The following is a 144,179-nucleotide window of genomic DNA, read 5'->3' as shown; positions in this document are numbered from 1 at the left end:
GACCTTAGAACACGTCAAACATTCTCCTACGTATTTAGCAACATCAGCTTTCATACTCGGCCACCAAAAATGTTTCTTGAGATCCTTGTACATCTTCCCCGTTCCAGGATGTATTGAGTATCTGGTTTTATGAGCTTCTCTAAGTACCATTTCTCTCATATCTCCAAATTTTGGTACCCAAATTCTTTCAACCCTATACCGGGTTCCGTCTTCCCGAATATTAAGATGTTTCTCCGATCCTTTGGGTATTTCATCCTTTAAATTTCTCTCTTTTAAAACTCCTTGTTGCGGCTCCTTTATTTGAGTAGTAAGGTTATTGTGAATCATTATATTCATAGCTTTTACTCGAATGGGTTCTCTGTCCTTTCTACTCAAAGCATCGGCTACCACATTCGCCTTCCCCGGGTGGTAACGAATCTCAAAGTCGTAATCATTCAACAATTCAATCCACCTGCACTGCCTCATGTTCAGTTGTTTCTGATTAAATATGTGTTGAAGACTTTTGTGGTCGGTATATATAATACTTTTGACCCCATATAAGTAGTGTCTCTAAGTCTTTAATGCAAAAACAACCGCGCCTAATTCCAAATCATGCGTCGTATAATTCTGCTTGTGAATCTTCAATTGTCTAGACGCATAAGCAATTACCTTCGTTCGTTGTATTAATACCCAACCGAGACCTTGCTTTGAAGCGTCACAATATATCACAAAATCATCATTCCCTTCAGGTAATGACAATATAGGTTCCGTAGTTAACTTTTTCTTTAACAATTGAAACGCTTTATCTTGTTCATCCTTCCATTCAAATTTCCTCCCATTATGCGTTAATGCAGTCAAGGGTTTTGCTATTCTGGAAAAATCTTGGTTGAACCTTCTGTAGTAACCAGCTAATCCTAAAAATTAGCGTATATGCTTCGGAGTTTTTGGGGTTTCCCATTTTTCAACGGTTTCAATCTTTGCTAGATCCACCTGAATACCTTCTTTGTTCACTATGTGACCGAGGAATTGGGCCTCTTCCAACCAAAATGCACACTTTGAAAACTTAGCGTACACTTTTTCTTTTCTCAGCAACTCTAGCACTTTTCTTAAATGTTCTTCGTGCTCTTGATCATTCTTCGAGTAAATAAGTATGTCATCGATGAAAATAATGACAAACTTGTCAAGATATGGCCCACACACTCGGTTCATGAGGTCCATGAACACAGCTGGTGCGTTCATCAATTCAAACGGCATAACCATAAACTCGTAATGACCGTAACGCGTCCTAAAAGCAGTCTTTGGAATATCATCCTCCTTCACCCACATTTGATGATACCCAGAACGTAAATCAATCTTCGAATAAACCGACGATCCTTGTAGTTGATCAAATAAGTTGTCGATTCTCGGTAGTGGGTAGCGGTTCTTGATGGTAAGTTTGTTCAACTCTCGGTAGTCGATACATAACCTAAATGTACCATCCTTCTTCTTGACAAACAAAACAGGAGCTCCCCACGGTGATGTGCTTGGTCGAATGAAACCACGCTCTAAAAGTTCTTGTAATTAGCTCTGAAGTTCCTTCATTTCGCTAGGTGCGAGTCTGTATGAAGCACGAGCTATTGGTGCAGCTCCCGGTACAAGGTCTATTTGAAATTCAATGGATCGGTGTGGAGGTAGTCCCGGTAATTCTTTCAGAAATACATCGGGAAATTCTTTTGCGACGGGAACATCATTGATGTTCTTTTCTTCGGAATTGACTTTCTTGACGTATGCTAGCACAGCATAGCAACTTTTTCTTATTAGTTTTTGTGCCTTCTGATTACTAATAAGATTTAACTTCGCGTTGCTCTTTTCTCCGTACACCATTAAGGGTTTTCCTTTTTCTCGTATAATGTGAATTGCATTTTTGTAACAAACGATCTCTGCTTTCACTTCTTTCAACCAGTTCATACCGATTATCACATCAAAACTCCCTAACTCTACTGGTATCAAGTCAATCTTAAATATTTTGCTAACCAGTTTAATTTCTCGATTCCGACATATATTATCGCCTGTAATTAATTTACCGTTTGCTAATTCGAGTAAAAATTTATTATCCAAGGGCGTCGGTGAGCAATTTAGTTTAGCACAAAAATCTCTACTCATATAGCTTCTATCCGCACCCGAATCAAATAAAACATAAGCATATTTATTGTCAATGAGAAATGTACCCGTAACAAGCTCCGGGTCTTCCTGCGCTTCTGCCGTATTAATATTGAAAACTCTTCCATGGCCCTCCCCATTAGTATTCCCCTGATTCGGGCAATTTCTACTAAAGTGGCCCGGTTTTCCACATCCAAAACAAACTATGGCGGTGTTATTTGTTCCGACATTGTTTGTTCTTTTAGTTCTGTTATGCATTGGTCCGTAGATTTCGCACTTCTTCGCGCTATGAGCATTTCTTTTACACTTGTTGCAAAATGTCGTGCAGAACCCCAGTTGATGCTCTTCACATCTTTGGCATGGTTGTTTTTGGTTTTTGTTGCCATTGTTGTTATTGAGATTGTTGTTGGGATTGTTATTGTTGCTGCTGTTGTTGTTGTTGTTGTTATTGTTGTTGGGATGGTTATTGTAGTTGTTGTTGGGACGTTTGTTGAAGTTGTTGTTGCGATTGATGTTGCGGTTATTGGGATAGTTATTGCGATTGTGGTTGTGATTGTTGTTGTTGTTGTATTGGTGAATCTTGTTATTGGTTTCTTCCCACTTTCTCTTGACTTATTTCATGTTAGCCTCTTCGGTCGCCTGCTCTTTAATCCTTCATTCGATCTGGTTCACTAATTTGTGAGCCATTCGACTTGCCTTTTGTATGGAGGCGGGCTCGTGTGAACTCACATCTTCTTGAATTCTTTCTGGTAACCCTTTTACAATTGCGTCGATCTTTTCTTCTTCGTCTTCGATTGTTCTGGGACACAATAGGCACAATTCTGTGAATCGTCGTTCGTACATGGTGATATCGAAACCTTGCATTCGTAATCCTCTAAGCTCTACCTTGAGCTTATTGACCTCGTTTCTGGGATGATACTGCTCGTTCATCAATTGCTTGAATGCTGACCATGGTAGTGCATAAGCAGTATCTTGTCCTACCTGCTCGAGATAGGTATTCCACCATGTTAACGCCGTACCTGTGAAGGTATGTGTAGCGTACTTAACTTTGTCCTCTTCAGTACACTTACTTATGGCAAACACCAATTCGACCTTCTCGGTCTACCGTTTCAATCCAATTGGTCCTTCGGTTCCATCAAATTTCAAAGGTTTGCAGGCAGCGAATTCTTTGTAGGAGCATCCTACACGATTTCTTGTAGAATTAGTTCCACTGCTAGATCCAGAGTTATTGTTATTTTGCATCGCAGCCTGCACTGCGGCTATATTCGCAGCAAGGAAAACACAGAAGTCTTCCTCACTCATGTTCAAATGCTGACAAGTCGCCGGTGCCATTTCCTTCAAAAATAGCCAAAAGAAATGAGTTAATCATATAGAATTTAAGAGTAGTCAATAGTATTTCGTAGCATTATATGAACTTATTTATAAAAGCTTTTTCTTCATATTAGCATTTTATAGTTTTAATTCGAGTAGTATCTACCCGTTAAGTTCATACTTACTAGCTACTATACAACTCAACTACTACGCTTCTATATGAAAAACTTATTACAATAATATTTCGTGTTCAAACTTTATACAAAATATTACAAACTTACAATACCGCTATTATACATACAGGATGAAATATAGCACATAATAACATTGCTACTCGGCAGCTATAAATGCATTTCTAGTTAATACGCAAGTTGTTCAGCAAAAGAAATAAAGACACGTAATTCATAGGTCCAGAAACAAGGCATGCATTCTGGTTTTACTAAGACGACTTCCCATCCTTGGTCTTATGGAAAGTAACCGTTATGACCATTGGCTAGACATCATGTTGTAATGTCGTCAAAAGGACGAGGATTTTGTAATGTCCAACAGCCCCGTAATAATCTAAAAACATTGTTTCTCACCCCAATTACTGAATCCGTCACTTGTGGTAAGGTTTTATTTAAAAGTTGTAATCCGGTGTTCTTTTTCTCACTTTGGTAAGAAGCGAACATCACTAACCCGTAAGTATAACATGCTTCTTTATATTACATGTTAGAAGCTCTTTCTAACTCACGAAATCCTATGTTAGGATATGTTGAGTCAAAATAGGTTCTTAACCCGTAGCGTAAAATTGCATTTGGGTTCTCCGCATTTAACGCTTTAAAGAAAACACGGCGTAACTTACGGTCTCCCCAATGTGATATACCCCACCTATCAAAGGAAAGCCTTTTATAAACTAAGGCATTTCTGGAAAGTCTTTCAAATTTTTGACAAGTTAATTTCGCCATAACTAAATGTGCTGATGAATTCTGACCGACTCTAGACAAGATTTCCTCAATCATATCCTTTGGTAGGTCTTCTAAAATATTCGGTTGTCTACCCTTAACGTCCATTTTGTTTTTATACTGTAAAATATACAATGATTAGATTCGTAAAAGATAATTAACAAACAATACAAGCAATTCTTACATAGAACATAAAGTACAAGCACACTACAATACATATAATACACAACATGATTACAACCCTCTAATCTAAATCACTGGTTTCTTCTTCTTCGGACTTTGTTCGTTTTTCTAATTTTCCAAATAACAATATCACACACCAGGTAGCAAAATTAAAGATTCTTATAAGGAATAACCTCTTTAACTAAACTTCAGAAACACATATACCATACCGTAGCCCAAATAAGTGATTATACAAAACAAAACGTAAAAGAACTAAAGCGCAAAAAGAAAAAAGAAAATACAAATTACAAAACTAAAGCAAAGGTTGGAATGTTACCAAGTCGAACATATTCCACTGACCGATAGTTGGTAAAACCTCTGATTGAAACCGTGATTGGTGATACTTAAATTGAACCCGTGGAAATTTTTAGAGTGTCACGAACACATAGAAAGTAACAATAATAGGAATACAAATAAAAAGCTTATTATAGGTGAAGGTGGAAGCACTCGCGCTTCGAATGAAGTAAGTTGCTGCCTGACCCACGAACTTAAATCTTTCTTCAGAAGTTTATCTTGGTTATACTTGTTCCTTTTTAGCACCTATAACCACCAAAATTTACAAAAGAATAATAGTAACAGTTTAAACGATCTGGAAATAATAATATTGTTACCCATTTTGATCCAAGCCCGTGCTACGCACCCAATAGTCACCTCTGAATATATCTAATATTCTGAAATGTTAATTAGACAACAATATAAAAACTGAAAAGATAACTCTAATTTCTATGTGAATTGTGCAATTCAGGGTAATTTTTATTTATCTATAATGGATCACTTGTATTACAAATAACTACTCCATATCATAAAAAGTAAATTCTTGAAAAGTAAAAAGATCAAAAAGAAATAATGTCTACATAAATGTACTTTTATAGCATAAGACCTCCTAATTTATGTCACCTATAAAAGTCATATAATTAAAAGTGTATTGCTTTTATAAAATATTAGACACACCAGTCGAACTGTGAGTCTTTATAGTTGGTCGTTAGAGATATAACATGAAATGTCCCGTTCATATTGATTATAAACGTTCCATATTAATTGATTTCGTTGCGAGGTTTTGACCTCTATATGAGACGTTTTTCAAAGACTGCATTCGTTTTTAAAACAAACCATAACCTTTAATTTATCGACAAGGTTAAAAGGACACTACCTAGATTATCAGAAATGATAATCTAAAAATATCACACTTACACACTACCAATACATATTGGTTTACAATATTAATATGTTACAACAAAGTAAATTTCGAATGCAGTTTTAAACAATATTATACAAGCATTCTGACTCCAAATCTTGTCCATATATTAGCATGCAACAGCGGAAGCTCTTAATAATCACCTGAGAATAAACATGCTTTAAACGTCAACAAAAATGTTGGTGAGTTATAGATTTAACCTATATATTTATCAAATCGTAATAATAGACCACAAGATTTCATATTTCAATATACATCCCATACATAGAGATAAAAATCATTCATATGGTGAACACCTGGTAACCGACATTAACAAGATGCATATAAGAATATCCTCATCATTCCGGGACATCCATCGGACATGATATAAAATTCGAAGTACTAAAGCATCCGCTACAACGGATGGGGTTTGTTGGGCCCAATAGATCTATCTTTAGGATTCGCGTCAATTAGTAGACTGGTTTACTAATTCTTAAGTTACCAAGTAAAAGGGGCATATTCGGCTTCGATCGTTCAACCATAGAAAGTAGTTTCATGTACTTGTGTCTATTTTGTAAAACATTTATAAAGCTGCATGTATTCTCATCCCAAAATATTAGATTTTAAAAGTGGGACTATAACTCACTTTCACGAATTTTTTACTTCATCGGGAAGTAAGACTTGGCCACTGGTCGATTCACGAACCTATAACAAATATGTACATATATATCAAAGTATGTTCAAAATATATTTACAACATTTTTAATACGTTTTAATGTTTTAAGTTTATTAAGTCAGCTGTCTTCGTTAGTAACCTACAACTAGTTGTCCACAGTTAGATGTACAGAAATAAAGCAATATATATTATCTCGAATCAATCCATGACCTAGTGTATACAAGCCTCAGGCTAGATCACAACTCAAAGTATATATAATATTTTGGAATCAACCTCAACCCTGTATAGCTAACTCCAACATTACTACATATAGAGTGTCTATGGTTGTTCCAAAATATATATATAGATGGGTCGATATGATATGTCAAAACATTGTATTCGTGTCTATGGTATCCCAAGATTACATAATATATTAGAATACATGCATAATACAATATGAGTTAGCTAGGATATGATTAATATAGATTTGTTACCAATTTTCACGTAGCTACAACAAGAAAAATTATCCAATCTTGTTTTACCCATAACTTCTTCGTTTTAAATCCGTTTTGAGTGTTTCAAGTTGCTATGGTTTCATATTGAACTTAAGTTTATGAATCTAAACAGAAAAAGTATAAGTTTATAGTCGAAAATACAGGTTACAAGTCGTTTTTGTAAAGGTAGTCATTTCAGTCGAAAAAACGACGTCTAGATGACCATTTTGGAAAACATACTTCCACTTTGAATTTAACCATGATTTTTGGATATAGTTTCATGTTCATAAGAAAAATCATTTTTCCAGAAGAACAACTTTTAAATCAAAGTTTATCATAGTTTTTACTTAACTAACCCAAAACAGCCCGCGGTGTTACTACGACGGCGTATATCCGGTTTTACGGTGTTTTTCGTGTTTTCAGGTTTTAAATCATTAAGTTAGCATATCATATAGATATAGAACATGTATTTAGTTGATTTTAAAAGTCAAATTAGAAGGATTAACTTTTATTTGCGAACAAGTTTAGAATTAACTAAACTATGTTCTAGTGATTACAAGTTTAAACCTTCGAATAAGGTAGTTTTATATATATGAATTAAATGATGTTATGAACATCATTACTACCTTAGGTTTTGTGGATAAACCTACTGGAAATGAAAAAATAGATCTAGCTTCAAAGGATCCTTGGATGGCTTGAAAGTTCTTGAAGCAAAATCATGACACGAAAACAAGTTCAAGTAAGATTTCCACTCGAAATAAGATTGTTAAAGTTATAGAAATTGAATAAAAGTTTGAATATGAGTATTACTTTATATTATAAAGATATCTTACTGTAAATAAGAAAGATTTTTTGAGGTTGGATGATCACTCAAAGTGGATTTGCAAGATTGGAAGTAAGCTAGCAAACTTGGAAGTGTTGTTCGTGTGTTCTTGAGTAGTTGATTTATAACTTGGTTTATGTATGGATTTATGAACTAGATTGAGCTAGATTTTGTTGAAGATGATGAAGAACACTTAGAACAAAGGAAGAACACTTAAGAGAGAGTAATTTGATTCAAGAAAATTGCAAAGTGAATGTGTTTGTGAGCTCCCTCATTCACGTGAACTTAGTCTCTCCATATAGGCTCCATTAGTTTGTAATTTTGTGAGATATTTCATGCTAGAAGTTAAATGATGGTTCTCACATGGTTAGGTGACTCACATGGGCTGCTAAGAACTGATCATTGGAGTGTATATACCAATAGTAAATATATTTAGAAGCTGTGTATTGTACGAGTACAAATACGAGAGCATATGAGTAGAATTGTTGATGAAAATGAATGAGAATGTAATTGTAAGAATTTTTGTTAAGTAGAAGTACTTTGATAAGTGTCTTGAAGTCTTTCAAAAGTGTATGAATACATATTAAAACACTACATGTATATACATTTTAACTGAGTCGTTAAGTCATCGTTAGTCGTTACATGTAAGTGTTGTTTTGAAACCTTTAGGTTAACGATCTTGTTAAATGTTGTTAACTCATTGTTAATTATATCAAATGAGATGTTAAGTTATTATATAATCATGATAATATGATGTATTAACATATCTTAATATGATATATATACAGTTAAATATTGTTACAACGATAATCGTTACATATATGTCTCGTTTCGAAATCAATAAGTTAGTAGTCTTGTTTTTACATATGTAGTTCATTGTTAATACACTTAATGACATGTTTACTTATCATTTATCATGATTAAACATAGTGTATCAATATCTTATTATGATTCATATGTATTTAGTAAGACGTTGTTATAACGATAATCGTTATATATATCGTTTTCGAATTTCTTAATTCAATAGTCTCATTTTTATGTATATAACTCATTGTTAAAAAAACCTAATGAGATACTTACTTATCATAATATCATGTTAACTATATATATAATCATATATATGTCATCATATAGTTTTTACAAGTTTTAACGTTGTGAATCACCGGTCAACTTGGGTGGTCAATTGTCTATATGAAACCTATTTCAATTAATCACGTCTTAACAAGTTTGATTGCTTAACATGTTGAAAACACTTAATCATGTAATCATCAAATTCAATTATGTTATAATTCAGTAGGCTTATAACTACCTTTAATGGTTATAAGAACAAAGAGAGAAAAAGAGAGAAGAAGGAGAGAAGAAATATTGATATTGATATTTCAAGAGAAATGGTGCACCTTAAATGGTTACCATACATGTCTATTTATAGTATAAAATATTACTATGCAAGAAATATAATAATAATAAAATTAACATCCAATCTAGATATTTTATAACACAATCTAGATATTTTATAACACTCCCCCTTGGATGACAATTTTATTAGAGAATAACTATTACTGCCTCGTTAAAAACCTTGCTAAAGAAAACCCATTGGGATAAAACTTTAGCTAAGGGAAAAAGAGTGCAGCATAGAGTTGACTCCCCCTCAAATAGGCAACGCCTGAGTTGTTACATCTTCTGAACATGTCTCATGCCAATATTATGAACGTGTGTTCTGAAAATAGCAGTTGGCAGTGCTTTGGTATAAAGATCTGCAGAGTTGTTGATTGAACGTATCTCATTTTAATCTGGTTGTCTTTTACGAGATCTTGAGTATATGAGAAGAATCTGAGGTTTTCATCTGAAACTGTATCATCTAAATCTTTTATGTACAAGTTTAGCCCTTGTGATTTGTCTACAGTCTCCTTCATGGTTTGCTCAAACCCTTGTTTCAATTCCTATTCCCTTGTAGTCTTTTCTGAGCCTTACCAATATACCATTCTTTTCCATCAAACTTATGACCGTTAAGACCGTTTATAGCTTTAGCGCCTCGTCAGCATTTATGTTTTGTTCTGTCATTTTTGATACTCTTCTTTCATTTGTATTATGTAAGCTGTATTATCTTCATAGATAGTTGTTACGCTTTTATAGCGTTCTAGTCCACAAGAATCAATAATGATTTGTATCATTGATCTTAACTAAAATCATTCCCGAGTAGCTTCATGTAATGCAATCACTTCGGCATGATTTGATGATGTTGCAACAAGTGTTTGTTTTGAGAACGTCATGATATTGCGGTGCCTCCATTTAGGAATACATATCCAGTTTGAGATTTAGCTTTATGTAGATCGGATAAATAATCTGCATCTGTATAACCAAACAAATCTTGTTTCGAGTTGTTAGAATAAAATAATTATAAATCAGTAGTTCCCCGAAGGTATCAAACTATTTGTTTGATCCCATTCCAATGTCTTTTGGTAGGGGCTGAGCTGAACCTTGTCAACAAATTAACTGCAAAAGAAATGTCAGATCTTGTATAATCTATAAGATACATAAGAACCTCAATTGCACTAAAATATAGAACTTCCGATCTGTTAAAATTTTCATGATCTTCGCAGGGATGAAATAGATCAGTGTCAATATTGAGTGATCTAATAACAATGAGTTTGTCTTTTAAAAAAATGCTTTAAAATCTTTTCGGTATAAGTTGTTTGATGTACAAGTAAACCATTAGGCATATGCTCAATTTGCAATCCAAGGTAATACTTGGTTTTTTCAAGATCTTTCATTTCAAAATAATTCTTTAGAAGTTGAATAATTTCATAGATCTCTTTATTTGTTCATATGATGTTAAGAACATTGACATAAACAACTACGATCACATATCCGAACATTGTTTTTATAAAACATACATGCAAAATAAGTTTATATGTATACCCTTTTTTTTATCAAGTAGTCATTTAATCAGTTATACCACATACGTCCCAATTGTATAGACCCATATAAAAATCTTTGTGTTTTAATAGAATACATTCCCTTGGATTTTGCATTAGATGTTTATGATACCTTAAACCCTTCAGGTATATTCATGTATATCACTATCAAGTGATCCATACAGATAAGTAGTTACAACATCCATGAGATGCATTTAAGTAACTACTAGGTTGATTAAGCATCTAATAAGTAATTGTATCCATTACAGGAGGATAAGTTTTCCTCATAATTCATTTTCGGTCTTTGTGGGAAATTTTGAGTTACAAGTCTAGTTTTGCCTTGTAACTTCATTTGCACATTTCTTTTTCGGATAAAAATTCATTTGTATCCCATACGTTTCACATCTTTAAAAGTGATAACGATTAATCCGAAAACTTTTTTTTTATTGAGCGATTCTAATTCAGCTCGTATTTCTCCTTTCCATTGAGCTCAATCATGTCTATTTTGATATTCAGTGACAGATTTTGGTTCTAGATCATCATCTTTATTCATGATGTCATTGTAATATTATATGAAAATATCTCATCAAGATTTTTCATTTCATTTCGGTTCCATAATATTGCATAATTTATCGCAATTTATGTATTTACATTTATCAATATCCTCTGCAGAAGGAATATTAATTTGTGGTTCTTCTTGAACACTTTCTTTTACCTCATTATCAGCTGATTTTCTTTTTCGGGGATTTTTTATCTTCGGAACCAATTGATCTTCCACGTTTGATGCGTGGCAAAGACTCAACAGTGACATTATTGCCAGCTTTTGGAATTTCAGTTCGAGCTGGAGCATTTATCGCTGGTATATATGATTTAGTCACTTCTTTTTATATCTGTAAATGCATAAAGTAATTAATTTGCAAGATCTTGCATATGCATTATTTTTGAACTTTCGTTTCACATTCTTTTGTGCGAGTTCAATATACCTTAATTGATGTTCACATCATGAAGCATCATTTTATTTTTTATTTTTATTTCTCCCCCTAATCTAGGGAACAATGTTTTATTAAAATGACAATCAGCAAAACGTGCTGTAAAAACATCACCCATCATGGGTTCAATATATCTTATGATTGAAGATGTTTTATATCCAAAATATATTATCATCTTTCTTTGAAGAACCATTTTATTGTGTTGTGGTGATACAATTGGAACATACACTGCACAACCAATGTTTTAAGGTAGAAAATATTTGGCTCTTGGCCAAAATCAAGTATTAAGTGAAAATATTTACGACTTCCACATGGTATAATGCGAATTAATGTCGCAGCATGTAAATTTACATGTCCACATATAAATATTGAGAGATTTGTACTCATTATCAATTGTCTAGTTATTAGCTGCAAGAGTTTATCTATTGATTTAGCTAAACCAATTTTGTGTATGCACATGAGCAACTGGATGTTCAACAACAATCCCTGTAGATATATAATGATCATTAAATGCTTGAGATGTTAACTCACCAGCAATATCAAGTCTCATCCTTTTAATGGTGTAATCAGAATAATGTGTTCTCAATTTAATAATTTGTGCAAGAAACTTTGCAAAAACCATATTACGGCTTGATAACATACAAATATGAGACCATCCGCTAGATGCGTCCATTAGAACCATGAAATATCAAAATGGTTCACATGATGGATGAATTGGTTCATATATCTTACCTTGAATTCTTTCAAGAAACATTTGTGATTCTTTTTCACAATATACTTTTCATTAATCACCATATGTGCTTTTCATTAATCACCATATGTGTTTTTTTTTTTTATAAATCACCATATGTGTTTTTTTTTTTATCATATATCCTTTTCACCATATACGCTTTTAATCATATGCGCTGCGATTTTCATCATATGCGCCTTTTATCATATGCACTTTTAATCATATGCGCTGCGCTTTTCATTATATGCGCTTTTCAACGTGTGCGCTTTTAATCAGATGCTCTGCGCTTTTCATTGTATGCGCTTTTCATCATGTGCGTTTTTAATCATATGCGCTGCGCTTTTTATCATATGCACTTTTCATCATATGCACTTTTCATTATCATCATATGTGATTTTCATTAATCATCATATGTAAATCGGGACTAAGTCTTGGTAGTTTTTTTTTTTTTTTTTTTTTTTTTTTTTTTTTAATAACATGATTCCTTGTCGGTGATGCTTAGATATTTTTCATTTTCTGTAATCATATCCATTATGATATATATATAAGAGAAACTTAACAAATTTATTTGAGAGAAAAATAAGACTTTATCTATCAGAAAATTCGTACCATTTGGTAACATGAATTTTACCTTTCTCGTTCATTTTATCAAGTTTGCAATACCTGATATAGTATTTATAATTCCTTCAGTTGATTTCAAATTAATGAAATATTTCTTAGATTTGAGTATAGTGTGTGTGTGGTACCAATATATGCAATACAAATATTCCCACCATGTGATTGATTTTGTACTTTAGCAGTATTCATATTAAAATTTCAACAAGATAATCAAAAATCTTTTACCTGCAAACAAGTTACAATCCGCAGTACATAAAAGATAACACCTAATAAACATATGTGTTATGGTCTAAAATTATTTATTTAGGAGTGACACATAACAAGTTAGACATCTTAGAAAATCAAAACATTCAAGTCTCAAGGTTGCTCAGGGTTTCTTTAATTAAGATTTTTCAACAGATTCACTCTCGTTTTCTTTTCTTTTGGGACTTATTTGTAGAGCTAAACAAGATGTTCATGTATTCAAGAAATACTAGACTGATGATCCATGTTACCATATCATTAATAAGAATCTATGGGATTCTTATAAGCGCGTCTACTAACATCTTCAATTTTATTTGCATATATGTTTATATATATAGAATAAATTACAACTATATCATTATGGATACCATTTTGTAACACCCCAGCTTAACATGACCACAATATTGTCCGCTTTGCCCGTAGGCGCACGGCTTTTTCTTGGCGACCACACACGAGAAGCACTTTCCCAGGAGGTCACCCGTCCTGGTAGTGCTCTCGCCCGAGCACGCTTAACTGCAGCATATGATATTTAAAAGATTACAAATTTATTAAATGCAGTTTAATGTATGTCATGAGAGCATGAGATTGCGAAATAAAAATATAAAATGTGAATTTTTATTTGTTTATTTTTAAGGTTATAACGTGTAAATAAAAATATGGTATGATGTCTAGACATGAGAGAGAAATTTTAAGAGCTAAAAAAAAATTTGGTGCATGCTACTATGATTAAGTCAAAATATTGACAGGGTTAGTAAAAGTAATTTATTTTTCATCAAAATGGGTAAAAAGGTAAAAAAAAAATTTACAAGTGAATGTTAAGTGAAAGTTTCAATCTTAAATAATAAATATGTTAATTGAAAGTTTCATTATTATTTTTTTTCAAAAGAGAACCATATTTGGTTCTAGCATTTACCAAAAAGTTCTACATTTTTGATACAGAAGATAATGACACTTTACATTCAAAGTTTATATGTCATCTTTCTTGACAATTTTCTAAAGTGTTTTTACTTTTAAGTAATATGGATGTGATAAGGATATATATAAAAGTGTCTAATTTAATTTAACAATACAACTATATCATCTTAAAAAAATAAAGAACCGTTATTTTTGGTGGCTCAATCTTGGTTGGCCATAACTTTTCCATTTATTCCATATGCAATCAAATTGCAATGTGCTGTAAAGTAATAATAGTTGTATCCCTTTTTACCAACTCTTTAAACTGTATATATATAATCGACCTCATCTCCACTCATTTATATTAAATGTTATTATTCAACACCTTTTCCTCATAAGCATCAGTAGCAGTAGGGACTTTGTGGTGATTTGTTTGGTGTATTATAATTCAGGCGGTAGAACCGACCATATATAACTTAAATAACATAAATATAAATGTTAGTGAAGTTAATAAAAGTTAGATTACATAAATATAATTCAGGCGGTATAACCGACCATATATAACTTTAATAACATAAATATAAATGTTAGTGAAGTTAATAAAAGTTAGATTACATAAATATAATTCAGGTGGTATAACCGACCATATATAACTTAAATAACATAAATATAAATGTTAGTGAAGTTAATAAAAGTTAGATTACATAAATATAATTCAGGTGGTATAACCGACCATATATAACTTAAATAACATAAATATAAATGTTAGTGAAGTTAATAAAAGTTAGTAAATATAAATGATAGTTAGGCGACAGTGTCGACAATATATAATTTAGGTGGCAGAGCCAACCATATAATAAGAACAATACAAATGCACTAAGAACTTAATAAAAATTAGTAGTTCAAAATGTTAGTAGTCCAAAATTTGATATATTCGAGTCTAAAAATTATTAATAATATCATACCTTGATTAGTGACTCGTGATCGTTTGAGATATCCTTTGATTACACTAAGCTCTTCGTGCTGATAACGTGTTATAATTCAGTAGGCTTATAACTACCTTTAATGGTTATAAGAACAAAGAGAGAAAAAGAGAGAAGAAGGAGAGAAGAAATATTGATATTGATATTTCAAGAGAAATAGTGCACCTTAAATGGTTACCATACATGTCTATTTATAGTATAAAATATTACTATGCAAGAAATATAATAATAATAAAATTAACATCCAATCTAGATATTTTATAACACAATCTAGATATTTTATAACAAATTAATATATATAAACATGGAAAAGTTCGGGTCACTACATAACACATTCATCAAATTCATCAATGACCATCAACTATGAAAATTTTAAGCTGGAGATAGTGAACAAAATGTGTCATATATTAACTTCCAGCAACCACACTTGATATAATATTAAAGGAGTAAAATAAAATAAAAAACAAAAAATGCAAAGAATTGGGTCGATAGTCTTGCAAGCATATCCCATTCACCTGTGTATTGTAAATGAAAAACAGTTGTATTGGGTCGATAGTTGTCTTTGAGAACTGTATATAAGCAGTTGTCGTTGCTTCGAACATCCAACTGAAGAGAATGCAAACAATAGATCCTATTTGACCGGTTATAACTACTTAAGTGGCCTATCGATGATTTCCATATTCGTAGGCGGAGGTCGAAGGCTAACACTCTACAAATAGTTTAGCTGTTTGACTGTAGTGGGAAGTGTAAAACCATATTACCACATTAACAACAAACATTAGAATATAATGATTTTAATTTGTGCATAGAAAATAGACTTCAGACGTTTCATATAAGCAATGCCCAAAGTGAATAAAAATGTCACTTGCACTAAATGACAATAATCACAAACTAAATACTTCTCATAATTGAATATTTAAGTTGCACCAAGATTTTTATAACCCAACTTTCCTTCTTTATAGGCCTGAGAAACATAAACCAATTTATTTAGAAAAAATTAAAAATTTAATCAAATCATACAATTAAACAATTACAAAGTGTCAAATAGAAGGGTAAATAATTGAATGGAATAAATCCGCAAACTCTAAGAATTTGTAATATTAGATGAAATAAATTATAAACTTACGTGATTAGTTGTTACAGCTCTTTGCGAGTAGTTCTTCAAAAATTTCAGCGGGTGCAAATCTTCATCGATCAAGTATAAGAGGTATCAAACGTTTTAGATTTGTCATCATCTGATTTATAGAAGTAAAGATCCTTAGAAGAAAAGAGCTGGTTGAGTTTTTGGGAATAAAATTGAGTAACCCTAAAATCGATTTCGAATAATCGATTTAGACTTGTGTTTGTTTTTTTTTCCGATTGAATCAATTGAGATATAAGGTTTGTATTCAATGGGTTGTAGAGACGAAGAACAATGGGATTTAGGGTTTGTGTCGGGTGGGTTGAAGAGACGAAGAAGGAGAAGGAGAAGAAAGAAGTACGTTTGTTTTTTTATTTTATTTTATTGACAACGTGGCATGATTAGGTGTTAATTGTAATTAGGAGAGTGATTAACATGTCAGCAATTGAGATTAGGAACTGCTAATGACCTGACACATTGGATATAATTTCATGATTTATAAGATGTAATAGATTAATTATTTTTAATCATTTTTTTTTATCTTATAAGCAACAATTATATTGCCGTACAGGTACTCAACAGAAAATAATGAAAACCGAGTCGTCTTTCTCTACTAATTAATCATATTCAAAAATAATATAATAATATGTATATAACTAACAATTAATTATTTTAGCTACATATATATTATATTTATCATATAATTTATTTACATAACAATTTAGTTCAAATAATACAAATAATATAATTGTAAAGATGTGTGTTTTGCTTATATTCATTTTTCTTATATTACTTACTTCTCATCTCATTAATATAAAAATATATGTAAATAATTTTATATCACAGTTTTTTATACGAGTATTGTTATGAATTCAGTAGTGGACTCTAACAAGAACATGTGATTTACAACAATCACATAACCCACATACAACAAACGAATAAGCGATACGATAAATAAAAACATAAACGACACAGATATTTAACGCGGTTATATCCCAACTCCAAATACGGAGAAGGGTTTAGTCCACGGGCGCAAACCAGAGAATTTTTCTTATTATTTTCGTGCACACATGTTAGGGTTACAATAGAGTGTTTATATAGGCAAATCTAAACAAGGAAACAACTTAAACAACTTATTTTCGTGCACACTTGTCAGACTCCCGGATAGGCTTAAGTCGCGCCGCGGCTGGAGGAGCCGCGCCGTGGCTTAAAGCATGATTTCGAAACTGACAACATTGCAACCTTCGAACCTCAATCCAAGTGTTGAGCCATGGCGCGCCTTAAAGAGCCACAACGCGCCTTAATGAGCCACAACGCGCCTTAACACTAAAACGCACTTTTCTTGTTATTTTGATATCTTTCACACATCCAACAAGTATCATTTTTCTTTGTACTCTTTTCTATCTTATTACCATATTAACTATTAGACAAAAATGATAAATAGTAATCAGGGGCAACTTCGTCAAAACAACCCCCTACAATTTGTTCAAAAATTAAAATCGACCCCCAAAACATGGGTAAAGTGTCAAATCAACATTTTCATAAAAAATCTTAAATAAACTTCACTCAAATATTCAACGAGTCATAGTTAAATTTTTCCGACAACATCGTTAAGCTCGAAATAGCTTTACGAACACAATGTCACTAACTATACGCAAAACGAACGTTTTTTAAAAAAATGCTAAATATTTGTGGTGTTTTTCATACATGTTGATTTTTCACTCGCAGACTCCGTAACTAATTTCATCTATTAACAACAAAGACATATTGGTCTTATTATTATTTTTTGATTATTTAGTGATTTTTTTAATATATCTCAGTAAATCTTCTACTCTTAAATCATACGAAGCGTTAATATAAGATAACGACTTAATTGCGTTACATTTTTAAAAGTCAACAATTCCATAGCGAAACGCGGAGATGCACATATATTGTTAATTTAAAATAACATTTAAATCTTTCACGGATTATACCTTTTAGTTAGATTCGAGTTGCGCTTCAACGACATCATCGTTATCCACGAAATAATTTTACAAACTAAACGCAATAAAATACATTGAAAACCGAACCCCCGACGCGAAGCGAGAGTTCGAAAACTAGTTCTTTTCTACTTGAGAAAACCGGGAGAAATAGCAATTGTAAAGTAAAATCGGGACCCATTATGGGAAAGGTATGCATCCGAAAACAGTACTTTTAAAAGTATTTTTTCGAATAAGAAGTTAAATCAAACTATGCAATTTACCATTTTATTATAAATACAAAAAAAAAAAAAAAAAAAAAAATCGAGTCAACACAAAACTGGTAAATAGTAAAAGTAAAGTAATCAAACAGCCTCTCTACATTCTTAGGCATGCAGACTCAAGTGACGGGAGCATATGAGCCATTTTACCATATACACCATTTATTTATTTATATTTACTTTTTTACTTTCCACAAATTTATATATATATATATATATATATATATATATATATATATATATATATATATATATATATATATATATATATGATCAATGAGGAAGTAATCAATCGGGGAGAAACAAAAAAAATTTTTCTTCGTTTTTTGGAATTTTTTTTTTCAGGCATCAAGATCACACGAAAATATGAATATTTAGAAAAGACACTTCGTGATTAATGTTATTATTTTGGCGGAAAAAGATTGACAAAAATAACATTCAAGATAATATTGTTCGTGAAAAATGTTAACGTTTTTTTTTTCCATGTTTTGTGAAGTAAAATTTAGTCCGATTTAGAGTTTAGGGTTTAGGGTTTGGTGTTTTGAGTTTATTCCATAAACCCAAAACACCAAACCCTAAACCCTAAACCCTAAACTCTAAACTCTAAACCGTTCGTGTTAAAAACTCAATCTAAATCCTAAATCTAAACCCTAAATCTAAACCCTAAACCCTAAATTTCTAAACCCTAATATCCAAACCCTATAAACCTTAATATCTAAAACCTCAACATACGCTCGAAAAACACGATAATTGTTATATATTACTTCTTCGAGCGTTTTCCCGCCAAAATAAAAATATTTATCACAAAGTGTCTTTATTAAATGTTCATATTTTCATCCAATCTATAATGTTCGTGAACAAAGTTTTTTCAAAAAACGAAAAAAGAAAATTCTTTGCTTCTCCCGATTGGTTACTTCCCTCTTGATCCTACCACTATATATATATATATATATATATATATATATATATATATATATATATATATATATGGTAGGATCAATTGGAAAATAACCAATTAGGTGAAACGGGGGAAGCAATTTTTTTTCTTCGTTTTTTGTAGAAACTTTGTTCACGAACATTACAGTTTGGATGAAAATATGAACATTTAAAAAAGACACTTTGTGATAAATATTTTTAATTTGGCGGGAAAACGCTCGAAGAAATAATATATAACAATTATCGTGTTTTTCGAGCATATTTTGATGGTTTAGAAATTAGGGTTTAGATATTAGGGTTTAGAAATTTAGGGTTTAGGGTTAGATTTAGGGTTTAGATTTAGGATTTAGATTGAGTTTTAACACAGACGGTTTAGAGTTTAGTGTTTAGGGTTTTGGGTGCTAGGTTTAGGGACTAAACCCAAAACACTAAACCCTAAACCCTAAACTCTAAATCGGGCTATATTTTGACAAAAAGTACTTCACAAAACATGAAGAAAACAAACGTTCGAAGATTAACATTCTTCACCATCAATATTATCTTGAATGTTATTTTGTCGATCGTTTTCTCGCATAAATAATAATATCATGAAGTGTCTTTTTTAAATGTAATATTTTTGTGTGATCTTGATGCCAGAAAAAAATTCGAAAAAACCAAAATTAAAAAAAAAAAAAAATTATTTCACCCACTTTCCGCCGCTTTCCACCAATTGGTTACTTTCCCATTAATTATATATATATATATATATATATATATATATATATATATATATATATATATATATATATATATATATATATATATATATATATATATATATATATATATATAGTGGTAGGATCGAGAGAGAAGTAACTAATCGGGGGGAAGCAAATTTTTTTTTTTTCGTTTTTTGAAAAAACTTTGTTCACGAATATTATAGATTGGATGAAAATATGAACATTTAATAAAGACACTTTGTGATAAATGTTTTTATTTTGGCGGATAAACGCTCGAAGAAGTAATATATAATAATTATCGTGTTTTTCGAACGTATGTTGAGGTTTTAGATATTAGGGTTTATAGGGTTTAGACATTAGGGTTTAGAAATTTAGGGTTTAGGGTTTAGATTTAGGATTTAGATTGAGTTTTTAACACCCTAAACCCAAAACCCCAAACCCTAAACCCCTAAACTTTAAATCAGGCTAAATTTTACTTCACAAAACATGAAAAAAAAACGTTAACATTCTTCACGATCAATATTATCTTGAATGTTATTTTTGTCGATTATTTTCCCTCCTAAATGATAAAATTCATCACGAAGTGTCTTTTTTAAATGTTCATATTTTCGTGTGATCTTGATGCCTGAAAAAAAAATTCAAAAAAAACGAAAAAAATAAAATTTGCTTCCCCCCGCTTCCACCTGATTAGTTACTTCCCCATTGATTCTGCCTATATATATATATATATATATATATATATATATATATATATATATATATATATTTATATATAAAAGAGAAAAGTTTGTCTCACAAAAAACCTATACATATACACTATTTGTTGCTATTTTTTTTACCTCACACCAAACCTATACCTATGAATACATACACCACATCACCATCACATGTGGCCCAAAAAGATCTCATCGGATTCAAATTTCAATTTTTAGTGCCCTTTTATTTAATTATTTAAATTGTCTAAGTGCATGGGAAAGATACCAAGACTTACTTTTTATGACACATGTCTATCACCATGTGATCAAAGAGCATCTTTTAAACATAACACATTTACCAAAGGGTGATGATATGTACACAACCTAAAATTGTTATGTACACAACCATGATGTTTTACAGTATTGTACAGTACAACACTGTAAAGCATGAAGGTTGTGTACATAACAATTTTGAATTGTGTACATATCACTTCCCTTTACCAAAGATCTTTTTAATATATTTTTTATTTAAAAAACCACTCAAGTACACACATCTACCAAGAAATTTCAATGTATGTGTGTAGGCTTTTAAAATTTGAAATCAAAGAATCCTAATTCTCTCTTCATAAATATATGAAAATCAGATGTTTAGATCTACAAACTCAAAAAACTGCTCAATATCTCTCTCTCTCTCTCTCTCTCTCTCTCTCTCTCTCTCTCTTCGTCATCTTCTTTTTGCTCTCATCTTTTTTGGAATCAACTTTTAACTCGATTCTTCATGAAGGTATGATTTTATCATCAATTAAATTTTTGATTTATTTTTACTGCTATTATTTTGCTCCTTGAATTAATTATTAATTATAATTTAATATTTATACATATACCTATAGATTTTACATATATATAGGTCTAACATCCAAAAATTAGGGTTCAAAATAAGAGGATCTCATCTAATCAAAATCGATTTCATCATCTTCTCTCAATTCGTTACGGTCTTATATTTTTATTCAAGAAAATAATTCTGATCTTTCATTTATCTCGTTTTGAAGAATTTGTATAATCATTCTGATCTATTCATGATTTGAAAGGCTTCAAGTTAAGGTTTGTAATTTCATTTTTTCCTACAAGTTAAGGTTTGTAATTTCGTTGTTTTCAATCACTAATACAATATGATCGCGATGGCGAATCCATATTTCTCTATGAGTGAAAATTAGGGTTCTTAGTTAATTACTAATTCGCGAATCGTTGTTTTCAGTCACTAATACACTATGATTGTTGTTTCTGATCCCTATTTCTTTATGAGTTGAATTTAGGGTTCTTAGTTAAAAACAATTTAGGGTTCTTAGTTAAAAACAAATTGGCGAAATTATTTGCTGTAACAGACTGAAACCCGGGCTAGTTGTAAGTTGCCTATTTTGCCCTTAGGGTTTGTGCTTAGTCTTAAGTGTTTTTATTTTAATTATTTTATTAGTCTTTTATTATATTTGTGTTGTGACCAGTTTGTGACAAGGGTCCCAGAACATGTTTGTTTATTTTATTTGGACCTCGTTTGGGTTACCTAATCCTGTGCGAAAGATATCAGATAACTGGTAAATACCCGTGTGTCGAGGGGTATTGTGATATAACACAATTAAGTGTTATACCAGCTGCCACTTTCTCATTTTCTCTAGAAAATTTATTTTTAATCACTCACTCTCACCTAACCTCATCTTCATCATCTCAAACAAACCTAAATCATTTGATCTCGAATTGAAGCTTGATTTTGGTGTCAAATCATTCCTTGTGTTGTTATGATTCTAACAAGGTAAAGTTTGTTTGATTTCGTGATCAAATCAGTGTCAAAATGGGTGTTTTAGTTAAGTTTTATGAAGTGGGTTTTGATGTCAAAATTGGTTCATTTTGTTGTTGTTGTTTGTGCATAAAGGTTGTGGGTTTATGTTTCTAAATGTTTTGTGTACAAGATGTGTTCAGTTTTGAGGTTAAAAACGTGACCAAAGTCGAGATTTGGTGATTTTGAGTTGAAACCCATCACTTTGCTGCTGCTGATGAACTACCTACGGCCGATGATCTTTGACCATCAACCGATGGTGACTGACAACCGGCCAATGGTCGTTGACCATTGACCGATGGTGGGAGTCTTTCAGTTGGTGAAATTTTTTTAGTCGTTCGGTCGGTAGAAGAGACCTTCGGCCGATGGTGTGAAGACAGTCGGCCGATTATCTTGGTCGGTCGGCTGATGGTCTTAGGCAGTGAAAATTTTACTAAGTGTTGATTTATAGCCGTTATGCTGCTCGCGTGTTTTTATGATTTTCAGGATGTAAATTTTTGAAAATGCATAAGTGTTAAGCATGAATTTTTAGCGAACGCATTTTTCTTACTAAATTGCTATAATGTGCTGTCAGTGTGTCTAATGTTGATTGGAATACTATTCTAACTTGGTTTTTGTTGTTCTCAGGAGATAAGAACCAGGAGGAAGCTCAGAAATAATAACTGAGCAGATGCTGGTAATTGGTGAGTGGGTCTATCTCCGGATAGAGTTTAAGTAGCATAACTTGCTACTGTGGTTGACTCTTTTACCATGCATAGTGTATTGATTGCCATGTTCGAATAATATAGTATACCTGATGTTGTGTGTAAATTATGTGTACACTGTGTGAATGGCACCAGTCGGGCCTAGGGAGACTGGGGACTCGAGACCGTGCCTAGGAGAGGTTAGAGTCCGTATGAGGTCAACCGTGCCTAGGGGAGGTTGGGTCTATAGGCTACTGATTGTGGAGTATAGTGTGAATGATGCATACCCTGCATCTGGATAACTATACTGTGAATTGAGTAGCAGGGACTATCGGTAGACTCAAGCCCGATCAGCTGAGAGTCGTGTGCTCGTACAAGCCGCCGATCCTCGTATTGTCTTATTGTATGATAGTTGGTAGTTAGCATGTGTTGTTGTTAGTATATAGCTTGTGTGTGGCTTAAGCTATATCTGTTAGATAGATTCCATTCACTTAGTGATGCGCTAATCCCCCACATAACTACCCCTTGCAGGTTTAGGTACTGCTAGTCGGGATGAATGCTGATGCAGAAGACATGTTTGACAACCCTACTCTGATGTGGACTTTTGTTTAAATAATGTTTTGTAATAACGTAACACCGTTGTGTAAACTTAAACTTAATTACACGAATTAATGTAATGACGTGACTTATATTGTGTTTATTAGTAAAGTCTTCCGCTGTGTTATAAAAAAAAAATAGCCGGTGTTACATTTGCAGTATACTATGTCTGGGCAGATGCAAATCGAATTGGGTTAGAAAGAGGACCAATAGCAGGGGCGGATCTACCTTGTATTGACTGGTAGCACGTGCTACCAGTCAATCTAGCCAACGAAATACAAATTTTCAGTGTTTTTCTTTAAGAATCTGAATGTGCAACCGTCCGATTTAAAATGAGTTGAAGGTTTGTTGTTTTGAGGAAGAGATTGACGGAAAATGAGGTCACATGACCCCTACGATTCTGGATCTTTACAGTATTTTATATGAGTTTTATGTTATTTATAAAGAATTTTAATGGAAGTTTAAGTTAGAAGGTGAATTTGATGAAGGTGAAAAGAAAGGAATCTCACTTGTGTTCTTTTAATGTAATTGCACATATGCCCCTTGATTGTATTTAAATTGCACAGAGTATTAAATCACATACCCCTCCGTACCTTTTCAAGTACTATTACGAAGTACACAATACTTTTTTTATTTTGATTAAGCCTGATTATGAAAGGGGGATGATTCTCACACACACTTTTTTGATCCTCACACACCTATTTTAACCTTTTACTCTTCTAATAATACTCAATTAGTGTGTGAGGATCAAAAAAGTGTGTGTGAGAATCATCCCCTATTATGAAATCAAATGGAAACAATTTAAAAAATGAGATTAAGCTAAATTAAATCAAAATAATCCTTATTAATTAACAAATAAGAAAATACAAATAAATTAAAATAACATAAAAAGCTTTTTTATTTAAATTTTACTCAAATGTTTGTGTGGTTACATATAAAAATTCTTGAATTTTTAAAGGTTAGCCTTTTAATTTTCGATTAAATTTATATCAAGTCGCAAAGCTTGTCATGAAATTTTTTTGTGCTACCTGTGATACAATGTTCTGGATCCGCCACCGACCAATAGCGATCCAAATCAAAACATGAACAGCCAGACCCATGAATCGAATTTTGATACCCATCATTTGATTTGAAATAAAATAAAATCAAGTCATCATCGAATTGACTATGCAGGTATGCGTTCTTAATTAGGATGTATATCTTATGTTAGTTAATACATGAACATAATTTTCAGTTATTTGTTATGCTAATTGATTACATGTTTTATAATCCATCTTCTTTATGATGTTTTAATAATTAATGTTCATCCTTATGCGTAATCAGTTCAATGATTTGACCTCCTATGATTAAACTAGGATTATGTGTGGTTTTCTTTTTAACTACCAGAAAACAAGTAGAAAGTTGCCCAAAGTTGATAATAAGGATAGTTTTGTTTTAACTCTATATGTTAACCATTTTCTGATTATGTTATGATCATCTTTGGTTTTTACTGAGCTTTATCATTGTGATTTATATTATTTCAGTGGATATATTTGGTCACTCTTGGATTAGTTATGATCATCTTTGGTTTTTGCTGAGCTTTTTCATTGATTGATTTCTAATTTCCATATTTAATTGTACTTGGTACACATGTTTTACATGTATTAGGTGATTATATGATATCAAGTGTGGTGGATGTTGGCAGCTCATGAAAACGGTTTTGCAGGCTGATCATAATGGAGGTATGTTATTTTGACTCTTTAATTTTTTCTAAAGTTTATTTGCATATTTTCAAAGCATGTTTTATTGATATGAATGATAAATATATGCTTACTGTTGTCATCAGTAGGTGGTTTGTCTATGTATGCTGACTTTCTTATGATCAACCAAAAAATGCAGTGATATTGATTAGGAAGTTTCACTGCTGCTGTTACCACTCTGCAATGGGTTTACATACTAGGTGCAGTCTATATACACTAGGAAGCTTAAATGGCGGTGGGTATACACGAACCAGTGTTATGCAACCAAGATGATGCCCATGACCCAATCTGACTTTGATCCAAGGTATTGAACTTAATTCTGACCTGATATGTTTGTTCAATAACAAAAAAAAAAATTGATTTCTAAATTCATCAGTTCGGATACGATTTATGCACATCCTGTTTCCAGTAACGATTACATACAATCTTATATACATGAGATCATTTTTATTATGTTATCTCACTAATATTAATTTAACTTAATAAACATTTCAATGGTATTTGAATGGTCTTTCAATGGTTTTACAATTGCGATGATTGGTTACTCTAATTTGAGTGTACACTATTATATACTCCGTACTTATAATCATGTTTTTTGTTTCAATGGTTTTAAACTAGGAATAATTTGTTACTCATAGTTTAATTATGCATTCTTTTGTGACTTTTTACAAAAATAATGGAGAAGCAAATGCTCAGGGCTAAAATGAACCATCATTTACAGAATTTCTGCGCAACCGTGAACATCATATAAGAGACCAAACAGACTTTGATCCACCATGTCCGTGGTATTTATCTTAAATGTGACGACCCGGAAATTTCCGATCAAATTTAAACTTAATCTTTATATGTTTCCGACACGATAAGCAAAGTCTGTAATATAGAGTCTCAAAAGTTTTGGAATTATATTCATACAATCAATTACCCTTTGACTATGTTCAACGATTCACGAACATTTATGTGTATAGATATGTATATAATATATAGTTATAGTAATTGAAAACGTTAACAAAGTATTAAATATATAATACTTTACATGAACGTATTTGTTTCAATATAAGTTTATTATATTTATCGAAGAGATTAAAAGATAATATCAAATGATTAAATTATCAGATACATTATGATATGATTAAGGGTCTCGGTTGTGAGGTCCACGTTGATTCGAGAAATATTTCCTTTTTAGCAATATTCGAAAGAAATGGTAAAGTGGTCTTCTAGTGAGAACAAAGTGTCAATTAACGAGAGTTAGACAAAAGTTAGTGGAGACTCCTGTTTGATTTTCAATACATGTTTTACAATAATTTCCTCGTGACTTTTGATAAGGTAACTATTTAACTTTCATATTATTTAATGTAAAGGTGAAATTATGAAATGTCGATAACTTAGAAGATGGATATCGACAAGTTAAGTAAATTGACATTTTATATTAAAATAATTTCATGCACTTAAAAAATATAATTTAAACATTAGAATTAAATATGTAAAATAAGATACAAAATAATTAAGTGTAATTTAAAATGAATCCATATATAAATATATATGATTTCTATGTATAAATATTATTATATGTATATCGTAATATATATATAATTAGTAACTATAATGTAATTGATAAATTATGATATTAACACATTAAATGTAATTACAAATTAAAATATAATGGTCATATTAATAATAATATTATTACTTTCATTATTATTATCAATATTAATATTAATATTAAAAGCAGTATCATTAATATTATTATTCTCAATATATAATATATAAATATGGAATTTGATTTATATAAATTGTTATAGTATTATTATTACTAATATTATTATCATTAATAATATTAGTATTATTATAATTAATATTATTATTATTAATAATATTATTGTTATAAATTTTATAATTATTATTATCATTATCATTAATAATAATATTATTATTATTAATATTATATTATTATATATTTTATTATAATTATTATTAATATTAAGAGTATTATTATTATAGTTATATTTATTAATTAATAAGAGTAATTACAATATATAAATACAGATATATAAATACAGATATATAAATACAGATACATACATATAAACAGATACAATATACGAATCAGATTATCACAATCAACTTTTTCTTATTTTCTTGTGTTCTATTTTGCCTGTGACTAATTATCGAATCAATCCAGGATACAAACAACATCTATCAATTGTTTGTCGCTGTGATAATCAATCATTAACACAATATAAGATTGCAGCTACATTTATTAAAAAAAAAACCCAGAAAAAAATGAGAAAAACAACTTGACACTCTGTACGTTCCATATTTCTTCCATAATTCAAATTCGAACCAAATTCCAAAATCTAAAAATGCAAGATTGTTAGAAATTGTCTAATTATATCGTCTGTAAGTTTTCAATCTTCAAATCTTCCTACTAATTTCGAATTTTGAAGTCAAAGATATATTTCAAAAAGTCAAATATATTGTTCATCTTAAAATTTGAACTCATTTTAATGTTTATGGATAAATTGATGATCCAGAAAGTTTTTATGAATAATTTACAACACAATTTATGTTGTAATTATAACCTAAAACAGTCTTAAATTTAAAATTTGATTTGGAGTTCGTAGTTTTCTTAACCGTGGTGAGCAATAGATTAAATTCAAATCAAATTTCAAAATCTAATATTGCAGTTATATTAGTAAGCCTTTACTCAAACTATCTGCAAAATTTTAAGTTCCAATTCCCCTAAACGAATTCCAATTTTCGAGTCAAAGCAAATTTTCAAAAAGTCAACAGATTTGTTCATGAAGAAATTTGAGTTCGTTTTGATGTTTCTGAATCAATTATCAATTCCAATAGTTTCTAGGAATAATTTACTAACTATTTTGTGTAGAAGTCATTAGTTAAAACAGTCTAAAAAGTGGAATTTGATTTTATGTTCATCGTGGTATAAACAGAACTGCTTCAGCTTCATTTTCTTTATTTATGTTTTAATTAATTCCATCAACTACATATTGTTTCTGTTTAGTTTATGAAACCAAAAACAAATCCAATGTGTTATTGTTGTGTTTGAATTGATCCCTGGTCGATCCAGTTTAGAGTAAAGAAGAAGAAGAATGAAACAGAGAGAAAGGGTTATATATTTTGTTATAGGAGTTTAAAACAGATAAACAAAAACGGTTCAATGGTTTGATGGGTTGTCGGGTAATGGGAGGTCGTGGGTTCGAGCCTGGGCAAAGGCAGCTATTTTTTTGGGACTCTCTCTCTTTATGAGGTAGTTTTCTTATTATTATTAATTATTATTATTATTATTATTATTATTATTATTATTATTATTATTATTATTATTATTATTATTATTATTATTATTATTATCATTATTATTATTATTATTATTATTATTATTATTATTATTATTATCATTATTATTATTGTGATTATTATTATTATTATTATTATTATTATTATTATTATTATTATTATTATTTTTATTATTATTATTGTTAGTATTATAATTATTATTGTTACTAAAATCATATTTATATTTTTAGGTATTAGAAACATTATTATCATTAGTATTTTTGTAAGTATTATTAATATTATTATGAATGTTATCATTTAAGTATTATTATTATTATTATTATGATTGTTATTATTATTATTATTATTATGAAAATAATAAAATTTATTATTATTTTCATTAATATTAGTATATTAGTATCATTTTATAATTATTAGAATTATTATTAATATTATTAACATAAGTATCATAATAAAGATTATCATTATTATTATTAATATAATTACCATTATTAGTATTGTTATTAATAAAAATTATTATCATTATTAACAATTATCATTTTATTATCACTAAAACTATCAGTATTATTATTATTAGTATTATCAATATTATTAACATTAAATTTATTATGAAAATTAAAGTTTTAAAGATATTATTAAGGTTATAAGTATGTATTAATCATATTAACAATTTTTATATAAATATTCATTAATAACAAGTTAGGTATTTTAAAATAATACTAATCAAATATATATATTAATATAACTATATATATATTAATCATTTTGAATATATACACAAATTAAATATATATAATATATAAAGATATAATATATAATTTTGTTCAACTACGATTATATGTTTTAATATATATATACAAATGATATAGGTTCGTGAATTCGAGGCCAACCCTGCATTGTTCACTATCGTCGTATGAATCTTTTTACTACAAAATATTGTATTGTGAGTTTCATTTGCTCCTTTTTAAACGCCTTTGGAATATATAATTTTGGGACTGAGAATACATGCGCTGCTTTTATAAATGTTTTACGAAATAGACACAAGTAATCAAAACTACATTCTATGGTTGAATTATCGAAATCGAATATGCCCCTTTTTAGTCTGGTAATCTAAGAATTAGGGAACTGGCCCCTAATTGACACGAATCCTAAAGATAGATCTATGGGCACTAACAAGCCCCAGTCAGAGAATTTGAACTGCTTTAGTACTTCGAATTTATCATGTTCGAAGGGAGTCCCGGAATGATGTGGATATTCTATATGCATCTTGTTAAGGTCGATTACCAGGTGTTCACCATATGAATGATTTTTATCTCTATGTATGGGATGTATATTTATGATAAATGGAAATGAAAATCTTTTGGTCTATTAAAAATGATGGAAATGAATATTGTTGATAAACTAATAAACTCACCAACCTTTTGGTTGACAATTTAAAGCATGTTTATTCTCAGGATTGAAAGAAATCTTCCGCTGTGCATTTGCTCATTTTAAAGATATTACTTGGAGTCATTCATGGCATATTTCAAAAGACGTTGCATTCAAGTCGTTGAGTTCAATAAAGATTATGATTAAGTAAATGACAAATTAGGTCATTTATAGTTGGATATTATGAAATGGTATGCATGCCTGTCAACTTTCAATGTAATGAAAGTTTATCTTTTAAAACGAATGAAATGTTTGTAAAATGTATCATATAGATGTCAAATACCTCGCAATGTAATCATATGTTATTGTATTCGTCCTTATGGATTAGGACGGGTCGTCTCAAGTGGTATCAGAGCGGTGGTCTTAGCGAACCAGGTCTTGCATTAGTGTGTCTGACTGATAGTTGTTAGGATGCATTAGTGAGACTGGACTTCGACCGTGTCTGCAAGTCAAAAAGTTTTGCTTATCAATTCCTGTCGGAAATTACATGCTTATCATGCTTAGTCTAGACACATCTTACTGCATTGATTGCATGAATAGTGTATAGACAAAAATTTATATCTTAGTGTATCTGCTAATTCATACCTTAGCATATCTGTTACTGTAGACTTTGCCTAACATATTCCGTAAATTCCTCCGTAATCTATGAAATCTTTTGTTCTATATATATAGATATTCTATGTAATTAGAATACCATCCGATAGCCGAAAATCATTTCGTATCGAAAAATCCTTTATTCAATCATACGAAATAGAACTCGCCACTAGTTCAAGTCCCTCAGATTCCGATATGGAGTTTCACTCGAGCTCCGAGAGCAGTGTGACCGGAATGGATCAACCAATTAGCCATCATCTATTCTGGATGGATTGGGGATGGGTTCGTAGCCGACAAAACCAATGGAGACAAGAAGAAGGCGATCCTTTCCATCCACCAAATTTTCCTCTTGGCGAAGAACCTGAAGCACTTACCGGAGAACCTGTTCGTAATACCATTTTCTCTCTCATTTCCAAAGTATCTCGTCATGACTATATACTATCTCAAATTTTAGATTTTATTCATCCGCTCGTCCGAACCGACAATCACCCCGGTGTAATAGAAGAAGTTAGCAAACTTCGAGCTCGGGTAGTAGCTTTGGAGAATATGGTGCAAAGGTTACAAGCACCAGCAACATCACCGGCATCAATAGTACCACCATCATCAACACCAACAGTACCGTTACCACCACCAACAACATCCGCATCCCACACCTCAACGTCACAATCTATACCTCGAGCATCAATGTCATACACACCATAGATACCAAGGAATACCAACAACAACAAACGATGAAGTATTGATTCATAACTTCATCAAAGAAAGATTCTGCAGAGAATATGTAGTTTCTAAAAAGTTTTAGAGATTATTTATTCTAGTTCAAATTGTAAACCGGATGAGTAAGCGAATAGAAATGATGAAATGAAACCATGAACGAAATGGTGCACGATTTACAAACTAGACCTATTTTACCAGCAGCATCAATAGTACTGTCAGCATCACCAGCACCTTCAGTACCGTCAACATCGTCAGCATCAGCAGCACCTACAACATCACAAGCTCCACCAGATCTATAATCACCGCATACATCATCACAAACCAACAACGCATACATTATATCAACGTGTTATGAAGTATCAACTTATTTCCCCTGAAGAAATTATATGTATATTTTATATATGTATGAATTTTGAGATCAAAATATATCTTTTCGTACTAAGCTATTATGTATGAATTAAATAAGGGTAGATACTACTTGGTTAAATTCATATTACTAATATGCTATGATGTACATCCTTCCTTAACAACTTAACCATCGTTAACTACGATCTCTGTTTCAACTCAATGAATTCTGTTTCATAATAAACCAAGTGTATTATTCAATTACATGTTTGATTTTACACTTCGATATACTTGAAACTTTCTAGAAAACATCATTCATATCTTACGAAGTTCGCAAGAATTCACAAGCATCAACATCCGTCACCAAGGAATGCCAATAAGAATAAATAATAAAGTATTGATTACATTAGTGAAATATTCCGCGAAGATTATATAATCTTTAATGTTTTAGAGATTATTCATTTCTAATTCCAGTCGAAAATCAAATGAGCTTAATATTATATTAATTCATTAAATCTGTATTACATCTGAAGAAAATATACATATATTTTCATAAGGACTGTAATAAAAATTTCCCTGTACAAAATATTACTTGAGAAATTTTTAACGGGTAGGTAATACCCGAAAGATATATAAATTCACAATTAGTATGTTGCATTCTTAGATTCTGATTCAACAAATCAAAAACTATACTCATTACTTTCACAACAATATATATTCTTTCAAAGAAATCATAACAATCATTTTCATACAAATTCGATTACATATTCTGACAAGATCAGAATCCAAGTCAAGACTCAACAAGAGACATCACTCTTAAATCTCTACATCTTTCAAAGCTATACCTTGACTTCAAAAATTGTGCTAGAACATCACCTCTACCCAGAAAAATATGCGTATCATTCAAAATTCTAGAACATCATATGTATGTTAACGATTACAATCTGTATTCAAACCCTTCGAAATTCCTGAAGACACTTCAAATAATGAACAATCGAGATGATGATCCAACCACATGTTAACCACAGTCATGCACCTGGAAAACTCTTGAAACCAAAGTCATAGTTTAACACGTATCCGTGCCAGACCCTTTGACATTTATTAGCAAAAATAACTTTTCAATCCCTTTTCAAAGTAGACAGTTTTGTCACAGCTCCAACAAATCAACTTCAATTGTTCATTCGAATAAGTCTTATTATAACGATTACCCCTTCATCATTGTTACCGGGAAACTTGTTATATCTCGCCACATTAACAGTAAACTTACCAACAACTTCATGGATCTTTAAGCCTCTCAGAAAAATCAAGATACTTATTCATTGAAACCCTATCATGTATTCGTCTGCATCTTGTAATGGTAGTTACCATATCAAAAAGCTTGCATCATTATTCTCGAATTTCGCAGCAATTTTACGCCAACAGTTATATATATACATATAACGTCTATCTCCAAGACTTACATACTTCGAATGTAAAGTTTTTGAAAAATACCCTGAACTGCGAACTATTTCTTGAAATTTTGAAAAATGCTGATGAAGCAGTAAAAACTGTAAACGACCTTAACAGTCGAAAGTTTGATGATAAAGAATAAGGTGTTGGAAAAGCACAGAAAAATAGAAGGTTTGAAACTGGAAAACAGATTGAGCAGACCAAGAAGGAGGCTGTGGACAAAGCACAAAGATTAAACCTGCCTTCAAAGAATCTAAATGATCCAATATCTGCTGAAATCATTAGCGAATACCTTACTCCTGACTCTAAACCTTTACGGACAAATCTTCATCATCACCCATCGATGTTAGAAATTCTAAGATATCATCATATCTTTCATTATAGATATCTTCGATGTTCCTGAAGATATCTTCATAACTATTGTTATCCGAAATTAATTACCTCTTCGCGCTATCTGTGTTACATCATAAAAGAAACTATTTTAGTTTCTAAATTCTGAAACCTTCGAGTTTAAAATATGAATATTTTTTAAGTAGTGTTGGGAACTGAAGCATGATTTAGTATAATATAATGACACTTGATCAACGTGATTATATTACAGTAAGTCATGCTGAGTTTCTAAATGGAACGTGATGATTCACATATTATAACGTCATCATGTGCCATGTTACACGACTCTTGTATTATACTTAACCTCTAAACATATCAAGAAAATATTTTTCTTGATGATTCGGTCTTTTCTGAGGTATTCTGGTAATTTGACAAATCAAGATCGTGTCATTACAATTTTTTTCTTAGAACATTAACCATGTTCGTTCCGAAATTCATATCTACAAATTCTGGACCATTACCTGCGGTGCTTAATGGCAAGAAGAGAAAACAAAAGAATGAAGCTCTGAAATAGAAATTGGAGCATAAATCGCAGCAAATAGGAGAAAACATTAACTGTGGATGACAATGATTATAGAAAGAAAGAAGCAAGGACATCGAAATATAAGGGAAGATATAAAACCCAACAACAACCCAGGAATTACAAACCGTGTATATCGATGCATATAGCAATATAAAGATACGGGAGGACTAAAAACACTATAAAACTAAGAGTATAGTAGAAGTAAATAGATTCTTCTGGTGGCAGATGAAAAAGAAGAATGACAGATATGAAAGTTAGGAGTATATCAAGAATTAGAACTGGATGGAGCATATTGACGAATGCTTTAAAATGTGAATTCAGGGAGAAAGTATAGAAGGTGTGAGTTGTGGAAATAAGGAAACGAAGGGATGATAATGTTAAAAATGAACATATATTTCATAGCATTATCCTTCAAGAAAGACAAGCTTTTAGTTGTTATTGTTCTATTTACAAGTGATATTCGTTTAAATAATAAAAGATGAAGACAAAAGACAGATTCGACGATTTGAAGACGCAAACAACCAAAACGCTAAAAAGTACAAAGTACAATCCAAGTGGTTCAATTTATTGATAAGAAACGTCTCAAAATTACAAGAGCACAAGCCGCAAAACGCAAAGTACAAGATATTAAATAGTATGCAAGGATGTTCGAAAATCCGGAACCGGGACATGAACCAACTATCAACATGCGACGCAACGGGCCTAAAATTACAAGTCAACGATACACAAGAATATAATATAATATATATAATTATATATATTATATTATATAATAAATAAATCAAGCCGCCCACGTTTTTAATCGACAATGTGAGCTGGTACAGTTGGCCATGCGATCGCATGGCCAGGAAGAAGGATTCTCATGCGGTCGCATGAGTTACTGTAGCTGGCCAGGTTCTATAAAAAGGCAGTTTACTCGACGAATTGTGTACACCTTCATCATACTTCAATCTCACTCTCTCAATATATATATTTATAATTTTAATTTTAATTTTAAGTTAATAATAATAATAAGGTTATAGTGGCGAATGTTTTAAGTTTGTAAGTCGAAACTCTGTCCGTGTAACACTACACTATTAATAATCATTGTATGTTATGTTCAACCTTTTTAAATTAATGTCTCGTAGCTAAATTATTATTATGCTTATTTAAATCGAAGTAATCGTGATGTTGGGTTTAATATTAAAGACGGGGTTATTGGGCTTTGTACCATAATTGGGGTTTGAACAAAAGATCGACACTTGTGGAAATTAGACTATGGGCTATTAATGGGATTTATATTAACTAAACGATACCTCGTTAATTTAATATAAAGGTTACAATTTGACGTATCTATATATAACCACATACGCTTAATCGGGTACGGTGGGCGGGATATTTATAAATACGAATTATTGTTCATTTGACCGGACACGGGTATGGATTAATAGTCACTGGACTCATTAAAACAGGGGTGGATTACATTCAAGGGTAATTGGTGTAATTGTTAACAAAGTATTAAAACCTTGGATTTCACGCAGTCGATAACCTGGTGTATTCATTAAACAAAGTATTAAGACCTTGTTATAGTTCGAATCCCCAATTAGTTGGAATATTTGACTTCGGGTAATAAGATTAATTTGACGAAGACTCTCGCACTTTATAATTATGACTGATGGACTATTATGGACAAAACCAGATGGACATATCGAATAATCCAGGACAAAGGACAATTAACCCATGGTAATAAATTAAAATCAACACGTCAAACATCATGATTACGGAATTTTAAATAAGCATAATTCCTTTAATTTACATCTCATCGTACTTTTATTTACCGTCATTTTATTTATCGTACTTTAAATTATTGCACTTTTATTTATCGCACTTTTATTTATCGCACTTTTATTTATCGTCATTTACTTTACGCTTTAAATTAAGTTATTTGTATATTTAATATTTTCATTAGGTTTTAATTGCGACTTAAGACATAAAATCGACAAATCGGTCATTAAACGGTAAAACTCCCTTTTTATAATAATAATAATACAACTTATATATATATATATATATATATATATATATATATATATATATATATATATATATATATATATATATATATATATATATATATACAAATATAGTTTAAAATAAATATAGCGTTAAACTCAGCTAGCTCCCTGCGGAACGAACCGGACTTACTAAAAATTACACAACTTTACGATTAGGTACACTGCCTATAGTGTTGTAGCAAGGTTTAGGTATATCCACTCTATAAATAAATAAATAACTTGTGTAAAATTGTATCGTATTTAATAGTATTTCGCAATAAAAATATAACTATTTCATATACACCTCGCATAACATCAAGTATTTTTGGTGCCGCTGCCGGGGAACACTTAACGCCGAAAGCGGAACGCTATATTTTGGTAAAAAAAAGAGATTTTTATTAAGTTTTAATCTATTTTTGTAAAAATATAAGTTTTAAATATTAAAAACAAAAATATAAAAACATAAAAAAAGAAAATCTATATCTATATTTTTAAGTTTATTAAAAAGTTTATATTTTTATTTATTGTGAAAAGTTATAAAAAAACCTAATAAGTAATTTTTAATATAAATTTTATTTAAATTACATTTTATATAAAATAAAAATAGAGAAAAAAATAAGTAAAAAAGTAAAAAAAAATAAAAAATATTAAAATCTGAACCTGCGTAATTTGAGCCTGCTACTCATTTAAACCTGCATACTCCGCACTCGCGGAGGTTTTGGGCAGCTAGTATCCGCACTCGCGGAGCTGTCTGACAGCTGCAACCTGGTACATCATTAATTACGGGTTTAGGGTTTAATTTAATTATTATTATTATTAATAAACCTAATTAGGGTTTATATTTAATATTAATTAGTTATAGTTTAATTAAAGTTACATTTTAAGTTTTAAGTGTTAATTAGTTTTATAAATTTATAAAATTAATACTTTTATACATTAATAAAAATAATATTTTTATAAAAATTGTATTTTTATAACTTTAAGTTTTATTTTTATATTTTGTATCTTTTTATTTCGTTTAATCGTAATTTGTATATTTATCGTTCGTAATTAGTTTTAAACTTAGTTTTTGCCGTAGTATTTTATATTTCTAGATTTTTAGGCTTTGCCGTAAAATCCCTTAAGTGTTTTTTCTTTAGACTAAGATTTAGGCGCTTTAGAATTTTACGACGTCGCTTATCGCTTTAGTTCAATAAATTTTAGTGCCTTTTAAGTTATTGCCGTTTTGGATTTAGAATTCCTTTAAGCTTTAATACCTTTAGACGCAACTTTTAATATTTAGTTTTTAGACTTTTAAGTTTCGACGCTTTACTTTTTTATTTTTGTTTTTCGACTTTTTATTTTCCGATCTTTTACTTTTTTTTGACGCTTGTTTTTCAACCTCTTATTTTTCGACGCACTCTTTTTCTTTCTTATTTCTCGACGCTCTAGTTTTTAGGACGTAGATTTTATCTTCTTTAAATTTCGATGAAAAATTATTTTAAGCGGTTAAATTGATAGACATCCAAAATTTTCTGGTTCGTAGTAATAGTTGGATTTGTTAGTGGCGAGTTGTAGGCTTCCAATTTAAAGGGTCCTGGCTACCTACTGCATCTATTGGCTATTCGAAATGTAGGCAAAATCAGAAAAGTCTATTAATTTGATAACTTATATAATTTTTATCTTTTATAACTAATAGGATATTCAGTGAATGCACCGAGCAAAACGTTCACCACCTTTCATACGTTCACCACCTGTAACTCGATCAAGACATCTAGCCAACATTGTCGCCGTTGATTCTTCTTTAGAATTGTCATCTAGTCGACCAAGTACTCCAATTCAAATTTTCAATAATCCATTTTTTGAACCCGACCTCACAATTGAGAATCCGGAGGATATTCAAGGACAATTCAGAGATCCTGAACCACTAATCATTCCTCCTGAACCACAGATTACTCATCCAGATATTGTCGAGGAAGAAACCATTAAGTCAGAATCCTCTAGTGATTCAGATTCAACAAACTCAATCATGGAAAATCCGGAACCTCCAAGTATGGAAGATCGAATGAGGGCTAAACGCACTGGCCAAGGTCACGCAATTACTCAACCAGACATTAATGCCCAGATTATGAAATCTAAAATCCCACACATGGTGACTAATCAATGCCAATTTAGTGGTGCGCCGAAGGAAGATCCAAACAAACATCTTCATACCTTTAATATGATCTGTACTCTATTCAAAATTAGAGAAGTTGAGGATGAATAGATCTATCTCATGTTATTTCCCTGGACTTTAAAGGGAGAAGCCAAAGATTGGTTAGAATCGTTACCTGAAGGGGCGATTGATACATGGGATGTTTTAGTTGAAAATTTTCTTAAACAATTCTTTCCGGCATCTAAAGCCGTGAGACTTCAAGGAGAAATTGTTACGATCACGCAAAAGCCAAATGAAACTCTATATGTGGCGTGGACAAGATTTGGAAAGTTGTTGAGAGGATGTCCTCAACATGGTTTAGACACTTATCAAATAGTACAAATATTCTACCAAGGATGCGACATTATTACACGAAAAGACATCGACATAGCAGGTGGTGGTTCCATTATGAAGAAAACAGCAACTGAAGCTTACAAAATTATTGATAACACTGCTTCCCACTCACATGAGTGGCACCAAGAAAAAGACATCGTTAGATCATCTAAAGCGGCTAGAGCCGATTCTAGCCATGATTTTGATTCCATTTCTGCAAAGTTAGATGCTTTCGAAAGACGAATGGAAAAGATGACTAAAGATATTCACGCAATACGAATTAGTTGTGAAAAGTGTGGAGGATCACATTTGACAAAAGATTGTCTCAGTATTGAACAAACAATGGAACAAAGAGAGAATGTTTCATACATAAACCAAAGGCTTGGAAATAATTATCAGAAAACCGCCAAGACCAAACTACAATCAAAATCAGAATTATAACCGAAATGTTTCATACAACAACCAACAAGGTCCTAGCAATCAACAAGTATCTAATAATACTTACAATCAGCAAAGACCTATTTTTTCAAATAAACGACCACAAACCGATGATAAAAAGACAAATTTAGAAGACATGATATCGAAGCTAGTTGAATCTCAAACTCAATTTTTCACATCTCAGAAACAAACTAATGAACAAAATGCTCAAGCATTTAGAAATCAACAAGCATCTATTCAAAATCTGGAACAAGAAGTAAGTAACCTAGCAAGGTTGATAGGTGAAAGAAAACTAGGGAGTCTACCTAGCGCCACAAATGCTAACTCCCAGAATGAAACAGCTAAAGCCATTACCATGAGAAGTGGTATTACACTTAAACCACCTGAAATACCTGTAATTTCTGATGACTCTATTCCTACTACACAGGCACCACAGCCTGAGCAAGAGAAGGAAACAGAACCGGTAGTTGAAAAGGTTAATGAAGATAATACAGTTAAGGCTAAACCTTATGTTAAACCATACCAACCACCGCTTCCTTACCCAAGTAAAATGAGAAAAGAAAGACTTGAAGCCGAGCAATCCAAATTCTTGGATATGTTTAAACAAATAAATGTCAATCTTCCTTTCATTGATGTGATTTCAGGAATGCCAAGATATGTTAAATTCTTGAAAGATCTAATCACAAATAGAAAGAAAATAGAAGAACTTTTAGCTGTTACTATGAATGCTAATTGTTCTGCAGTGCTGTTGAATAAACTACCAGAAAAACTCTCAGATCCAGGAAGTTTCACAATTCCATATTTTCTGAATAGTCTTAGTTCAATAGAAGCATTGGCTGACTTAGATACTAGTATAAATCTAATGCCATATTCACTATACGCTAAACTAGACCTTAGAGAATTGAAACCAACACGAATAAGTATACAACTAGCCGATCGATCAGTAAAATATCCTAGAGGGATAATGGAAAACATGCTAGTTAAAGTTGGTACTTTAGTATTTCTAGTAGATTTTTTTATTCTGGACATAGAAGAAGATTCTCGAGTTCCTCTTATATTAGGAAGACCATTCTTAAACACGGCCAAAGCAATAATAGACGTGTTTGGTAAGAAACTGACCCTAAGTAAAGAGGATGAGAGTGTTACCTTTTCTGTTGATAGAGCCATACAACAACCACAATCTGTAGATGATACATGTTATTATATTCAAACTATAGATTCACATGCAGAATTGTTACAAGAATTTCCAGAATTACAAGGAACAGGAGAATGTTCTTTAGGTGAAGGAACTGAACCAATTGATGAAGCTGAAATGTTAGTGATAATGCTAAAAACGAACATATATTTCATAGCATTATTCCTCAAGAAAGACAAGCTTTTAGTTGCAATTGTTCTATTTACAAGTGATATTCGTTTAAATAATAAAAGGTGAAGATAAAAGACAGATTCGACGATTTGAAGACGCAAACGACCAAAAAGCTCAAAAGAACAAAAGACAATCAAAAAGGTTTCAATTATTGATAAGAAACGTCTCAAAATCACAAGAGTACAAGATTCAAAACGCAAAGTACAAGATATTAAATTGTACGCAAGGACGTTCAAAAAACCGGAACCGGGACCAGAGTCAACTCTTAACGCTCGACGCAACGGACTAAAAATTACAAGTTAACTATGTATATAAATATAATATAATATATAATTAATTATATTAATTATATATATATTATATATATATATTATTAAAACCGTCGGCAGCCAGAAACTCCAAGGGTGTGAAATGAAAATACCTCTCCGCGACTCGCGGAGTTTGAAGGGCTTTTTGCCGCGAGTCGCGGAGCCCCAAAATTCATTTCTGGCTATAAAGCCAACCGAATTCTGATCGAATTTTACATCATTTTTTTCTTCTCTTCATACGAAGTAATATATATTTATATTTATAATTTATATTTTAATTTTAATTATAATTCTAATAATAAGGGTATGTTAGCGAATGTTGTAAGGGTGTAAGTCGAAATTCTGTCCGTGTAACGCTACGCTATTTTTAATCATTGTAAGTTATGTTCAACCTTTTTATATTAATGTCTCGTAGCTAAGTTATTATTATGCTTATTTAAAACGAAGTAATCATGATGTTGGGCTAATTACTAAAATTGGGTAATTGGGCTTTGTACCATAATTGGGGTTTGGACAAAAGAACGACACTTGTGGAAACTAGACTATGGGCTATTAATGGGCTTTATATTTGTTTAACTAAATGAAAGTTTGTTAATGTTAATATAAAGATTTACAATTGGGCGTCCCTATAAACTACCATATACACTCGATCGGACACGATGGGCGGGGTATTTATATGTACGAATAATCGTTCATTTAACCGGACACGGGAATGGATTAATAGCCACTAGAATAATTAAAACAGGGGTGAAATTACATTCAAGGGTAATTGGTGTAATTGTTAACAAAGTAGTAAAACCTTGGTTTACACGCAGTCGATAACCTGGTGTATTCATTAAACAAAGTATTAAAACCTTGTTACAATTCGAATCCCCAATTAGTTGGAATATTTATCTTCGGGTATAATAATAATTTGACAAGGACACTTGCAATTTATATTTATGACTGATGGACTGTTATGGACAAAAACCAGACGGACATATTGAATAATCCAGGACAAAGGACAATTAACCCATGGGCATAAAACTAAAATCAACACGTCAAACATCATGATTACGGAAGTTTAAATAAGCATAATTCTTTTATTTCATATTTTATTTCCTTTATTTTATATTTAATTGCACTTCTAATTATCGCACTTTATTTATTGTTATTTCATTTAATCGCACTTTTAATTATCGTACCTTTTAATTATCGCAATTTTATTTTATCGCATTTTTATTCGCAATTTCATTATTGTTATTTACTTTACGCTTTAATTTAAGTCTTGTATTTATTTTATATTTTACATTAGGTTTTAACTGCGACTAAAGTTTTAAAATCGACAAACCGGTCATTAAACGGTAAAAACCCCCCTTTATAATAATAATATTATTTATATATATATATTTGTATTTTTATAAAAGTAAACTAATATAGCGTTGAGCTTTGCTTAAAGATTTCCCTGTGGAACGAACCGGACTTACTAAAAACTACACTACTGTACGATTAGGTACACTGCCTATAAGTGTTGTAGCAAGGTTTAAGTATATCCATTCTATAAATAAATAAATATCTTGTGTAAAATTGTATCGTATTTAATAGTATTTTCTAATAAAATTTAATAGTATTTTATACACCTCTGCTTTGACATCAAGTATTTTTGGCGCCGCTGCCGGGGAACATCTTAAAAGCCGGAAGCGCAACGCTAATAAAAAAAAAAAAAATAAAGAAAAACGCGTAAAAACAAAACCTGTCAACTGATTTCTGGACCCCCGCGACTCGCGGGGTTTTCCTCTTTATTCACCGCAACTCGCGGAGGCCCTCTGACACACGGACAAAACCCTAATCACGGGTTTTAATTTATTATTATTATTATTAATTACTTAATTATTATTATTATTATTAATTTTAGTTTTATTTTTACTTTTTACTTTATATATGTATTTTGTTTAACTAGTTTTATTAAAATTGTAAAATTAGTAGTTTTTATTAAATAAATAATATAAAAATAATATTTTTATAAAAATTGTACTTTTTACAACTTTTTGTATATTTTTATATTTTGTACTTTTTTTCGTTGTAGCGTAATATTTGTATTTTTTTTAGCTCATAATTAATTTTAAACTTAGTTTTTGCTATAATTATTTTTACTCCTATATTTTTAGGCTTTGCCGTAGAATTCCTTAAGTGCTTTTTCTTTAGACTAAGATTTAGGTGCTTTAGAATTTTACGACGCCTTTTTAAGTTTTAGTTTCTTTTTAAGTTATTTCCATTTGGGATTTAGTTTTTCCTGTAAGCTTTAATATTTTTAGACCTTTTACTATGTATCAATTATCATTCCAATTAGTAATTTCAATTTGCGATTATAATTTTAAGTTAGTTGTAGTAATAAGGTTAAATTAGTTAAGTATTTTTTAAGTTTTTATAAGTTTCTTTTATTTTTCCGTCACCTTTTATTTTTCAACCATTTTTTTTCTTTTTCGACCTTTTGCGACGAACTCTTTGTCTTTCTTATTTCTCGCTATTCTAGTTTTAGGACTTAGAATTTTTTTTTTTTTTTTTTTTTTTTTTTTTTTTTTTTCTACTTCTTATCTAAATTTCTTAAAATTACGAAAATTTATTTTAAGTGGTTAAATTGATAGACATCAAAATTTTCTGGTTCGTAGTAATAGTTGGATTTGTACGTGGACCGGGTTATTGGAGCCAAACAGTCCTCAATTATATTGAGACCAAACGAATCCTGCCCCTCTGCTGCATCTTTTGGCTATTCGAAACGTGGGCAAAATCAGAAAAGTCTATTGATTGGATAACTTATTATAATTTTTCTTTCCTTTTAAAAACTAATAGGATATTCTGTGAATGCACCGAGCAAGACGTTCACCACCTTTTGTACGTTCACCACCTGTAACTCGATCAAGACATCGTTTAACAAATATAACCGCCGTTGATTTTTCTTTAGAATCGTCATCCAGTCGACCAAGTACTTCAGTCCAAATTTCCGATAATCCAGTTTTTGAAACCAACCTCACAATTGAGAATCCAGAAAATATTCAGGAACGGTTCATAGATCCTGAACCATTAAACTTTCCTCCGGAACCACCAATCATTCAAACAGAGATTGTTGAGGAACGAACTATTAAATCAGAATCATCTAGTGATACCGATTCAACAAATTCAATTATGGAGAATCTGGAACCTTTAAGTATGGAAGACCGAATGAGAGCTAAACGCACTGGCCAAGGTCACGCAATTACTCATCCAGACATTAATGCGCCAGATTATGAAATCAAAGGACAAATTTTACACATGGTGACTAATCAATGCCAATTTAGTGGTGCGCCGAAGGAAGATCCAAATGAACATCTACGTACCTTTAATAGGATCTGCACACTATTTAAAATACGAGAAGTGGAGGATGAACAGATATATCTCATGTTATTTCCCTGGACTTTAAAGGGAGAAGCCAAAGATTGGTTGGAATCGTTACCTGAAGGGGCGATCGATACATGGGACGTTTTAATTGATAAATTTCTTAAACAATTTTTTCCTGCATCTAAAGCCGTAAGACTTCAAGCAGAAATTGTTACGTTCACACAGAAACCAAATGAAACTCTATATGAGGCGTGGACAAGATATGGAAAGTTGTTAAGAGGATGTCCGCAACATGGTTTAGACACCTGTCAAATAGTACAAATATTTTACCAAGGATGCGACATCACTACAAGAAAAGACATAGATATAGCAGCTGGTGGTTCTATTATGAAGAAAACCGAAACCGATGCTTACAAAATTATTGATAACACTGCTTCCCACTCACATGAGTGGCACCAAGAAAAAGACATCATTAGATCATCTAAAGCAGCTAGAGCCGATTCTAGCCACGACTTAGATTCCATTTCGGCAAAGATAGATGCTTTCGAGAGACGAATGGAAAAGATGACTAAAGATATTCATTCTATACGAATTAGTTGTGAGCAGTGTGGAGGACCACATTTGACAAAAGATTGTCTCAGTATTGAATTAACAATGGAACAAAGAGAGAATATTTCATACATAAACCAAAGGCCTGGAAATAATTATCAGAATAATTATCAACCGCCAAGACCTATTTACAACCAAAATCAGAACTATAACCGAAATATTCCATACAACAACCAACAAGGTCCTAGCAATCAACAAGTATCCAATAATACTTACAATCAGCAAAGACCGAATTTTCAAAACAAACCACCACAACAAACCGATGATAAAAAGCCGAATTTAGAAGATATGATGACGAAGCTAGTTGAAACTCAAACGCAGTTTTTCACATCTCAAAAACAAACCAATGAACAAAATGCTCAAGCATTTAGAAATCAACAAGCTTCTATTCAAAATCTAGAACAAGAAGTAAGTAACCTAGCAAGGTTAATAGGTGAAAGAAAACCGGGAAGTCTACCAAGCGATACAAATGCTAACCCCCGGAATGAAACAGCTAAAGCTATTACCACAAGAAGTGGTACAACACTTAAATCACCTGAAATACCTGTAACTTCTGATGAAACTATTCCTACTACACAAGAACCACAACCTGATCAAGATAAGGAAAAAGAACCGGTAGTTGAAAAGGTTAATGAAGATAACACAGTTAAGGATAAACCTTATGTTAAACCATACCAACCACCACTTCCTTACCCGAGTAAAATGAAGAAAGAAAAACTTGAAGCCGAGCAATCCAAATTCTTGGATATGTTTAAACAGATAAATGTAAATCTTCCTTTCATTGATGTAATTTCAGGAATGCCTAGATATGCTAAATTCTTGAAAGATCTAATCACGAATAGAAAGAAAATGGAAGAACTCTCGGCTGTTACTATGAATGCTAATTGTTCAGCAGTGCTGTTGAATAAGATACCAGAAAAACTATCTGATCCAGGAAGTTTCACAATTCCATGTTTTCTGGGTAGTCTTAGTTCAATAGAAGCATTGGCTGATTTAGGTGCCAGTATAAATCTAATGCCGTATTCACTATACGCTAAACTAGACCTTGGAGAATTGAAACCAACCAGAATAAGCATACAACTAGCCGATAGATCAATAAAATATCCTAGAGGGATAATGGAGAACATGCTAGTTAAAGTTGGTACTTTAGTATTCCCAGTAGATTTTGTTGTTTTAGACATGGAAGAAGATTCTCAAGTTCCTCTCATATTAGGAAGACCATTCTTAAACACGGCTAAAGCAATGATAGACGTGTTCGGTAAGAAACTGACCCTAAGTATAGAGGATGAGAGTGTTACCTTTTCAGTTGATAGAGCAATGCAACAACCACAATCTGCAGATGATACATGTTATTATATTCAAACTTTAGATGCACATGCAGAATTATTAAAAGAATTTCCAGAATTACAAGGAACAGGAGAATGTTCTTTAGGAGAAGGTAATGAACCAATTGATGAAGCTGAAATGTTAGCTACACTTATAGCTAATGGATATGAACCAACAACAGAAGAAATTCAAATGCTAAAAGAAGAAGACAGATATCGATATAAATCATCGATAGAAGAACCTCCGAAATTAGAGTTAAAGCCACTTCCAAACCATTTGGAATACGCTTATTTACATGGTGAATCTGAATTACCTGTAATAATATCGTCTTCTCTTACTGAAAATGAGAAATCACAGCTCATTTCTGTGTTGAAAGCTCATAAACCAGCCATTGCATGGAAGATTCATGATATTAAAGGAATAAGTCCTTCGTATTGCACACATAAAATCCTTATGGAAGAAGGTCATAAAACGTATGTGCAACGCCAACGAAGACTAAATCCTAATATGCAAGATGTAGTTAAGAAAGAGATTATTAAACTGCTAGATGCAGGTTTGATATATCCAATCTCTGATAGTCCATGGGTAAGCCCAGTTCAATGCGTGCCTAAGAAGGGTGGCATGACTGTCATCACAAATGAGAAAAATGAGCTTATTCCTACTAGGACTGTAACAGGATGGCGTGTATGTATTGATTATAGAAAATTAAATGACGCCACCAGAAAAGATCACTTCCCCTTACCTTTCATAGATCAAATGTTGGAAAGATTAGCCGGAAATAGTTACTATTGTTTTCTAGATGGATTTTCCGGATATTTTCAAATTCCAATAGCACCCGAAGATCAAGAGAAAACCACATTCACGTGCCCTTATGGTACTTTTGCTTACAAACGCATGCCATTTGGACTTTGTAACGCCCCTGCAACCTTTCAAAGGTGTATGATGGCGATTTTTCATGACATGATAGAAGAATGCATGGAAGTATTCATGGATGACTTTTCAGTCTTCGGGGATACATTTAAATCATGTCTAGTTAATCTGGAACGAATGCTAATTAGATGCGAAAAATCAAATCTAGTACTTAATTGGGAGAAATGCCATTTCATGGTTAAAGAAGGCATAGTTCTTGGACATAAAATTTCAAAAGAAGGAATTGAAGTGGATAGAGCTAAAGTAGATGTAATTGCTAAACTTCCACATCCCACCAATGTTAGAGGAGTTAGGAGTTTTCTAGGGCATGCCGGTTTTTACCGACGTTTCATAAAAGATTTTTCTAAAATTGCCACTCCTATGAATAAACTCCTAGAAAAGGATGCGCCATTCATCTTTTCAGATGAATGTATCAAATCTTTTAATATTCTTAAAGAAAAACTCACTAATGCGCCGATCATGATAACACCAAATTGGAATCTACCATTTGAACTAATGTGCGATGCAAGTGATTTTGCAATGGGAGCCGTTTTAGGACAAAGGATTGAAAAACGATTTCAACCTATATATTATGCTAGTAAGACGTTACAAGGAGCACAAACGAACTATACAACTACTGAAAAAGAACTCCTTGCTATTGTCTTTGCTTTTGACAAATTTCGATCATATCTCGTTCTAGCAAAAACGGTGGTCTATACCGACCATTCTGCTCTTAGATACCTATTTTCAAAACAAGATGCTAAACCAAGATTAATCCGTTGGATCTTACTCTTACAAGAGTTTGATATTGAAATCCGAGATAAAAAAGGAGCAGAAAATCTCGCCGCTGATCATCTTTCTCGTCTTGAAAATCCCGAATTAGAAGTTCTGAATGAATCGGCCATACAAGACAACTTTCCTGATGAATATCTATTGAAGATAGATTATAAAGAAATCCCATGGTTTGCAGACTATGCAAACTACTTAGTTTGTGGATTCCTTGAAAAAGGATTATCGTACCAAAGACGAAAGAAATTCTTCAGTGATATAAAACACTATTTCTGGGAAGATCCACATCTGTTTAAAAGTTGTCCCGATGGAATAATACGCCGATGTGTATTTGGAGATGAAGCTAGTAAAATTTTAAACCATTGTCACACAGGACCAACAGGAGGGCATTATGGGCCTCAACTAACAGCAAGAAAAGTTTATGAAGCTGGATTCTATTGGCCTACAATTTACAAAGACGCACACCTTCTTTGCAAATCCTGTGATGCATGTCAAAGGGCCGGAAAAATAAGTCAACGTGATGAAATGCCACAAAATGTCATCCAAGTATGTGAAGTATTTGACATTTGGGGTATTGACTTTATGGGTCCATTTCCAAAATCTCATAATAATCTATATATACTCGTAGCCATTGATTATGTATCTAAATGGGCGGAAGCACAAGCTCTCCCAACTAACGATGCACGAGTTGTAGTCAACTTTTTAAAACGTCTTTTTGCAAGGTTTGGAACACCGAAAGCTTTAATAAGTGATCGGGGAACTCATTTCTGTAATAATCAACTTGAAAAAGTTCTTAAAAGATATGGAGTAACTCATAAAATCTCCACCGCATATCATCCACAAACAAGTGGACAAGTTGAAAATACCAACCGAGCTTTAAAACGTATTCTAGAGAAAACCGTAGGATCAAATTCGAAGGAATGGTCCATTAAATTGGAGGATGCACTCTGGGCTTTTAGAACAGCCTACAAAACTCCAATTGGGACCACACCTTTTAGACTTGTTTATGGAAAAGCATGTCATCTTCCAGTAGAAATTGAACACAAAGCATTTTGGGCTTTGAAGACATGTAATCTTGATTTACATGAAGCCGGACGTCTACGATTAAGTCAACTAAACGAATTAGAAGAATTAAGACATGAAGCATACGAAAATTCGTTAATCTATAAAGAAAGAACGAAGAAATGGCATGATAAAAGAATCAGAAGTTCAAAAGAATTTAAAGAAGGAGACAGAGTTCTTCTTTTCAATTCACGATTCAAGCTATTTCCTGGAAAATTGAAGTCAAGATGGTCTGGACCATTCATAGTCAAAAGAGTTTTCCCATACGGAACGATAGAATTAATAAATTCAAATGGGATTGAATTTAAAGTTAATGGTCACAGAGTTAAACATTACATACATGGTCCGATGGAAGTCGACAACGAAGTTAATCACAATTTCGATACCACAGCTAACTAAGTGTGGGGAGAATCAAGTCTTTAAAGGATAATATGAATTTCTGTTAGAATTAGATTGTCTGTTTTCGTATAGTTCTCGAAAATGGAACACGTATGGTCTTTCCCTAGCAGACCCTAAAGAACTAGTCTTCTCCCCCCATTCTGAATTTTTATTTTTTTAGGTTTTTACGTAATGAAGACTGCCTGTGAACTAAACCATGGTCTAATGCTACACGCTTTGATCACTAAAAGAAATAATGACATACTACCGAGTGAATTAGTATCAGTAATCAGAGAAAGAATGGACGGAGTTAGAAAAGGATCCAGATGCGAAGATAATAAGTTACAATTTGGTAAAGGAAAATCAAAATCCGCAGCAAAAAGAAGAGCACGACACCTAGAAAAATGTCACAAATGCGGAAAATGGTCACATGGAGGTAAATGTTCAAATAATCAAACCTATTCAAATACCGAATTTGTTACTTTATGCAGAGACGGACCGTTCATATGTTTAGAAGAAAAGACAATGAATGCTCGAGGTTACGCCTATGCAGCCATGGAAGACCAATTAAACCGACTATCTTATGAATATAATAGATCATATAACTAAGAAATCTATTTCACAGGTATGTCTGTACAGTTTTTATTTTTATTTTTATTTTTAACCTTTTGATAATAAACGCTAATTTGTTCGCTAAAAAGTATTAAATTGGTATTAAATAAAATTAGGTTTGGCGACCGAAATTATTGATATCCTTCAAAAATTTATTACATCACTGCGAAATTTAACGTTTATTCTTAAGGTATAAATATCTTTAATCAATCAACCCAAAATATTTCAAAAATTCGTCATGAGTTAAATTAGGTCTTGGAACCGAAATTACTTTACCGAAAAGAGGGGCGCATATTTTTGATAATATTTGACTGATTAAAGTGGGATAAAAAGACAAAAAGATTTTTAAATTTATTTTTACCATGTTTTTAAAATTAATATTTAAATCTTAAATTAATATTGTAAACTTTGTAAAAACAATATTTTTAAAATTGTAAATATTTGAAAAATTAATATAAGTTTGGTATGAATTTATGAATTTTTAAATTAAGTTTGGTGTGAATTTTTAATTTTTAAAATATGAAATTTTAATTTTATGCATTTTAAATTTTAAGTTTGGTGTGAATTTTGAATTTTTAATATTAATTTTGAATTTTATATTTAAGTTGTGTGAATTTAAAAACAAAAATTTACTTTATCTCATTAAGTTAAGAATATGATTTTTAAAATTCATCGTAAGTTGAAGACTAGGTCTTTGAACCGAAATTGCTTTACCCGAGGGAGGGACGAGAACTTTTATTATCATTATTTTTAATCTTATTGATTTAAAGTATGCCAAAAACATTAAAAAACCCAAAAATCTTAGCTTTTAAAACAATCGCTACAAAAAGACAAATTTTAAAATTTTGTCGAGGGACGGACTAGGACATCGATCCGAAACGACCTCGTCCTAAATAACAAGGGAAACAAAATTTTAAAATTAATTTCTTAATTGTTTTATAAGTTAAAGATTATAAAAAAAAAAAAAAAAAAAAAAAAAAAAAAAAAAAAAAAAAAAAAAAATAAATAACTCCGCGACTCGCGGAGTTTTAAGTGAAAACCTCCGCGACTCGCGGAGGGACCAAATTACAGAAAAAAATAAAACAGCTGCACACGATCAGTTCACTCCCACCAACACCCCACACACATACTGCACTTCGAAAAAAAACCGAGAAAACCCACGAAAATCATCCCAAAAACTCGATTTTTCACCGTTAATCTTCAAATTTTTCACTACAATCATGTTGAGAAGGATGATATCTAGGAACTACTCAAGAAAACAGGTACAATTACACCCCAAATCACCTTTAAATCCGAATTTTAGTGTGTTCTTGAGCATATTTTCATAATTTGAATTTTGTTAATTTTTAGTGTAATTAGTGTTAAATTGTTAGTATATTATGCATGTATAACCTAGATTGATGCTTGTTAACATGATTTGAAGCCAAAAACTTCAAAATCTTTAGAATCTAGGGTTTGTGTTCTTGAGCAATTTGGGGCTTTTTGATATAAACAGGTTATGGCCGATTTTTGTCATGAATTATTGCTAAATTGAGTAGTGTAACATGTCTAGGTAGTTAAATGATCCAAACTTTGAGCCTAAACATGATTTTGAGAATTAAAGTGGACTTTTTCAAGTCCAAAATTCATGAACTTGATTTTTGAAAGATAATGCCATTTGAGACTTGTTTATTTGCTAGTAATGATTATTTTGACATGTTATTTGAGTTGAATGCTTATGAACTTGGCGAAAATTTTCGTATATGCTTATTTGAAAAAGTGTAGATTTGATAAAAATGTGAAAATAAGCTTAAGTTTGATATAAATTGATAATGTCATTGTAATTATTTTGATTGATGATTTTGCTGACACTAATGCATATTTGGATGCACAAAATTTGTGTTTGATGTGTTTTGCAGACTGAAAGGGGTGAATCTTCATCCCAAGCCCGTCACGCTCCTGCTGAGAACTTGGAACAACAGGAGGTAGATAACTACTACAAGCAGGATGTACCTCATCCAGTCATGACCTTTTCAGATATGCACTTGGAACAGTTGCACCCGAACCTGCGATTTGACAGACTTTGGATAGATTATCCAAAATATCAACGGGGATTGCATACTCTTCATTCCAAGGTTGTTGAGGTACCGAGGGTCATAGAATGGGGACCCTTAGAAGCTGTAGAATTGGCCGGGCCAATTAGGGAATTACTGGTACAGAGGTATGGTAATTCTTCTTTTAATGACTGGATATGTTTATTCACCATACGCAGACCTGTATATAAAGTATGGTGTGAAGAGTTGTTATGTAGTATAGAGTTGAATGATCGGGTAGCTAGTTTAACCGATCGTTCTTTTATTAGATTTTTGTTAGGCGGTTCGATGCGCCACATGTCTTTACTAGACATGGCTCAGGCTTTACGTATATATACGCCTGAGGAATTAGCGTCTGCCGATTGTAGAGGATTGATACTAAACGGTAGGAAAATAGATGAAAATTTTGATACACACGGTGTGTGGAGTCAAATGACAAGCCATCACCGTTTTAAAGGGGGAAACTACTCTTATTTGGATATAGATAGAGCCGAATTAAGAGTAATACATAGGTTTTTAGCTAACTCGATTACACAAAGGGGTAAAAACAAAGAAAAGGTAAATGAACAAGATTTGTTTTACCATATGTGTATTCGAGACCCACACAGCGCTGTAAGTATACCATATTGTGTGGGTTATTATTTATCAGCTATGGTTCGAGGGATGCGTCCACATAGCATAATAGGGGGTGGTATTTTTATTACTTTGATTGGTGAATATCTCGGTGTGGATATAAGTCGGGGGGGATTATTAGTAGAAGAGCCGGAACCCCGCGACACTATAGGTTTAAATGTGTACCATGGTGCGAAAGTTTTGAAGCGGCGAAACAACGCCGCAGTACGATACAATGGTAGACATCCACAGGTAGAGAGAAACCAAGAACAAGGTAATGTAGGAGGGGGGAACCAGATGCAAGAAATGCAAAGGTTTATAGCTTCTCAGGAATACGAAAATGCTAGACAGAGAGCATTTGAAGATTGGCAAGTTCATCAGAACCAGATCATAGCGCATTGCCAACACATAGGTAGAAACTATATTCCTACACCGAAACCCGTCTTCCCTCCTTGGTCGATAGAGATGCAGCCACCATATCCTACGTATGACCCTGCCGAGGCATTCTATAGCACTTATGGTTATGCGTGGAACCCCTATTGGTACCAATATCATCCTTAGTTTATTTATTTTTATTTTTATTTTGTAATTTGTAATTATTGATATATTTAATATTTTTGTTAATATTGTAATTATTTTTATAATTATCTAACTTTTATTCTTAGATTTTAATAATTTTTGAATGTGGGGTAATAAACCAAACTTCAAAAATATGTATATATGTTTGCAGTTTATCTTATGTACAAAACAGGGTAAAACAACGCGTTTTCAAAGACTGGCATTAAGTTCAGCAAAAGCAACTAATTTTGACGACAATGATGCAAAATATATGTGAAATAACAACAAGACGGAATGAACAAATGACGTGCACCATTTATCATTCAGCAAACAAACGCCAATATATTTGGAAACTTTGGTAAAAATTTAATCATTTTCACACAAATCACCCTCAATAATTTAAATTGTTACTGATTTCTTGCAAATGAGGGCATTGCAAGATCTTAAGTGTGGGAAGGGGTTAAATTCTTTCAGATTTTAAAACTTTTACTTTATACACTTGGTTACCATTAAAAATACTAGTAAAGCAGTAGTTGTATTAGAATCTAGTGCTCTCTGATAATAAAGAACAGCCCTGGTCTTATATACTGACTACCCAATTCTAGTAAAATTTTTAAAAATTTTCAAATAAATGAATTCAAAATCATGTTTATACATATTTATGAACGATAAAACTAGGTTTTAACACCGAAATTATTGTTACCTCGGAAAGGAGATAAATTGAGAAACAAACTAAAATGTTAAAATTCATTTAAAATGGAATAGAGGACGATAAAAAGAAATAAAAAGCCAAGTGTGGGAAAATTTACCAAGTTATTTTAAACATATGCCACATATATTTGTAACAAATAACTGAAAATACTTTTGCTTTGAACTAAACTAAACTGTTTTACCCAATGAAAGAAAAGAAGAGATGGATCTACACGATGAATCAATTCCATCATTAAAAGGAAGTAAAGTCTTCCGAAAAAGAAACGCGCTTCTTGATTTAGGTCATGAAGTTGTCGTCCAGACCAGCTGTAGGTTGACGAAAAATCTAGAAAAGTCATCACTAAAATCAGCAGGAAATACACGGACCTCAGCATTAAACAGGGTCGCCAAGTGGTCAGATTTATCCTAACCATGAGAAGGATTTATCTCGTACAATGGGGAGGCACCGTGCAAATTAGCTGGATAAGACTAATGAATCAGATCCCCAGAAAGGATAATCTCCTTAAAGATTAAAAATCAGCTTTTAAGACTGATATTACTCAATCCTAGAGATTGACCTTAAAGATTGAGAATCCAAACTCATGGAATTCAATGATATCTAAACTCGAGCTTGAACGAGAAAATATTTTGATCAAAATTATAAACCGATTTGTTTTCTGAAAACCCTATTTTCAATGCGTTCATTACCATTGAACGTAAAATCCTAGGAATTCACCTGGAATTCATTAGGTCACCTGAATTAAATCGGGTGTCAACCGTAAGAACGGTGGTTGCATAGCATGGTCAAAGACAGGACTTTGTGCCAAACCAAAAAATTATAAGGGTGAGCTTTACTATTGCTCCTACCAAGAATAGTAATTGCGTCCGACACGTTATAGACCATAATCAAAAGCATGTCACGGGACATTGCCTTAAACAGTTGCTTGTTCAACGCTTTCCTTTACAACCGGACGGTAGTTTGCCGAAAGGTAATATACGGAACAAGTAAACTGGACGTGTTGCTTTCCAAATACAAGGTTAGCAAGTGGGTGACACAAAACCGCAAGTTTTGAGCTAAAATTTTCAAATCTGAAACCCACCAAACCCACAAAAATATTTTGCAAACACCGGTAAAGGGTTATTCCGGAAAACTTATCTAGGGTAAAAACTAGATTTAATTTTCAAAAGATCAAATGTTTTCATAAAGATCCAATTTCCTTAATGGATCTAAATTTTTATAGTCATGTGGGACTGTAAACCATATCGTTACTACCATTGTTTATACCGCCGTATAGAAATCACTGATGTACAAAGTGTGAAGAATAAAAAAGTGATTCTAGTATTTCAAAACAATATTGCTTGAGGACAAGCAACGCTCAAGTGTGGGAATATTTGATAATGCTAAAAACGAACATATATTTCATAGCATTATTCCTCAAGAAAGACAAGCTTTTAGTTGCAATTGTTCTATTTACAAGTGATATTCGTTTAAATAATAAAAGGTGAAGATAAAAGACAGATTCGACGATTTGAAGACGCAAACGACCAAAAAGCTCAAAAGAACAAAAGACAATCAAAAAGGTTTCAATTATTGATAAGAAACGTCTCAAAATCACAAGAGTACAAGATTCAAAACGCAAAGTACAAGATATTAAATTGTACGCAAGGACGTTCAAAAAACCGGAACCGGGACCAGAGTCAACTCTTAACGCTCGACGCAACGGACTAAAAATTACAAGTTAACTATGTATATAAATATAATATAATATATAATTAATTATATTAATTATATATATATTATATATATATATTATTAAAACCGTCGGCAGCCAGAAACTCCAAGGGTGTGAAATGAAAATACCTCTCCGCGACTCGCGGAGTTTGAAGGGCTTTTTGCCGCGAGTCGCGGAGCCCCAAAATTCATTTCTGGCTATAAAGCCAACCGAATTCTGATCGAATTTTACATCATTTTTTTCTTCTCTTCATACGAAGTAATATATATTTATATTTATAATTTATATTTTAATTTTAATTATAATTCTAATAATAAGGGTATGTTAGCGAATGTTGTAAGGGTGTAAGTCGAAATTCTGTCCGTGTAACGCTACGCTATTTTTAATCATTGTAAGTTATGTTCAACCTTTTTATATTAATGTCTCGTAGCTAAGTTATTATTATGCTTATTTAAAACGAAGTAATCATGATGTTGGGCTAATTACTAAAATTGGGTAATTGGGCTTTGTACCATAATTGGGGTTTGGACAAAAGAACGACACTTGTGGAAACTAGACTATGGGCTATTAATGGGCTTTATATTTGTTTAACTAAATGAAAGTTTGTTAATGTTAATATAAAGATTTACAATTGGGCGTCCCTATAAACTACCATATACACTCGATCGGACACGATGGGCGGGGTATTTATATGTACGAATAATCGTTCATTTAACCGGACACGGGAATGGATTAATAGCCACTAGAATAATTAAAACAGGGGTGAAATTACATTCAAGGGTAATTGGTGTAATTGTTAACAAAGTAGTAAAACCTTGGTTTACACGCAGTCGATAACCTGGTGTATTCATTAAACAAAGTATTAAAACCTTGTTACAATTCGAATCCCCAATTAGTTGGAATATTTATCTTCGGGTATAATAATAATTTGACAAGGACACTTGCAATTTATATTTATGACTGATGGACTGTTATGGACAAAAACCAGACGGACATATTGAATAATCCAGGACAAAGGACAATTAACCCATGGGCATAAAACTAAAATCAACACGTCAAACATCATGATTACGGAAGTTTAAATAAGCATAATTCTTTTATTTCATATTTTATTTCCTTTATTTTATATTTAATTGCACTTCTAATTATCGCACTTTATTTATTGTTATTTCATTTAATCGCACTTTTAATTATCGTACCTTTTAATTATCGCAATTTTATTTTATCGCATTTTTATTCGCAATTTCATTATTGTTATTTACTTTACGCTTTAATTTAAGTCTTGTATTTATTTTATATTTTACATTAGGTTTTAACTGCGACTAAAGTTTTAAAATCGACAAACCGGTCATTAAACGGTAAAAACCCCCCTTTATAATAATAATATTATTTATATATATATATTTGTATTTTTATAAAAGTAAACTAATATAGCGTTGAGCTTTGCTTAAAGATTTCCCTGTGGAACGAACCGGACTTACTAAAAACTACACTACTGTACGATTAGGTACACTGCCTATAAGTGTTGTAGCAAGGTTTAAGTATATCCATTCTATAAATAAATAAATATCTTGTGTAAAATTGTATCGTATTTAATAGTATTTTCTAATAAAATTTAATAGTATTTTATACACCTCTGCTTTGACATCAGTTAGCTACACTCATGGCTAATGAATACGAACCAACAACAGAAGAAATTCAAATGTTAAAAGAGGAAGACAGATATCGATACAAATCATCGATAGAAGAGCCACCGATATTAGAGTTAAAGCCACTTCCAAACCATTTAGAATACGCTTATTTACATGGTGAATCTGAATTACTTGTAATAATATCGTCTTCTCTTACTGAAAATGAAAAATCTCAACTCATTTCTGTGCTAAAAGCTCATAAACCAGCTATTGCATGAAAGATTCATGACATTAAAGGCATAAGTCCTTCGTATTGCACACATAAAATCCTTATGGAAGAAGGCCATAAAACCTATGTGCAACGCCAACGAAGACTACATCCTAATATGCAAGATGTTGTTAAGAAAGAAATTATTAAACTGCTAGATGCAGGTTTAATTTATCCAATCTCTGATAGTCCATGGGTAAGCCCAGTTCAATGCGTACCTAAGAAGGGTGGCATGACTGTCATCACAAATGAAAAAAATGAGCTTATTCCTACTAGGACTGTAACAGGATGGCATGTTTGTATTGATTATAGAAAATTAAATGACGCCACCAGAAAAGATCACTTTCCCTTACCTTTCATTGATCAAATATTGGAAAGATTAGCCGGGAACAGTTACTATTGTTTTCTTGACGGTTTTTCCGAATACTTTCAAATTCCAATAGCACCCGAGGATCAAGAGAAAACCACATTCACGTGCCCTTATGGTACTTTTGCTTACAAACGCATGCCATTTGGACTTTGCAACGCCCCTGCAACCTTTCAAAGGTGCATGATGGCGATTTTTCACGACATGATAGAAGAATGCATGGAAGTTTTCATGGATGACTTTTCAGTCTTCGGTGATACTTTTGAAACATGTCTAGTTAATCTTGAATGAATGCTTATTAGATGCGAGCAATCAAATCTAGTACTTAATTGGGAGAAATGTCATTTCATGGTTAGAGAAGGCATCGTTCTTGGTCATAAAATTTCAAAGGAAGGAATTGAAGTGGATAGAGCTAAAGTAGATGTAATTGCTAAACTTCTATATCCCACCAATGTTAGAGGAGTTAGGAGTTTTCTAGGGCATGCCGGTTTTTACCGACGTTTCATAAAAGACTTTTCTAAAATTGCCACTCCTATGAATAAACTCCTTGAAAAGGATGCCCCATTCATCTTTTCAGATGAATGCATCAAATCTTTTAATATTCTTAAAGAAAAACTCACTAATGCACCGATCATGATAACTCGAAGCGTATGAGGGAAGTTATCGTAATAGAGTGAAATGGAGAATAGAGATGCGTCTTATCTCTTGACGTAGTAACGATTGATTTCCGGAATTTAAGGAATAGAAAATCTTCATAATCTAAATAAGATTTGATTCTTCAGAATTTGCGAAAATTAGGATTTTCTTTGATTAAATGCGTAATCTGCCTCGATTGCTATGTCTGATATTTTGCTATAAATTAACCACTTCCGTTTCATTATTTTCACCACTCCTACATCTTCTTCCTCATTTCATACTTCCAAAAGATTGTGAAATGCTTTATCCAGTTCTGATTCTTGATATACTCCTAACTTTCATATCTGTCATTCTTCTTTTTCATCTACCACCAGAGGAAGTTATTTTCTTCTATCATTACCTTGGGATTATAGTTTTTTTCATTCTCCCGTGTCTTTATATTGCTATACGCATTGATATACACAGTTTGTAATTTTGGGGTTGTTATAGGGCTTTATATTTTCCATTATATTTCGGAGCTTCATGCTTTCGTTTTCTGTTCCCGACTTTAAGTCAATCGAATAATGGTCCAGAATTCGTAGGTATGGAGTTTTGGATGAACATAGTTAATGTTCTAAGAAAGAAATCGTAATTGCACGATCTTGATTTGGCAAATTACCAGAATATCCGGAAAAGACCGAATCATCAAGAAATATATTTTCTTGATATATTTAAAGATTATATGGAATGAAAGAGTTATGTAACATAGTTCATGATGAGGGTGGGATCTGTGAACCTTTATCACGTTCCATTAGAAACTCAGCATGACTTGCTGTAATATAATCATGTTGATCAAGTGTCATTATATTATACTAACTCATGCTTCGATTCCCAACACTACTTCAAAAACATCCATTTTTAAATTTTCATGATTTAGAACCTAAAATAGTTTCTTTTTAGATAACGTAAAGAGATAAATGATTTCAGATAAGAATAGTTGTGAAAATATCTTCAGGAATATCGAAGATATTTATAATGAAAGATACGATGATATCTTAGAATTTCTAATATTGAAGAATGATGAAGAAGATTTGTTCATAAAGGTTTAGAGTCAGGAGCAAGGTATTCGTTAATGACTTCAGCAGACACTGAATCATTTGGATTCTTTGAAGGCAGGTTTAGTCTTTGTGAATGATGTTTCGCGAGGTGTATATAAAATAGTTATTAATTTTAGCAGAAAATACTATTAAATATGCTACAATTTTACACAAGTTATTTATTTATTTATCGAGTGGATATACTTAAACCTTGCTACAACACTTATAGGCAGTGTACCTAATCGTATTATAGTATAGTTTTTAGTAAGTCCGGTTCGTTCCACAGGGAGCTCGTGAAGTATAACACTATATTTTTTTACACACAATAATTGTAAAAATACAAATATATATATATAAGTAATATTATTATTATAAAGGGGGGTTTTTACCGTTTAATGACCGGTTTGTCGATTTTAAAACTTTAGTCGCAGTTAAAACCAAATGTAAAATATTAAAAATGAATACAAGACTTAAATTAAAGCATAAAGTAAATAACGATAATGAAATTGCGAATAATAAAAGTGCGATAAAATAAACTTGCGATAATTAAAAAGTACGATAATTAAAAGTGCAATACAATAACAATAAAAATGCGATAATTAGAAGTGCAATTAAATATAAAATAAAGGAAATTAAATATGAAATAAAAGAATTATGCTTATTTAAACTTCCGTAATCATGATGTTTGACGTGTGGTTTTTATTTTTATGCCCATGGGTTAATTGTCCTTTGTCCTAGATTATTTAATATGTCCGTCTGGTTTTTGTCCATAACAGTCCATCAGTCATAAATATAAAGTACGAGTGTCCTCGTCAAATTATCCTTATACCCGAAGTTAAATATTCCAACTAATTGGGGACTTAAACTGTAACAAGATTTTAATACTTTGTTTAATAATTACACCAGGATATCGACTGAGTGTAACCCAAGGTTTTAATATTTTGTTATCAATTATACCAAGTGTCCTTGTACATAATTTTCACCCCTGTTTTAATTATTCTAGTGGCTATTAATCCATTCCCGTGTCCGGTTAAATGAACGATTATTCGTACATATAAATACCCCGCCCATCGTGTCCGATCGAGTGTATATGGTAATTTATAGGGACGCCCAATTGTAAATCTTTATATTAACATTAACAAACTATCATTTAGTTAAACAAATATAAAGCCCATTAATAGCCCATAGTCTAATTTCCACAAGTGTCGTTCTTTTGTCCAAACCCCAATTATGGTACAAAGCTCAATTACCCAATTTTAGTAATTAGCCTAACATCATGATTACTTCGTTTTAAATAAGCATAATAATAACTTAGCTACGAGACATTAATGTAAAAAGGTTGAACATAACTTACAATGATTAAAAATAGCGTAGCGTTACACGGACAGAATTTCGACTTACACACTCAAACGATCTCTATCATAAATCTTATTATTATCATAATTTAAAATTAAAATTAAGATTATTGTTATATCTTATTAAGTTAACATTATGATAGAGATATAGAATATAGATATTGGATATTAGATATAGATATTTGATCGATATATAGATAGAAAGAGGATAGAAAAAGGTATGCGTAAAATACATCGACAATCATCGCCTTTTATAGGCAAAATATGAAATTGAATTTTCATTTACGACCCCTGAACTATGCTCAATTAACAACTTTTTATTATTTAATATTATTCTTATTATGAATTATTTAAATATTATATTTTATTCTTGTGCATAGTTGACTCGTAATTTTTACACCGTTGCGTCGAGCGCTGAAAGTTGGTTCATGCCCCGGTTCCGGATTTTCGAACGTCCTTTCGTACAATTTTATATCGTGTACTTTGCGTTTTGTAACTTGTACTCTTGTCATTTTTAGACGTTCTTCATCAATAATTTGAACCTTTTTGATTGTATCTTGTACTTTTGAGCTGTTTGGACCTTTGTGTCTTCAATTTGTCGTTTTCGCCTTTTGTCTTCGCACTTATTTAATATAAACGAATATTACTTGAAAATGGAACAATATCAACTAAAATCTTGTCTTTCTTGGGGAATAATGCTATAAAATATGTGTTCATTTTTGGCATTATCAATATTCCCACACTTAAGCGTTGCTTGTCCTCAAGCAATATAGTTTTGAAAAATACTTGAATCACTTCTTTATTCTTCACACTTTGTACATCAGTGATTTTAATACGGCGGTATGAACAATGATAGTAACGATGTGGTTAAAGTTGGGTGTGTCTTTTATAGTTGCCTTGGGTTTAGGTCAACGACACTTTCAATCAAATAGCCGATTTACTTTCAGTTTCCAAAGCAAAGTGCACATTTGAAAGGCGGTTTACAGTCCCATATGACTATAAAAATTTAGATCCTTCAAAGAAATTGGATCTTTATGAAAACATTTGATCTTTTGAAAATTCATGCTAGATTTTACCCTAGACAAGTTTTCTGATTTGATCCATCATCGGTGTTGCAAAATATATTTGTGGATCAATATTTTGGCTAAAACTTTTAGGTTCGTGTAATCCACTGCTATCCCGGTATCGAATAGCACACATCCAGTTTACTTGTTCCGTATATTACCTTTCGGTAAACTACCGTCCGGTTGTAAAGGAAAGCGATGAACAAGAAACTGTTAAGGCAATGTCTAATGACATGCATTTGATTATGGTCTTTTTAATGTGTCGGATGCTAGAACTATCCTTGGTAGGAGCAATAGTAAAGATCATCCTATAATTTTTCGGTCTGGCACAAGGTCCTGTCTCCGACCATGCTATGCAACCACCGTTCTTACGGTTGACACCCGATTTTGTTCAGGTGACCTAATGAATTCCAGGTGAATTCCTAGGATTTTACGTTCAATGGTAATGAACGCATTGAAAATGGATTTTCAGAAAACAAATCGGTTTGAATTTTTGATCAAAATATTTTCTCGTTCAAGCTCGAGTTTAGATATCATTGAATTCCATGAGTTTGAATTCTCAATTTTTAAGGTCAATCTCAAGGATTGAGTAATATCAGTCTTAAAAGCTGATTTTTGATCTTTTAAGGAGATTATCCTTTCTGGGGATCTGATTCATAAGTCTTATCCAGCTAATTTGCACGGTGCCCCCCCATTGTACGAGATAAATCCTTCTCATGGTTAGGATAAATCTGACCACCTGGCGACCCTGTTTGATGCTGAGGTCCGTGGATTTCCAGCCGATTTTAGTGATGACTTTTCTAAATTTTTCGTCAACCTACAGCTGGTCTGGACGACAACTTCATGACCTAAATCAAGAAGCGCGTGTCTTTTTCGGAAGACTTTACTTCCTTTTAATGATGGAATTGATTCATCGTGTAGATCTATCTCTTCTTTTCTTTCCTCGGATAAAACAGTTGATTATTGATTATTGTTCAAAACAAAAGTATTTTCAATTGTTTGTACAAAAATATGTGATATATGTTTTGAATAACTTGGTAAAAATTTCCCACACTTGGCTTTTATTTTCCTTAATTTGCCTTTTTATTCTCCTCTATTCCATTCTAAATGAATTCTAACATTTTGGGTTGTTTCTCAATTTATGTCCTTTCTGAGGTAACGATAATTTCGGTATTAACACCTAGTTTTCATCGTTCATAAATATGTATAAACATGATTTTGAATTCATTTAGTTGAAAATTTTGAAAAATTTTACTAGAATTGGGTAGTCAGTATATAAGACTAGGGCTGTTCTTTATTACCAGAGAGCACTAGATTCTAATACAACTACTGCGTTACTAGTATTTTTAATGGTAACCAAGTGTTTAAATAAAAAAAAAAAATTTAAAATCCGAAATAATTTAACCCCTTCCCACACTTAAGATCTTGCAATGCCCTCATTTGCAAGAAATCAGTATCAATTTAAATTATTGAGGGTGATTAGCGTAGAAAAATGATTAAATTTTACCAAAGTTTCCAAACATATTGGATTTTTGTTTTTTTAGAAATCTTTAACTTATATAAAAAAAAATATTAATTAATTTTAAAAATTTGTTTCTCTTGTTATTTAGGACGAGGTCGTTTCGGATCGATGTCCTAGTCCGTTCCTCGACAAAGTTTTAAAATTTGTCTTTTTGAAGCGATTGTTTTAAAAGCTAAATTTTTGGGTTTTTTAAATTTTTTTTTTTTTTGCATACTTTAAATCAAAAAAATTAAAAATAATGATAATAAAATTTCTCGTCCCGCCCTCGGGTAAAGCAATTTCGGTTCAATGACCTAGTCTTCAACTTACGACGAATTTTAAAAATCATATTTTTAACTTAATGAGATAAAGTAAATTTTTGTTTTTAAATTCACACAATTTAAATATAAAATTCAAAATTAATATTAAAAATTCACACCAAACTTAAAATTTGAAATGCATAAAATTAAAAAATTCATATTTTTAAAAATTAAAAATTCACACCAAACTTATATTAATTTTTCAAATATTTACAATTTTAAATATATTGTTTTTACAAAGTTTACAATATTAATTTAAGATTTATATATTAATTTTAAAAATATGGTAAAAATAAAATTAAAAATCTTTTTAGCTTTTTATCCCACTTTAATCAATCAAATATTATCAAAAATATGCGCCCCTCTTTTCGGTAAAGTAATTTCGGTTCCAAGACCTAATTTAACTCATGACGAATTTTTGAAATATTTTGGGTTGATTGATTAAAGATATTTATACCTTAAGAATAAACGTTAAATTTCGCAGTGATGTAATAAATTTTTGAATGATATCAATAATTTCGATCGCCAAACCTAATTTTATTTAATACCAATTTAATACTTTATAGCGATCAAATTAGCGTTTATTATCAAAAGGTTAAAAATAAAAATAAAAATAAAAACTGTACAGACATACCTGTGAAATAGATTTCTTAGTTATATGATCTATCCCATTCATAAGATAGTCGGTTTAATTGGTTTTCCATGGCTACATAGGCGTAACCTCGAGCATTCAGTGTCTTTTCTTCTAAACATATGAACGGTCCGTCTCTGCATAAAGTAACAAATTCGGTATTTGAATAGGTTTGATTATTTGAACATTTACCTCCATGTGACCATTTTCCGCATTTGTGACATCTTTCTAGGTGTCGTGCTCTTCTTTTCGCTGCGGATTTTGATTTTCCTTTACCAAATTGTAATTTATTATCTTCGCATCTGGATTCTTTTCTAACTCCGTTCATTCTTTCTCTGATTACTGATACTAATTCACTCGGTAGTATGTCATTATTACGTTTAGTGATCAAAGCGTGTAGCAATAGACCATGGTTTAGTTCACAGGCAGTCTTCATTTTGTAAAAACCTAAAAAAAAATAAAAATTCAGAATGGGGGGAGAAGACTAGTTCTTTAGGGTCTGCTAGGGAAAGACCATTCGGGTTCCATTTTCGAGAACTACATGAAAACAGACAATCTAACTCTAACAGAAATACATATTATCCTTTAAAGACTTGATTCTCCCCACACTTAGTTAGCTGTGGTGTCGAAATTGTGATTAACTTCGTTGTCGACTTCCATCGGACCATGTATGTAATGTTTAACTCTGTGACCATTAACTTTAAATTCAATCCCATTTGAATTTATTAATTCTATCGTTCCGTATGGGAAAACTCTTTTGACTATGAATGGTCCAGACCATCTTGATTTCAATTTTCCAGGAAATAGCTTGAATCGTGAATTGAAAAGAAGAACTCTGTCTCCTTTTTTAAATTCTTTTGAACTTCTGATTCTTTTATCATGCCATTTCTTCGTTCTTTCTTTATAGATTAACGAATTTTCGTATGCTTCATGTCTTAATTCTTCTAATTCGTTTAGTTGACTTAATCGTAGACGTCCAGCTTCATGTAAATCAAGATTACATGTTTTCAAAGCCCAAAATGCTTTGTGTTCAATTTCTATTGGAAGATGACATGCTTTTCCATAAACAAGTCTAAAAGGTGTGGTTCCAATTGGAGTTTTGTAGGCTGTTCTAAAAGCCCAGAGTGCATCCTCCAATTTAATGGACCATTCCTTCGGATTTGATCCTACGGTTTTCTCTAGAATACGTTTTAAAGCTCGGTTGGTATTTTCAACTTGTCCACTTGTTTGTGGATGATATGCGGTGGAGATTTTATGAGTTACTCCATATCTTTTAAGAACTTTCTCAAGTTGATTATTACAGAAATGAGTACCCCGATCACTTATTAAAGCTTTCGGTGTTCCAAACCTTGCAAAAAGACGTTTTAAAAAGTTGACTACAACTCGTGCATCGTTAGTTGGGAGAGCTTGTGCTTCCGCCCATTTAGATACATAATCAATGGCTACGAGTATATATAGATTATTATGAGATTTTGGAAATGGACCCATAAAGTCAATACCCCAAATGTCAAATACTTCACATACTTGGATGACATTTTATGGCATTTCATCACGTTGACTTATTTTTTTGGCCCTTTGACATGCATCACAGGATTTGCAAAGAAGGTGTGCGTCTTTGTAAATTGTAGGCCAATAGAATCCAGCATCATAAACTTTTCTTGCTGTTAGCTGAGGCCCATAATGCCCTCCTGTTGGTCCTGTGTGACAATTGTTTAATATTTTACTAGCTTCATCTCCAAATACACATCGGCGTATTATTCCATCGGGACAACTTTTAAACAAATGTGGATCTTCCCAGAAATAGTGTTTTATATCACTGAAGAATTTCTTTCGTCTTTGGTACGATAATCCTTTTTCAAGGAATCCACAAACTAAGTAGTTTGCATAGTCTGCAAACCATTGAAATTTCTTTATAATCTATCTTCAATAGATATTCATCAGGAAAGTTGTCTTGTATGGCCGATTCATTTAGAACTTCTAATTCGGGATTTTCAAGACGAGAAAGATGATCAGCGGCGAGATTTTCTGTTCCTCTTTTATCTCGGATTTCAATATCAAACTCTTGTAAGAGTAAGATCCAACGGATTAATCTTGGTTTAGCATCTTGTTTTGAAAATAGGTATCTAAGAGCAGAATGGTCGGTATAGACTATCGTTTTTGCTAGAACGAGATATGATCGAAATTTGTCAAAAGCAAAGTCAATAGCAAGGAGTTCTTTTTCAGTAGTTGTATAGTTTGTTTGTGCTCCTTGTAATGTCTTACTAGCATAATATATAGGTTGAAATCGTTTTTCAATCCTTTGTCCTAAAACGGCTCCCATTGCAAAATCACTTGCATCGCACATTAGTTCAAATGGTAGATTCCAATTTGGTGTTATCATGATCGGCGCATTAGTGAGTTTCTCTTTAAGAATATTAAAAGATTTGATACACTCATCTGAAAAGATGAATGGCGCATCCTTTTCTAGGAGTTTTTTCATAGGAGTGGCAATTTTAGAAAAATCTTTTATGAAACGTCGGTAAAAACCGGCATGCCCTAGAAAACTCCTAACTCCTCTAACATTGGTGGGATGTGGAAGTTTAGAAATTACATCTACTTTAGCTCTATCCACTTCAATTCCTTCTTTTGAAATTTTATGACCAAGAACGATGCCTTCTTTAACCATGAAATGGCATTTCTCCCAATTAAGAACTAGATTTGATTGTTCGCATCTAATTATTATTCGTTCCAGATTAACTAGACATGATTTAAATGTATCACCGAAGACTGAAAAGTCATCCATGAATACTTCCATACATTCTTCTATCATGTCGTGAAAAATCGCCATCATACACCTTTGAAAGGTTGCAGGGGCGTTGCAAAGTCCAAATGGCATGCGTTTGTAAGGAAAAGTACCATAAGGGCATGTGAACGTGGTTTTCTCTTGATCTTCGGGTGCTATTGGAATTTGAAAATATCCGGAAAATCCATCTAGAAAACAATAGTAACTATTTCCGGCTAATCTTTCCAACATTTGATCTATGAAAGGTAAGGGAAAGTGATCTTTTCTGGTGGCGTCATTTAATTTTCTATAATCAATACACACACGCCATCCTGTTACAGTCCTAGTAGGAATAAGCTCATTTTTCTCATTTGTAATGACAGTCATGCCACCCTTCTTAGGTACGCATTGAACTGGGCTTACCCATGGACTATCAGAAATTGGATAAATTAAACCTGCATCTAACAGTTTAATAATTTCCTTCTTAACAACATCTTGCATATTAGGATTTAGTCTTCGTTGGCGTTGCACATACGTTTTATGACCTTCTTCCATAAGGATTTTATGTGTGCAATACGAAGGACTTATGCCTTTAATATCATGAATCTTCCATGCAATAGCTGGTTTATGAGCTTTTAGTACAGAAATGAGTCGAGATTTTTCATCGTTTGTGAGAGAAGACGATATTATTACAGGTAATTCAGATTCACCATGTAAATAAGCATATTCCAAATGAGTTGGAAGTGGCTTTAACTCTAATTTCGGAGGTTCTTCTATCGATGATTTATATCGATATCTGTCTTCTTCTTTTAGCATTTGAATTTCTTCTGTTGTTGGTTCATATCCATTAGCTATAAGTGTAGCTAACATTTTAGCTTCATCAATTGGTTCATTACCTTCTCCTAAAGAACATTCTCCTGTTCCTTGTAATTCTGGAAATTCTTCTAATAATTCTGCATGTGCATCTATAGTTTGAATATAATAACATGTATCATCTGCAGATTGTGGTTGTTGCATTGCTCTATCAACTGAAAAGGTAACACTCTCATCCTCTATACTTAGGGTCAATTTCTTACCGAACACGTCTATCATTGCTTTAGCCGTGTTTAAGAATGGTCTTCCTAATATGAGAGGAACTTGAGAATCTTCTTCCATGTCCAAAACAACAAAGTCTACTGGAAATACTAAAGTACCAACTTTAACTAGCATGTTCTCCATTATCCCTCTAGGATATTTTATTGATCGATCGGCTAGTTGTATGCTTATTCTTGTTGGTTTCAATTCTCCAAGGTCTAGTTTAGTGTATAGTGAATACGGCATTAAATTTATACTAGCACCTAAGTCTGCCAATGCTTCTATTGAACTAAGACTACCCAGAAAACATGGAATTGTGAAACTTCCTGGATCAGATAATTTTTCTGGTATCTTATTCAACAGCACTGCTGAACAGTTAGCATTCATAGTAACAGCCGAGAGTTCTTCCATTTTCTTTCTATTTGAAATTAGATCTTTCAAGAATTTAGCATATCTAGGCATTCCTGAAATCACATCAATGAAAGGAAGATTTACATTTATCTGTTTAAACATATCCAAGAATTTGGATTGCTCGGCTTCAAGTTTCTCTTTCTTCATTTTACTCGGGTAAGGAAGTGGTGGTTGGTATGGTTTAACATAAGGTTTAGCCTTAACTGTGTTATCTTCATTAACCTTTTCAACTACCGGTTCTTTTTCCTTATCTTGATCAGATTGTGGTTCTTGTGGAGTAGGAATAGAATCATCTGAAATTACAGGTATTTCAGGTGGTTTAAGTGTAATACCACTTCTTGTGGTAATGGCTTTGGCTGTTTCATTCCGGGGGTTAGCATTTGTATCACTAGGTAGACTTCCCGGTTTTCTTTCACCTATTAACCTTGCTAGGTTACTTACTTCTTGTTCCAAATTTTGAATCGAAGCTTGTTGATTTCTAAATGCTTGAGCATTTTGTTCATTGGTTTGTTTCTGAGATGTGAAAAACTGCGTTTGAGTTTCAACTAGCTTCGTCATCATATCTTCTAAATTCGGCATTTTATCATCGGTTTGTTGTGGTGGTTTGTTTTGAAAATTTGGTCTTTGCTGATTGTAAGTATTATTGGATACTTGTTGATTGCTAGGACCTTGTTGGTTGTTGTATGGAATATTTCGGTTATAATTCTGATTTTGATTGTAAATAGGTCTTGGCGGTTGATAATTATTCTGATAATTATTTCCAGGCCTTTGGTTTATGTATGAAATATTCTCTCTTTGTTCCATTGTTAATTCAATACTGAGACAATCTTTTGTCAAATGTGGTCCTCCACACTGCTCACAACTAATTCGTATTGAGTGAATATCTTTATTCATCTTTTCCATTCGTCTCTCCACAGCATCTATCTTTGCGGAAATGGAATCTAAGTCATGGCTAGAATCGGCTCTAGCTGCTTTAGATGATCTAACGATATCTTTTTCTTGGTGCCACTCATGTGAGTGGGAAGCAGTGTTATCAATAATTTTTGTAAGCATCAGTTTCGGTTTTCTTCATAATAGAACCACCAGCTGCTATATCTATGTCTTTTCTTGTAGTGATGTCGCATCCTTGGTAGAATATTTGTACTATTTGACAGGTGTCTAAACCATGTTGCGGACATCCTCTTAACAACTTTCCATATCTTGTCCACGCCTCATATAGAGTTTCATTTGGCTTCTGTGTGAACGTAACAATTTCTGCTTGAAGTCTTACGGCTTTAGATGCAGGAAAGAATTGTTTAAGAAATTTGTCAACTAAAACATCCCATGTATCGATCGCCCCTTCAGGTAACGATTCCAACCAATCTTTGGCTTCTCCCTTTAAAGTCCAGGGAAATAACATGAGATATATCTGTTCATCCTCCACTTCTCGGATTTTAAATAGTGTGCAGATCCTATTAAAGGTACGTAGATGTTCATTTGGATCTTCCTTCGGCGCACCACTAAATTGGCATTGATTAGTCACCATATGTAGAATTTGTCCTTTGATTTCATAATCTGGCGCATTAATGTCAGGATGAGTAATTGCGTGACCTTGGCCAGTGCGTTTAGCTCTCATTCGGTCTTCCATACTTAAAGGTTCCAGATTTTCCATAATTGAATTTGTTGAATCTGAATCACTAGAGGTTTCTGATTTAATGGTTTCTTCCTCAACAATCTCTGTTTGAATGATTGGAGGTTCCGGAGGAATGATTAGTGGATCAGGGTCTCGGAATTGTCCCTGAGTATTCTCCGGATTCTCAATTGTGAGGTTTGTTTCAAAAACTGGATTATCGGAAATTTGAGTTGGAGTATTTGGTCGACTGGATGACGATTCTAAAGAAAAATCAACGGCGACAATATTTGCTAGATGTCTTGATCGAGTTACAGGTGGTGAACGTACAAAAGGTGGTGAACGTCTTGCTCGGTGCATTCACTGAATATCCTATTAGTTTTTAAAAAGGAAAGAAAAATTATATAAGTTATCCAATCAATAGACTTTTCTGATTTTGCCCACGTTTCGAATAGCCAAAAGATGCAGCAGAGGGGCAGGATTCGTTTGGTCTCAATATAATTGAGGACTGTTTGGCTCCAATAACCTGGTCCACGTACAAATCCAACTATTACTACGAACCAGAAAATTTTGATGTCTATCAATTTAACCACTTAAAATAAATTTTCGTAATTTTAAGAAATTTAGAGAAGAAGTAGAAAAAATTCTAAGTCCTAAAAACTAGAATGGCGAGAAATAAGAGAGAAAAAGATTGCGCGTCGAAAAGTGTCGAAAAATGAAAAAGACGAAGAGTGGTTTGTAAACACGCGGTTAATCCAACCTTATAACTATCACTATCTTAAAATTAAAACTACAAATAGAGATCACTAATTGGAATTGTAATTGATACATAGGTAAACGGCGTCGAAAAATAAAAATAAGAAAATAGCACAAAAAATAGCGTCGCAAAATTTTAAGGCACCTAAATCTTAGTCTAAAGAAAAAGCACTTAAGGGATTTTATGGCAAAGCCTAAAAATTCTAGAAGTAAAAATAAATACTAAGGCAAAAACTATACTTAATACTAAAAGTTGTAACTAGATTCTAAAAATCCAATAGCACCCGAGGATCAAGAGAAAACCACATTCACGTGCCCTTATGGTACTTTTGCTTACAAACGCATGCCATTTGGACTTTGCAACGCCCCTACAACCTTTCAAAGGTGCATGATGGCGATTTTTCACGACATGATAGAAGAATGCATGGAAGTTTTCATGGATGACTTTTCAGTCTTCGGTGATACTTTTGAAACATGTCTAGTTAATCTTGAACGAATGCTTATTAGATGCGAGCAATCAAATCTAGTACTTAATTGGGAGAAATGTCATTTCATGGTTAGAGAAGGCATCGTTCTTGGTCATAAAATTTCAAAGGAAGGAATTGAAGTGGATAGAGCTAAAGTAGATGTAATTGCTAAACTTCTATATCCCACCAATGTTAGAGGAGTTAGGAGTTTTCTAGGGCATGCCGGTTTTTACCGACATTTCATAAAAGACTTTTCTAAAATTGCCACTCCTATGAATAAACTCCTTGAAAAGGATGCTCCATTCATCTTTTCAGATGAATGCATCAAATCTTTTAATATTCTTAAAGAAAAACTCACTAATGCACCGATCATGATAACTCGAAGCGTATGAGGGAAGTTATCGTAATAGAGTGAAATGGAGAATAGAGATGCGTCTTATCTCTTGACGTAGTAACGATTGATTTCCGGAATTTAAGGAATAGAAAATCTTCATAATCTAAATAAGATTTGATTCTTCAGAATTTGCGAAAATTAGGATTTTCTTTGATTAAATGCGTAATCTGCCTCGATTGCTATGTCTGATATTTTGCTATAAATTAACCACTTCTGTTTCATTATTTTCACCACTCCTACATCTTCTTCCTCATTTCATACTTCCAAAAGATTGTGAAATGCTTCATCCAGTTCTGATTCTTGATATACTCCTAACTTTCATATCTGTCATTCTTCTTTTTCATCTACCACCAGAGAAAGTTATTTTCTTCTATCATTACCTTGGGATTATAGTTTTTTTCATTCTCCCGTGTCTTTATATTGCTATACGCATTGATATACACGGTTTGTAATTTTGGGGTTGTTATAGGGCTATATATTTTCCATTATATTTCGGAGCTTCATGCTTTCGTTTTCTGTTCCCGACTTTAAGTCAATCGAATAATGGTCCAGAATTCGTAGGTATGGAGTTTTGGATGAACATAGTTAATGTTCTAAGAAAGAAATCGTAATTGCACGATCTTGATTTGGCAAATTACCAGAATATCCGGAAAAGACCGAATCATCAAGAAATATATTTTCTTGATATATTTAAAGATTATATGGAATGAAAGAGTTATGTAACACAGTTCATGATGAGGGTGGGATCTGTGAACCTTTATCACGTTCCATTAGAAACTCAGCATGACTTGCTGTAATATAATCATGTTGATCAAGTGTCATTATATTATACTAACTCATGCTTCGATTCCCAACACTACTTCAAAAACATCCATTTTTAAATTTTCATGATTTAGAAACTAAAATAGTTTCTTTTTAGATAGCGTAAAGAGATAAATGATTTCAGATAAGAATAGTTGTGAAAATATCTTCAGGAATATCGAAGATATTTATAATGAAAGATACGATGATATCTTAGAATTTCTAATATTGAAGAATGATGAAGAAGATTTGTTCATAAAGGTTTAGAGTCAGGAGCAAGGTATTCGTTAATGACTTCAGCAGACACTGAATCATTTGGATTCTTTGAAGGCAGGTTTAGTCTTTGTGAATGATGTTTCGCGAGGTGTATATAAAATAGTTATTAATTTTAGCAGAAAATACTATTAAATATGCTACAATTTTACACAAGTTATTTATTTATTTATCGAGTGGATATACTTAAACCTTGCTACAACACTTATAGGCAGTGTACCTAATCGTATTATAGTATAGTTTTTAGTAAGTCCGGTTCGTTCCACAGGGAGCTCGTGAAGTATAACACTATATTTTTTTACACACAATAATTGTAAAAATACAAATATATATATATATAAGTAATATTATTATTATAAAGGGGGGTTTTTACCGTTTAATGACCGGTTTGTCGATTTTAAAACTTTAGTCGCAGTTAAAACCAAATGTAAAATATTAAAAATGAATACAAGACTTAAATTAAAGCATAAAGTAAATAACGATAATGAAATTGCGAATAATAAAAGTGCGATAAAATAAACTTGCGATAATTAAAAAGTACGATAATTAAAAGTGCAATACAATAACAATAAAAATGCGATAATTAGAAGTGCAATTAAATATAAAATAAAGGAAATTAAATATGAAATAAAAGAATTATGCTTATTTAAACTTCCGTAATCATGATGTTTGACGTGTTGATTTTAGTTTTATGCCCATGGGTTAATTGTCCTTTGTCCTGGATTATTTAATATGTCCGTCTGGTTTTTATCCATAACAGTCCATCAGTCATAAATATAAAGTGCGAGTGTCCTCGTCAAATTATCCTTATACCCGAAGTTAAATATTCCAACTAATTGGGGACTTAAACTGTAACAAGATTTTAATACTTTGTTTAATAATTACACCAGGATATCGACTGAGTGTAACCCAAGGTTTTAATATTTTGTTATCAATTATACCAAGTGTCCTTGTACATAATTTTCACCCCTGTTTTAATTATTCTAGTGGCTATTAATCCATTCCCGTGTCCGGTTAAATGAACGATTATTCGTACATATAAATACCCCGCCCATCGTGTCCGATCGAGTGTATATGGTAATTTATAGGGACGCCCAATTGTAAATCTTTATATTAACATTAACAAACTATCATTTAGTTAAACAAATATAAAGCCCATTAATAGCCCATAGTCTAATTTCCACAAGTGTCGTTCTTTTGTCCAAACCCCAATTATGGTACAAAGCCCAATTACCCAATTTTAGTAATTAGCCCAACATCATGATTACTTCATTTTAAATAAGCATAATAATAACTTAGCTACGAGACATTAATGTAAAAAGGTTGAACATAACTTACAATGATTAAAAATAGCGTAGCGTTACACGGACAGAATTTCGACTTACACACTCAAACGATCTCTATCATAAATCTTATTATTATCATAATTTAAAATTAAAATTAAGATTATTGTTATATCTTATTAAGTTAACATTATGATAGAGATATAGAATATAGATATTGGATATTAGATATAGATATTTGATCGATATATAGATAAAAAGAGGATAGAAAAAGGTATGCGTAAAATACATCGACAATCATCGCCTTTTATAGGCAAAATATGAAATTGAATTTTCATTTACGACCCCTGAACTATGCTCAATTAACAACTTTTTATTATTTAATATTATTCTTATTATGAATTATTTAAATATTATATTTTATTCTTGTGCATAGTTGACTCGTAATTTTTACACCGTTGCGTCGAGCGCTGAAAGTTGGTTCATGCCCCGGTTCCGGATTTTCGAACGTCCTTTCGTACAATTTTATATCGTGTACTTTGCGTTTTGTAACTTGTAATCTTGTCATTTTTAGACGTTCTTCATCAATAATTTGAACCTTTTTGATTGTATCTTGTACTTTTGAGCTGTTTGGACCTTTGTGTCTTCAATTCGTCGTTTTCGCCTTTTGTCTTCGCACTTATTTAATATAAACGAATATTACTTGAAAATGGAACAATATCAACTAAAATCTTGTCTTTCTTGGGGAATAATGCTATAAAATATGTGTTCATTTTTGGCATTATCAGTGAATTATCCACAGCCTCCTTCATGGTTTGCTCAATTCATTTTCCAGTACCAAATTTTCTCTTTTTCTGTGCTTTTCCAACACACTACTCTTTATCATCAAACTTTCGACTGTTAAAGTCGTTTACAGTTTTTGCTGCTTCATCAGCATTTTTCAAGATTTCGAGAACTAGTTCGTAGTTTAGGGTGTTTTTCAGAAACTTCACATTCGAAGTCTGTAAGTCTTGAAGGTAAACGTTATATGTATATATATAACTGTTGGCGAAAAATTGCTACGAAATTCAAAATACTGATTTGCTAATTCCCAGTAGTTGGTATGACAATTGTTGTTACAAGTTGTATATGGGTACTTGATAGAGTTTCAATGAATAATTATCGTAATTTTTCGAAGAGGCTTAATGATCAATGAAGTTGTTGATAAGTTTACTGTTAATGTGGTGGAATATGAAAGGTTCCCCGGTAAAAATGATGAAGGGGTAATTGTTATAATAAGGCTTATTCGAATGAACAATTGAAGGTGATTTGCTGGAGTGGTGACAAAACTATCTATTTTGAAAAGGGATTGAAAAGTTATTTTAGCTAATAAATGCCAAAGGGTCTGACACGGATACGTGTTAAACTATGACTTTGATTTCGAGGGTTTTTTTTTGGTACAAGACTGCGGTAACATATGGTTGGATCATCATCTCAATGATTTATTATTTGAAGTGTCTTCAAGAATTTCGAGGGATTTAAACATAGATTGTAATCGTTAATATTCATATGATGTTCTAGGAATTTGAATGATACAAATACTTTTCTGGGTTCTATGATGTTCTAGCACAGTTTTGAAGTCAAAGTATAGCTTCGAAAGATGTAGGAATCTAAGAATGATGTCTTTTGTTAAATCTTAACTTGGATTTTGATTTGTCAAAATCAAAATATGTAATCAAATTTGGATGAGGATGGTTGCTTTAATTTTTATAAAAGAATATATATTGTTGTGAAAGTAGTGAGTATAGTTGATGATTTGTTGAATCAGAATCACAGAATGTAACATATTAATTGTGAATTTATATATCTCTCGGGTATTACCTACCCGTTAAAATATTCTCACCATTAACAGTTTGTACAAAAGAATTTTCTTAATTACAATCTTTATGAAAATATACCTACATATATATTTTCCTTAGATGTAACCATGGATTTAATGAGTTAACATAATATTAATCTCATCTGGTTTTCGACTAGAACTAGAATATATAATCTCTAAAACTTTTAGAAACTACATATTCTCTGCAAAATATTTCTTCGATGAAGTTATGAATCAATACTTCATCGTTTGTTGTTGTTGGTATTCCTTAGTATCTATGGTGCGTATGACGTTGATGTTCGAGGTACAGATTATGATGTTGAGGTGTGGGATGCGGATGTTATTGTTGGTGGTGGTGATGGTACTGTTGGTGTTGCTGATGGTGGTACTGTTGCTGCCGGTGCTGCTGCTGGTGCTTGTAACCTTTGCACCACATTCTCCAAACCCACTACCCGAGCGCGAAGCTCGTTGACTTCTTCTATTACACCGGGGTGATTGTCGGTTTGGACGAGTGGATGAATAAGATCTAGAATTTGAGATAATATATAATCATGACGAGACACTCTGGAAATGAGAGCGAAAATGGTGTCTCGAATAGGTTCGCCGGTAAGTGCTTCAGGTTCTTCGCCAAGAGGGCAATGTGGTGGATTAAAGGGATCACCTTCTTCTTGTCTCCAATGACTAAGCAGGCTATGAACCCATCCCCAATTCATCCAGAATAGGTGATGGCTGATTGGTTGATCCATTCCGGTTACAGTGTCTTCGGAATTCAGGTGAATATCCATATCGGAATAGCTGTCGGAGATTAAGGAATTTGAACTAGATACGGGATCCATCTTGTATAATTAAGGAGATGATTTTTGATATGAATTAGATTATAGAATTTAGTTTGGTATTCTTCAATACATAATTTACATATGTATATATAATACCAAATTCCATAAATCACGGAGAAATTTTCGGAAGGTGCTAGGAAAAGTTTACAGTAACAGATACGCTAAGATATGAATTTTTTTGTCTATACACTATTTATGCAATAAATGCAGGAAAACGTGTCTAGACTTAAGAATGATAAGCATGTAATTTCCGACAAGAAATGATAAGCAAAACTTTTAACATGCAGACACGGTCGAAGTCTAGACTTACTAATGCATCTTAACAACTATCAGTTAGACACACTCATGCAAGACCTGGTTCGCTAGGACCAACGCTCTGATACCAACTGTGATGATCGCTCCAAATCCATATGGACGAACACGTCATTCATCGATTTCATTGCGAGGTATTTGACCTCTATATGATACGTTTTGTAAACATTGCATTCTTTTGAAAAGGCACACCATAAATGAATATTTAAATCAAAGGTTTTCGACATCTGATGATTTCTACATATAGACAATCACCGTAATATAATAGTTTACAATAGTACTTCCATTGACAATGCAGTCAAAATAAGATACATGGTGATGATTTGGTGAATGCAACGTTTCCTTGAAAAATATGCCATGTATGACTCCTTGCACATAGCTTGGCTAACATATAAGCAAACAGCGGAAGACTTCTAGGAAACCTGAGAATACACATGCTAACAAGTGTCAACACAAAGGTTGGTGAGTTCATAGTTTTATTGTTTCGTATAATCTGTATATAAAGGTGGATCACAAGATTTCAGTTGTTTCATCCAGAAACGTTTATCAAAATATTCTATAAGATTGAGCACCCTGGTAACTAAGCTTTAATGTCTATCTAATAAGTACCGCTATGTTTAACATGCAACCAACATGTACGATACACTCAAATAGCGTACGTCTGTTTTATAGTTCAGGCTAGGGTTTCTATACCTGGAACAGACGGGGATGTCAAGCCCTATGGATCCATATACTACTACTCGCGCCCACCAGTTCTTATAATTGGCAGTTAACAGTTACCAAAGCTAAGGGATTTTTAGTTCAAACTCAGTGTAGAATTTAGTATGTACTTGTATCCATTGCGTTTAAAATAAAGTGCATGTATTCTCAGCCCAAAAATATATATGGCAAAAGCAATTAAAAAGGGATCAATGAAACTCATCTTAGCAGCATATAAAGTCGTTCACCGAAATGTGACCGAAACTCGGAATATCAAATAACCATAGATCTCAACCTAGAGAACATATGTTGGTCAATAAATGTCTATCATGCTAGGTCATGTCATAGTGTATCACAATCCTAATGCTCGAGATCGACATATAAAAGTTATCCAAAGTCGTTTCAAAAAGTCAATTTTGATAATAGTTCAACAAAACGAGACGTGCTTTATATAAGAATTCATTTACTCGGCTGGTAATATTTAAAAAATCCATTTTATCAATCTCGTAAATAAGTTGTTTAAATCTTAATTGCAGATTCAAAAGCAATTTCAATTAACGTCAATCATAATTCAGTTGATCATATCATTTAATCCGTTCATCGAAACTATTCGATATCTAAATGAAAAGTTATTGATTTTTCGCCAGCTTTCCAAAAACATGCATATCATATACCTTTTATCAGTAATTTATGTATTTAATTCGTGATTCATCATAAACTGTTTAGCGAAGAAATTTAGCATACAAGCATGCATAAATATATATACTCGAGCACTAGACATGGATACACAATTAATATATAAAAGATAAGATATGAATGCTCACGTATCAATATTGTGATTCAATATTGTAGGAAAGTACGTAGACGCAACGGAGATGATAAACACTAGGTTTGACTTGCGAACAATACCCATGAACATTACCCATAAATTCCATAGCTATAACCCATAATTTCCTTAGCTCTATACCTCTCATAAAACTCGTTTTGAAATAGCTCGCTCATGACCTCGTCGTAGTATTTTATGTATAAATAATAATAATACTTACTTGTTAATTAATATTAATAATAATAATAATAAATAATAATAATAATAATAATAATAATAATAATAATAATAATAATAATAATATATATGTTTATATATATTACAGAGAGTGAGAGAGATATTGAGAAAGTGTGTAAAAATTCGGCAGAAAAATTGGAGCATTTATAGTACTTTTGCTGAAATTGAACCCCATGCGATAGCATGGGTTTTATGCCTATTTCTCATGCGATCGCATGGCCCCAAAATCCAGCTCACAATTTTTTAACTTTTAGCTTGTCGACATATTTTTATATAATATATATAAAATATATAATTTAAATAATTAAATATATATTATATTAAATTCACGTGCATAGATGACTTGTAATTTTTGTTCCGATAAGTCGTACGTTGTCACTCGACTTATGTCCCAGTTTCGGATTTTCGAACGTCCTTTCGTACACTAAGAAAACTGGCACTTTACCTTTCGTGACTCGTACCTTTGTCAAAATATAGATTTAAATTATTCAAAAACTATACCACTTGAGATATAACTTATACAATTGAGTGTTTTGGTCATTTACTTCTATAAATCAATGGCTCGTTATCTAACAAAGTATATTTAATAATATTGTTTTAAATCAAAACGTTTTGTAACCAAGTTAATATTTAAAAACACGTTTAAAATATACGTCGCAAGTTATTCATATATCTAATTCCAACAGTTAATATTCCTTATTATTGTATGTGTCCAAATTACGCTATTTAAACTAACACTTTACCATTTATTTCGAATATCGTTAAAAATGAACGATTTCCCAAATCAACGTGGACCTCACAACAGAGACTCGTAATAATATCATAATTTTTAAGGGACTCAATAAATATCTTTTAATTCAATCGTTTGGCATAATCTTTTAACTCTGTAGTTAAATATATCAATCAGATAATCAAACCAATAAGGTTAATGCACAGTATCGTTTTCATAACACTTTGTTACGTTTTCAAGTTATAGTATATATATGTATCTATTTACATATATTTGTTCGCGAATCGTAGAGAACAATCGAAGGGTATTTGAATAGTTCAAGAATTTTAGGATTCAACTTCATAGACTTTGCTTATCGTGTCGGAAACGTTAAAGATTAAGTTTAAATTTGGTCAGAAATTTCCGGATCATCACAGATTGAATTTAAAGTTAATGGTCACAGAGTTAAACATTACATACATGATCCGATGGAAGTTAACAATGAAGTTAATCACAATTTCAACACCACAGCTAACTAAGTGTGGGAAGATTTGAATCTTTTAAGGGTAATATGAATTTCTGTTAGATTTAGATGTTCTGTTTTCGTGTAGTTCTCGAAAATGGAATCCGCATGGTCTTTCCCTAGCAGACCCTAAAGAACTAGTCTTCTCCCTCCATTCTGAATTTTTATTTCTTTTAGGTTTTACGAAATGAAGAATTCCTTTGATCTGAACCATGGTCTACTACTACACGCTATGATTACTAAACGTAATAATAACACCTTCCCGAGTGAACTGGTATCATTCATAAGAGGAAAAATGGACGAAGTGAGAAAAGAACTCAGGAAGAATCATCATAAGACACATTTTAGTAAAGGAAAATCAAAATCCGCAACAAAAAGAAGAGCACGACACCTTAAAAGATGTTATAAATGCGGAAAATGGTCACACGAAGGTAAATGTTCGAACAATCAAACATATTCAAATACCGAATTTGTTACTCTATGCAGAGAAGAACCGTTCATATGTTTAGAAGAAAAGTTATTGAAGAATCGAGGTTACGCTTATGTAGCTATAGAAAACCAAATCACACGACTCTCCTATGAGTCGGCTAAAGCAGGTCTCTGAGAATTCTATCTCACAAGTAAGTATGTACAGTTTTTATTTGTTTTTATTTATTGCTTTTAACCTTTTGATAATAAACGCTGAATCGTTCGCTATAAAGTATTAAATTGATATTCAATAAAATTAGGTATGCGAAACCGAAATTATTGATATCATACAAAAATTTATTACATCACTGCGAAATTTACCGTTTATTCATAAGGTATAAATATCTTTAATCAATCAATCCAAAATATTTCAGAAATTCGTCAGGAGTAAAATTAGGTAATATAGCCAAAATTACTTTTCCCAAAAGAGGGACGTATATTTTTGATAATATTTGATTGATTAAAGTGGGATAAAAGACCAAAAAAAATTTTATTTTTATTTTTACCTTATTTTTAAAATTAATATATAACTATATTATTTTAAATATAAAGTTGTAAAACCAATGTATAGATATTATTAATATTTATATGAAATTTTATTAATATGCATTTTAAAATTTAAGTTTGGTGTGAATTTAAAAACAAAAATGTATTGTATTTCATTAAGTTAAAAATATGATATTTAAAATTCGTCGTGAGTTGAAGACTAGGTTGTGGAACCGAAATTGCTTTCCCTGAGGGCGGGGCGAGAAATTTTATTATCATTATTTTTAATTTTATTGATCTAAAGTATGCCAAAAACATTTAAAAAAAACCCAAAAATCTTTGCTTTTAAAACAATCGCTTTAAAATGACAAATGTTAAAATTTTGTCGAGGGACGGACTATGTAAACGTACCGAAACACCCTCAATCTAAATAGAAACAAAATTTTAAATTAACTAATTAATTGTTTTATAAGTGAAAGATTTTATAAAAAAAAAATAAAAATACACCCCATGCGATCGCATGTGGTTTAGCCTTGTAGACCATGCGATCGCATGGAGCCTAAAATCTGGCCAGGATCAAAAGGACAGATGACCTGGTTCTCTATCTCATAACACCTACACACATAAATACGAAAATACTCTCAAAACTCTCCCTAAAATCATCGTTTTCAACCAAATTCAACGAAATTTAGTGCTATAATCCGCTATAATCATGCATTTCTTCAGATGGGGAAGCAAAAAGGCAGAAATTTCACCCCTAAACTCTTTAATTTCTCAGTTTTAGTGATAATTACAACTATTTTACCTAATTTAATTTTGATGATTTCTAGCTTAATTAAAGTTAACTTGTTAGTATATTATGCTTGTATAACCTAGATTGATGCTATTTGTCATGATTTGAAGCCTTAAACTTCAAAATTTTTAGAAATCTAGGGTTTGTGTTCTTGAGCAATTTGAGGCTTTTTGATATAAACAGGTTATGGCCAATTTTTGTTATGAATTAGTACTAAATTAAGTAGTGTAACATGTTTAGGTTGCTAAATGATCCAAACTTTTATCCTAAACATGATTTTTGAGCATCAAAGTGGACTTTTTAAGTCTAAAATTCATGAACTTGATTAAATTGATGTAAATGCCATTTGAAACTTGTTTAATTGCTAGTAATGGTCATTTTAACATGTTATTTGAGTTGAATGCTTATGAACTTTGTATACCTTTTCATATATGCTTATTTGAAAAATTGTAAAATTGATACAAATATGAAAATGAGTATAAGTTTAATATGGATTAAACATGTTATTGTAATTGTTTTAATTTGTTATTTTGCTAACACTAATGCATATTTGGATGCACAAATTTTGTGTTTAATGTGTTTTGCAGAGAAATACAGATACAGATGGTGCATCATCGTCTAGACATCATGAACAAGAACCTGAACAAGAACCTGATCAAGAACAACTACTGAAACCACAACCTGAACAACAACATAATGATCAACACATGCTATATTATGAGCCGGAACCACTGTTTTACGCTCATTATCGTCAGTTTCAGCCTCACCCGAGGATTGTGCACCCACTTAACGATGACCAACAGTTACATCCCAACCTAAGATTCGATCGTTGTTGGACAGAATACCCAAAATTTCAAAAGAACATGCACATTCTTTACCGCAAAAATATTGAAATGCCTCGGGTAATCGATTGGGAGCCTTTGGAAGAGGTTCACCTAGCCGAACCGGTTAGGGATTTACTAGTCCAGAGGTATGGTAGCTCTACATTTAACGATTGGATCCACTTATTTACTACGAGTAGAACTATATATAGAGAATGGTGTGTTGAATTGCTTAGCACTATAGAGTTAAATAATGAAGTTACTATGATAGGAGATAAAAGTTTTATTAGATTTCTTTTAGGAGGTACAATGTATAGAATGTCCATGTTGGACAATGCTAGAGCTCTATTAATCTACACCCCCGCTGAGATTATTACACCTGATTGTAATAGTTTAATTACTGAAGGTGAAAGAGTAGATAGGAATTTTGACGCTAACGCCATATGGAGGCGTATGTCAAAATTTAGGGAATTTACCCGGGGTGGAAGACACACCTACTTAGATATTGATAGATCATAGCTCCGAATAATACATAGATTCTTAGCGAACTCGATTACACAACGAGGTAGAAACAAAGAAAAAATGACCCTAAACGATTTATTTTACCTTAAGTGTATTCGAGACCCGAGGAGGTTTGTTAACATTCCTTATTGCGTAGGCCACTATTTATCTAAAGTGGTTGAGGGTATGCAAGCAGGAAGTATTATAGGAGGTGGTATTTTTGTTACTCTCATTGGAGAGTACTTAGGTGTAGATAAAGAACATGGGGGGTCCGATGGTGGAGATTGAAGAACAAGCTGAGAGCATAGGCATGCAGGTTTATCAAGGTGCCAAGGTACTAAAACGGAGGCACAATATGCCAATACCATATCATGGCACCCATCCACAGGTAGAGAGGGGTTCGGATGAGGAGATGGAGGAAGCAGATGACATTAGGGATGTCATTAGGGATAGTTATACTGATGTCTTCCAGCATGTAGATGAAGTAGAAATGAATAACCGGGCTAGGAATCATCGGTATGAGCAGTGGCAAGCCGCGAATGAGTATGAGACTTTCAGGCGACGCCAACACGATAGCTGGCAAGTTCATCAGTACCAAATCATGAGCCAGCTATCATATCAGGTACCAAATAACTATATCCCGACTCGGCCTGCTTTTTATACACCACATCAGCCCGACATGTGACCACCCTTTGACCTGTACGACCCCAATCCAGCCTACCAGAACACCTATGACCAACCATGGAACCCGAGCGATGATATGAACTGGAACCCTTATCCAAATCAATAGTGTTCCATTGGTGATGTCTTATTTTTTTTATTTTTATCTATTTATGTTAAACATTTAACATTTTGATACTTTTATGTAATATTTAATATTTTTATTATTTTGTACTAATATTTCATTTTTGTAATTTGAAAGTGAGATATTAAGTCCCATTTCAAATTACCATGCATGTTATATTTATATTGTATGTATTTTATCTCATGTACACAACAGGGTAAAACAGCGCATTTTCAAAGACTGGCATTAAGTTCAGCAAAAGCAACTAATTTTGACGACAAGATGTAAAATATATGTGAAATAACAACTGCAGGAATGAACAAATGATATGCACCATTTATCATTCAACACAAACAACAATATGTTTGGAAACTTTGGTAAAATTTAATCATTTTTCTACGCTAATCACCCTCAATAATTTAAATTGCTACTGATTTCTTGCAAATGAGGGCATTGCAAGATCTTAAGTGTGGGAAATGATTAAATTCTTTCGGTTTTAAAATTTTTTGACTTATACACTTGGTTTAATAGCCACCGTTAAAATACTAGTAACGCAGTAGTTGTATTAGAATCTAGTGCTCTCTGATAATAAAGAACATCCCTAGTCTTATATACTGACTACCCACTTCTAGTAAAAAAAATTTTAAAAAAACAAAAAAAAAATTAACTAAATGAACTCAAAATCATGTTTATACATATTTATGAATGATAAAACTAGGTGTTACCACCGAAATTATTGTTACCATGGAAAGTACATAAATTGAGAAACAACCCAAAACGCTTGAATTCATTTAAAATGGAATAGAGGAGAATAAAAAGGCAAAGAAAGAAAAATAAAAGCCAAGTGTGGGAAAAATTTACCAAGTTATTTAGAACATATATGTAAAGACCCGTCCTAATCCATAAGGACGAATACAATAACATATGATTACATCGCAAGGTACTTTGAGATGCCCCGTACAAAACCATCGTGTACGAATCATCAACAACAGGATCATTACAAGGTCAAATACTATATGTTGTTTCAAAACAAGTTTGCATTCATGATAATAGGTGACGTTTTAACCAACGTCAAATGTTTAACATCCGAAAGTATGCTTCGACGAATAGCAAGCAATAATAGCACGTGACCCATAGGTCGTTACAAATACATCATTTCAAAAGTAATATAGTTCGAATGCAAAATAAACGTTTCATGCAGTGACATCTCTAATAAGCGCAGCAGGTGTCTACAAAGCATGACTAGTACAGCGGAAGCAAGCAAACCTTAAGCACCCGAGAATAACATGCTTAAAAATGTCAACACAAAGTTTGGTGAGATATAGTTTAAGTATAATAATAATGTAAGGTAGGCCACGAGATTTCAATGCTTCAACAGCATTTCAAAACAGTATGAAAAGTATATGTATAACCGTGGGCACTTGGTAACTAACTTAACGTAAATAACACCACCTAAAAGTACACTTGGCGAGTGCGTAAGTTTACGAAGTATTAAATACCCGTTAAATGCTAGCGCTACTAGCCCGAGTGGAGATGTCAAACCCTATGGATCCATATCTAAGATTCGCGTTCACCGGTTCAAAGACCGATGACTAAACGTTACCGAGCTAAGGGGAAAGTTTATGCCGTTGTATAACCCACACATATATAAAGTTTAAGTACTCGTGCCTAGTATGTAAAATGTAAAATGCGCATGTATTCTCAATTCCCAAAATAGTTAAAATAAAAAAGGGATGCTATAACTCACAGTGGAAAGTAGTAAAAGTCGATACGCGGGAATAGTAAGCAAGTGGTTGGTCCGAAAGCTCCTCAACCTAAGTCAAAAGTTACTAAGTTGGTAAATTGTTCCCAAAGGTTTAAAAGTATGTAAATTAGGTCTTAAGTATCATCATCATCCATCATTAAACAAAAAGTGTAAAGAAAGTTTTGTTCAAGAAAAGAGTTTAAAACAAAGGCTGACTTCGTTCAGCCGCTACGACCTCTATACACACTGAAAAATGTGAGGCCAGTGGGCATGGATCCGTATATGAGTCCCCTAGAGGCTGACCAATTTCCAGAACCAAACTCGTCTTCATTTGACCGTGGTGACGGTTTAAGTGCGAGTAGGTCAAAAATTTTAGCATAACGTTAATAGGGTGTAGTGACTTTTGGAGAGCCATAAATCCTAAACCGTAACTCGGATTAAGGAGAGGCCTAAATGGAAGATCATCTACTCGAACCGAACTAACTAAAAATCAACTTTACAGTAGCCCAGGTTACATATTAGACCTCCAAAAATAGTAAACAGAGTGCTTCGGTGGGTTCTTGGTGCTTGATGTTCATCACGGTTCTCATCCTTGATGCATATAGCTTCAAGTGTACAACTCGTTATTGTGTTTACATCATCTTTACCAAGTTTTGACCATCATAACACTAGTGCAAGTCTAATATAAGTAGCACAACTCATTTAAGTGTTGCAAGTAGTTTGATGAACCAAAGTTACATCAAGATCTTAGATCCAACACATACAAGAGTTATAAAAGTAATATTAAGCTACAAACTTGAAAGTAAACTAAATAAACAAGATCTTAAGTTGTAGAACATAGTTCTTAGTTAGATCTTGAAGATCCTAGACCCAAAAGTCTAGATCTAAAGTTCTTAAGTTAGATCCTAAGTTATAATACTTGGATCTTTACTTTAATGAAACCATAAGTTATGAAACTTAGATTTTCATCTTGAAAAGTGTATGTAAGCTCATAAGCTCTTGTTTACAACAAAATTAGAAGACCATAAGCTATAGAAACTTAGATCCAACACAAGTATATGAAGTTATAACTAGAAAGTTATACTTCCATGTTCTTGAACTTACAAAGTTAACTTAGGTTCAAAAAAAAGAGATCAAGATTAACTAGTAACACTTGACCAAAATAACAACATCACAAACTTTAAAGTACTTACAAAAGAAGGAAATAAACTAAAGTACAAGTATTATGTTCATGTTTTGTTTCATACTTAGGAAGATTCAAATCAAAGTTTGAATCTTATGATTTAAGTCTACAAACATGAACACAAGTATGAATATGAAACTTATGATCTTTAAATCTTGAAAACATTTAAGTGTAGAACCATAAACTAGAAAGTTTAGATTCCTTGTTCTTGACTTCATCAAATAAAGATGGAAGTAACAAGATTTCATGAAGATACAAGTTAGAAAACTTGATCTTTAACAACAACAAATAACTAGTAAGTAATCAACAAACAAGACAAGTAACTTTGATGATGATGATGGCGGTTTTAGACAAGAAAAAGAAGAGAAAATGAAGCCTTGTTACTTACAATATTTGAGAGAAAAAGGAGAGAAAAAGAATGCAAGTAAGTTGTGTATGTGAAGGATGAAGTATACTAGTGAATATGTAACACAAAAAGGAAAATGAAGCTCCCCTTTACCCACCCCAAAACTGACGGACAAGGCCAAATGGGGAAGGGGTCAAATGCTTCTTTCATATATTGGGAGATGGTGTATGCTTGAAAAGGTATTAAAGCTAAATGGTTATGGGAACAAGGTCTAAATATGCAAGTAACAAGATTCCTCATGAACTAACTAATCTAGTTTTATTTTAATGTAATACTTGCATAAAAGATCGGCTAACAAGTCCATTAAGAGAGTAGGGTGGGCTTCCAAGTCCATTTTCAATGATGAAAACCCAAGTCCAAGTAAGTAACAATTAACCCAAATAAAGCCCAAGTAATTAACTAGTAACCTTAGTTAATTAAAAATGATCAATATTAATTAATCATGAATGTAAATAATATTCGAAAATATTATTCGTGAAAAGTACGTGTGTCACAAAGACAATTCGGGCCATGAAAAGTTAAATACGGTAACAAGTAACACGTATAAGGACACGTTTATTAAAACGCAAGCATTAATAATAAATTATTAATAATTAAATGTTGGAAAATCTAGGGTCGTTACATTACCCACCTGTTAAAGAAAATTTCGTCCCGAAATTTTAAGCTGAGGTAGATGGAGGAGTCGGGAAAAGGTGAGGATACTTCTGCATCATTTGATCCTCTCATTCCCAGGTAAACTCAAGTCCTCGTTTGGCATTCCATCGTACTCGGATGATCGGAATCTTGTTGTGCTTCAATGTTTTGACCTCACGGTCCATAATTTCGACAAGCTCTTCCACGAAGTGGAGTTTGTCATCAATCATAAGTTCCTCCAATGGTATGACATGTTCCGATTCAGCAAGACACTTCTTCAAATTCGATACATGAAAAGTAGGATGAACTGAGCTCAATTGAGTTGGAAGATCCAAACGGTAAGCAACGGGTCCAACACGCTCCAAGATTTCAAAGGGACCAATGTATCGCGGGTTTAACTTCCCACATTTTCCAAAACGGATGACACCTTTCCAAGGTGCGACCTTCAACATTACATAGTCACCCACATTGAATTCAAAGTCTTTTCGTTTAAGGTCGGCATAACTCTTTTGACGATCACGGCCGTCTTAAGTCTCGCTTGAATTTGGACAATCTTCTCAGTTGTTTCATGGACTATCTTGGGTCCGGTGATTTGCGTTTCTCCTACTTCGGCCCAATAAATAGGAGATTGGAACTTACGGCCATACAATGCTTCAAAAGGTGCGGCATTAATACTCTAATGATAACTGTTGTTGTAAGAGAATTCCGCTAGCGGTAAATGCCTTTCCCAGGCCTTTCCGAAATCAATGACACATGCAGGCAACATGTCTTCTAAAGTCTGAATCGTGCATTCTCTTTGCCCGTCGGTCTGTGGGTGATACGCAGTACTCATGTCGAGACGAGTTCCCAAGGCTTCTTGCAAAGAACGCCAAAATCTGGAAGCAAAATGGGGATCGCGATCTGAGATGATCGATAAAGGCACACCATGACGAGATACAACCTCTTTTATGTATAGTTGAGCGAGTCTCTCCATCGTATCAGTTTCCTTCATGGCTAAAAAGTGTGCGGATTTAGTGAGACGGTCAACAATAACCCAGATGGTATCGTATCCGCCCACCGTCTTTGGTAACTTCCATTGCAACGTCCTTCTTAAGATTAGGCCACCAGTACTGTTCCTTAAGATCGTGGTACATTTTGCCCGCTCCGGGATGAATTGAATATCTCGACTTGTGAACTTCATCAAGTATAAGATTCCGTAGATCTCCATATCGAGGTACCCATATTCTTCCGGCATAGCATCGGAGTCTAGTCTCCTTAACTTCGAATCGAGAGATGAGAATGTTCAAGTATTCAAGAGATATATTCTCCTCCTTAAGAGCCTCATCTTGGGCTGCTCGGATCTGGCTATTGAGGTTCGAATGAATGGTGATGTTCCGTGCCCGAACACGAAGAGGTGCCATCCTCTCCTTTCGGCTTAAAGTGTCAGCTACAACATTGGCCTTTCCAGGGTGATAATGAAGTTCACAATCATAGTCATTCAGCATCTCGATCCATCGACCCTGTCTCATATTCAGTTGCTTCTAATCAAAGATGTGTTGGAGGCTTTTATGATCGGTGAAAATAGTGCTCTTAGTTCCATAAAGATAGTGTCTCCACAACTTTAATGCAAAGACAACGGCTCCAAGCTCGAGATCGTGCGTTGTGTAATTTCGCATGTGAATCTTCAGTTGTCGGGAGGCGTAAGCGATAACCTTTGTGCGTTGCATCAGTACACAACCAAAACCACTTTTTGAAGCATCGCAATAAACGACGAAATCGTCACTGCCCTCAGGAAGTGATAAGATAGGTGCGGTGGTTAACTTCTTTTTCAAGGTTTGAAATGCTGATTCTGTTCGGGTTCCCAAATGAACTTCTTCCCTTTGTGAGTCAGCGCGGTCAAAGGACGTGCAATCAGAGAGAAACCTTCAATAAATCTTCGGTAGTAACCGACGAGGCCTAGAAATTTGCGGATGTGAGTCGGAGTAGTGGGGGTTTCCCACTTGCTGATGGCTTCGATCTTTGCGGGATCAACTTTGATACCTTGATCGCTCACAACATGACCCAGGAATTGGACTTCCTTCAACCAAAACTCACACTTGAAGAATTTTGCATAAAGTTGCTCTTGTCTCAAGAGTTCCAACACTAGACGAAGATGTTGTTCATGTTCTTCTTCGCTTTTGGAGTAGATGAGGATATCATATATGAAGAAGATAACGAATTATCCAGGTATGGCTTGCATACACGATTAATGAGGACCATAAATACAGCAGGTGTGTTGGTTATACCGAATGGCATCACGAGAAACTCATAATGACCTTAACGAGTTCTGAACGTAGTCTTCATCACATCGCTCTCTTTCACCCTCAACTGGTGATAACCGGATCGCAAATAGATCTTAGAGTAAACGCTCGATCCTTGTAGTTGATCAAAAAGATCATCAATTCGGGGAAGAGGATACCGATTCTTGATCGTCAATTTGTTGAGTTCACGGTAGTCGATACACATACGGAATGATCCGTCCTTCTTCTTCACAAATAAAACAGGTGCGCCCCAAGGCGAGAAACTTGGTTGAATAAATTCACGGTTTAGCAGTTCTTGTAATTGACTCTGCAACTCTTGTATTTCGGAAGGTGCGAGTCGATAAGGTGCGCGAGCTACAGGTGCAGCCCCTGGCACTAAATCGATCTGAAACTCTACTGCTCTCGGCGGTGGTAATCCAGACAATTCCTCTGGAAAGATATCGGAAAATTCGTTCACATTTCGTACGTCATCCACGCTCTTCACCTCAGTTTCTAACGTTTTCACATGTGCTAAAACAGCAAGACGTCCTTTCTTCATGATCTTTTGTGCTTTCATGCAATTAATGAGATTCAGTTTCGAGCTACATCTCTCTCCGTAAATAATCAGTGGCTCACCGTCTCCGTGTGGTATACGAAGAGCTTTATCTCCACAGATAATGTCAGTCCTTATCCTGATCAACCAGTCCATACCGACAATAACGTCAAAGCTTCCCAATTTAATGGGTATTAAGTCAATCTCGAAATCCACACCAGCTATGTTGATAATAGCTCCTCGACTAATTTGGTCAACTTTCTCAAGTTTTCCATTGGCTACTTCTACAAGCATACTCTCCTTTAAAGGAACTAACGACCAATTTATCTTAGAGCAAAAGTGTCTACATACATAACTTCTATCAGCACCATTATCAAATAGGACAGAAGCTAATAGATTATTGATAGTGAATATACCTGTGACCAACTCGGGGTTTTCACGGGCGTCCCTTGCATTTACATTGAAAGCTCTGCCACGCAGTGGTCCGCTGTCCTTTCGCTTGTTGGGACACTCATTTCTGAAGTGGCCCATTTGTCCGCATTCATAACACTTTCTCGGTCCATTGAGGGTCGGCTTCCCAGTCATGGTGGTGATCTTGCAGTCCTTGCCAATATGCCCGGTCCTTTTGCACTTTTCACAGACAACATTACAGTACCCGGTATGGTGCTTGTAGCACCTCTTGCACTATGGCAGACTACCCTTGTAGTTGGTGTTCGAGTTGGTGTTCAGATTGGGATTCCCACAGTTGTTGTGCCTCTTAGCGGGGGTTTGATCATAGGCTCTCTCCTTTTTGTTGTCCCACTTACGCTTTTCACTACTACCCGATTCGGATTTTGCCTTTTCCGGTTCATCGTTGATAATTTGGTTCATTAAGGTGTGTGCCATGCGCATTGCTTCCAGGACGTTTGGTGGCTTAGACGATGTGACATTTTCCTTAATGGACTTAGGAAGTCCCCACAAGTACCTTTCCATGCGCTTAAACTCCGGGATAACCATGGTAGGACACATCAGGGCTAATTCTAGATACCTATGGTTGTAACTATCGAGATCATTTCCAACAACCTTCAACTTCCCAAACTCAATCTCCATTTTCTGGATCTCTGTCCTAGGGCAATACTCTTCAATCATGGCCCCTTTGAATTCTTCCCACAGCGTAGCATACGCCTCGTCAATACCCTTTGCTTGAGCCAGTGTGTTCCACCAGGTTAGTGCGCCATCTGACAGCGTACACGAGGCATACTTGGTTTTGTCCGTCTCTGAGGAGTTACTAACACGGAACACAGATTCTAATTTCTCAAACCACCTAGTGAGACCAACCGGCCCCTCAGTACCACTAAAGTTGTGGGGCTTGCAGCTTTGAAACTCTTTGTATGTGCACCCATTACGAATGGGCTGGTTAACTGGTGGAGCTTGGAGGTTCCTTTCCGCTAATGCTGCGGCCACACGTTCAGCGATCATTTCCTCGATTTGTGCCGCGGTTGGCATTGATCTTCCATTTGCCATTGATGTTCTAAACAAAAATTTTGAATCAAGTCAAAATCCAGTATTCAATAGATAATAATACGGTATATGGTAACCAGCATGGAATCAACACAACACATGCTAACTAAGTAACGTAAATAGATTCAGATATCACAAAGTCATCACACAGTAACATAAATAGAACACTGTGCAAGAATTTAACAACACAAAGTTCCATTCATTAATAATAAGTTGCATACATCCGCATAGGTTCGTACAATACATAAGTAATACATAAAACTACAAATGAGATTACATAATGAGATCTACTACAATAACCCTAAGGTGATGGTGGGTAAAGGATGTCCATCATGTGGGACACCTGGTCCTCGATCTCAGTTACCCGAGCACGGAGGATATCCACCTCCCTCGTCAGTTCCTTGACAGAGGGAGAGGATGATGGAGCAGGCGGTGCAGTCGGTACGGGTGGTACCAGTGGTGCAGATGGTCCGGCTCCAGAAGTAGATGCTTCATAACGGGGAGCCTTACGTATGAATGGATCAGCAGGGTACGGCATAAGCCGCTTACGGGCGGTAACTCTAGTCCTCAGTCCATGTGCGTTAACGGACGATCTCCCTCCGTTAACCTCAGGAATAACGGTACCATCAAAACAATACCGCTTCTTCGGCGGGGTGGAGGGTGGCTGTACGGGTGCCTCATCAGGGTCCTCATCAGAATCCTCGTCGCTGGAGTCCTCAGAGGATGAGTCGTTGGATGATGAGTCGTCGGAATCATCTGGGGGTGGCTGTATGGGTGACTCTGCTCGGCCGACCATCATCAGTCGGTATCTGAAAGGTGAGATCGGCACGAGACGTCCATCAGCAAGGCGTTGACACTAATGGTTATGCTCATTACGGACCGGACCTTCCCCAAGTTCCGCGGGAATCACAGCACCACCGGGATGGTGCTGTGGCTCCGAGGGTCCTGGGACAAGTGGAGCTGGAATCTTCTGTAGGTCCTCGGCTTCGTCTGAGGTGACCACTGGGTCGGGTGCATGGCTACTGGCTCCAGGGGACGAAGCGCCTGAGTCACTGGAGGGTGTCGAAGACGGGATCTGAGAATCGGCAATAATGGCAAGCGAGGTGGCGGATGAGTCCGAGTTGCTCTCCAAAATGATAACAGGTGGAATATCCGACATCTGAACAAGGAAAAATAAATTTTTTCATGTCAGTAAGTCATAAAGCAAGCACGTATTAGGCAAAGTAACTAAGACAGTCTAGATCATGTATAGCGGTAAATAGCATGGCAATAGTAACGAATCGTACAGAAGTAGCATGCAATCGAAAGTAGAAAGTATCATGCAGTAGTGAAAACAAGTAGCAGTGTATAACATATAGCAGTAAAAGTAAGCAGCAGCATGCAGTAAGTTCCGCAGAAACAAGTAAACTAGCAAGTTGTAGATTAGTCCTATTAGTGAATCCTACTCGGTCCGGTCTAGACTCACAAATGCAACCTAATTCCCTACAACCAATGCTCTGATACCAAATGAGATGCCCCGTATAAAACCATCATTTACGAATCATCAACAACAGGATCATTACAAGGTCAAATACTATATGCTGTTTCAAAACAAGTTTGCATTCATGGTAAAAGGAGACGTTTTAACCAACGTCAAATGTTTAACATCCGAAAGTATGCTTCGACGAATAGCAAGCAATAATAGCACGTGACCCATAGGTCATTACAAATACATCCTTTCAAAAGTAATATAGTTTGAATGCAAAATAAACGTTTCATGCGGTGACATCTCTAATAAGCGCAGCGGGTGTCTACAAAGCATGATTAGTACAGCGGAAGTAATCAAACCTTAAGCACCTGAGAAAAACATGCTTAAAAACGTCAACACAAAGGTTGGTGAGCTATAGTTTAAATATAACAGTAATGTAAGGTAGGCCACGAGATTTCAATGCTTCAACAGCGTTTCAAAACAGTATGAAAAGTATATGTATAACCGTGGGCACTTGGTAACTAACTTAACGTAAATAACACCCCCTAAAAGTACACTTGGCGAGTGCGTAAGTTTATGAAGTATTAAACACCCGTTAAATGCTAGCACTACTAGCCTGAGTGGGGATGTCAAACCCTATGGATCCATATCTAAGATTCGCGTTCACCGGTTCAAAGACCGATGACTAAACGTTACCGAGCTAAGGGGAAAGTTTATGCCGTTGTATAACCTACACATATATAAAGTTTAAGTACTCATGCCTAGTATGTAAAACGTAAAATGCGCATGTATTCTCAGTTCCCAAAATAGTTAAAGTAAAAAGGGATGCTATAACTCACAGTGGAAAGTAGTAAAAGTTGGTACGCGGGAATAGTAAGAAAGTGGTTGGTCCGAAAGGTCCTCAACCTAAGTCAAAAGTTACTAAGTTAGTAAATTGTTCCTAAAGGTTTAAAAGTATGTAAATTAGGTCTTAAGTATCATCATCATCCATCATTAAACAAAAAGTGTAAAGTAAGTTTCGTTCAAGAAAAGAGTTTAAAACAAAGACTGACTTCGTTCAACCGCTACGACCTCTATACAAACTGAAAAAGGTGAGGCCAGTGGCCATGGCTCCGTATATGAGTCCCCTAGAGGCTGACCAATTTCCAGAACCAAACTCATCTTCCTTTGACCGTGGTGACAGTTTAAGTGCGAGTAGGTCAGAAATTTCAGCATAACGTTAATAGGGTGTAGTGACTTTTGGAGAGCCATAAATCCTAAACCGTAACTCGGATTAAGATGAGGCCTAAACGGAAGATCATCTACTCGAACCGAACTAACTGAAAATAAACTTTACAGTAGCCTAGGTTACTGATCAGACCTCCAAAAACAGTAAATAGTGTGCTTCGGTGGGTTCTTGGTGCTTGATGTTCATCACGGTTCTGATCCTTGATGCATATAGCTTCAAGTGTACAACTCGTTGATGTGTTTACATCATTTTTACCAAGTTTTGACCATCATAACACTAGTGCAAGTCTAAGATAAGTAGCACAACTCATTTAAGTGTTGCAAGTAGTTTGATGAACCAAAGTTACATCAAAATCTTAGATCCGACACATACAAGAGTTATAAAAGTAATATTAAGCTACAAACTTAAAAGTAAACTAAATAAACAAGATCTTAAGTTGTAGAACATAGTTCTTAGTTAGATCTTGAAGATCCTAGACCCAAAAGTCTAGATCTAAAGTTCTTAAGTTAGATCCTAAGTTATAATACTTGGATCTTTACTTTAATGAAACCATAGGGTTTAAACTAACTAATGTAATACTTTTTATTTTAATGTAATATTTACACCTTGTTCTCATGAGCTAACTAATCTAGTTTTATTTTAATGTAATACTTGCATAAAATATGGGCTAACAAGTCCATTAAGAGAGTAGGGTGGGCTTTCAAGTCCATTTCCAATGATAAAAACCCAAGTCCAAGTAAGTAACAATTAACCCAAATAAAGCCCAAATAATTAACTAATAACCTTAGTTAATTAAAAATGATCAATATTAATTAATCATGCATGTAAATAATATTCAAAAATATTATTCGTGAAAAGTACGTGTGTCACAAAGACAATTCGGGCCATGAAAAGTTAAATACGGTAACAAGTAACACGTATAAGGACACGTTTATTAAAACGCAAACATTAATAATAAATTATTAATAATTAAACGTTGGAAAATCCAGGGTCGTTACTTACTTGACCTCTATATGATACATTTTACAAACATTGCATTCGTTTTTAAAAGACAAACTTTCATTACATCAAAAGTTGACAGTCATGCCTACCATTTCATAATATCCATCTATAAATGATCTAATCTGTCGTTTACTTAATCATAATCTTTACTGAACCCAACGACTCAAATGCAACGTTCTTCGAAATATACCATGAATAACTCCAAGTAATATCCTTAAAATGAGCTAATGCACAGCGAAAGATTTCTTTAATACCTGAGAATAAACATGCTTTAAAGTGTCAACCAAAAGGTTGGTGAGTTCATTAGTTTAACATAAAATAATTATTTCCATCATTTTAATAGAGCACAAGAATTTCATTTCCATTTCTCATAAATATACGTCCCATGCATAGAGACAAAAATAATTCATATTGTGAACACCTGGTAACCGACATTAACAAGATGCATATAAGAATATCCCCTATCATTCCGGGAAATTCTTCGGACCTGATAAAACAACATCGAAGTACTAAAGCATCCGCAACCATGGATGGGGTTCGTTAGGCCCAATAGATCTATCTTTAGGATTCGCGTCAATTAGTAGATCGGTTTACTAATTCTTAGGTTACCAAGCAAAAAGGGCAAATTCGGCTTCGATCATTCACACATATAATGTAGTTTCAATTACTTGTGTCTATTTCGTAAAACATTTATAAAAATGCGCATGTATTCTTAACCCAAAAATATAAAGGGTAAAAAGGCAAATGAAACTCACCATACTGTATTTTGTAGTAAAAATACATATGACTATATTGAACAATGCAGGGTTGGCCTTGGATTCACGAACATATATCATTTATATGTATATTAACACATATAATGGTAATCGAACAAATTTAGGTATTTTTATTAATTGTTATTTGAGTAACTTGTACATTTCATTAATAACTAAATTAACCATATTTATTTTTATATACAATAAATAGATAATTAATATCTATTACAAACATATTAATATAGTTATGTTTTAGGTAAATAATATATTTTTATATAGAAAATCTTTATTTGATATATTAATAATACTAATAATAATAATGATAAAAATAATAATATTAGTGTTAGAAATAATAAAAATGATAATAAAAATACTAATGATAAAAATAAAGATAAAAATAATAATAATAATAATAATAATAATAATAATAATAATAATAATAATAATAATAATAATAAATAATAATAATAATAATAATAATAATAATAATAATAATAATAATAATAATAATAATAATGATAATAATAATGATAATAATAATGATAATAGTTTAAATCATAAAAAATGATAACTTTGATAAAAATGTTAGTTTCAATAATAATACCAATTTTAATAGAAAATGATAACTTTAACAATAATGATACTTTAAATAAATATAATAATAAAAATGTTAATACTACTAAGAATGATAATAATAATACTTCTAATAATAATAGCTATAATAATATTAACTTTTCTACTAATGATAATAATGATAAAGATTCTAATATTAACAATACTAATAATGATAGTTATATTAATAATGATATTCTTATTAATTTTACTTATGTTATTTTATTAATAATAATAATAATAATAATAATAATAATAATAATAATAATAGTAATAATAATAGTAATAATAATAATAAAAATAATAATAATAATAAAAATAATAATTAGATAATAATATTTGTAATAATAATAAAATTAATAATAATAATAATTATTATTATTATATTTATAATTTATAATACCTAATAAAAGGGGATCAGTGGGATATGTTGGCGGCTATAAACAGATCGAGCAAGCAGAAGCAAAAACACAGAAGAAGAAATCACGATTCATAGGCCTTCGATTCTTAAATCAATCAATCGATCACACTACAACTCGAGGTATAACAGGTCATCAATTCATCATCATCATTGTTTCAATCATCTCCACCAGTGTTCATCATCATTGTATCATCATCCTTTGTCAATTGTTTCAGTAATCGATTCATCAATTGATTAAGTAGGTAATTAGTTCTTTGATGTTCTCTTAATTTCTTCATCCCTTTATATATATTCTGTATTTTAAATGAATCGAACATGAGCTGTAATAATTGGTATGTTATTCTGATTGTTAAATTAGTTGCCACAAATTATAAAGGTTAATCTGCTTTTGTAAATTAATTTACTCTTTTGTTATTTGAAGATGATTATTAAGGTATATACCCTCTTAAGGTTGTTTAACGATTTAGGACAGATGAAAGAAGAAGAAAAATAAAATAAATAAACTTACATATTTTCTGTTCAATATATATATATATATATATATATATATATATATATATATATATATATATATATATATATATATATTACAGTAGTATGGATTGAATAATAATAGATAAATAGCAGCAGCTCACCATGGTTTATAACTCGAACAGCTTTGGTTTTATATAGGTACTTAGTGGCGGTTCAAGTGGTGATTTATTCAGCTGCAGTAGAAAGAACGAGTTGTAGCAGGTGAAGAATGATGGTGGGTTTAATAAGGATGATGAGGATGGGTTTCGATGGGTAAGGTGGTTCATAAGTGGTGATTGTTTATGGTGACAGTGAATGTTGCTCTTGATGGTGATTCGAAAGGAAGTATGTACAGACAGTTATACATGAGCGACCAGTTAGTTCTAACAGAAGATTGAAAGTGTTGAGTTGGTGATGATGAAATGGTAGTTGTTTCAGCTGCACAATTGTCCAAATGGGTCTTTGTCTAGGTTTATTAATCAGCAGTAGAGTTGCAGAAACAATTCAATAGGTGGTTTGATGATTAATCGATCATAGGCAGCGAAAACTATGATTGTTGATGGAATCAGAAAGATAGCAGTAGTATTTATCCGTAAGTGTTGCCATTACTTGGTTTTGTGGTTTTGTTGAAGTTGGGTTTTTCACTTGAGTTTATCAAATGGGTTTTGATTTTGGTCATGAGTTGAAACAGAAGCGTAGAGATAGTATCAACAAACGGTATCATCTTCTTCATCCGTGTTCTCTATTATAACAGTGAGTATTATGTGAATGATGGTGATTACTAGTTCACAGTATAAAGTTAATAAAGACCGGAAAGAATGGCTGCAATGGGGTGGAGTAGGTGTTCTTCGACAGACTCAAAGAGAAAGAGAAATGGTTGAGTTGGTGTACATGTGTTTGTGTTTATAAACAAAAAATAGAAATTGAAATTTGTTATTCTATCAATTGGTGTATGCTTTAAATAAATATTTAGGTTAGGTAGTGTGCTTTTATCTATCTAATATGTGTATGTTTTATATATACAGAAAGTGATTTGGTGTGGGTTATGGGGTCTTGACAACAGCAAGCGAATCTCATTCCAACAACTAGGTGTTGTGTTTGTGAATCATTCATTATATCATTTTGTATATATGTAAAAAGGTAGATGGAGACTTATAACCAAATTAAAGGCATGATTCAATAAAGAAAGGAGAGATTTGATCGGGTGTGATTTGTGTTAGTGTCTGAGACAAGTGTAAGTAGTACATATATATAAACATGCGTATATAGTTATACATGAAAAACTTATCTGGTGAAGAAAGTCAAAAGCACAAAAGTTCATGCACAATAAATTTTAATCTAAACAATTCAAATATATGATGTAATGAAACAAGTGATTGGTCGGATGGAAAAAGGAAACATTGAAATAATATAATACTTAAAGAATAATTCACATGTTAGAGAATTAAAAGAAAACAGGAAAGGCATCCGAAGATTTGGATTATATTACTAACAGTTTTAATTACGGATATTATATCGTATATTATTATTTTAAGTTATTATATATATATATATTATATATATATATATATATATATATATATATTGCACAAAAGTTCATGCACAATAAATTTTAATCTAAACAATTCAAATATATGATGTAATGAAACAAGTGATTGGTCGGATGGAAAAAGGAAACATTGAAATAATATAATACTTAAAGAATAATTCACATGTTAGAGAATTAAAAGAAAACAGGAAAGGCATCCGAAGATTTGGATTATATTACTAACAGTTTTAATTACGGATATTATATCGTATATTATTATTTTAAGTTATTATATATATATATATTATATATATATATATATATATATATATATATATATATATATATACACACACACATTTATTTACAATTAATGGTTCGTGAATCGTCGAAAATAATTGAAGGTTAAATGATTCCATATAAATAGTTCAAGAATGTTGAGACTCAACTTTACAGACTTTGCTTATCGTGTCGAAATCAAATAAAGATTAAGTTTAAATTTGGTACGAAATTTCCGGGTCGTCACAGTACCTACCCGTTAAAGAAATTTCGTCCCGAAATTTGAGTGGAATCCTCATGGTTAACAATAAGAATGTTTTCCTGACGAATATGAGTTGATAAATAGAGTTTTATCATCATTTAGTAATATGGATAAACAATTTTGATTGTGTGAAAAGTACGAGTGAAGCTTTCACAAAAGAATGAAATGAATAATTGAAGATTCGTCTTAATCGGTGACATAGTCACGGTTGATTTCTGATATTTCAGGGATTAAAAGAAAATCTTCGTAATAAGATTTAGTTCTTCGATAATTATGGAAATTAAGATCCCCTTTGGTAAATGCAATAATCTGTTTTGATTGCTCTGTCGGATATTTCACTATAAATCCGCCCTCTTTATTTCCTTTATATTTTGGAGTTCCATCCCTTTTGTTTTCTCTTCCTGACCTTAAGTCAAGCGAATAATGGTCCAGAATTCGTAGGTATGAAGTTTCGAATGAACATGACTAACGTTCTAAGAGAGAAATTATAATAGCACGATCTTGATTGGTTAAATTACCAGAATTCAAGAGAAAAGATAGAACTATCAAGAAATTATGTTCTTGATATGTTTAGAGATTAGATAGAATGTAAGAGTCGTGTAACATGGCACATGATGACGTTATGATCTGTGAATCATCACGTTCCATTAGAAACTCAGCATGACTTACTGTAATATAATCACGTTGATCAAGTGTCATTATATTATACTAACTCATGCATCAATTTCCAACACTACTTCAAAAGCATTCTTATTTTAAACTCGAAGGTTTACAGAATATAGAAACTAAGAGAGTTTCCTTTTATGATATATCACAGATAGCGCGGAGAGATAATTTATATCGGACGAGAATATTTATGAAGATATCTTCAGAAATATTGAGGATATTAATAATGAAAGATACGATAATATCTTAGAATTTTTGAATCAAATTGTGATGAAGAAATTCATTTACGATGATTTAGAGCGATTAAGGAGCAACGTATTCGTTAAAGATTTCATCAGAAACAGAATCAACAGGATTCTTTTATGTACCAGTTTAGTCCTTGTTCAGAGTCTCTTTCATGATTTGCTCAATTCATTTTTCAGTATCAAAATCTTTGAGCTTTTTCCAACACTCCATTCTTTATTATCAAACTTTTGACTGTTAAGGCAGTCTTCAGTTTTCACTGCTTCATCAGCTTTTTCAAAACTCAGAAAACTGATTCATAAGCTAAAACACTTTTCAGAAATTCAGAATTGAAATTCGTAAATCCAGGAGATAGAAGTTATATATATATATATATATATATATATATATATATATATATATATATATATATATATATATATATATATATATATAAATTGTTGTCGTAGAATCTCTGAGAATTTTGAGATTATCGATTGATGCCTTCCGATACTTGGTATGGTAATTATCGTTACGAGATACCGATGAGTTCATGATAAGACTTCAATAGATAAATATATTGATTTATCGTAGAGATTTAATCCAAGGAGCAACGAGGTTGCTGGTACGTCTGTTGGTAATTTAGTGGAATATAAAAGATTTCCCGGTAACAATAAAAGAGCACGCATATATATCAAGGTTATAATAAGGTTGTTTCGAACGAAAAGCTGAAGTTGACTTGCTGGAGCTGTGACAAAATTTGCTACATTGAAAAGGATTCGCATGGTTATTTTTGCTAATAAATGCCAAAGGATTTGACGCAGATATGTGTTAAACTTTTATTCAGGTTCCGAGTGTTTTCAGGTGCATAACTATATGCATCAATCTTTTCTTCCATAGATGAAGTGCGGTTGGTTCATCCTCTCGATTGAGGTGTTTTCAAGAATCATGAAAGGTTTGAACGCAGATTGTAATCGTCAAGATACAAATGAGGTTTAAGATGAAATCAAGTAGTAAACTTGAAGAACTGTTTAGTTTCATATGTTATAATCAATATTTTAATTTATTTTAATTGTCCAATGTTGGCAGTCCATAGTCGATAGTCCACAGTTAACAGTCCAATAATTCATATATAGTTTAATATATAATATTCGAATTAATTAATACGTATCATGACCCGTGTACATGTCTCAGACTCGATCACAACTCAAAGTATATATATTATTGTAGAATCAACCTCAACCCTGTATAGCTAACTCTATCACTACTGCATATAAAGTGTCTATGGTTATTCCAAATAATATATATAGATGCGTCGATATGATATGTCAAAACATTGTATACGTGTCCCGATATTTAAAATGCGTAAATAACAGTATTTAAATGACGATAAATAAAGTGCGTAAAATAAATAACAGAAATTAAATGACATTAAATAAAATTGCGAGAATTAAATTGCGATAAAATAAATTGCGATAAATAAAAATGTAATCAGTTAGCTAGGAACAGTTAGCTAGGATTTTGTTAGCGTGGATTCTTAACAAAATTTCTCATAGTTAATTTGTTTGTTTCTAACAAATTTTATTTTTGTCCAATGTTTTCTTCATTATGCCACTTGTTGAATTCTGATAGGTCAAAATCTGAATATGAATTTGAATGAAAATGGTTACTCTGTGGTGAACGGATTTGTATATCTGTGGATGTAAGTAGGATAGTAAATGACTGTTGAATCAGATTCGAAGAATGTACAGTGTAACTTATTAATGTGAAATCTAAATATTCCTCGGGTATTACCTACCCATTAAAATATTTTCATCATTAACAGTTTGTACAAAAGAATTTTTAATTACAATCTTTTTGAAAACATATATACATATATATTTTCTTCAGATGTAATCATGGATTTAACGAGTTAATATGATATTAATCTCATTTGCTTTACCGTTAGAACAAGAATACATAATCTCTAAAACATTAGAGATTACATAATCGTCATGTCGAACGAAGATCAAGGATGTAGAACGATACGTAGAACGAAGATAATCGATGTAGGACAAGTTGTAGAACGAAAATTATGCTCGAGGTATAGATTGCGATGTTGAGGCATGTGATGTTGAAACTTGGGTTGTTGGTGGTTCTGGTGTTGATGTTGTTGCTGAAGTGGGTAAGTTTTGCACCATATTCTCCAAATTGATTACTCGAGCGCGAAGCTTGTTGACTTCTTCCATTATTCCGGAATGATTGTCGGTCGGAACGAACGGCTGAATAAGGTTTAGAATTGTGGATAAAATATAATCGTGACGAGCTACCCTGGAAATGAGGCTGAAAATGGTGTTTCGGATAGGTTCGCCAGTAAGTGCTTCAGGTTCTTCACCAAGAGGGAAATTCGGTGGGTGGAAAGGATCACCTTCTTCTTGTCTCCAATGATAAGTAGATCACGAACCCATCAGATGAATTGGGGATGGATGATCGGTTGATTCATTCTGGTGACACTACTTTCGGAGCTTAGGTAAATATCCATGTCGGAATAGCTATCGAAATCTGAGGGACTCGAACTGGTTAAGGGATTCATCTCATACGATCAGATGAAGGATTTTCGATAAGAAATAGATTATAGGATGTAGATTAGTACCCTGCAATACATAGTTTACATATGCATATATAATACTAAAATCCCATAAGTTACGGAGGAATCTACGGAAGCTGTCAGGCAAAGGTAACAATAACAGATACGCTAAGATATGAATTTATCTATACACTGTCTATGCAATAGAGGCAGTAAGACGTGTCTAGACTTTAAGGATGATAAGCAAATAATTTTCGACACTAAATGATAAGCAAAACTTTTGACATGCAGACACGGTCGAAGTCCAGACTCACTAATGCATCCTAATGACTTATCAGTTGTAGTGACCCGGGAATTTCCGACCAAATTTAACTTTAATCTTTATATGATTTCGTTACGATAAGCAAAGTCTGTAATATTGGAGTCTCAAAAATTTTGAACTATGTTCATGTATTCATTTAACCTTTGACCAGTCTCGAAGATTCACGAACAGTAGTTTGTAAATAAATAAGTACATATAAATAAAAATATATGTATATATATAATATTTTTGAATTAATAAAGTATACTTTAAACATTAGGGATTAAAAATGAAAAATAATAACAATTAGGTTATTACTAAAATAAATATGTAAATAAATGATATTATTATAAAACTATATATGGTGTCTAATAATAATTACCAAATTATTGTAATATATATAGAATATAGAATATATAAATACTAAATATACAATAAATGTTAATAATTAAATATAATTATAAGTTAAAGATATATTTGTTATAGTATTATAATCATTACTTTTATCATTTTTAATATCAATATCAGTATCAGTTTTATGTATATATTATAATTGTAATCTAAATATTATCAGTTAATATAATTGTTATTATTACGTATTCGTATTATAAGCATTGTTGTATACCATTATTAAGAATTATAAATATTATGATTAATATTATTGTTATCATTTTGATTATGAGTGTTATTAAACTTACCAAAATTTTTCCTTTTTGTTATAGTATCCTATTATTTCTATTTTTATTATTATCATTATTCTTAATATTAATAGTATTATCATTTGATATTATTAACACTAATACTACTTCTATTATATTTGTTATTAATATTAGTATCTTTATTTTTAGGAAAGATTAACAATATTATTACTATTAATACATTAATAATTATTAATAATAGTTTAATTTATATTATAAAAAAAAGAAATGGATATACCAGGGGAAATAAAGGAATCATCAGATTTTTTTTTATATCACTATCTGCTAAAATTTCTTTTCTTCCTTCTCTACTACACCCGTGAACTTATTTTATCTGCTTTATCACTACAAACACGATCGAATAATTCATATCCTTCATCAATTATTCGATCTTACCCTCTAAATTTTCACTGCAAATCCGAAATCAAAACAGAAATTTTTAAACCAAAAAGCCTTCGGTTCTCTGCAAGATCATCTTTTTATTCATAATTCAAAACCGAACCAATTTCCAAAATGTAATAATACAATCTTGTTAGGAATCCTCCAAGCAATCTTTCTACAAAATCCCAAGTTCCAATTTATGAAAACGAGTTCGAATTATCGAGTCAAAGTTTATTTTCAAAAAGTCAAATAATTTGTTCATCGCGAAATTTGTGAGTGAGTTGAAGTTTCTTGATCAATTGATGAATTCATTAGTTTATAAAACTGATTTGGAAAATATTTTGTGAAGGAACCTTTGTCTAAAAACTCCTAAAAACCAAAATCATTTTTTCTTCTTGTTCTTCATCGCTGCACAGCAGCCTCTGTTCTTTTTTTTTATTTTATTTTATTTTTTTTAAATCATTTAATTACTAGCTAAATGTTTTGAATTTATATTTTTATCCTAACACTGATGCAAACACTCGCGGTCCATTTGGATTTGGAAGAGGATGAAACACTCGCTGTTAGATACTAGATTTATAAATTAGGTGGACTAGTTAATCAGAAAAATGGCGATAGCCCAGTTGGTTTAGAGGAGGGACGGGTATGCGAAAGGTCGGGGGTTCGAGTCCCAAATGGAACAATTCTTTTTAACAGCCCTTTCATTTAAGGTAGTTCATTTTTTTTATTATTCATTTCATTTATTATTATTATTATTATTGTTAGTTTAAGAATACTTATTATTAATAATACATGTATTATTATTATTATTATGATTAGGATAATTATTATTGTTATTATAAAAATAATACGAGTTATTATTATATTAGTATTAATATCATTGTTGTAATTATTAGTATTATTATTATTAACATATGTACCATTTTTTTTAACAAAATCATTATTGTTATTAGTATTATCATTATCAAGGAAGTTATTATTATTGGTAAATCATTATTCATCCAAACTATCATTTTTTTTTTTCAGATAGATAGTTTGTACCTAAAACATACTTATTAAATATACTATAATTGTAGTAATAGTTTATATATATATATATATATATATATATATATATATATATATATATATATATATATATATATATATATATATATATATATATATATATATATATATATATATATAAAACAAACCTTATTGATATAAGTACTTATATGTAACAAACTATGATATTTTATAATACTAATCATATGTATATAGATATATTAAGATAACTAAATATATAGATACTAATCATCCTAATTAAATACACAAACAAATATATATATATATAATATAATTTACGATATAATATAAGTATTTAATGGAATTTGGTATAAACTATATATATAACTAAAAGCATATAAATAATATATACTAATAAAAGAATTTATGTGATTCCATTATACTTTTAATAAATATACGAATGATATAGGTTCGTGAATCCGAGACCAATCCTACATTGTTCAGTTGTTAAGTGCCGTCATGTGTATTTTTACTACAAAATACAGTATGGTGAGTTTATTTATTCCCTTTTACTCATTATATTTTTGGGACTGAGAATACATGCGCTGCTTTTATAAATGCTTTACAAAATAGACACAAGTGATCGAAATTACATTCTATGGTTGGATTATTAAATCGAATATGCCCCTTTTTATTAAGTCTGGTAATCTAAGAATTAGGGAACAGACACCCTAATTGATGCGAACTCTAAAGATAGATCTATCGGGCCCAACAAGCCCCATCCAAAGTACCGGATGCTTTAGTACTTCGAAATTAATATCATGTCCGAAGGAGGATCCCGGAATGATGGGGATATTCTTATATGTATATTGTGAATGTCGGTTACCAGGTGTTCAATCCATATGAATGATATTTTTGTCTCTATGCATGAGACATATGTTTATGAGAAATGGAAATATGAAATCTTGTAGTCTATTAAAATTATGAAATGTTTATTTATGTTAAACTAATGAACTCACCAACCTTTTGGTTGACACTTTAAAGCATGTTTATTCTCAGGTATGAAATATATTATGAAATGGTATGCCTGCCGTCAACTTTTGATGAAATGAAAGATTGTTTTTTTTTAAAAACGAATGCAATGTTTGTAAAATGTATCATATAGAGGTCAAGTACCTCGCGATATAATCGACTGTTGTGAATCGTTTATAATCGATATGGACTTCGTCCGGATGGATTAGGACGGGTCTTCACAGTTGGTATCAGAGCGGTGGTCTTAGCGAACCATGTCTGCATTAGTGTGTCTAACTGATAAGTCGTTAGGATGCATTAGTGAGTCTGGACTTCGACCGTGTCTGCATGTCAAAAGTTTTGATTATAATTTTGTGTCAAAAATTACCTGCTTATCATTCTTAGAGAATCACTTGCTTATCATTCTTAGTCTAGACACGTTCTATTGCATTGACTGCATGAATAGTGTATAGACAAATTTTAAATATCTTAGCGTATCTGCTACTTCATATCTTAGCGTATCTGTTACTGTAACTTTACCTGACAACTTCCGTAGATTCCTCCGTAACTTATGGGATTTTAGTATTATATATGCATATGTAAATTATGTATTGCAGGGTACTAATCTACATCCTATAATCTATTTCTTATCGAAAATCCTTCATCTGATCGTACGAGATGAATCCTGCAACCAGTTCGAGTCCCTCAGATTCCGATAGCTATTCCGATAGTTATTCCGATAGCTATTCCGACATAGATGTTCACCTAAGCTCCGAAAACAGCGTCATCGGCATGAATCAACCAATCAGCCATTATCAATTCATCTGATGGGTTCGTAGTCGACTTAATTAATGGAAATGCGCAGAAGGTAATCCCTTCCACCAACCGAATTCACCTCTTGACAATGAACCTGAAGCGTTTACCGGTGAACCTGTTCGAGACACCATTTTCAGTCTCATTTCCAGGGTAACTCGAGAAGATTATATTCTATCCACAATTCTGAACCTTATTCGTCCGCTCGTTCCGACCGACAATCATCCTGGAGTAATAAAGTCAATGAACTTCGTGCTAGAATAATCAATACAGAGAATATGGTGCAAAATATACCAGCTTCAGCAACATCACCGGCACCAACAATACCATCAATAACAGCATCAGTACCATCAACAATCCATGCTTCAATATCATCATCTGTACTTTGAGTATGATCTTCGTTCTATGTATCGTTCTACCTCATTTATCTTCGTTCGACATGGCGAATATGTAATCTCTAAAGTTTTAGAGATTATTTATTCTAGTTCCAACCGAAAAGCAAATGAGTTTAATATCATATTAACTCATTAAATCCATGAATACATCTGAAGAAAATATATATGTATATATGTTTTCATAAAGATTGTAATTAAAAATTCTCTTGTACAAACTGTTAATGGTGAAAATATTTTAACGGGTAGGTAATACCCGAGGAATATTTAAATTTCACATTAATAAGTTACATTGTACGTTCTTCGAATCTGTTTCAACAGTCATATACTATCCTACTTACATCCACCGATATACAAATCCGTTCACCACAGAATAACCATATTCATCTAATTTCATATTTGGATTTTGATTTATCAGAATCCAACAAGTGGCATAATGAAGAAAACATTTGACAAAAATAAAATTTGTTAGAAACAAACAAATTAACTATGAGAAATTTTGTTAAGAATCCACGCTAACTGTTCCTAGCTAATTGTTCTTAGCTAACTGATTACATTTTATTTATCGCAATTTAATTATCGTAATTTACATTCTCGAAATTTTATTTATCGTCATTTAATTTCTGTTATTTACTTTACGCACTTTATTTATTGTCATTTAGATTTCTGTTATTTATTTTTACGCACTTTAAATATCGGGACACGTATACAAGGTTTTGACATATCATATCGACACATCTATATATATTATTAGGAATCACCATAGACACTCTATATGCAGTAATGATCGAGTTCTCTATACAGGGTTGAAGTTGATTCTCAAATAATATATATACTTTGAGTTGTGATCGAGTCTGAGACATGTACACGGGTCACGAGATGAATTAAATAATTCGAATATTATATATTAAACTATGTATGAATTATTGGACTGTTAACTGTGGACTATCGACTGTGGACTGCCAACATTGGACAATTAAAATGTATTAAAATACTGATTATAACATATGAAACTAAACAATTCTTCAAGTTTGCCACTTGATTTCATCTTAAACCTCATTTGTATCTTGACAATTCTAATCTGCGTTCAAACCTTTCTTGATTTTAAAAATAAAAAAAAAACACCTCAATTGAAAGGATGGACCAACCGCACTTCAGCTATGGAAGAAAAGATTGATGCATATAGTTATGCACCTGAAAACTCCTGGACCCTAAGTAAAAGTTTAACACGTGTCTGTGTTAGCTCCTTTAGCATTATTATTACCGAAAATAACATTGCAACTCTTTTTCAAATTAGACAATTTGTCACAGCTTCAACAAGTCAAGTTCGACTTTTCACTCGGATTAGCTTATTATAACCCTGATATATAAGTTGTCTTTCATCATCGATACCGGGAAACCGTTTATATCTTACCACATTAGCAGTAAATTTACCAACAACTCCGTTGATCTTTGACTTTTCGAAAAATCACTATATTCAGTGAAACCCTATCATTTACTCATTTACATCTTATAACAAGAATTACTATATCAACCATCGGGAATTAGCAATCAGTATTTTGAAATCTCGCAGCATGTCTACATCAATAGTTATATGTATACATATAACAATTATCTCCTAGAATTACAATCTTCAATTCTAAAATTTTGAAAAGCACCCAGCCTAACAAATCAATACATTGAACTTTGAAAAAGCTGAATGAAGCAGCAGAAACTGTAGGCAACCGTAAACGACCTTAATCATCGGGAGTTTGATGATAAAGAATGGAGTATTGGAAGCACTCAATAGAAAATTTAGTACCGAATAGCGGATTATGCAAAACTTTGAAGGAAGCCGTGGACAAATCACAAAGAATAAGTTTGAATTCAAAGAATCCAAATGAATCAATGTCTGCTGAAGTCTTGAGCGAATATCTAGCTCCTTACTCTAAACCCTTGCGGACAATATTCTTCATCATCCTCTGATCTTAAAAATTCTAAGATATCATCGTATCTTTCATTATAACTATCCTCCATATTTCTGAAGATATTCTCGTAACTATTCTTATCTGAAATCATTAATCTCTTCGTACTATCAGTGTTACATCATATAGAAACTGTTAGCTTCTATATTCTGTAAACTTTCGAGCTTAAAATATGAAAGTTATTGAAGTAATGTTGGGAACTGATGCATGAGTTAGTATAATATAATGACACTTGATCAACGTGATTATATTACAATAAGTCATGCTGAGTTTCTAAATGGAACATGATGATTCACAGATTATAATGTCATCGTGTGCCATGTTACATAACTCTTGAAATGTCCCGTTCTTATTGATTAAAAACGTTCCATATTAATTGATTTCGTTGCGAGGTTTTGACCTCTATATGAGACGTTTTTCAAAGACTGCATTCATTTTAAAACAAACCATAACCTTTATTTCATCAATAAAGGTTTAAAAAGCTTTACGTAGATTATCAAATAATGATAATCTAAAATATCCTGTTTACACACGACCATTACATAATGGTTTACAATACAAATATGTTACAACAAAATAAGTTTTTTGAATGCACTTTTTACACAATATCATACAAGCATGGACTCCAAATCTCGTCCTTATTTAAGTATGCGACAGCGGAAGCTCTTAATAATCACCTGAGAATAAACATGCTTAAAACGTCAACAAAAATGTTGGTGAGTTATAGGTTTAACCTATATATATATCAAATCATAATAATAGACCACAAGATTTCATATTTCAATACACATCCCATACATAGAGATAAAAATCATTCATATGGTGAACACCTGGTAACCGACATTAACAAGATGCATATATAAGAATATCCCCATCATTCCGGGACACCCTTCGGATATGATATAAATTTCGAAGTACTAAAGCATCTGGTACTTTGGATGGGGTTTGTTAGGCCCAATAGATCTATCTTTAGGATTCGCGTCAATTAAAGTGTCTGTTCCCTAATTCTTAGATTACCAGACTTAATAAAAAGGGGCATATTCGATTTCGATAATTCAACCATAGAATGTAGTTTCACGTACTTGTGTCTATTTTGTAAATCATTTATAAAACCTGCATGTATTCTCATCCCAAAAATATTAGATTTTAAAAGTGGGACTATAACTCACTTTCACAGATTTTTACTTCGTCGGGAAGTAAGACTTGGCCACTGGTTGATTCACGAACCTATAACAATATATACATATATATCAAAGTATGTTCAAAATATATTTACAACACTTTTAATATATTTTGATGTTTTAAGTTTATTAAGTCAGCTGTCCTCGTTAGTAACCTACAACTAGTTGTCCACAGTTAGATGTACAGAAATAAATCGATAAATATTATCTTGAATCAAACCACGACCCAGTGTATACATATCTCAGTATTGATCACAACTCAAACTATATATATTTTGGAATCAACCTCAACCCTGTATAGCTAACTCCAACATTCACATATAGAGTGTCTATGGTTGTTCCGAAATATATATAGATGTGTTGACATGATAGGTCAAAACATTGTATACGTGTCTATGGTATCTCAAGATTACATAATATACAATACAAGTTGATTAAGTTATGGTTGGAATAGATTTGTTACCAATTTTCACGTAGCTAAAATGAGAAAAATTATTCAATCTTGTTTTACCCATAACTTCTTCATTTTAAATCCGTTTTGAGTGAATCAAATTGCTATGGTTTCATATTGAACTCTATTTTATGAATCTAAACAGAAAAAGTATAGGTTTATAGCCGGAAAAATAAGTTACAAGTCGTTTTTGTAAAGGTAGTCATTTCAGTCGAAAGAACGACGTCTAGATGACCATTTTAGAAAACATACTTCCACTTTGAGTTTAACCATAATTTTTGGATATAGTTTCATGTTCATAATAAAAATCATTTTCTCAGAATAACAACTTTTAAATCAAAGTTTATCATAGTTTTTAATTAACTAACCCAAAACAGCCCGCGGTGTTACTACGACGGCGTAAATCCGGTTTTACGGTGTTTTTCGTGTTTCCAGGTTTTAAATCATTAAGTTAGCATATCATATAGATATAGAACATGTGTTTAGTTGATTTTAAGAGTCAAGTTAGAAGGATTAACTTTTGTTTGCGAACAAGTTTAGAATTAACTAAACTATGTTCTAGTGATTACAAGTTTAAACCTTCGAATAAGATAGCTTTATATGTATGAATCGAATGATGTTATGAACATCATTACTACCTTAAGTTCCTTGGATAAACCTACTGGAAAAGATAAAAATGGATCTAGCTTCAACGGATCCTTGGATGGCTCGAAGTTCTTGAAGCAGAATCATGACACGAAAACAAGTTCAAGTAAGATCATCACTTGAAATAAGATTGTTATAGTTATAGAAATTGAACCAAAATTTGAATATGATTATTACCTTGTATTAGAATGATAACCTACTGTAAGAAACAAAGATTTCTTGAGGTTGTATGATCACCTTACAAGATTGGAAGTGAGCTAGCAAACTTGAAAGTATTCTTGATTTTATGTAACTAGAACTTGTAGAATATATGAAGAACACTTAGAACTTGAAGATAGAACTTGAGAGAGATCAATTAGATGAAGAAAATTGAAGAATGAAAGTGTTTGTAGGTGTTTTTGGTCATTGGTGTATGGATTAGATATAAAGGATATGTAATTTTGTTTTCATGTAAATAAGTCATGAATGATTACTCATATTTTTGTAATTTTATGAGATATTTCATGCTAGTTGCCAAATGATGGTTCCCACATGTGTTAGGTGACTCACATGGGCTGCTAAGAGCTGATCATTGGAGTGTATATACCAATAGTACATACATCTAAAAGCTGTGTATTGTACGAGTACGAATACGGGTGCATACGAGTAGAATTGTTGATGAAACTGAACGAGGATGTAATTGTAAGCATTTTTGTTAAGTAGAAGTATTTTGATAAGTATATTGAAGTCTTTCAAAAGTGTATAAATACATATTAAAACACTACATGTATATACATTTTAACTGAGTCGTTAAGTCATCGTTAGTCGTTACATGTAAGTGTTGTTTTGAAACCTTTAGGTTAACGATCTTGTTAAATGTTATTAACCCAATGTTTATAATATCAAATGAGATTTTAAATTATTATATTATCATGATATTATCATGTATGAATATCTATTAATATGATATATATACATTAAATTTCTTTACAACGATAATCGTTACATATGTCTCGTTTAAAAATCATTAAGTTAGTAGTCTTGTTTTTACATATGTAGTTCATTGTTAATATACTTAATGATGTGTTTACTTATCATAGTATCATGTTAACTATATATATATATATATATATATATATATATATATATATATATATATATATATATATATATATATATATATATATATATATATATATATATATATATATATATGTCATCATATAGTTTTTACAAGTTTTAACGTTCGTGAATCACCGGTCAACTTGGGTGGTCAATTGTCTATATGAAACATATTTCAATTAATCAAGTCTTAACAAGTTTGATTGCTTAACATGCTGAAAACATTTAATCATGTAAATATCAATCTCAATTAATATATATAAACATGGAAAAGTTCGGGTCACTACAGTACCTACCCGTTAAATAAATTTCGTCCCGAAATTTTAAGCTGTTGAAGGTGTTGACGAATCTTCTGGAAATAGATGCGGGTATTTCTTCTTCATCTGATCTTCACGCTCCCAGGTGAACTCGGGTCCTCTACGAGCATTCCATCGAACCTTAACAATTGGTATCTTGTTTTGCTTAAGTCTTTTAACCTCACGATCCATTATTTCGACGGGTTCTTCGATGAATTGAAGTTTTTCGTTGATTTGGATTTCCTCTAACGGAATAGTGAGATCTTCTTTAGCAAAACATTTCTTCAAATTCAAGACGTGGAAAGTGTTATGTACAGCCGCGAGTTGTTGAGGTAACTCAAGTCGGTAAGCTACTGGTCCGACACGATCAATAATCTTGAATGGTCCAATATACCTTGGATTTAATTTCCCTCGTTTACCAAATCGAACAACGCCTTTCCAAGGTGCAACTTTAAGCATGACCATCTCTCCAATTTCAAATTCTATATCTTTTCTTTTAATGTCAGCGTAGCTCTTTTGTCGACTTTGGGCGGTTTTCAACCGTTGTTGAATTTGGATGATCTTCTCGGTAGTTTCTTGTATAATCTCTGGACCCGTAATCTGTCTATCCCCCACTTCACTCTAACAAATCGGAGACCTGCACTTTCTACCATAAAGTGCTTCAAACGGCGCCATCTCAATGCTTGAATGGTAGCTGTTGTTGTAGGAAAATTCTGCTAACGGTAGATGTCGATCCCAACTGTTTCTGAAATCAATAACACATGCTCGTAGCATGTCTTCAAGCGTTTGTATCGTCCTTTCGCTCTGCACATCAGTTTGTGGATGATAGGCAGTACTCATGTCTAGACGAGTTCCCAATGCTTGTTGTAATGTCTGCCAGAATCTTGAAATAAATCTGCCATCCCTATTAGAGATAATAGAGATTGGTATTCCATGTCTGGAGACGACTTCCTTCAAATACAGTCGTGCTAACTTCTCCATCTTGTCATCTTCTCTTATTGGCAGGAAGTGTGCTGACTTGGTGAGACGATCAACTATTACCCAAATAGTATCATAACCACTTGCAGTCCTTGGCAATTTAGTAATGAAATCCATGGTAATGTTTTCCCATTTCCATTCCGGGATTTCAGGTTGTTGTAGTAGACCTGGTGGTTTCTGATGTTCAGCTTTGACCTTAGAACACGTCAAACATTCTCCTACATATTTAGCAATATCGGCTTTCATACCTGGCCACCAAAAATGTTTCTTAAGATCCTTGTACATCTTCCCCGTTCCAGGATGTATTGAGTATCTGGTTTTATGAGCTTCTATAAGTACCATTTCTCTCATATCTCCAAATTTTGGTACCCAAATTCTTTCAGTCCTATACCGGGTTCCGTCTTCCCGAATATTAAGATGCGTCTCCGATCCTTTGGGTATTTCATCCTTTAAATTTCCCTCTTTTAAAACTCCTTGTTGCGCCTCCTTTATTTGAGTAGTAAGGTTATTATGAATCATTATATTCATAGATTTTACTCGAATGGGTTCTCTGTCCTTCCTGCTCAAGGCATCGGCTACCACATTTGCCTTCCCCGGGTGGTAACGAATCTCAAAGTCGTAATCATTCAATAATTCAATCCACCTACGCTGCCTCATATTCAGTTGTTTATGATTAAATATGTGTTGAAGACTTTTATGGTCGGTATATATAATACTTTTGACCCCATATAAGTAGTGCCTCCAAGTCTTTAATGCAAAAATAACCGCGCCTAATTCCAAATCATGCGTCGTATAATTTTGTTCGTGAATCTTCAATTGTCTAGACGCATAAGCAATCACCTTCGTTCATTGCATTAATACACAACTGAGACCTTGCTTTGATGCGTCACAATAAATCACAAAATCATCATTCCCTTCAGGCAATGACAATATTGGTGTCGTAGTTAGCTTTTTCTTCAATAACTGAAACGCTTTCTCTTGTTCATCATTCCATTCAAATTTCTTCCCTTTATGCGTTAATGCAATCAAGGGTTTTGCTATTCTGGAAAAGTCTTGGATGAACCTTCTGTAGTAACCAGCTAGTCCTAAAAACTGGCGTATGTGTTTCGGAGTTTTCGGGGTTTCTCACTTTTCAACAGTTTCTATCTTTGCCGGATCCACCTTAATACCTTCTTTGTTCACTATGTGACCGAGAAATTGAACTTCTTCCAACCAAAATGCACACTTTGAAAACTTAGCGTACAATTCTTCCTTCCTCAATACTTCTAACACCTTTCTCAAATGTTCACCGTGTTCTTGGTCATTCTTTGAGTAAATAAGTATGTCATCAATGAAAACAATGACAAACTTGTCAAGGTATGGTCCACACACTAGGTTCATAAGGTCCATGAACACATCTAGTGCATTAGTTAAACCAAACAGCATGACCATAAACTCGTAATGACAGTAACGTGTTCTGAAAGCAGTCTTTGGAATATCATCTTCTTTCACCCGCATTTGATGATACCCGGAACGTAAGTCAATCTTTGAATAAACAGACGAGCCTTGTAGTTGATCAAATAAGTCATCGATTCTCGGTAGTGGGTAGCGGTTCTTGATGGTAAGTTTGTTCAACTCTCGGTAGTCGATACACAACCTGAATGTACCATCTTTCTTCTTGACAAATAAAACAGGAGCTCCCCACGGTGATGTGCTTGGTCGAATGAAACCACGCTCTAAAAGTTCTTGTAATTGGCTTTGCAGTTCTTTCATCTCGCTGGGTGCGAGTCTGTAAGGAGCACGAGCTATTGGTGCAGCTCCTGGTACAAGATCTATTTAAAATTCAACGGATCGATGTGGGGGTAATCCCGGTAATTCTTTCGAAAATACATCGGGAAATTCTTTTGCAATGGGAACATCATTGATGCTCTTTTCTTCAGTTTGTACTTTCTCGACGTGTGCTAGAACAGCATAGCAACCTTTTCTTATTAGTTTTTGTGCCTTCAAATTACTAATAAGATGTAGCTTCGTGTTGCCCTTTTCTCCGTACACCATTAATGGTTTTCCTTTTTATCGTATAATGCGAATTGCATTTTTGTAACAAACGATCTCTGCTTTCACTTCTTTCAACCAGTCCATACAGATTATCACATCAAAACTCCCTAACTCTACTGGTATCAAATCAATCTTAAATGTTTCGCTAACCAGTTTAATTTCTCGATTCCAACATATATTATCTGCTGAAATTAATTTACCATTTGCTAATTCGAGTAAAAATTTACTATCCAAAGGCGTCAATGGACAACTTAATTTAGCACAAAAATCTCTACTCATATAGCTTCTATCCGCACCCGAATCAAATAAAACGTAAGCAGATTTATTGTCAATAAGAAACGTACCTGTAACAAGCTCCGGGTCTTCCTGTGCCTCTGCCGCATTAATATTGAAAACTCTTCCGCGGCCTTGTCCATTCGTGTTCTCCTGGTTCGGGCAATTTCTAATAATGTGGCCCGGTTTTCCACATTTATAACAAACTACATTGGCATAACTTGCTCCGACACTACTTGCTTCGCCATTACTCGTTCCGACACCATTTGTTCCTTTCGTTCTGTTAACCCCTGGTCCGTAGACCTCACACTTCACCGCGCTATGACCATTTCTTTTACACTTGTTGCAAAATTTGGTGCAGAACCCCGAGTGATACTTTTCACACCTTTGGCATAGCTGCTTCTGATTGTTGTTGTTATTGCGGTTGTTATTGTTGTTGGGATGATTGTTGTAGTTGCTGTTGTTGTTGTTGTTGTTGGGCCATTTGTTGTAGTTGCGATTGATGTTGCGATTGTTGGGATAATTGTTGCGATTATTATTGTAATTGCTGTTGTTGTTGTATTGGTGATTCTTATCACCGTTTTCCTCCCGCTTTCTTTTGACTTGCTTCACATTGGCCTCTTCAGCAGTCTGTTCTTTAATTCTTTCTTCAATCTGGTTCACTAGTTTGTGAGCCATTCTACATGCCTGTTGTATGGAGGCGGGCTCGTGTGAACTTATATCTTCTTGGATTCTTTCCGGTAATCCTTTCACAAACGCGTCGATCTTCTCTTCCTCATCTTCGAACGCTCCCGGACACAATAGGCACAATTCTGTGAATCGTCTTTCGTACGTGGTAATATCAAATCCTTGGGTTCATAACCCTCTAAGTTCTGTCTTGAGCTTATTGACCTCGGTTCTGGGACGGTACTTCTCGTTCATCAAGTGCTTGAATGCTGACCACGGTAGTGGGTACGCATCATCTTGTCCCACTTGCTCTAGATAGGTATTCCACCATGTTAACGCAGAACCTGTGAAGGTATGCGTAGCGTACTTCACTTTGTCCTCTTCTGTACACTTACTTATGGCAAACACCGATTCGACCTTATCGGTCCACCGTTTCAATCCGATCGGTCCTTCGGTTCCATCAAATTCCAAAGGTTTGCAGGCAGTGAATTCTTTGTAGGTGCATCCTACACGATTTCCTGTACTACTAGATCCAAGGTTATTGTTGGTATGTAGCGTAGCCTGTACTGCGGCTATGTTTGAAGCTAGAAAAGTACGGAATTCCTCTTCATTCATATTCACGGTGTGTTGAGTAGTCGGTGCCATTTCCTTCAAAATAGTCAAATGGAATAAGTTAATCATACAGAATATTAAGAGTAGTTAATAGTATTTCGTAGCATAATATGAACTCATTTATAAAAGCTTTTTCTTCATATTAGCGTTTTATAAGTTTAAATTCGGGTAGTACCTACCCGTTAAGTTCATACTTAGTAGCTAATATACAATTCAACTACTACAATTCTATATGAAAAACTGATTATAATAATATTTCGCGTTCAAACTTTTATACAATATTTTACAAACTTACAATACCGCTTATTTTACATAAAGCATGAAATATAGCACACAATAACTTTGATACAAGATAGTTGTCAAGATAATTCTAGCTAGTACACAAGTCGTTCAGCAAAGGCAATAAAGACACGTAATTCATACGTCCAGAAACAAGTCATGCATTCTGGTTTTACTAGGACTACTTCCCATCCTTGGTCTTGTGGAACATAACCGTTATGGCCGTTGATAAGACAACGTGTTGTAACGTCATCAAAGGGACGAGGGTTACGTAATGACCAACAGTCTCGTAATAACCTAAAAACCTCATTTCTTACCCCAATTACCGACTCCGTCACTTGTGGGAACGTTTTGTTTAATAGTTGTAGCCCGATGTTCTTTTTCTCACTTTGGTGAGAAGCTAACATTACTAACCCGTAAGCATAGCATGCTTCTTTATGTTGCATGTTAGCCGCTTTTTCTAAATCATGAAGTCCTATATTCGGATACATTGAGTCAAAATAATTTCTTAACCCGTTGCGTAAAATAGCATTTGGGTTCCCCGCAATATATGCGTCAAATTAAACACATCGTAACTTATGGGTTTCCCAATGTGATATCCCCCATCTTTCAAACGAAAGTCTCTTATAAACCAAGACATTCTTGGAACGTTCTTCGAATGTCTTACAAACTTATTTCACCGTAAATAGTTGTGCCGAAGAATTCTGACCGACTCTAGACAAGATTTCATCAATCATGTCTCCGGGTAGGTCTCTTAAAATATTGGGTTGTCTATCCATTTTGTGTTTTTATACTGTGAAATAGACAAGAGTTAGATTCATAAAAAAAAAACTTATTAATACAAGCAATTTTTACATATATCATAAAGCATAAGCACACTATATTACATATATTACACCACACGAATACAACTATCTTATTCCAACTCGCTTGTTTCTTCTTCTTCGGTTTTGGTTCGTTTTGCCAAGTTTCTAGGGATATATGATGTTCCCCTAATACGAGCCGTCGTTTTCCACATTGGTTTAGAAAAACCTGGTGGTTTAGAGGTTCCCGGGTCATTTTTACAACTTAAGGACTTCGGGGGTTGACGATACATATAAAGTTCATTGGGGTTGGAATTAGATTTCTCTATTTTTATGCCCTTTCCCTTATTTTTTTCTTTTGCCTTTTTAAATTCAGTTGGGGTAATTTCTATAACATCATCGGAATTCTAGTCGGAATCCGATTCATCGGAGAATTGGTAATCCTCCCAATATTTTGCTTCCTTGGCGGAAACACCATTGACCATAATTAACCTTGGTCGATTGGTTGAGGATTTTCTTTTACTTAACCGTTTTATTATTTCCCCCACCGGTTCTATTTCTTCATCCGGTTCCGATTCTTCTTCCGGTTCCGACTCTTCTTCCGGTTCCGACTCTTCTTCCGGTTCCTCTTCGGGAACTTGTGAATCAGTCCACGAATCATTCCAATTTACATTTGACTCTTCATTATTATTAGGTGAGTCAATGGGACTTGTTCTAGAGGTAGACATCTATCACATAATATCAAACGCGTTAAGAGATTAATATATCACATAATATTCACATGTTAAAAATATATAGTTTCCAACAAAATTTGTTAAGCAATCATTTTTCAAGTAAACACGGTCGAAGTCCAGACTCACTAATGCATCCTAACAAACTCGATAAGACACACTAATGCAAAATTCTGGTTCTATAAGACCAACGCTCGGATACCAACTGAAATGTCCCGTTCTTATTGATTAAAAACGTTCCATATTAATTGATTTCGTTGCGAGGTTTTGACCTCTATATGAGACGTTTTTCAAAGACTGCATTCATTTTAAAACAAACCATAACCTTTATTTCATCAATAAAGGTTTAAAAAGCTTTACGTAGATTATAAAATAATGATAATCTAAAATATCCTGTTTACACGCGACCATTACATAATGGTTTACAATACAAATATGTTACAACAAAATAAGTTTTTTTAATGCAGTTTTTACACAATATCATACAAGCATGGACTCCAAATCTCGTCCTTATTTAAGTATGCGACAGCGGAAGCTCTTAATAATCACCTGAGAATAAACATGCTTAAAACGTCAACAAAAATGTTGGTGAGTTATAGGTTTAACCTATATATATATCAAATCATAATAATAGACCACAAGATTTCATATTTCAATACACATCCCATACATAGAGATAAAAATCATTCATATGGTGAACACCTGGTAACCGACATTAACAAGATGCATATATAAGAATATCCCCATCATTCCGGGACACCCTTCGGATATGATATAAATTTCGAAGTACTAAAGCATCCGGTACTTTGGATGGGGTTTGTTAGGCCCAATAGATCTATCTTTAGGATTCGCGTCAATTAGGGTGTCTGTTCCCTAATTCTTAGATTACCAGACTTAATAAAAAGGGGCATATTCGATTTCGATAATTCAACCATAGAATGTAGTTTCACGTACTTGTGTCTATTTTGTAAATCATTTATAAAACCTGCATGTATTCTCATCCCAAAAATATTAGATTTTAAAAGTGGGACTATAACTCACTTTCACAGATTTTTACTTCGCCGGGAAGTAAGACTTGGCCACTGGTTGATTCACAAACCTATAACAATATATACATATATATCAAAGTATGTTAAAAATATATTTACAACACTTTTAATATATTTTGATGTTTTAAGTTTATTAAGTCAGCTGTCCTCGTTAGTAACCTACAACTAGTTGTCCACAGTTAGATGTACAGAAATAAATCGATAAATATTATCTTGAATCAATCCACAACCCAGTGTATACGTATCTCAGTATTGATCACAACTCAAACTATATATATTTTGGAATCAACCTCAACCCTGTATAGCTAACTCCAACATTCACATATAGAGTGTCTATGGTTGTTCCGAAATATATATAGATGTGTCGACATGATAGGTCGAAACATTGTATACGTGTCTATGGTATCTCAAGATTACATAATATACAATACAAGTTGATTAAGTTATGGTTGGAATAGATTTGTTACCAATTTTCACGTAGCTAAAATAAGAAAAATTATTCAATCTTGTTTTACCCATAACTTCTTCATTTTAAATCCGTTTTGAGTGAATCAAATTGCTATGGTTTCATATTGAACTCTATTTTATGAATCTAAACAGAAAAAGTATAGGTTTATAGTCGGAAAAATAAGTTACAAGTCGTTTTTGTAAAGGTAGTCATTTCAGTCGAAAGAACGACGTCTAGATGACCATTTTAGAAAACATACTTCCACTTTGAGTTTAACCATAATTTTTGGATATAGTTTCATGTTCATAATAAAAATCATTTTCTCAAAATAACAACTTTTAAATCAAAGTTTATCATAGTTTTTAATTAACTAACCCAAAACAGCCCGCGGTGTTACTACGACGGCGTAAATCCGGTTTTACGGTGTTTTTCGTGTTTACAGGTTTTAAATCATTAAGTTAGCATATCATATAGATATAGAACATGTGTTTAGTTGATTTTAAGAGTCAAGTTAGAAGGATTAACTTTTGTTTGCGAACAAGTTTAGAATTAACTAAACTATGTTCTAGTGATTACAAGTTTAAATCTTCGAATAAGATAGCTTTATATGTATGAATCGAATGATGTTATGAACATCATTACTACCTTAAGTTCCTTGGATAAACCTACTGGAAAATAGAAAAATGGATCTAGCTTCAACGGATCCTTGGATGGCTCGAAGTTCTTGAAGCAGAATCATGACACGAAAACAAGTTCAAGTAAGATCATCACTTGAAATAAGATTGTTATAGTTATAGAAATTGAACCAAAGTTTGAATATGATTATTACCTTGTATTAGAATGATAACCTACTGTAATAAACACAGATTTCTTGAGGTTGGATGATCACCTTACAAGATTGGAAGTGAGCTAGCAAACTTGAAAGTATTCTTGATTTTATGTAACTAGAACTTGTAGAATATATGAAGAACACTTAGAACTTGAAGATAGAACTTGAGAGAGATCAATTAGATGAAGAAAATTGAAGAATGAAAGTGTTTGTAGGTGTTTTTGGTCGTTGGTGTATGGATTAGATATAAAGGATATGTAATTTTGTTTTCATGTAAATAAGTCATGAATGATTGCTCATATTTTTGTAATTTTATGAGATATTTCATGCTAGTTGCCAAATGATGGTTCCCACATGTGTTAGGTGACTCACATGGGCTGCTAAGAGCTGATCATTGGAATGTATATACCAATAGTACATACATCTAAAAGCTGTGTATTGTACGAGTACGAATACGGGTGCATACGAGTAGAATTGTTGATGAAACTGAACGAGGATGTAATTGTAAGCATTTTTGTTAAGTAGAAGTATTTTGATAAGTGTATTGAAGTCTTTCAAAAGTGTATAAATACATATTAAAACACTACATGTATATACATTTTAACTGAGTCGTTAAGTCATCGTTAGTCGTTACATGTAAGTGTTGTTTTGAAACCTTTAGGTTAACGATCTTGTTAAATGTTATTAACCCAATGTTTATAATATCAAATGAGATTTTAAATTATTATATTATCATGATATTATCATGTATGAATATCTCTTAATATGATATATATACATTAAATGTCTTTACAACGATAATCGTTACATATATGTCTCGTTTAAAAATCATTAAGTTAGTAGTCTTGTTTTTACATATGTAGTTCATTGTTAATATACTTAATGATATGTTTACTTATCATAGTATCATGTTAACTATATATATATATATATATATATATCATCATATAGTTTTTACAAGTTTTAACGTTCGTGAATCACCGGTCAACTTGGGTGGTCAATTGTCTATATGAAACATATTTCAATTAATCAAGTCTTAACAAGTTTGATTGCTTAACATGCTGGAAACATTTAATCATGTAAATATCAATCTCAATTAATATATATAAACATGGAAAAGTTCGGGTCACTACAACTCTTTCATTATGTTTAACTTCTGAACATATCAAGAAAGTATATTCTTGATAGTTCTATTCAAAGTGATTCTGGTAATTTGACAAAACAAATCGTGCTACTACTTTTCCTTTCTACCTTGTATATTATGATAATTCGAAACTTCATACATATGAATTCTGGACCGTTACTTGCGAAAAGTAAACAAAAGCATGAAGCTCCGAAAAAGAAAGGGGGTATAAATCGCAGCAAATAAGAGAGCGCATTAACTGTGGATGACAATAATTATAGGAGACAGAAACACGGACATTGAAATATAAGGGAAGATATAAAACCCAATAAAAACACAGAAGTTACAAACCGTAAATATTAATACGAATAGCAATATAAAAACACGGTATAATTAAGAATAGTATAACCCGAAGGTAATAGTAGGAGTAAACAGATTTTTCTGGTGGAAGATTGAAAAGAAGGATGCCAGAAATCATAATTAGAAAAATATCAAGGATTAGAACAGGATTAAGCATTTCACAATCTTTTGGATATATGGACTAAGAAAGAAAGTATAGGAATGGTGAGAATAAGGGAACGGAAGAGTTTAATTTATAATGGGAATATCAGACAGAGTAATCGAGGCAGATCACCGTATTTAATTATAGAGATCTTAATTTTCTTATTCGCCGAAGAATCAAATCTTTTAGATTTCGAAAATTTTCTTAAAATCCCTTGAATTCCGGAATTCAACCAAGGCAATGTCAAAAGTTAAGACGCGCCTTATTTTCTAAATTCACACCTGACTACGTCATAAGTTAAAAACAAATCCTTGTTTCTCATTTCCTTCTTTTGTGAATAGCTTCACTCGTGCTCTTCGAATAATCAAATTTTTTATCCATATTACTCAATGATGATAAAACTCTATTATTCAACTCATATTCGTCATGAAAACATTTTTATAGTTAGCCATGACGACCTCACTCAAATTTCGGGACGAAATTTCTTTAACGGGTAGGTACTGTAGTGACCCGGGAATTTCCGACCAAATTTAACTTTAATCTTTATATGATTTCGTTACGATAAGCAAAGTCTGTAATATTGGAGTCTCAAAAATTTTGAACTATGTTCATGTATTCATTTAACCTTTGACCAGTCTCGAAGATTCACGAACAGTAGTTTGTAAATAAATAAGTACATATAAATAAAAATATATGTATATATATAATATTTTTGAATTAATAAAGTATACTTTAAACATTAGGGATTAAAAATGAAAAATAATAACAATTAGGTTATTACTAAAATAAATATGTAAATAAATGATATTATTATAAAACTATATATGGTGTCTAATAATAATTACCAAATTATTGTAATATATATAGAATATAGAATATATAAACACTAAATATACAATAAATGTTAATAATTAAATATAATTATAAGTTAAAGATATATTTGTTATAGTATTATAATCATTACTTTTATCATTTTTAATATCAATATCAGTATCAGTTTTATGTATATATTATAATTGTAATCTAAATATTATCAGTTAATATAATTGTTATTATTAGGTATTCGTATTATAAGCATTGTTGTATACCATTATTAAGAATTATAAATATTATGATTAATATTATTGTTATCATTTTGATTATGAGTGTTATTAAACTTACCAAAAATTTTCCTTTTTGTTATAGTATCCTATTATTTCTATTTTTATTATTATCATTATTCTTAATAGTAATAGTATTATCATTTGATATTATTAACACTAATACTACTTCTATTATATTTGTTATTAATATTAGTATCTTTATTTTTAGGAAAGATTAACAATATTATTACTATTAATACATTAATAATTATTAATAATAGTTTAATTTATATTATAAAAAAAAAAAGAAACGGATATACCAGGGGAATTAAAGGAATCATCAGATTTTTTTTTATATCACTATCTGCTAAAATTTCTTTTCTTCCTTCTCTACTACACCCGTGAACTTATTTTATCTGCTTTATCACTACAAACACGATCGAATAATTCATATCCTTCATCAATTATTCGATCTTACCCTCTAAATTTTCACTGCAAATCCGAAATCAAAACAGAAATTTTTAAACCAAAAAGCCTTCGGTTCTCTGCAAGATCATCTTTTTATTCATAATTCAAAACCGAACCAATTTCCAAAATGTAATAATACAATCTTGTTAGTAATCCTCCAAGCAATCTTTCTACAAAATCCCAAGTTCCAATTTATGAAAATGAGTTCGAATTATCGAGTCAAAGTTTATTTTCAAAAAGTCAAATAATTTGTTCATCACGAAATTCGTGAGTGTGTTGAAGTTTCTTGATCAATTGATGAATTCATTAGTTTATAAAACTGATTTGGAAAATATTTTGTGAAGGAACCTTTGTCTAAAAACTCCTAAAAACCAAAATCATTTTTTTTTCTTGTTCTTCATCGCTGCACAGCAGCCTCTGTTCTTTTTTTTATTTTTTATTTTTTTTAAATCATTTAATTACTAGCTAAATGTTTTGAATTTATATTTTTATCCTAACACTGATGCAAACACGTTTTTTTTTTATTTTCAAGATAATTCACGGTCCATTTGGATTTGGAAGAGGATGAAACACTCACTGTTAGATACTAGATTTATAAATTAGGTGGACTAGTTAATCAGAAAAATGGCGATAGCCCAGTTGGTTTAGAGGAGGGACGGGTATGCGAAAGGTCGGGGGTTCGAGTCCCAAATGGAACAATTCTTTTTAACAGCCCTTTCATTTAAGGTAGTTCATTTTTTTTATTATTCATTTCATTTATTATTATTATTATTATTGTTACTTTAAGAATACTTATTATTAATACTACATGTATTATTATTATTATTATTATTATTATTATTATTATTATTATTATTATTATTATTATTATTATTATGATTAGGATAATTATTATTGTTATTATAAAAATAATACGAGTTATTATTATATTAGTATTAATATCATTGTTGTAATTATTAGTATTATTATTATTAACATATGTACCATTTTTTTTTAACAAAATCATTATTGTTATTAGTATTATCATTATCAAGGAAGTTATTATTATTGGTAAATCATTATTCATCCAAACTATCATTTTTTTTTTCAGATAGATAGTTTGTACCTAAAACATACATATTAAATATACTATAATTGTAGTAATAGTTTATATATATATATATATATATATATATATATATATATATATATATATATATATATATATATATATATATATATATATATATATATATATATATCAAACAAACCTTATTGATATAAGTACTTATATGTAACAAACTATGATATTTTATAATACTAATCATATGTATATAGATATATTAAGATAACTAAATATATAGATACTAATCATCCTAATTAAATACACAAACAAATATATATATAATATAATTTACGATATAATATAAGTATTTAATGGAATTTGGTATAAACTATATATATAACTAAAAGCATATAAATAATATATACTAATAAAAGAATTTATGTGATTCCATTATACTTTTAATAAATATACGAATGATATAGGTTCGTGAATCCGAGACCAATCCTACATTGTTCAGTTGTTAAGTGCCGTCATGTGTATTTTTACTACAAAATACAGTATGGTGAGTTTATTTATTCCCTTTTACTCATTATATTTTTGGGACTGAGAATACATGCGCTGCTTTTATAAATGCTTTACGAAATAGACACAAGTGATCGAAATTACATTCTATGGTTGGATTATTAAATCGAATATGGCCATTTTTATTAAGTCTGGTAATCTAAGAATTAGGGAACAGACACCCTAATTGACGCGAACTCTAAAGATAGATCTATCGGGCCCAACAAGCCCCATCCAAAGTACCGGATGCTTTAGTACTTCGAAATTAATATCATGTCCGAAGAAGGATCCCGGAATGATGGAGATATTCTTATATGTATATTGTGAATGTCAGTTACCAGGTGTTCAATCCATATGAATGATATTTTTGTCTCTATGCATGGGACGTATGTTTATGAGAAATGGAAATATGAAATCTTGTGGTCTATTAAAATTATGAAATGTTTATTTATGTTAAACTAATGAACTCACCAACCTTTTGGTTGACACTTTAAAGCATGTTTATTCTCATGTATGAAAGAAATCTTCCGCTGAGCATTTGCTCATTTTAGAGATATTACTTGGAGTCATTCATGACATATTTCAAAAGACGTTGCATTCGAGTCGTCGCGTTCATCAAGATTATTATTAAGTCAATTATAGTTAGATATATTATGAAATGGTATGCCTGCCTTCAACTTTTGATGAAATGAAAGATTGTTTTTTTTTTTAAACGAATGCAATGTTTGTAAAATGTATCATATAGAGGTCAAGTACCTCGCGATGTAATCGACTGTTGTGAATCATTTATAATCGATATGGACTTCGTCCGGATGGATTAGGACGGGTCTTCACATTAGTTGGACACACTAATTCAGACCTGGTTCGCTAAGACCACCGCTCTGATACCACACGTAAAGACCCGTCCTAATCCATAAGGACGAATACAATAACATATGATTACATCGCGAGATACTTGACCTCTATATGATACATTTTACAAACATTGCATTTTTTTTAAAAGACAAACTTTCATTACATCGAAAGTTGACAGGCATGCCTACCATTTCATAATATCCATATATAAATGATCTAATCTGTCATTTACTTAATCATAATCTTTACTGAACCCAACGACTCGAATGCAAAGTTCTTCGAAATATGCCATGAATGACTCCAAGTAATATCCTTAAAATGAGCTAATGCACAGCGGAAGATTTCTTTAATACCTGAGAATAAACATACTTTAAAGTGTCAACCAAAAGGTTGGTGAGTTCATTAGTTTAACATAAAATAATCATTTCCATCATTTTAATAGACCACAAGAATTTCATTTCCATTTCTCATAAATATATGTCCCATGCATAGAGACAAAAATCATTCATATGGTGAACACCTGGTAACCGACATTAACAAGATGCATATAAGAATATCCCCTATCATTTCGGGAAATCCTTCGGACATGATAAAACAACATCGAAATACTAAAGCATCTACAACCATGGATGGGGTTCTTTAGGCCCAATAGATCTATCTTTAGGATTCCCGTCAATTAGTAGATCGGTTTACTAATTCTTAGGTTACCAAGCAAAAGGGGCATATTCGGCTTCGATCATTCACCCATATAATGTAGTTTCAATTACTTGTGTCTATTTCGTAAAACATTTATAAAAATTGCGCATGTATTCTCAGCCCAAAAATATAAAGGGTAAAAAGGCAAATGATACTCACCATACTGTATTTTGTAGTAAAAATACATATGACTATATTGAACAATGCAGGGTTGGCCTCGGATTCACGAACCTATATCATTTATATGTATATTAACACATATAATGGTAATCGAACAAATTTAGGTATTTTTATTAATTGTTATTTGAGTAACTTTTACGTTTCATTAATAACTAAATTAACCATATTTATTTTTATATACAATAAATAGTTAATTAATATCTATTACAAACATATTAATATAGTTATGTTTTAGGTAAATAATATATTTTTATATAGAAAATCTTTATTTGATATATTAATAATACTAATAATAATAATGATAAAAATAATAATATTAGTGTTAGAAATAATAAAAATACTAATGATAAAAATAAAGATAATTTTAATAATAATAATAATAATAATAATAATAATAATAATAATAATGATAGTTTAAATCATAAAAAATGATAACTTTGATAAAAATGTTAGTTTCAATAATAATACCAATTTTAATAGAAAATGATAACTTTAACAATAATGATACTTTAAATAAATATAATAATAAAAATGTTAATACTACTAAGAATTTTAATAATAATACTTCTAATAATAATAGCTATAATAATATTAATTTTTCTACTAATGATAATAATGATAAAGATTTTAATATTAACAATACTAATAATGATAGTTATATTAATAATGATATTCTTAATAATTTTACTTATGTTATTAATAATAATAATACTAATAATAATAATAATAATAATAATAATAATAATAATAATAATAATAATAATAATAATAATAATAATAATAATAATAATAATAATAATAATAATAATAATAATAATAATAATTAGATAATAATATTTGTAATAATAATAAAATTAATAATAATAATTATTATTATTATTTTATTTATAATTTATAATACCTAATAAAAGGGGATCAGTGGGATATGTTGGCGGCTATAAACAGATCGAGCAAGCAGAAGCAAAAACGTAGAAGAAGAAATCACGATTCATAGGCCTTCGATTCTTAAATCAATCAATCGATCACACAACAACTCGAGGTATAACCGGTCATCAATTCATCATCATCATCATTTCAATCATCTCCACCAGTGTTCATCATCATCGTATCATCATCCTTTGTCAATTGTTTCAGTAATCGATTCATCAATTGATTAAGTAGGTAATTAGTTCTTTGATGTTCTCTTAATTTCTTCATCCCTTTATATATATTCTGTATTTTAAACGAATCGAACATGAGCTGTAATAATTGGTATGTTATTCTGATTGTTAAATTAGTTACCACAAAATATAAAGGTTAATCTGCTTTTGTAAATTAATTTACTCTTTTGTTATTTGAAGATGATTATTAAGGTATATACCATCTTAAGGTTGTTTAACGATTTAGGACAGATGAAAGAAGAAAAAAATAAAAAAAAATAAACTTCAAATTTTCAGTTCAATATATATATATATATATATATATATATATATATATATATATATATATATATATATATATATATATATATATATATATTACAGTAGTATCGATTGAATAATAACAGATAAATAGCAGCAGCTCACCATGGTTTATAACTCAAACATCTTTGGTTTTATATAGGTACTTAGTGGTGGTTCAAGTGGTGACTTATTCAGCTGCAGTAGAAAGAACGAGTTGTAGCAGGTGAAGAATGATGGTGGGTTTAATAAGGGTGATGAGGATGGGTTTCGATGGTGAAGGTGGTTCATAAGTGGTGATTGTTTATGGTGACAATGATTGTTGCTCTTGATGGTGATTCGAAAGGAAGTATGTACAGACAGTTATACAGGAGCGAGCAGTTAGTTCTAACAGAAGATCGAAAGTGTTGAGTTGGTGATGATGAAATGGTAGTTGTTTCAGCTGCACAATTGTCCAAATGGGTCTTTGTCTAGGGTTATTAATCGGCAGTAGAGTTGCAGAAACAATTCAATAGGTGGTTTGATGATTAATCGATCATAGGCAGCGAAAACTATGATTGTTGATGGAATCAGAAAGACAGTAGTAGTATTTATCAGTAAGTGTTGTCATTACTTGGTTTTTGTGGTTTTGTTGAAGTTGGGTTTTTCAGTTGAGTTTATCAAATAGGTTTTGATTTTGGTCATGAGTTGAAACAGAAGCGTAGAGATAGTATCAACAAACGGTATCATCTTCTTCATCTGTGTTCTCTATTATAACAGTGAGTATTACGTGAATGATGGTGATTACTAGTTGACGTTTTAAAGTTAATAAAGACCAGAAAGAATGGCTGCAATGGGGTAGAGTAGGAGTTCTTCGACAGACTCAAAGAGAAAGAGAAATGGTTGAGTTGGTGTACGTGTGTTTGTGTTTATAAACAAAAAACAGAAATTGAAATTTGTTATTCTATCAATTGGTGTATGCTTTAAATAAATATTTAGGTTAGGTAGTGTGCTTTCATCTATCTAATATGTCTATGTTTTATATATACAGAAAGTGATTTGGTGTGGGTTGTGGGGTCTTGACAACAGCAAACCAATCTCATTCCAACAACTAGGTGTTGTGCTTGTGAATCATTCAATATATCATTTTGTATATATGTAAAAAGGTAGATGGAGACTTATAACCAAATTAAAGGCATGATTCAATAAAGAAAGGAGAGATTTGATCGGGTGTGATTTGTGTTAGTGTCTGAGACAAGTGTAAGTAGTACATATATATAAACATGCGCATATAGTTATACATGAAGAACTTATCTGGTGAAGAAAGCTAAAAGCACAAAAGTTCATGCACAGTAAATTTTAATCTAAACAATTCAAATATATGATGTAATGAAACAAGTGATTGGTCGGATGGAAAAAGGAAACATTGAAATAATATAATACTTAAAGAATATTTCAGATGTTAGAGAATTAAAAGAAAACAGGAAAGGCATCCGAAGATTTGGATTATATTACTAACAGTTTTAATTACGGATATTATATCGTATATTATTATTTTAAGTTATATATATATATATATATATATATATATATATATATATATATATATATATATATATATATATATATATATATATATATATATATATACATACATACATATATATATATACATATATATATATACACATTTATTTACAATTAATGGTTCGTGAATCGTCAGAAATAATCGAAGGTTAAATGATTCCATATAAATAGTTCAAGAATGTTGAGACTCAACTTTACAATGGTTCGTGAATCGTCGAAAATAATCGAAGGTTAAATGATTCCATATAAATAGTTCAAGAATGTTGAGACTCAACTTTACAGATTTTGCTTATCGTGTCGAAATCAAATAAAGATTAAGTTTAAATTTGGTCGGAAATTCCCGGGTCGTCACAATATATCACATATTTTTGTACAAATAAGTGAAGATACTTTTGTTTTGCACGATATTAATCAGTTTTACCCAATTTATTGTAATATAAATAGAATTTATAAGGAAGTACAGTCTTCCGAGAAAAAGACACGCGCTTCTTGATTCAGGTCAGGAAGTTGTCGTCCAGACCAGTTGTAGAGTCTACGAAAAACCTTGAAAAGTTTTCTCGAAAATCAGCTGGAAATCCACGGACCTCAGTATCAAACAGGGTCGCCAAGTGGTCAAACTTATCCTAACCATGAGAGGATATGTCTCGTACAATGGGGGGCACCGTGCAAATTAGCTTTTAAGACTAATGAATCAGATCCCCAGAAAGGATAATCTCCTTAAAGATTAAAAATCGGCTTTTAAGCCTGATATTACTCAATCCTTGAGATTGACCTTAAAGATTGAGAATTACAAACTCATGGAATTCGATGATATCTAAACTCGAGCTTGAACGAGAAAATATTTTGATCAAATTACAAATCGATTTGTTTTCGGAAAACCCATTTTCAATGCGTTCATTACCATTGAACGTAAAATCCTAGGAATTCACCTGGAATTCATTAGGTCACCTGAACCAAATCGGGTGTCAACCGTAAGAACGGTGGTTGCATAGCATGGTCGAAGAGAGGACCTTGTGCCAGACCAAAAAACTATAGGGTGATCTTTACTATTGCTCCTACAAAGGTTAGTAATTGCATCTGACACCATATAGACCATAATTAAAAGCATGTCATTAGACATTGCCTTAACAGTTGCTTATTCAACGCTTTTCTTTACAACCGGACGGTAGTTTACCTAAAGATAATATACGGAGCAAGTATATTGGACATGTTGCTTTCCCAATACAAGGTTAGCAAGGGGGTGACACAAAATCGCAAGTTTTGAGCTAAAATTTTCAAATCTGAAACCCACAAAACCCACAAAAACAATATGCAAACACCGGTGAAGGGTTATTCCGGAAAACTTATCTAGGGTAAAAGCTAGATTGAATTTTCAAAACATCAAATGTTTTCATAAAGATCCAATTTCCTTAAGGATCTAAATTTTCATAGTCATGTGGGACTGTAAACCACAACATTACCATCATTGTTCATACCGCTGTATTAAAATCACTGATGTACAAAGTGTGAAGAATAAAGAAGTGATTCTAGTAAAGTTTTTATTCAAGTTCTATATTGCTTGAGGACAAGCAACACTCAAGTGTGGGAATATTTGATAATGCTAAAAACGAACATATATTTCATAGCATTATCCTTCAAGAAAGACAAGCTTTTAGTTGCTATTGTTCTATTTACAAGTGATATTCGTTTAAATAATAAAAGATGAAGACAAAAGACAGATTCGACGATTTAAAGACGCAAACGACCAAAACGCTAAAATGTACAAAGTACAATCTAAGTGGTTCAATTTATTGATAAGAAACGTCTCAAAATTACAAGAGTAAAAGCCACAAAATGCAAAGTACAAGATATTAAATAGTACACAAGGACGTTCGAAAATCCGGAACCGGGACATGAACCAACTATCAACACGCGACGCAACGGGCCTAAAATTACAAGTCAACGATGCACAAGAATATAATATAATATATATAATTATATATAATTATATATATTATATTATATAATAAATAAATCAAGCCGCCCACATTTTTAATCGACAATGTGAGCTGGTACAGCTGGCCATGCGATCGCATGGCCAGGAAGAAGGAATCTCATGCGGTCGCATGAGTTACTGTAGCTGGTCAGGTTCTATAAAAAGGCAGTTTTCTTGACGAATTGTGTACACCTTCATCATACTTCAATCTCACTCTCTCAATATATATATTTATAATTTTAATTTTAATTTTAAGTTAATAATAGTAATAAGGTTATAGTGGCGAATGTTTTAAGTTTGTAAGTCGAAACTCTGTCCGTGTAACGCTACGCTATTAATAATCATTGTAAGTTATGTTCAACCTTTTTAAATTAATGTCTCGTAGCTAAAGTATTATTATGCTTATTTAAATCGAAGTAATCGTGATGTTGGATTAAATATTAAAGACGGGGTTATTGGGCTTTGTACCATAATTGGGGTTTGGACAAAAGATCGACACTTGTGGAAATTAGACTATGGGCTATTAATGGGCTTTATATTAACTAAACAATACCTCATTAATTTAATATAAAGGTTACAATTTGACGTATCTATATATAACCACATACGCTTAATCGGGTACGGTGGGAGGGATATTTATAAATACGAATTATTGTTCATTTGACTGGAAACGGGTATGGATTAATAGTCACTGGACTCATTAAAACAGGGGTGGATTACATTCAAGGGTAATTGGTGTAATTGTTAACAAAGTATTAAAACCTTGGATTACACGCAGTCGATAACCTGATGTATTCATTAAACAAAGTATTAAGACTTTGTTACAGTTCGAATCCCCAATTAGTTGAAATATTTGACTTCGGGTAATAAGATTAATTTGACGAAGACTCTCGCACTTTATAATTATGACTGATGGACTATTATGGACAAAACCATATGGACATATCGAATAATCCATGACAAAGGACAATTAACCCATGGTAATAAATTAAAATCAACACGTCAAACATCATGATTACGGAAGTTTAAATAAGCATAATTCCTTTAATTTATATCTCATCGTACTTTTATTTACCGCCATTTTATTTATCGTACTTTAAATTATTGCACTTTTATTTATCGCACTTTTATTTATCGTCATTTACTTTAAGCTTTAAATTAAGTCATTTATATATTTAATATTTTACATTAGGTTTTAATTGCGACTTAAGACATAAAATCGACAAACCGGTCATTAAACGGTAAAACCCCCTTTTTATAATAATAATAATACTACTACTTATATATATATTTATACAAATATAGTTTAAAATAAATATAGCGTTAAACTCAGCTAGCTCCCTGCGGAACGAACTGGACTTACTAAAAACTACACTACTTTACGATTAGGTACACTGCCTATAGTGTTGTAGCAAGGTTTAGGTATATTCACTCTATAAATAAATAAATAATTTGTGTAAAATTGTATCGTATTTAATAGTATTTCGCAATAAAAATATAACTATTTCGTATACACCTCGCATAACATCAAGAGAGTAGATTTATAGTGAAGCATCTGACAGAGCAATCGAAATAGATTATTGCATTTAACCAAAGAAGATCCTAATTTCCTTAATTACCGAATAATCAAATCTTATTACGAAGTTTTCCTCTAAATTCCTTGAATTCTGGAAATCAACCGTGACTACGTCTCCGGTTAAGACGAGCCCACCTTTACTCGTTTCACTCTTTTGTGATAGCTTCACTCGTACTCTTCACATAAATGAATTGTTTTATCCATAGTACTCAGTCATGATAAAACTCTAATTTTCAACTCATATTCGTCAGGAAAACCTATTTATGGTTAGCTATGACGACCTCGATTAAATTTCGGGACGAAATTTCTTTATTGGGTAGGTACTGTGACGACCCGAAAATTTCCGATCAAATTTAAATTTAATCTTTATATGTTTCCGACACGATAAGCAAAGTCTGTAATATAGAGTCTTAAATGTTTTGGAATTATATTCATGTAATCAATTACCCTTTGACTATGTTCAACGATTCACGAACATTTATGTGTATAGATATGTATATAATATATAGTTATAGTAATTGAAAATGTTAACAAAGTATTAAATATATAATACTTTACATGAACGTATTTGTTTTAATATAAGTTTATTATATTTATCGATGAGATTAAAAGATAATATCAAATGATTAAATTATCAGATACATTATGATATGATTAGGGGTCTCGGTTGTGAGATCCACATTGATTTGAGAAATATTTCCTTTTTAGCAATATTCGGAAGAAATGGTAAAGTGGTCTTCTAGTGAGAACAAAGTGTCAATTAACGAGAGTTAGACAAAAGTTAGTGGAGACTCCTGTTTGATTTTCAATACATGCTTTACAATAATTTCCTCGTGACTTTTGATAAGGTAACTATTTAACTTTCATATTATTTAATGTAAAGGTGAAATTATGAAATGTTGATAACTTAGAAGATGGATATCGACACGTTAAGTAAATCAACTTTTTATATTAAAATAATTTCATGCACTTAACTATCCATTGAACCTTAACCGATGATTCACGATCAATTGTTGTAAATAAATATGTATGTATGTATGTATATATATATATATATATATATATATATATATATATATATATATATATATATATATATATATATATATATATATATATATATATAATAATTTGAAATTATAAAATATAATTTAAACATTAGAATTAAATATGTAAAATAAGATACAAAATAATTAAGTGTAATTTAAAATGAATCCATATATAAATATATATGATTTTTATGTATAAATATTATTATTATATGTATATCGTAATATATATATAATTAGTAACTATAATGTAATTGATAAATTATGATATTAACATATTAAATGTAATTACAAATTAAAATATAATGGTCATATTAATAATAATATTATTACTTTCATTATTATTATTATTAGTATTAATATTAAAAAAGTATCATTAATATTATTATTCTCAATATATAATATATAAATATGGAATTTGATTTATATAAATTGTTATAGTATTATTATTACTAATATTATTATCATTAATAATATTATTATTATTATAATTAATATTATTATTATTATTAATATTATTTTTATAAATTTTATAATTATTATTATCATTATCATTAATAATAATATTATTAATATTAATATTATATTATTATAGATTTTATTATTATTATTATTAATATTAAGAGTATTATTATTATAGTTATATTTATTAATTAATAAGAGTAATTACAATATATAAATACAGATATATAAATACAGATACATACATATAAACAGATACAATATACGAATCAGATTATCACAATCAACTTTTTCTTATTTTCTTGTGTTCTATTTTGCCTGTGACTAATTATCAAATCAATCCAGGATACAAACAACATCTATCAATTCTTTGTCGCTGTGATAATCAATCGTTAACACAATATAAGATTGCAGCTACATTTATTCAAAAAAAAACCCAGAAAAAAAACTGAGAAAAACAGCTTGACACTCTGTACGTTCCATATTTCTTCCATAATTCAAATTCGAACCAAATTCCAAAATCTAAAAATGCAGGATTGTTAGAAATTGTCTAATTATATTGTCTGTAAGTTTTCAATCTTCAAATCTTCCTATTAATTTCGAATTTTGAAGTCAAAGATATATTTCAAAAAGTCAACTATATTGTTCATCTTAAAATTTGAACTCATTTTGATGTTTATGAATAAATTGATGATCCAGAAAGTTTTTATGAATAATTTACAACATAATTCATGTTGTAATTATAACCTAAAACAGTCTTAAATTTAAAATTTGATTTGGAGTTCGTAGTTTTCTTAACCGTGGTAAGCAATAGATTAAATTCAAATCAAATTTCAAAATCTAATATTGTAGTTAGATTAGTAAGCCTTTACTCAAACTATCTGCAAAATTTTAAGTTCCAATTCCCCTAAACGAATTCCAATTTTCGAGTCAAAGCAAATTTTCAAAAAGTCAACAGATTTGTTCATGAAGAAATTTGAGTTCGTTTTGATGTTTCTGAATCAATTGTCAATTCCAATAGTTTCTAGGAATTATTTGCTAACTATTTTGTGTAGAAGTCATTAGTTAAAACAGTCTAAAAAGTGGAATTTGATTTTGTGTTCATCGTGGTATAAACAGAACTGCTTCAGCTTCATTTTCTTTATTTCTGTTTTAATTAATTCCATCAACTACATATCATTTCTGTTTAGTTTATGAAACCAAAAAAAAAATCCAATGTGTTATTGTTGTGTTTGAATTGATCCCTGGTCGATCCAGTTTAGAGTAAAGAAGAAGAAGAAGAATAATGAAACGGAGAGAAAGGGTTATATATTTTGTTATAGGAGTTTAAAACAGATAAACAAAAACGGTTCAATGGTTTGATGGGTTGTCGGGTAACGGGAGGTCGTGGGTTCGAGCCTGGGCAAAGGCAGCTATTTTTTTGGGGACTCTCTCTTTGTGAGGTAGTTTTCTTATTATTAATAATAATAATAATAATAATTATTATTATTATTATTATTATTATTATTATTATTATTATTATTATTATTATTATTATTATCATTATTATCATTATTATTATTGTGATTATTATTATTATTTTTATTGTTAGTATTATAATTATTATTATTACTAAAATCATATTTATATTTTTAGGTATTAGAAACATTATTATCATTAGTATTTTTATAAGTATTATTAATATTATTATGAATGTTATCATTTAAGTATTATTATTATTATAATTATGATTATTATTATTATTATTATTATTATTATTATTATTATTATTATTATTATTATTATTATTATTATTATTATTATGAAAATAATAAAATTTATTATTATTTTCATTTATATTAGTATATTAGTATCATTTTATAATTATTAGAATTATTATTAATATTATTAACATAAGTACCATTATAAAGATTATCATTATTATTATTAATATAATTACCATTATTAGTATTGTTATTAATAAAAATTATTATCATTATTAACAGCTATCATTTTATTATCACTAAAACTATTAGTATTATTATTATTAGTATTATCAATATTATTAACATTAAATTTATTATGAAAATAAAAATTTTAAAGATATTATTAAAGTTATAAGTATGTATTAATCATATTAACAATTTTTATATAAATATTCATAAATAACAAGTTAGGTATTTTAAAATAATACTAATCAGATATATATATATATATATATTAATATAACTATATATATTAATCATTTTGAATATATACACAAATTAAATATATATAATATATAAAGATATAATATATAATTTTATTCAACTACGATTATATGTTTTAATATATATACAAATGATATAGGTTCGTGAATCTGAGGCCAACCCTGCATTGTTCACTATCGTCGTATGAATATTTTTACTACAAAATATTGTATTGTGAGTTTCATTTGCTCCCTTTTTAAACGCTTTTGCAATATATAATTTTGGGACTGAGAATACATGAGCTGCTTTTATAAATATTTTACGAAATAGATACAAGTAATCGAAACTACATTCTATAGTTGAATTATCGAAATCGAATATGCCCCTTTTTAGTCTGGTAATCTAAGAATTAGGGAACTGGCCCCTAATTGACGCGAATCCTAAAGATAGATCGATGGGCACTAACAAGCCCTAGTCAGATAATTTGAACTGCTTTAATACTTCGAATTTATCATGTCTGAAGGGAGTCCTGGAATGATGGGGATATTCTATATGCATCTTGTTAAGGTCGATTACCAGGTGTTCACCATATGAATGATTTTATCTCTATGTATGGGATGTATATTTATGAGAAATGGAAATGAAAATCTTGTGGTCTATTAAAAATGATGAAAATGAATATTGTTGATAAACTAATGAACTCACAAACTTTTTGGTTGACACTTTAAAGCATGTTTATTCTCAGGATTGAAAGAAATCTTTCGCTGTGCATTTGCTCATTTTAAAGATATTATTACTTGGAGTCATTCATGGCATATTTCAAAAGACGTTGCATTCAAGTCGTTGAGTTCAATAAAGATTATGATTAAGTAAATGACAAATTAGGTCATTTATAGTTGGATATTATGAAATGGTATGCATTTCGATGTAATGAAAGTTTGTCTTTTAAAACGAATGCAATGTTTTTAAATGTATCATATAGAGGTCAAATATCTCGCAATGTAATCATATGTTATTGTATTCGTCCTTATGGATTAAGACGGGCCGTCTCATTAAATCCGAAATAATATGTTACTTAAATACCAAAATATTGATATTTTGAAATTCATCAGTTTCAATACAAGATATGCACTTTCTTTTTAAAGTAACAATTAAAAGATACATTTTTATATGCTCATATCATTTTTGTTATTTTATCTCACTAATGTTGATTTAAGTTGATGGTTTTTCATGTGTAGCCTAAGGAAAGATGTTATAATCTTTCATTATTATAAGAGATTGTCGCTTGGTTTAAAGAGGCATAACAGTAGTCTTTTGGGAAATAAAAATGATAGTTTGACTTTTTTTGGTCAAATTGTCAACTTTGTAGGGCTGAGGTGTTGTAATATGCTGGGCATGAGAAAAATGGTATGGTCTATCTTCTATCTTTTTGAGTAAAAATAAAAAAAAAATATGAAGACTCTAACTATTCAGGTTAAAGTTTTGACTGATATGTTGAATTTGAAAAGTCAACTGTTTTTGTTCTTGGAGATTTTATTGAATCTGGACGCTATGGTTTATATATGGGAAGACATTAGGTTAAATTTTTGGTATATTGGGGTATGGTTTTGGTGTTATTATTATAATATATCTTTTTTGGGATTGTTAATAGGGAGTTTGACTTAATGTGGTCAATGGGATGGTTTTGGTTCATTTTTTTGTTACAACAGTTTTTAAGGGTTTGGTTTTTTGCAATATTCTTATGGTACATAATGATGATTTAATGAACTCAAGGTTTGAAGATATGTATTTCATTAGTGCTAAAACTCAGAGTTTGTTGTGGGTTTCTTTCTTGGAGAGTATAATCCTAATTTGGTTTATACCAATATTTAACTTATGAGATAAAAGACCTTAATAAAATTAAAATTTGCATTCAGGTAGTCTTTTAGCCTCAACTTCATTGTCGACCAGTCAATTCATTAAGTGACAATTACCTGTTTCTAACGTTTGTTGGAATTTCATAATGCAGGTTCACGCTGGAGCAGATGCGATCGTCACTCAACTTTTCTATGATTTTGACGATTTTCTCTACTTTTTTGAATTATTGTTGGAAAATTGAAATAACCTGCCCCTTTGTTCCAGGTATTATGCCCATTAAAAGTTGCTTCATCCACATGACTGGGTTCTGTAAAACTAAGGTATACTATCCTCCTAACCCGATGGTCTAATATTTTCATACGAGTATACCTTTAAAACAATGATTACATTGGAGTTAAACTCTTATCCATTTTTATGTCTACTTTGACAACCGAAAGTAGCTTGATGTGTAAGTTTTGATGCTCTGACGTTATAATAAGCAGTGCAGACCACGTCTTTGAAACTGGCTTCTTCCAACAGTGAACTATTATGGATCGCATCCTGCGTGTATTCTACATTATAGCCCACAAATGATGTTTACATGAAAATAAAGTTTTGGATTTTTAAATTATCAAGAAATCTGTATTGTTGAATGAAAGATAAATATTTAGACCAAAAGGTATGGTCTTCAAAGCTACAACAATTTTTCAAAGTTTATTATCAATGTTTCTTACAATAACTTTATTTTTTCTTTTGTGCCCTTTAAATAAGTTTTAACTAAGGTCTTTTGTTATTCATATGTTGATTTCCGTTATTTAAGGGTAGAATAATTGTTTATTTGTGGTTGGGTTTTTTGCAGACTGTTTTAAGGATTGGTAGCTTTTTCCTATCTTTCAATTTGAGGTAAGCTATGTTTTTAGTTATGCTATTTTGTTTTTGTTCTTAGTAGTTTTTCTATTTGATTTGTTTCTGTATTATGTTGAAGGGAGGAGTATAGAATATCAACACTGACCTTATGGTTGAAGAATTGGAGGTCAGTTTTGAAATCATCATATATTGTAATATTTATATTTAATCATGGAAATCAACATCAGTGCACACGCAAGCTGTCATCATAAAATTCAGACATTCAGTTATACGAACATATTGTCAAAGATTCATGGGTGGTTTGTTTGGCTCATGTCTTCAAATCTTTTCTTATTAGCAACATACAACCGTATTGTGTTTATCCCTTTGTACACGACTCGGTTAATGATCTTTGAGGGTATTTTGATAAACCAATAACTTACATCAGGCATTGTAATGAGTTCAACTTTTTCAAATTGTAAGGTTTGAAAATGTTAGTTTGATCGATCTATCTTGAACGTGTTTGCTTTAAATATATTTTTAATTAACCAACAATATTTTTATTTCTTGGGCTCATGTTGAAATGACGCACGATGACCATTTCATATGTTCTATCTCTGTACTTTTCATATTTCTGTTAACATGTTTCTAACCATACTCTTGAATTTTACATTATATATTGTCATTGGTGGGTGAACGGTGAAAACGTTTTGGAATACTATTTTATAAAGTTGTATTGCAACGTACGGACTCATAAATCTAGAGCAATTGAATAAACGAAATGATGTTGAATGGTGATTTTGGATAGATGTATGTATGTCACTTATGGAACTGCTAAAAACATTACAACTACCCCACCTATTGAGAATGGTAAATTTTTATTTACTTATATTGTCATTTGTAATTCATGTTGATTCATTTATTGTGGATCAACTATGTTGTCTCTTTTTGTTTGTTAAATGGTCTTTTATTTGGCAGTAACAACACGTCAATTTGCTGTTCATTTACATTCGGCTGCTATTTACAGTTCTGCATTTGCACATTGTGTTAGAGGCGTGGTTACAAACGTTGAAGGTACAATTCACCGTGAATGGTTCATTGCCACAAAGACTACTCGACTTACATCTTCTATACTCTGCATATTGTGGATACGATACGCTCCAACTTTACTTTTTGTGTAGCTATAGGTAGCATTTTCAACCCATTTAATTGTGGACATTACAACTCATTTGACATATTTTTTTGGTAAAACAACAGCATGAAGTTAATCACACAAAGTAGCTTATATTTATTTCATGCACAGCAATACTAAAGTTATTGAAAACTAATTTGTATGATATCTATGAACTATAATGTATGTTTAATGTTATTTTTTTTTCAAATATTTAAAGTATGTTTCATTATTATGAGATCCATCAAGTATAATCTATTTTTTAAATATGTTTCATTCTCATCAAATATATGATTTGAAATTTGAAATGTATTAGGCGATTTTATTTCATTGTTGAGATTGTATTGAACATGTCTGTTATGTGTGATGCACACAATATTGTTCAACTGATACTATTAAGTATAATGTTTCCTAAGTAATATATAATGTAAGACTAAATCTATACCTATACATAACAAATTTATAAAGCTTTTTGAGTAACCGGCAACGCGCAGGCTCAAAACTACGGGTTTTTAACCTC

The 144,179-nt window shown here is 31.9% G+C and overlaps 1 long non-coding RNA gene across 7 annotated transcripts; it reads left to right on the top strand.

Annotated features, from left to right (window-relative positions):
- Nucleotides 1-25,070: 25,070 nt before the first annotated feature.
- On the top strand, nt 25,071-143,235 carry LOC139843196 (uncharacterized). Of its 7 annotated transcripts, XR_011757474.1 has the most exons (7): nt 25,071-25,103; nt 25,578-25,651; nt 25,809-25,973; nt 26,355-26,454; nt 141,176-141,213; nt 141,815-142,545; nt 142,628-143,235. It is a non-coding gene; the product is annotated as an uncharacterized lncRNA (long non-coding RNA). The 7 variants fall into 7 exon arrangements; XR_011757476.1 differs by having other exon boundaries at nt 25,822-25,973; nt 141,176-142,545; XR_011757473.1 differs by lacking the exon at nt 141,176-141,213.
- The last annotated feature ends 944 nt before the right edge of the window (nt 143,236-144,179 follow it).

The sequence above is a fragment of the Rutidosis leptorrhynchoides genome, chromosome 4, assembly GCF_046630445.1.
Source record: "Rutidosis leptorrhynchoides isolate AG116_Rl617_1_P2 chromosome 4, CSIRO_AGI_Rlap_v1, whole genome shotgun sequence".
Classification (NCBI taxonomy): domain Eukaryota; kingdom Viridiplantae; phylum Streptophyta; class Magnoliopsida; order Asterales; family Asteraceae; genus Rutidosis; species Rutidosis leptorrhynchoides.
This window is presented reverse-complemented; position numbering and strand designations above follow the sequence as displayed.